The sequence below is a fragment of the Oncorhynchus clarkii genome, chromosome 29 (assembly GCF_045791955.1).
Source record: "Oncorhynchus clarkii lewisi isolate Uvic-CL-2024 chromosome 29, UVic_Ocla_1.0, whole genome shotgun sequence".
NCBI classification, from domain to species: domain Eukaryota; kingdom Metazoa; phylum Chordata; class Actinopteri; order Salmoniformes; family Salmonidae; genus Oncorhynchus; species Oncorhynchus clarkii.
In genome coordinates, this window is record NC_092175.1 from 11,661,722 (window position 1) to 11,805,900 (window position 144,179).

Sequence of the window (144,179 nt, forward strand, 5' to 3'; positions counted from 1 at the left end):
TCTCTCTTTCTCACTCTTTATTAGCTCAATAGGAACACTGTAGGCCACAACATGGTGATATATTACTCAAGTCCCATGATAATGGAGGCGCCATAAAATGTTTAGATTGTAGGCATATTGTATTACTTCTTTCAAGACTGAGAGTAGAGCAGCTTAACCACTCTAAACAGACAGTGTGTTCATCCCAAATGGCACCCTATTCACTATATAGAGCATTACTTTTGACAACAGCGATATGGGCCCAGGTCAGATGTAGTGCACTATATTGGAAATAGGGTGCCATTTGGGACTTAAGCGGTAATGCTCTGCTGGTTCTGAACAACAATAGCTTTTAGGCTACATGCAGTCAAGCTTTTTCCCATTAACCTCTCAGCTAATTTGAGGGCACCTAATGTAGCTAGCTTTTCCTTTCGAAAGCCCACCCATATAAAAAACTATTTTGTGCACAAAGCAATAGAGGGTAAAAGTGTAATAAGATGTTTACCCGACTTCACTATCTTAAGGAAAAACAGTTAGTAAAACTAACGACTAGTAGTCTATGCAGCATGTTATGTAGCATGTTCTCCACATTACATTACCCCATAGTATCTCTAAATTACCCCATAGTATCTATAAAGGGAATAGGGTGCCATTCGGGACATACACTATGTACTTCATTGGCTCAGTCCTTTGTAGCTAGTAGAGTAGATGTAAGTGAACACATTTAGCCAGCTACAGCTAGCTGGGTCCCTCTGTAAGCTGTTTAACAAATTAAGGCGTGTGTGTCTGATGCTACATGCCTTTAAGCTGTTAGTGTATGACACAATTCCATCGAGACGCAGGCAGCCTGGCGGCCATGGAATCGCATCAAAGACTTCTCGGGCAAGCAATTGACAGAGGAATTACTTTTGGTCTGCATCTGAGAGAAAAGAGGCCATTACTGAAGCACACAATGAAATGAGCTCGGCACAGAGGGAGAATGCTAAATAGACCACTAAAGTGACAAAGCACATAGGCTTACACACAGCGGCCCAGCACTGTGGGCTACTGCATACACAAACAAGACCCCCTGTGCACTAATATACCCAATCCAAATAGTTAGATTCTCTCCATGCATAATATTGTAGCATAGAAACTCAGTTACACACACTTACCTGTGGCACATACACACACCCCCACACACACATACCCCCTCTAGACACACACGTACACACAGACACACACACCACCAACATATTTTCACTTTAGTTTGAGGGAGGACATAAGCCAGCTTCCAGTGACAGTCTATAAAAGTCTATAAAACCCTCTTCAAGCTGACACACAGCACTTTAACACATTGTCCATCACATGTGGCTACGAGAGGAAGGCATTCGGATGAAAAGTGTTGAACTGCACTTTCAATTCCAACTACGGTCGCAGTCAATTTCATGAACAGCGATATCCCTAGTGTGCAGTTGGGTAAAGCGTATCAAGAACAGGCTGTAGTTGCAGCCTACCTACACTGTTAAAATGAAGTGCTTTGTAACACCAAAACAAGTGGCAACTGAGCTGTAACCGATCCGAAGGAGCCAAAACCTTAACTTTGCTGGAGTATTGAAACACATTATCCTGAGATGTTTTGAAACATTACTTGGTGTGATTTAACCCCACTTAATCAAGTGTTCTGCAACACCTGTTTTGGTGTTTCGAGTTCAGTTAGATACTTCCTCTTTTGGTGTCGTTTCCTCTCTCTGAAGCTCCTAAACATTATTATGGGGTTTCAAATCCTGTCGAGTACATCCTTTGATCCCTTCTTTTGGAGTATTTTAATGTTTAACATTGATTTATGCATCTGATCATTTGCCCGTTTAACCCATTTTGGCAGGCACAGTTCTCGATCCCCCAGGAGCAACTGCAGGTTTTCCAGAAACATGGCAGGATACGGTATTAGCCTCCAACATCACAAGCTAGAAATGTGGGAATGGGTCGTCTCATCGTTGAACTTCATTTTGCCTGACGGTTTTTAAATCTGTTCATTGTGAGCAATTATGCCTCATGGCACAACGAGTTGCTTAATACTAATATAGAGGTGTACTTTTCTTTCTTCAAACATGCATACAACATTGTGTAAAATAACAATGAAGTCTGAACATTTTTTAATGACCTACAGTCCTCGAAAAACAGAGCCACAGGGCAAAATAGGAAGTGCAAGGATATTAAAAACAGACTTCCAATGAGTTCAATAACTTCATTTTCTCTATCTTTGGTTATTCTCATAAAATATAGTTAGAATTAGAATTCCACAACAAACATTTCTTCATAGACCCTTATCATTAATCAATATCTAAGGTAGAAACCGTTTGCATTTCTCAGTCTCACACAGTCTGCTAAAAATATATATTTATATTTGTTTTGATGCTGCATTTTACATACACTGAAACTCAAAGTGTTTTCAAACCCTCTCTTAAAAACACTAATACTCAGATTGAAGAACCACTCTGGGTGTTTCAGAATAAGGCTATTCCATTTTTTTAAAAACACTTTCTGTGCATCGTAACACTTACATTCGGTTTACATTCAAACACCTTCCAAAAAACGAGATCTCGACACTACTTTTCATGGTTTCATGCAACACAAACAACATTACACAATCCCAGTGTTTTGAGTCTTTCTATTTTGACAGTGAAGCCACTGTTACCGCCAGTGTTGCTTAATCAATTTCTCAATTTACAAACAAACACACGATTTCAGCCTTGCAGACTATGGTCATGTCTACAGACTATGGTCATGTCTTATTTCAATATCAATGAACAGAGGTGTATGTGAAATGAATACCATTATTTTGGAATATGAGCCAAATCAAAGAAGAAACTCCCAATGGACTAATCTAGAACACAGACAGGCCAGCTTTAGTTTAATAAACCTGTGACAAATAAATGAAATACTAGAATTGAGGGACACGATACAAAAAATCAAATATTAGGCCTCCTCTCATATCTCTCGTGCGCTCCCTGTTTGATTTTCCCACGCTCTGGCATGTCACTTCCTGGTTCAACACCGTGGACAACTCCGCCGTCTCTCACATTTTTTCACCAATCGCTATTCTGAGGCTCGAGGCAGGGGAGCAAAGTTTTGGCAAAATCTGAGTAACCGGTGCAGCTTTCCGTAAACCAACGTCTTCCTTCGCAAATGTTTATCAGAACCCGTAGTGGCGATTAGAGGACGAAAAGGAGGACGAAAGAGAGAGAGCAGAAACACGGAGACCGAGAGGAGCCGAGATTATTATTATTTTTTTTTAAATATGCGAAGAGACTGTGTTTCCGCACAGATTTATCGCTTTCTACTTTTTGATTGCTGAGTGATAAACAGACGTCGAGCGACCTCAGCACTAGGAGGGAGTGGAGAGGAGAGGACTGCCGTGCGGGGGACGCAAAGGAACCGATCTGCATGTGAGAGCATTGGTACGTTCCACACACCGGAGGCAAGAGATGCAGCCCTCGAGCAAGATCCTGAGTCTTATCGTCCTCGTCTTGATGGGCACAGAACTCACCCAAGTAGGTTTAAACACACGCCATTTTCCCCTCTGTATTAGAGCTACAACGTGGCGGGCGGTTAATTGGTCCGATAAAAGATTAAGAGGCTACCCAGTGCCTGCTCGCTAGACAGTGCTCCGGTAAATCATACAGTTTCCGCATTTAAACAGATTAACGGGTGGGATTACATGGCGATGATGTGGATACATTGTGCTACACGGGCGCAGATAGCGCCAGAAGCGCCCAATGAATGTCACACAGCCTGACCCTACCGGGGCTCTCTGTTTAACGCGCAGGGATACAGAGATATACAAAATCCTAAACGCACAAATGTGTGTCAATATACAAATGTATTACACACGTATAAATAATGAGCAAATGTAATAAATGAATGACAAATATACCCATCCAAATACTCAATGTGCGGGTTAGGGTTATGTCAGAATGTTTTTAATTCCAAATCGAATCTTTGTGCTTTGTCTGCTAGATGTATCGTTATTCTGGATGTGTCGTTTTTTTTGGGGGGGGGGGGGGGGGGGGAATAATCAACAGTCAAAGATGATTGCATATCAAGTAGCACAGCACAGCTGGTCCTTTGAAGATGCCCAAACGAGCAGTAAGAATTTGACTTCTGAGAGGAATAGGGAGGTCTTCATTCTAATTTTATTTGCCTGGTATAAACCATTACACAACAAATTGATCCAATCACCAAAAATGTATCCAAGGCTGTAATGTGATGGAAGAATGTTGTCAAGTGTTGTTCTCCGTCTGAACCACCCACACAGCACTTCTGGGAGATGCTTATGGTGGTGCTGTCCATGGTGCTGATGGTTGGTTTATTGTTGTGAGGAAGTTGCCTTTAACTCACATTGTGCACATTTTACTCTACAGTTTAAAGTAAATTCCCAATTTTTTTAGCACACATGTTTACATAAAGGGTTACACAGATATTCTAGCAATTATTTATGTTTCCCAAAACTCCACGTGTGTCTGTTCATTCCCAGAGACCTACAGACAAAAAAATAATGTCTCTAAATAGTACCAGATTGGGGTTCTTTGGCTTGTAACCATAGTGGAACCCTTTTTGGTGCTATATAGAACACTTTTTTCAAGGTTCTATAAAGAACCATGCTCATGAGGTTCTAAATGGAACCCGTATGATGCTATAAAACACCCTTTCCTAAGGTTCTATAAAGAACCATTAAAAAGGTTCTTTCTAGAACTAAAAAAGAGCTCCGCTATGGTTACAATCCTTTTTGGGGCTATATATAACACTTTTTTATGGTCATTTTTAGAACCTTTATAAATAACTGTTTATTTTATGGAGAAGGGTTCTATAAATAACCGTTATCAATCTGAAAGGTTCTGTGTTGCAATAAATTCATAGGTGTTGAGTTGATTCAAGTGAGCTACCTCTGGAACAGCTGGGGGTCCATGAGGAGAGAATTGAGGAACTCTGACTGATTTAGTCAACCATTTTCAATTGACGCAAGGCCATGCAAAATCTTTCACAAGATATGCCACTGCCCATAATCATATAGAGGGGCATAACACAACACGTTAGATAAACTAGAAGGACACTCTCACTCACGGTTGCACAAAAAAAGCCCCACTCATATCTTAATGAGCCGCCTCCCCTACATTTTAATTATCACTAAAAGAGCAAAGAACCCTTATGTGAACTGTGAAGAACCATTGAAGAGCTCAAAGGATTATTGAGTCATTATGGTTCCACATAGAACCAGCACCCTTCCCAAAGAACTCTTGAGGAACCCTAATATTTTTTTTGTCTGTACACAGTCCTATCTCCCTTAGGCATGAACAAGTTGACAACTGGTTAACAAGCAGAATGCACATTAGTTCAACATAATAATCCTGTCAACATGAATACATTATGTGGACATCTATTTGGCAATGCACAAACATAGACCACACAATATTCTACCAAATTTGAACCTTATTTGAATTAAAATTCAACCACAGGCCTCAACATTTAATTCATTTCAGATTGGATTAATGTTAGGGACAGATCGGAATTTACTAGGCAGGGACTGGTCTGCCTCAAGGTGTTATTAAAAAAAATACACCCCCCCAACTACCCAAAGTTAAACATATTTTCACCTGACCCTTGTACTATAAAATATATTGAACACCCTCCAACCTCATAGAATTAACTCAAAATAATGTGTTTACAACCACAAATAACAATAACTGTAGGGATCCTGTGTTTCTAAACGTGGATATCGACTTTGCCACTTCAGCATTCTTTTGTGGTACTGTCGATTCCACGGAGGGCTAAGGGTCAGAAGCCTTGGCTTGACAATGTCCGAATGTCATTCAACTTTTCGGTATTCTGTATTAGGTGTCTCTTTCCATTCATCAACCAGCTGCTGCACAGTTTGGATTGATTGATTTTATTTGTCAGTTAAAATAAAACTTATACAGTTGAAGTTGGAAGTTTACATACACTTAGGTTGGAGTCATTAAAACTCATTTTTCAACCACTCCACAAATTTCTTGTTAACAAACTGTAGTTTTGGCAAGTCGGTTAGGACGTCTACTTCGTGTACGACACAAGTAATTTTCCTAACAATTGTTTACATACAGATAATTTCACCCACAATTCCAGTGGGTCAGAAGTTTACATACACTAAGTTGACTGTGCCTTTAAACAGCTTGGAAAATTCCAGAAAATGATGTCATGGCTTTAGAAGCGTCTGATAGGCTAATTGGCATCATTTGAGTCAATTGGAAGTGTACCTGTGGATGTATTGTAAGGCCTACCTTCAAACTCAGTGCCTCTTTCCTTGACATCATGGGAAAATCAGAAGAAATCTACCAAAAATAAACCACAAATTAAATTTGACTTATTTAAGTTGATCTAAGTCTTAAGGAATTATATTGAGCCATTACATCACTTCCTGTTTCACTAGGGTATAAAGATGAGGTAACACACATGCAATATCCCACTGTCATCCAACACCATGAAGAAAACAAAAGAACTGGCAGTTCAAAAGAGACAAATGGTTGTAGACCTTCATAAATCTGTTCATGGCTACAAGAAGATCCACAAACGATTGAATATACCACTGAGCAATGTCAGGGCAATTACTAAAAAATGAAAAAGATATGGAACAGTTGAAAACATCAGGGGTAGAGTTTTTTTTTCCTCCAAATATAAAATATAACTTTTTTGGTTACTACATGATTCCATATGTGTCATTTCATCATTTTGATGTCTTCACTATTATTCTGCAATGTAGAAAATAGTACAAATAAAGAAAAACCTTGGAATGAGTAGGTGTGTCCAAACTTTTGACTGTTACTGTATATATAAACATGTTGATAAATACTTTGCTGAGGGAAAATATACTTGATACAATTTTGATATGTTGTTGTCTCACCTAGCTATCTTAAGATGGATGCACTAATTGTAAACCACTCTGGATAAGATTGTCTGGTAAATGACTAAAATGTCAATTTTTTTTGTAAAAATTGCAAAGCCTGCTGAGTATTATTCTAATGAGCTCTGTCCTGAAACAAAGCCATTAATAGTACCCCAGTGTGCTTTGTTGTTGATTTTGGTATGTTCATTTTCACATATACATTTACATTTTGGTCATTTAGCAGACACTCCTATCCGGAGTGACTTGCTCAACTAAGGTAGATTAACAACACCATATCACAGTTATAACAAGAAACATTTTTGCAACCGTTACTTGCAAATGTATTTTTGTATTTGAGTATGTATTTTAATAAAATACATAAGAAAAACAAGTGTTTTGTAGTTTATTTTGATACACTGATCACTGTATTTTCTGTCTGAATTGTGTCCTGTTTTGCCCATCCTTTTGCATTACACACATACCCACAAAATAAATTGAGTTCTTCAAAGTTTCTTTGGGAAGGGTGAGGGTTCTATGTGGAACCATAATGACTCAAATAACCCTTTGAGCTCTTCAATGGTTATTTACAGTTCACAAAATGGTTCTTTGCTCTTTCAGTGATAATTCAAATGGAGGGAAGGTGGCTCATTAAGATATTTTGGTGTGTGGTTTGTGTGGTCATTCCAGTTCATCCAAGGTGTTGTGTTATGCAAGTGCATATTATGTCTATGGTTAGTGGTAGGGTTGTGTGAAACACTCATGTATGGGCTTCTGTCAATTGAGAATGGTTTGTTTTAAATGTATTTTCTTAATGCTCTCCTCGGGGATCCCCAGCTGTTCCAGAGCTAGCTCTCTTGATTCAACTTGTCAATTAACACAATAACGCCAATGGAATTTTAACAATATGAGATGGCTGACCAGAATTTTAAAAACATGTATGGTTCTTCAAAAGGATCTACAGAGAACGTTTCAGGTTGAGAAATGTAAATAAGTACCGCCTTGTAACCAACGTCAGAGAAGGCTTGTTTGGAGAGGGGCATGGTTTATATAGCTAGGAGCTACTACTGGTGCCAACATTTGACTGTAGTGTCTCTGCAAATAGTGCACCATTAAAAGTTTACCCAGTTCATCTATGGAAAAGATACTTATATTTCCTCTTTCATCTGTGTCTGGTGTTAGCTAGTTACTGGCTAGCTAGGTCTTCAGCCAGCATGGAACAAAAGTGGGGAGGGAGGGTTGTTCAAAACTCTGACGCAGTTGTCAAGTCAACACATCAATCAGTGTTGCTGTGATAACATCACAAGAGACATGCCAAATGGGATATACAGTGCCTTTGAAAAGTATTCAGACTCCTTGACATTTTTCCCAATTATGTTATATTACAGCCTTATTCTGAAATTGATTGAATCTCAACTTAATACACAATTTTGACAAAGCAAAAACAGGTTCAGACATTGTTGCTAATTTATTAAAAATACAAAACTGAAATATCAAATTTACATAATTATTCAGAATTTGTACTCAGTACTTTGCTGAAGCACCTTTGGCAGTGATTACAGCATCAAGTCTTCTTGGGTATGACACTACAAGCTTGGCACACCTGTATTTAGGGAGTTTCTCCCATTCTCTGCAGGCACTGTCAGGTCGCTTGGGGAGCATTGCTGCACAGGTTTTTTCAGGTCTCCCCAGAGATGTTTGATCGGGAGACTTGTCCGGAAGTCAATCCTGCGTTGTCTTGGCTGTCTGCTTAGGGTGATTGTCCTGTTGGAAGGTGAACCTTCTCCCCAGTCTGAGGTCCTGAGCACTCTGGAGCAGGTTTTCATCATGGATCCCTCTGTACTTTGTTCCATTAATCTTTTCCTCGATCCTGACTAGTCGCCTAGTCCCTGCTGCTGAAAAACATCCTCACATAATGATGCTTTAACATCTGTGCTTCACCATAGGGATGGTGCCAGGTTTCCTCCATACGTAACGCTTGTCATTCATTGTTTTCATCAGCCCAAAGAATCTTGTTTCTTATGGTCTGACAGTCTTTAGGTGCCATTTGGCAACCTCCAAGCGGGATGTCATGTGCCTTTCACTGAGGAGTGGCTTCCGTCTGGACCTGATTGGTGGAGTGCTGCAGAGATGCTTGTCCTTCTGGAAGGTTCTCCCATCTCCACAGAGGAACTCTAGAGCTCTGTCAGAGTGTCCGTCAGGTTTTTGGTCTCCTCCCTGACCAAGGCCCTTCACCCCCGATTGCTCAGTATGGTCTGGCGGCCAGTTCTAGGAAGAGTCTTGGTGGTTCCGAACATCTTCCATTTAAGAATGATGGAAGCCACTGTGTTCTTGGGGACATTCAATGCTGCAGAAATGTTTTGGTACCCTTCCCCAGATCTGTGCCTCAATACAATCCTGTTTAGGAGCTCTACGGACAATTCCTTCAACCTCATGGCTTGGTTTTTGCTCTGACATGCACTGTCAAAAGTGGGACCTTATATAGACAGGTGTGTGCCTTTCCAAATCATGTCCAATCAATTTAATTTACTGCAGGTGGACTCCAATAACTGGACTCCAATCTCAAGGATGATCAATGGAAACTGGAAGCACCTGAGCTCAATTTCAAGTCTCATAGCATAGGGTCTGAATACTCATGTAACTAAGGTATTTTTTTTCCTTTTTTTAAAATACATTTGCTAACATTTCTAAAAGCCTGTTTTCATTTTGTCATTATGGAGTATTCTGTGTAGATTGGTGAGGAATTTGGAGCGTAGTAAAATGTGGAAGAAGTCAAGGGGTCCGAATATTTTCCGAAGTTACTGTGTAAATATAAACACATAGATTTTTTTTTTAACCTGACCTCATTTAAGCAATTTTGATGTTGTTTGAGTTTCTTTGTGTATCACCAAATTAGCTTGAGATGATTTTACTGCAACACTGCTCACTGCATCCAAGTTGCTTGACATAGTTGTTTAAAAGCGCTGTTAGTCAAGGCGAACTCATACATTTAAGCTCCCTGCCCACTCAGCCTGTCTTTTCAAACTTCCTGGTAATTTTGAGCATTTCTATCCAAAACAAATATTATGGGTGATATTTTAGACACTCTAAAGGCTATTTTACATGAGAATCAGTCCTCAAATGGCAGCTTCATTAAATATTACCCACAAAACACCCGTCTCAACGTCAACAGTGAAGAGGCGACTCCGGGATGCTGGCCTTCTAGGCAAAGTTGCAAAGAAAAATACATATCTCAGACTGGCCAATAAAAAGAAAATATAGGCAAAAGAACACAGAGACTGGACAGAGGAACTCTGCCTAGAAGGCCAGCATCTCGGTGTCGCCTCTTCACTGTTGACGCTGAGACTGGTGTTTGCGGGTAATATTTAATGAAGCTGCCAGTTGAGGACTTGTGATGCGTCTGTTTCTCAAACTAGACATTCTAATGTACTTATCCTCTTGCTCAGTTGTGCACCGGGGCCTCCCACTCCCCTTTCTATTCTGGTTAGAGCCAGTTTGCGTTGTTCTGTGAAGGGAGTAGTACACAGCGTTGTACGAGATCTTCAGTTTCTTGGCAATTTCTCTAATGGAATAGCCTTGATTTCTCAGAACAAGAATAAACTGATGAGTTTCAGAAGAAAGTTCTTTGTTTCTAGCCATTTTGAGCCTGTAATTGGACCCACAAATGCTGATGCTCCAGATACTCAACTAGTCTAAAGAAGGCCAGTTTTATTGCTTCTTTAATTAGAACAACAGTTTTCAGCTGTGCTAACATACTTGCAAAAGGGTTTTCTAATGATCCATTAGCCTTTTAAAATGATAAACTTGGATACGCTAACACAACGTGCCATTGGAACACAGTAGTGATGGTTGTTGATAATGTACCTCTGTAAGCCTATATAGATATTCCATTACAAATCTGCCATTTCCAGCTACAATAGTCATTTACAGCATTAACAATGTCTACGCTGTATTTCTGATCAATTTGATGTTATTTTAATGGTCAAAAAACTGTGCTTTTGAATGTTAGTGTAGCTGTTGCCAGAGAATTGACTGTTCATTTGTTTACCATAAGCCACTTCCAGTTTAGAGAATTTGGCAGTGCATGCAATCGGCCTCACAACTAATTGTTTTTATAATTATTTTCTCTCTGACAAAAATCTTCCTTCGGCCAAATGTAGCTGCGTACTCCTCCCCTAGAACACTACATATCCCATAGTTCCTTAATGAAGATGTACTCAGAGCATAGCTAGTATGTGGGCAGTATGTATTCCAGATAGTGAGGTCATTATTTGTTGTTGTTTGTTCAGGCTTTCAGTCATGCAGTGAAAGGCCAGCTGTTCATTGAAAGGCCAGCTACATCTCCCTGCATGGCAGTTTTAGACCCCTCTCCCTGCCTGCCCTCTCACAGAGACCTGAAAAGCAGCTGCTGCTGTTACAGTAATATAACAACCCTCTGTAACCCTCAAGGATTTAAGGCCCACCTCTCCCTCCAGCTTTATGAAGTGATATACAAAGTAACAGCGAGCATGGGCCCATGAGTTCTTCTGCAAAAATATGGAATTAGAGTTGGATAAATGTAGATAAACTTGATTTTTTTTTGCAAGGACTTATACAGGATACTAACCTCAACATCAAAACCTTCATTCTAATTTTTGTATTTATTATGGATCCCCATTAGCTGCTGGCAGCAGTAACTCTTCCTGAGGTCCAGCAAAATTAAGGCAGGTTATACAATTTAAAAAAAACATTACAATACGTTCACAGATTTTGCAACACACTGTGTGCCCTTAGGCCCCTATTCCACCACATCTACAGTTCTAAATCCATGTGTATGTGCGTGTATAGTGTGTATGTTATCGTGTGTGTGCATGCATGTGTCTGTGCCTATGTTTGTGTTGCTTCACAGTACCCGCTGTTCCATAAAGTGTTTATTATCTGTTTTTTGAAACATAATTTGACTGTTTGCATCAGTCACTTGATGTGGAATAGAGTTCTATGTAGTCATGGCTCAATGTAGTACTGTGCGCCTCCCATAGTCTGCTCTGGACTTGGGTACTGTGAAGAGACCTCTTGTGGCATGTCTTGTGGGGTATGCATGGATGTCCGAGCTGTGTGCCAGTAGTTCAAACAGACAGCATTCAACATGTCTGACACGTGTGCTCCCATTCTGGCTTCTAGGTCACCAGGCTGCTCATTATGGCGCACACCTGTCACCAGCGGTACGCGCATAATGACACTCACCTGGACTCCATCACCTCCTTGATTACCTGCCCTTTATATGTCACTCCCTTTGGTTTCTTCCCCAGTCGTCATTGTTGCTGTTTCATGTTGGTGTCTTGTTTGTGTGTCTTGTTTTGTTCATTTGTTAATTAATTAAATGTATTCACTCCCTGAGCTTGCTTCTCAGTGTACATCGTTACAATGTCAATACCTCTCAGAAATACAAGTAGTGATGAAGTCAATCTCTCCTCCACTTTGAGCCAGGTGAGATTGACATGGATTTGATTAATATTAGCTCTCTGTGTACATCCAAGGTCCAGCCGTGCTTCAATGTTCTGAGCCAATTGCAATTTTCCTAAGTCCTTTTCTTGTAGCATCTGACCAAACAACTGAACAGTAGTCAAGGTGGTACAAAACTAGGGCTTGTAGGACCTGCCTTGTTGATAGTGTTGTTAAGATGGCAGAGTGTGGCATATGTATTATGGACAGATTTCTCCCCATTTTAGCTACTGTTGTATCAATACGCTTTGACCATGACAATCCAGGCTTACTCCAAGCAGTTTAGTCAACTCAACCTGCTCAATTTCCACGTTATTTGTTACGAGATTTAGTTGAGGTTCAGGGTTTAGTGAACGATTTGTCCCAAATACAATGCTTTTCGTTTTAGAAATAATTAGGTCCAACAAATCCCTTTCCACCCACTCTGAAACTAACAGCAGCTCTTTGTTAAGTGTTGCAGTCATTTCAGTCGCTGTGGAAGTTGACGTGTATAGTATTGCAGTCATTTACGTCGCTGTGGTAGCTTACGTGTATAGTGTTGAGTCATCCACATACATAGACACTCTGGTTTTACTCTAAGTCAGTGGCATGTTGTTAGTAAAGATTGAAAAAAGCAAGGGGCCTAAACAGCTACCCTGGGGAAGCTTTATCCACATTATAGCAGGGGTTGTAAAGCCATAACACATATGTTTTTCCAGCAGCTGACAATGATTGATAATGTCAAAATCTGCACTGACGTCTAACAAGACAGCCCCCACAATCATTTTGTCATCAATTTCTCTCAGCCAGTCATTTGTGGAATTGCTGTGCTTGTTGAGTGTCCTTCCCTATAAGCGTGCTGAAAGTCTGTTGTCAATTTTTGTTTACTATGGATTGGTTATTTGAGCCAGTACTATTCTTGGGTAGCTGAATGACTTTAGTTTCCCTCCAGGTCTGAGGGCACACACTTTCTAGTAGGCTTAAATTGAAGATGTGGCAATATCGTCTGCTATTGTCCTCAGTCATTTTCCATCCAGATAGTCAGACCCCGGTGGCTTGTCATTGTTGATAGACAACAATAATTGTTTCCCTCTTCCACACGGACTTTACGGAATTCAAAATTACAATGCTTGTCTTTCATTATTTGGTCCGATATACTTGGATAACTTGGATTAGTGTCAGCGTTTGTTGCAATTCACAATTCAATACCCAAAACCTTGATTTTGGACAAAATTACCTGAATGGACTATTACTACCGAGTACTATCATGGAAAAATACCTCTAACAAGCCAGGACCTGCAGAAGAAACATACCGGAACCTGGAAATACCATCCAAAACAAAATTGTATGAGTAATGTTCAGACTGAACCTACTTTCTGAAGCCAAAAAGTAAAAGACAATCTCGAGGTAATTTTGTTATATGAAGGTTAATAAATAAGGCTACTAATCTGCTAGGAAATAATCTGACTGAAATTAGCACTGAAGTGTGAGGTGAGAGGTGTGAAACCTCAAAAAATGCAGGAGAGTTTCACAGCCTCTCCCCACCCAAATGCAGAGGCCTTTGAAGCCCTCTCCATCTGTGCAGAGAAAATATCCTCCTCAGAATCCCCAAAATACAACAGCCACAGGACAACTTTGTTTGGACATTGTAAAGCACCATTCGCCAACACTGACAAGATAAAGCTAGCTAGCGGCCTCGTTTTCCACGTGGAAAAGATGGACAGAGACATACTAGCTACGTTAGCTGGGATTTTCTACAAGGAATCTGCCTCCCGAAAATAGCTTCTACCAAGTGGGTCTGACACCTCCTTCCCATTGCCTGCTGCACTGCTGCTTGGATTCCACCTGGCGATCTGTTCACCGTTTGCTCTGGCCTGTCTCCCCCTATCTGGTATAGGTACCCCCGCCACACTCCCCCCTCTCTTCCGAGCTTTCTCTTGTCTCCAGCACACATGCACTGTTGAGGCAAGTGACTCTGAACTTACAACGGCTAGCCCAAAGTTATATTTTTCGCTTGTGCTTTATGCTATTTGTTGACTATGAACTTGCTTGTTTACCCAACCGTGGGAAAGTCTGTTTGTTTCCACACTCGGGACTCAGACTCTTGGCCTCCCATCCTATTCTAACCACCTTTTGCTGGCTTTGTATTCATGTTACCTGATGAAATTGCTGTACAATATGATCTTCTTGCCATCTAATGCACATTCATATGTTATAAATCAGCACTGTAGAGCTCTCCCTGTCCTCTGCTGTTCCCTGATTGTATTACTATTGATTATATCTGGAAATGTGCAAGTACACACTGGCCCATCTACTGTTGCTAGTCCCAATTCTGATTTGTGCTCTGATATCTGCTTCACTGATTTCTGCTCACGTAAAAGCCTGGGACTTCTGCACGTTAACACCAGAAGCTTATTACCTAAAATGTATCAATTGAAAGTGTGGGTTCACAGCTCCAATCCAGATGTGTTGGTCATTACTGAGACGTGGTTAAGAAATAGTGCTTTGAACACTGATGTTAACCTTTTTCGGCAAGGCAGATCTTCCAAAGGTGGTAGAGTGGCAATCTTTTCCGAGGAACACTTTCAGTGCTCGGTTGTCTCCACCAAGTCTGTTCTCAAACAATTTGATCTGCTGGATTTACACATTAAACTTTCAAATAATTATTTGTTGACTGTTGCTCGGTGTTATAGGCCACCATCAGTACCAACCTGTACCCTAAATGCCATAAACTCTCTCCTGGCCCCTTACAATAAGTCTTAATTTGTCCTGCTAGGTGACCTAAACTGGGACATGTTTAAACCACCTGACCAAGTCCTAAAGAAATGGGGCTCTCTAAATCTTCCTCAGATTATAACCAATCCCACACAGTATGACTCCAAACACAAAGAAAAGGCTACTCTCCTTGATCTTATCCTTACAAATAATCCTGATAGGTATCAGTCTGGTGTTTTATGTAATGACCTTAGTGATCACTGTTTTACAGCCTGTGTTCGTAATGGCTGCTCAGTGAAACGACCTGTACTGACTTGTCATAGACGCTTGCTAAAAAAATGTAATGAGCAAGCCTTCCTTCATGATCTGGCCTCTGTAAATTGGTATAGAATCAGCTTGATCCACTCTGTCGAAGACGCTTGGCCCTTCTTTTTTGATATTTTCAGTGGTAACAAATACACGCTCATAAGCTAAATGAGAATTAAAAACAGGTTCAGCCCCTGGTTCGACCGTGATCTGGCAGAGTTACTCCACCTCAAGAATTTTATTTGGAAAATCGCTCGGCACACGGCATTCCGGCTCACTTGCTCTCGTTCAAGCAAATTAGAAATAAGTACAATCAGGCTATCTGGAAGGCCAAAGTGAGTTACTTTAAGGAGCAGCCCTCTCTCTGTGGGTCTAACCCCAAGAAGTTCTAGAAAACGGTTACAGACCTGGAGAATAAACCCTCCTCATCACAGCTGCCCATGTCCCTCAACGTTGATGATGTGGTTGCTGCTGACAAGGAGCACATGGCTGAGCTCTTTAATCACCACTTCATTAAGCCAGGATTCCTATTTGACTCAGCCATGTCTCCTTGCCCGTCCAACATTTCCTCATCTCCCACCCCTTCTAATGTGACTATGCTCCTCCGTCTTTTTCCCCTGCCCCACTACAAAGTATCTCCCTGTAGGCGGTTTCTGAGTCCAAGGTGCTAAAGGAGCTCCTTAAACTTGACCCCCAATAAACATCTGGTTCAGATGGTTTAGACACTTTCTTCTTTAAGGTTACTGCCCATATAATCGTCAAGTCTATCTCTGAGCTTTTTAACCAATCCCTCCTCTGTGGGGAGGTTCCCATTGCTTGGAAGGCAGCCACGGTGCATCTTTTATTTAAAGGGCGATATCAAACTGATCCTATCTGTTATAGGTCAATTTATTATTTTCCCTGTTTATCAAAAGTGTTGGAAAAACTTGTCAATAATCAACTGACTGGCTTTCGTGATGTCTGTCGCATTCTTTCGGGTATGCAGTCTGGTTTCCGCTCAGGTTATGGATGTGTCACTGCAACCTTAAAGGTCCTAAATTATGTCACCATTGCCCTTGATTTTAAGCAATATTGTGCTGCTATTTTTATTGACTTGGCCAAAGCTTTTAATAGGGTAGCCCATTCCATTCTTGTGGGCTGGCTAAGGAGTATTGGTGTCTCTGAAGGGTCTTTGGCCTGGTTTGCCAACTACCTTTCTCAAAGAGTGCAGTATATAAAGTCAGAACATCTGCTGTCTCAGGCTCAGCCACTGCCTGTCACCAAGGGAGTACCCCAAGGCTTAATCCTAGGCCCCACACTCTTCACAATTTACATCAACAACAGAGCTCAAGCAGTAGGAAGCTCTCTCATCCACTTATGTGCAGATGATACAGTCTTATACTCAGCCGGCACCTCCCCAGATTTTGTGTTGTACGGAATAAAACAACGTTTTCTTAGTGTCCAACAAGCTTTCTCTGCCCTTAACCTTGTCTTGAACACCTCCAAAACAAAGGTCAAGTGGTTTGGTAAGAAGAATGCCCCTTTCCCCACCGGTGTGATTACTACCTCTGAAGTTTTAGAGCTTGAGGTAGTCACCTCATACAAGTACTTGGGAATATGGCTAGACGGTACACTGTCCTTCTCTCAGCACATATCAAAGCTGCAGGCAAAGATTAAATCTAGACTTGGTTTCCTCTATCGTAATCACTCCTCTTTCACCATAGCGACTGGAACGACCTGCAAAAAAAACACTCAAACTGGACCGTTTTGTCTCCATCTCTTCATTCAAAGACTCAATCATGGATACTCTTACTGACAGTTGTGGCTGCTTCACATGATGTATTGTTGTCTCTACCTTCTTGCCCCTTGTGCTGTTGTCTGTCCAATCATTTTTGTACCATGTTTTGTGCTGCTGCCATGTTGTGTTGCTACCAATGTGTTTTCATGTGTTGCTGCTATGCTATGTTGTTGTCTTTACATCTCTCTTTATGTAGTGTTTGTGTCTCTCTTGTCGTGATGTGTGTTTTGTCCCATATATATGTATATATATATCTTTTTTTTTTAGATCACAGCCCGTGTCCCCGCAGGAGGCCTTTTGCATTCTGGTAGGCCATCATTGTAAATAACAATTTGTTTTTAACTGACTTGCCTAGTTAAATAGTAAAAAAAAAGTGAATAGAAAAATAGCATAGGTTACATAAAAATAAAAATACATTCTTACAGAGTCCTGCTGTTCTGTCTTAGGTTCAAATATTATTTGAAATCTTTCAAAAACTTACAGCGCTTGGAGTGTCAGATGGGCGCAGTTTGCACGTTTGAGATATTTCTGTTTCCACTGCACCTGAAAAATATGACAGCCCTCTGTAACTTTCAAGGTTTCAGGTCCACTCTATCTCCACCTCTCTCTTCCTGCATTCTTACAAAGGCCTGATGTTCACTATTTCTAAATAGTATTTGAAATAATCTGTGCTTGATTGAATTTGTCTGGCTTAATTGACCAATATAGTAGACCCAAAACCCACATTTGGCACTCTATGCAGGCTAGATCAAAGTATATTTTTCATGTTTTAAGTTATTATTTGATCCCAGGTATGCTGCTGTTTACAGTAATATACTAGCCCTCTCCTCCATAAACCTTAAGGTTTCAGGCCTACATTTCCATGCTACACATCACACACCTACAATCTGCAGCAAAGTTCAAACCTCGACATCTCGTCACACGCCTACAAACAAATACAAACCCACATACAGTTGCAGGCTAACTCAGAGCGATATGAAACATACTCCCGCTAATGTAAACGCATGCAGACTCCCTCATAGATCAAATTAAATGTATTTATGAAGCCTTTTTTTACATCAGCAGATGTCACAAAGTGCTTATACAGAAACTCATTCTAAAACCCCAAACAGCAAGCAGTGCAGATGTCGTAGAACGGTGGCTAGGAAAAACTCCCTAGAAAGGCAGGAACCTAGGAAGAAACCTAGAGAGTGTCGGGGTAGGTTCCTTGTTCCTTGTCAATCATTGGCTTATTGGTAAAATCAGCAATCAGACAATATCTTCTTTAAGTACATCAATCAAACCTTTATTAATGCAATTGCAGACAGAACTTGACAACGGAAACACAGCACGTGTGTTTCAGAGTAAGTTCTGCAACCCCTCCTGAGGGCGCAGCTGATTTTATACATGTGATCACTCCCTGGTGGTATGATCACCTACGTCAATGTATGTATACAGCAATATGCTGAGGTTACCTTATAAGACAACCTAGTACAGTAGCTTCTCTGAATTCATTAGCATTGTCCACTGTCACACAAGATCAAAATGTCAAAACCAGACAGTGGTTACTTCTCTTTATCTAGTTTCGGTCTGACTCAGACCTAGCCTGCAAGCACCCTCTTGCAACAGCTAGGGCATAACCACAAAGACTAAAATAGATGGCTTGTGGAAGGTATAGTGGTAGAGTTTTTAGGCACATAGCAACCGTATCTATTATAAGGCCTGCAGAAAAACATATGAATCTTAAGGTCCCCTTAATTAATAATGGGAAGGGTCTTTGGGACCCTAACCCCTTCAAGAGGAACCAGGCTCTGGGGGGGGGGGGGGGGGGGGGGTCAGTCCTCTTCTGGCTGTTCCGGGTGGAGACTATAAGGGTACATGGCCATTAAGGCCAGATTGTTCTTCAAGATGTTCAAACGCTCATAGATGACCAGCAGGGTCAAATAATAATCACAGTGGTTATATGGGGGTGCAACAGGTTAGTACCTCAGGAGTAAATGTCAGTTGGCTTTTCATAGTCGAGCATTCAGAGGTCGAGACAGCAGGTGCGGTCTAGAGAGAGGGGGAGAGAGAGAGTGAGAGAGAGAGAGAGTAGAAAACAGCAGGTTCAGGTAGCACATCCGGTGAACAGTTCAGGATTCCATAGCCGCAGGCAGTTGAACAGTTGAAACTGGAGGTAGCAGCACAACCAGGTGGACTGGAGACAGCTAGGACTCATCAGGCCAGGTAGTCTTAAGGCATGGTCCTAGGGCTCAGTTCCTCCGGGAGGGGAGGGAGAGAAAGAGAGGGAGCATACTTCAATTCACACAAGACACCAGACATAACAGACTGCTCCTAGCCCCCCGACACATAGACTATTGCAGCATAGATACTGGAGGCTGAGATGGGGGAGTCGGGAGACACTGTGGCCCCGTCCGAAGATACCCCCGGACAGGGCCAACTAGGCAGGATATAACCCAACCCACTTTGCCAAAGCATAGCCCTCACACCACTAGAGGAATATCAACAAACCACAAACTTACTACCCTGAGACAAGGCTGAGTATAACCCATGAAGGTCTCATCCAACGCTGAGCCCAAGAGGGCGTAAACCGGACAGAAAGATTACGTCACTGACGCAACCCACTTAAGTGATGCACCCCTCCAAGGGAGTGCATGGGAGAGCACTAGTAAGCCAGGGACTCAGCCCCCATAATACGGTCAGAGGCAGAGAATCCCAGTGGAGAGAGGGGAGCTGGCCAGGCAGAGACAGCAAGGGCGTTTAGTTGCTCCACTGCCTTGCTGTTGTCTGTCGCATCCCTGGGTCAGACTACACTCAATCATAGGATTTACTGAAGAGATGAGTCATAAGTAAAGAGTTAAAGGTCGATACCGAGTTTGCATCTCTCACATGGATAGGCAGACCATTCCATAAAATGTAGCTCTATAGGAAAAGCCCTGCCTCCAGCTGTTTGCTTCAAAATTCTAGGAACTGTAAGGAGGCCTGCATCTTGTGATCATAGCATACGTGTAGGTACAGTTCAAGTCGGAAGTTTACATACACTTAGGTTGGAGTCATTAAAACTGGTTTTTGAACCACTCCACAAATGTCTTGTTAACAAGCTATAGTTTTGGCAAGTCGTTTTAAGACATCGACTTTGTGCATGACACAAGTCATTTTTCCAACAATTGTTTACAGACAGATTATTTCACTTATAATTCACTGTATCACAATTCCAGTGGGTCAGAAGTTTACATACACTAAGTTGACTGTGCCTTTAAACAGCTTAATGTCATGGCTTTAGAAGCTTCTGATAGGCTAATTGACATAATTTGAGTCAATTGGAGGTGTACCTGTGGATGTATTTCAAGGCCTACCTTCAAACTCAGTGCCTCTTTGCTTGACATCATGGGAAAATCAGAAGAACTCAGCCAAGACCTCAGAAAAAAATTGTAGACCTCCACAAGTCTGGCTCATCCTTGGGAGCAATTTACAAACACCTGAAGGTACCACGTTCATCTGCAAAAACCATAGTACGCAAGTATAAACACCATGGGACCACGCAGCTGTCATACCGCTCAGGAAGGAGACGTGTTCTGTCTCCTAGAGATGAACGTACTTTGCTGCGAAAAGTGCAAATCATTCCCAGAACAACAGCAAAGGACCTTGTAAAGATGCTGGAGGAAACAGGTACAAAATTAACTATATCCACAGTAAAACAAGTCCTATATCGACAAAACCTGAAAGGCAGCTCAGCAAGGAAGAAGCCACTGCTCCAAAACTGCCATAAAAAAAGCCAGACTATGGTTTGCAACTGCACATGGGGACAAAGATTGTACTTTTTGGAGAAATGTCCTCTGGTCTGGTGAAACAAAAATAGAACTGTTTGGCCATAATGACCATAGTTATGTTTGAAGGAAAAAGGGGGAGGTTTGCAAGCCGCAGAACACTAACACCGGAAAATTATGTGGATATATTGAAGCAACATCTCAAGACATCAGTCAGGAAGTTAAAGCTTGGTCGCAAATGGGTCTTCCAAATGGACAATGACCCCAAGCATACTTCCAAAGTTGTGGCAAAATGGCTTAAGGACAACAGAGTCAAGGTGTTGGAGTGGCCATCATAAAGCACTGACCTCAATTCTATAGAAAATGTGTGGGCAGAACTGAAAAAGCGTGTGCGAGCAAGGCAGCCTACAAACCTGACTCAGTTATACCAGCTCTGTCAGGAGGAATGGGCCAAAAATCACCCAATCTATTGTGGGAAGTTTGTGGAAGGCTACCCGAAACGTTTGATCCAAGTTAAACAATTTAAAGGCAATGCTACCAAATCCTAATTGAGCGTATGTAAACTTCTGACCTGCTGGGAATGTGATGAAATAAATAAAAGCTGAAATAAATAATTCTCTCTACTATTATTCTGACATTTCACATTCTCAAAATAAAGTGGTGATCCTAACTGACCTAAGACAGGGAATGTTTATTATGATTAAATGTCAGGAATTGTGAAAAACTGAGTTTAAATGTGTTTGGCTAAGGTGTATGTAAACTTCCGACTCCAACTGTATGTACGGCAAATCGGAGAGATAGATAGGAGCAGATCTATGTAATGCTTTGTAGGTCAGCAGTAAACCTTGAAATCAGCCCTAGCCTTAACAGTAAGCCAGAGTAGAGAGGCTAGCACTGGAGTAATTTGGTCACATTTTTGGGTTCAAGTCAAGATTCTAGTATCCGTGTTTAGCACTAACTGAAGTTTATTTTGTGTTTTATCCAGGTAGCCGGAAAGTAGAGCATTGCAGTAGTCTAACCGAGTATTGCAGTAAGTCTAATCTGAAAGTGAAAGTGGTATGTTTTGAATATGGAAAAAACTGCCCTTTGATATATTCTTGATATGTTTGTCAGAAGAAAGATCAGGGTCCAGAGTAACACTGAGGTCCTTCACAGTTTAATTTGGGACCATTAAGATTAATTGTCAGATCCAACAGCAGATCTGTTTGTTTCTTGGGACCTAGAAATGGCAACTCTGTTTTGTCCGAGTTTAAAAGTAAAACATTTACCGCCATCTACTTCCTTACGTCTGAAACACAGGCTTCAAGAGTAGGCAATTTTGGGGCTTTACCACGTTTCATTGCATAGCAGTGAATGTTGACATTGTGTTTTCCGAATTACGTTACAAAGAGGTAGAATATATATTGAAAACAATAGTGGTCCTAAAACGGAACCTTGAGGAACACCGAAATGTACAATTGATTTGTCAGAGGACAAACTATCCACAGAGACAAACTGATATCTTTCCGACAGATAAGATCTAAACCAGGCAAAAACTTGTCCATCTAGACAAATTAAGGTTTTCCAACCGTCTTGATGGAGTTCCCACATATGCTGAGCACTTGTTGGCTGCTTTTCCTTCACTCTGCTGTCCAACTCATCCCTAACGATCTCAATTGGGTTAAGGTTGGGTGATTGTGGAGGCCAGGTCATCTGATTCAGCACTCCATCGCTCTCCATCTTGGTCAAATAGCCCTTACACACCCCGGAGGTGTGTTTTGGGTCATTGTCCTGTTGAAAAACAAATACTAGTACCACTAAGCACAAACCATATGGGATGGCGTATCGCTGCAGAATGCTATTGTAGCCATGCTGGTTAAGTGTGCCTTGGATTCTAAATAAATCACTGACAGTTTCACTAGCAAAGCACCCCCACACCATCACACTTCCTCCTCCATGCTTCACCGTGGGAACCACACATGCGAAGATCATCCGTCCACATACTCTTCGTCTCACAAAGACACGACAGTTGGAACCAAAAATCTCACATTTGGACTCATCAGACGTGTGGACATATTTCCACCGGTCTAATGTCCATTGCTTCTGTTTCTTGGCCCAAGTTAGTCTCTTCTTATTATTGTTGTCCTTTAGTGGTATTTTTTTGCAGCAATTCAACCATGAAGGCCTGATTCACGCAGTCTCCTCTGAACAGCTGATGTTGAGATGTGACTGTTACTTTAATTCTGTGAATCATTTATTTGGACTGCAATCTGAGGTGCAGTTAACTCTAATGAACGTATCCTCTGCAGCAGAGGTAACTCTGGGTCATCCTTTCCTGTGTCAGTCCTCATGAGAACCAGTTTCATCATAGCGCTTGATGGTTTTTGCGACTGCACTTGAAGAAACTTCTTGAAAGTTCTTGAAATTTTCCAGATTGATAGACCTTCGTGTCTTAAAGTAGTGATGGACTGTTGTTTCTCTTTGCTTATTTGAGCTGTTCTAGCCATACTATGGACTTGGTCTTTTACCAAATAGGGCTATCTTCTATATACTATCCCTACCTTGTCACAACACAACTGATTGTCTCAAACACATTAAGAAGGAAAGAAATTCCACAAATTAACTTTTAACAAGGCACACCTGTTAATTGATATGCATTGCAGGTAACTACCTCATGAAGCTGGTTGAGAGAATGCGAAGCGTGTGTAAAGCTGTCATCAAGGCAAAGGGTTGCTGCTTTGAAGAATCTCAAATATAAAATATTTTTGGGATTTGTTAAACACTTTTTTGGTTACTACATGATTCCATATGTGTTATTTCGTAGTTTTGATGTCTTCACTATTATTGTACAATGTCCAAAATAGTAAAAATAAAATAAAACTCTGGAATGGGTAGGTGTGTCCAAACTTTTGGCTGTTACTGTAGGTCCGGAGACATGTTGGACAAAACCCACTGAGTGTATGATGGTTCCGAAAGCCTTTAGGAGTGGGTCTGTGAACTTTTCCATGTGAATATTGAAGTCACCAAAAATTTGAATATTATCTGCCATGACTACAAGGTCTGATAGGAATTCAAGATACTCAGTGAGGGACGATGTACATGCCCACAAGGCCTGTAAACAGTTGCTATGAGTAAGCTGCATAGATTCCATGACTAGAAGCTTAAAAGATGAAAACACAGTATTTTTTTTGTTGGTACATCTTCGCGGGATGCGCGGGGGATATGGTCACAGGTCTAACCAGAAGGAGAGGCCTCATTTAACACAGTAAATTCATCAGGCTGGAGCCATGTTTCAGTCAGGCCAATCACATCAAGGTTATGATCAGTGATTAGTTAATTGACTATGACTGCCTTGGAAATGAGGGATCTAACATTAAGTAGCCCTATTTTGAGATGTGAGATATCACAATCTCTTTCAATAATGACAGGAATGGCGGAGGTCTTTATTTCAGTGAGATTACTAAGGCAAACACCGCCATGTATAGTTTTGCCCAACCTAGATTGAGGGACAGACACGGTCTCAATGTGGATAGCTGAGCTGACTACACTGACTGTGCTAGTTGTCTAACAGCCTGCTGCCTGGCCTGCACCGTATCGCATTGTTTAGTTAGAGGAGTTATAGCCCTGTCTATGTTGATAGATAAGATGAGAGCACCCCTCCAGTTAGGAGGGAGTCCTGACGTGGTCCTGTTTGAGGGTGAGTCCCAGAAAGAGGGCCTATTGTCTACAAATTCTATCTTTTGGGAGGGGCAGAAAACAGTTTTCAACCAGTGATTGAGTTGCGAGACTGTTGTAGAGCTCATCACTCCCCCTAACTGGGAGGGGGCCAGAGACAATTACATGATGTTGACACATCTTTCTAGCTCATTTACACGCTGAAGCACATTCAAATGCATTCACTATACACATACATAAATCCTCAGCAAAAATGTTCACATGTCCACAAACACACTCATGCAGACAATACATTCATTTGTAGAGACAAAATTCCAAACACTTATGTCCAGTGTGCTGATCAGCTTCGGCTACATCTCTCACCCAGCTAGAAATGTAGGGATCCAAGAGAGAGCGAGTGAGAGAGCGAGAGAGAGAGTGGGGGGGTTGTAATGCAAGGTTTACACTCTATAATCAATTCAGTTCTTGGGAGAGTGAGAAATATGGAGAGAAAGATGGAGTCTCTGCAGCTGCATTTCATTATGTGATTGACATCTTGGATTTGATTTATTCATATTTCAGTGTGAGTGAAAGAAGTTGTCCATTTTAATTGGCACAGCTCCATCCGACTCAATGGGAGAGATCATTGATGATCATATGTCATACTATACATTCAGAGTTGTGTATGTAGTAGTAGCTGCAGTAGTTATACATGCGATATGGTCATAGCAACCATATAACATGGGAGAATATAGCCGTTTTAAATGACATTCTAGTCTGACTAAATAAGAGACATAATTGGGGATGTGTGAACCTCAGGCTTTCTCTTTGATACTTACTGTAATGTTCCTTTTACTCCTTAATTTCCTCTCTGCCACTCTCTGTGAATCGGTCAGTCAAGCCATTCTAGCGTGACAAGCCTGAGCTAGTCCTCCACTGACTGATCTGTTCCAGTGGTTTAGCTGATCTGTCCAGGGCATAGACATAGGAACGGTTTCCCATACACAGATTAAGCCTAGTCACGGACTAAAAAACATGCTTAAGGACTAGGTTGAATTTGTGTTGGGGAAACCAACCCAGTTAAAGCAGATTATTAATGCTTAGTACTGCTATGCAAACTGACTGGCAGAGATGAGATGGCCCTGGGATGGGGTGGGCTGAGCTGGGCAGGAGAGGGGAGGGGAGGTCATGGCAGGACAGGACAGGACTTGGATGGGTTGGGCTGGGATGGGCAGGGTAGGAGAGGGCACACACAGAGGTGAGCTGACCCCCTCTGATACCTCACACTGTCCTGTAGAGTCACAACTGCTGTGTACTGTGCACTGAGAAAGGTCAAAGAGAGAGGGGGGATGGAGAGACAGATACATAGTAGGAGGGGGGAGAGAGGACAAGGGAAAAGGAAGGAGAGACTGAAGGTGAGAGAGAATGGGAGACTGAGTCTTATTTATATCACCATACTGCATTACTGAGAGGACATCAATAGCCCATATAACACTGTATATTTTGGGTCTTGATGTAATATCTTGCAGTATTACAGCTAAACCTATAGGTTGAGCACTACTTTGATTCTTTACTTCAGGGTTGGGCAACTCCAGTCCTCAGGGTGCTGATTGGTGTCACCCTTTTGCCCCAGACCCAGCTAGCATACCTGAATCCAATAATGAACTAATCATGATCTTCGGTTTAGAATGCAATTAGTTTAATCAGCTGTGTTTACTAGGGATGGGGAAAAAAAGTGTGACACCATTCCGGTCACATGAACCAAAACGCTGTAATGAAATTATTTATTGAGTAATATTAACGGAATGATTAAAGTGAGGATCCAAAATAGTCACAAGGTAATGGGAAAGAGGTAATAGGATAAAAGAAGGAGACAGGTATGGTGCCTAGAGTACTGGCGGGTCATCCTGCTGCTGTGGATATGGCTGTGGTTCAGGGCCGTATGCAGGGCTGGCCCTGGGCATGAGCAACATAAGCGGTTGCTTAGGGCCCCGGACGATAATCGAAATTTGGTAGTGTATCAGCAGTGCCTAGGGGCCCTGACCTACAGGGGGCCCTCACTGATTTTGTTAGTCACTCTCACTCAGGTATCATATGAACATGGGATAAGTCATGGTAAAATGTGTAGAATTGCATGAAATTAGTTTTAAAACTGCAAAAATATATCTCCACCGCGTGGCAGAATTTGTAGAATTGGAGGAAATTTGCTTTAAAACAAGAAAATGTTCTGTTCAGCCCCATGGCACAATGAGTAGAATTGCACAAAATGTGTTTTAAAACGGAAAGATTTTCTTTCCGCCCTGTGGCAAAATGTTGCAGAAAATGTGCCTTAAAACTGCAACATTTTCTCTATGCCCCATGGCAAAATGTGTAGAATTGTAGGAAGTTAACTTTAAAACATAATTTGTTCTCTTCGCAATCAAGAGGGGGACCACTAAAATGCTTTACCCGTGAGGTGTAGGGCTCCCAAACCAAATCTCGCTTCTCAGAGTAGGAGTGCTGATTTAGGATCAAGTCCCCCTTGTAATCTTATTCATTGTGAGCTTGAAGTCAAAACTGATCCTAAGTCAGTACTTCTACTACTCTGACAAGGTTGATACTATATATATTGCCTATGGCAGGGTTTCCAAAACCCTGGTTTTTGCCCTACCACTACAGAGCTGATTCAAATAACGAGAGAGTGTGAGTGAGTGAGAATCAATTCACCTGAACCTGTATGTGAGGGGTAGGCAACGTTGGTCCTGTAGTGCCACAGGCACTTCATGTTTTGTTGTTTAAAACACCTGGAAGACCAGGTGTGTTGACTTTAGCAATCACTGAACTGATCAATTAGCTCAGTTGGTCAGGTGTGGTGCCTAGTTGGAACAAAATCCTGCAGTACCTGTGGCACCCCAGGAACAGGGTTGCCGACCCCTGCCTTGCTTGTTCTTTTGTCTGCAACACCTTCAGAAATCCTTTTTGGTGATGCAAATTAGGCACACCTTCCAAACACAAAATTAGTCGCTAACCGTTGGGTGATTAATTTACACATTTAAATTGGGTTCTGACATGTATGTGATATTTCACGGCTATTTAATGAAGAACAGTGTTGCCTTGTGACTACTGTCCCTTTAAAAGACAGTTTGAAGTACCAGCAACACCAAAAGCAGCTACAAGATGGTGCCAGAGTCTTCAACATCATTAGTTTTACTGTAAAGGCAGTGTTGATAATGATAGTTGTGCATTTTGGGGACTTTTGAATTAAGCTTGGTTTTGTGTTAAAATCGTTGATGTGTTTTAATGCACTTTTTTTCATTATTGGATAATACATGCTTGTTATCCTTATTGTGTGCCCTATTAGGCATATGTACAGCTCTTATTTGCCTATCTCACCTTAATATGCCCATCACAACTTCTGATCAAATTCTGAACTGGTGGAGTATTTAAATCAAATCATAATGGACTTTAATTGCATGAGGTTGTTCATGATATTAAGGTCAACTTGAATAATTATCGGTACCTTTAACATCTCGGGGTCCATGGCGGGTGTGGGAGTGAGAAACGTCACCTGCTGCGGCCCGGGATAATTGCCGCGTTCAAAACAACTGGGAACTCAGAAACAAATGATCCCAGACTGAGAGAAATCGATTTGAACGGTCATCCAACTCGGAATTCCAACTCGGGAACTTGGGCTTCTTTCTAGAGCTTCAACTTTCCGACTTGAAGAGCACCTACTTCATGATTTGACGTCGTATTTTTTCGGGTTCACTTTTCTTTTCTATTTTTTTGGGGCAATAGAAGCGCTCAGCATTTTGCGTGCAGGCAGGTGGGGAATTTTACCGGGAACTGCTCTTTCCCCTATTTCCTCTGGGGGCGCGATTGAGGACAATCCGTGATTACACCAGCCAAGCAGACACGGACACCCGGTGGCACGAGGAAGGGAGTCTCGAACCTGGTTGACGCCATCATATTTGCGTGTTGTTTGCGTTGCTATACACATTAAATAAAGTGGTTTCCCCAAGGGTACTTTGGGAAAGGTGATGGTTCTATGTGGAACCACAATGATTTAAAGAACCCTTCGAGCTCTTCAATGGTTCATTACGGTTCACAAAAGGGGTATTTGCTCTTTTAGGGAAAATTAAAACATAGTGAAACGGCTCATCAGAATATGTTGGGTCATGGTATGCGCATAGTTATTTTTGTGCAACCGTGAGTGAGAGTGTCATTCCAGTTTTGTAATCTGTTATGTTGTTGTGGCCGGTAACGGTGTTTTTTGTATTAATTGAGAACGTTGTCGCAAATGTTCTCAGGGATCCGCAGTTGTTACAGAGGTAGTTCACTTCATATTCACCTAGTCAATTAACACAATAATAACACCTAAGGAATGTTAGCAATACGATATGGCTGACAAGAATACAAAATAAAAAACGGCGGTTCTTCAAAATGATCTAGAAAGAATCGTTCAGACTGAGAAAGATTCTTTATGGAACCATTCTCCAGAAAGTTAGATAAATAACCGTAATAAAGGCTGCTATATAGCCCCCCAAAAAGAGTTGCAACCATAGTGGAACCCTTTTTTTGGTGCTATATAGAAAACATTTGAATGGGTCTTTATAGCATGTTCCGTGTAGAATCTTGAAAAAATGGTTCTATATTGCACCAAAAGGTTTCCGCTACGGTTACAAGCCAAATAACCCCTATCTGGCAGTATACAGATCCATTGTTTTGTGTGTGTGTGTGTGTATATATATATATATATATATATATATATCTGCAGGCACCTCCTTCTCCTTTTGGAACAGCCTGTGTGTTGTCACTCGCACTTATATCCAAGAGTGCGCGAGGCAGGAGGCGGACTGAGGGCGTGAACGAAAGAGGAAGGGAGAACGGGAAAGCCAACAGAGCGCGGGACAGCACAGAGAGAGAAAGCCCTGTCATTTGAATTGAAAGAGATAGGCCTGTCCATCCATATTTCTCCATCTCTAACCCACTCCTCAATCTCACTTTCTCACGACTTTCGGGTCTGTCCGATTGGTCATCGAGGGTTTATTCTCGTTAACGTGATCCATACCTGCCCCGAGTTTTTTTCCAGATCCGAACCATTCCGCCATTCACCAGTGATGTCCAAGAAACGACCGACCGAAACGGGGCTACGGGTGTTACACCAGCAGGCTGTGGCTTCACCGGGCAACATGGCTTGCCTTGCTCGTTTCTCACCGGATTGTGCTGAAATAGAATGCAGCTAATTTGGGTTAAACACAGAGTGAAGAGATGTCGGTACCGTTGTTGAAGATCGGTGTGGTGCTGAGCACCATGGCGATGATCACTAACTGGATGTCGCAGACGCTGCCCTCGCTGGTGGGGCTCAACACCACCAAGATCACCGCGGAGAGGGCAGGCTACCCGGACAGGAGCACCGGAGTAAGTGTCACCACAACTTTTCGTTTTTCGCGGCTTCATTTTGGCTGCGTATTATTTACCCAACTGTTACTTATTTTATTTTTATTCGCTCTCATTGGTTCATTAATTATTAAACGTATAAAAGCCATTCTCTTTAAGCTCTTTTTGTTTTTTTGCTTGACAGGGACACTAGTGTATTTTTATGTTGTGCAGTCTGTTTCCAGCGCTTGGTTGGCTCTCAGATTTTAGAGCAAATGGAATTGCAGAGGCATGGTTGATATCGTCTTTCTCAGTTTGACATCACTCGAGATAGAGAGAGAGAGACTAGTTGTAGGTTACTGTATTTTCGAGGTGAGGCGGGGGTAGCGCGCTGAGGTGGAGGAGAACAAGGGCGCCCGGTGAAAACTGAGAGCGGTAATGGACTTGGGTGCTGTCATTGATAAAACGCTGCAAGGTGAAAATTGAGTGAAAATGACATTTCGCGGCCAGACCTCTACAGTGAAAGCAGCTGGGTTCATATTTATCCCCCGGATTTCAGGCACCCTCAGTGGGGTCTCAGATTCTCTGATCATCGAATGAAAAGCGCACCCGATACATAATTGGGTCCTGTTATTACTCGGGGCAGAAAGCTTCTTCTCTTTGTATCTTTGTCAAGCACAATCTGACCTTTTGGTTAAACCTTTTGGTAATTATTTATTAAACATAAATAGGCTAATTCTTCGTGAAATAAATGTTGAAACCTGTAGAGAAAAAAAAAATGTATATGTGATTTTACGCAATGAGGTTGAGTAAGAAATAATTAATAAAACGCACTCCTTGATAATGGTTTACGTTTTTTGTCAAAAAGCTATTTGATTAGAACATAAACCATTTCAATAATTAAACCACAAAACAGTACTATCTGGTCCGATATAAAGGCTGCACTGTAATGAAGGGCCGACATATTACAATATCACATCGTCATTTTCGCTTATTACATGACAGACAAAATGTTGCGTTATTACATAGCAATAACTAGAGCCATGTGTTAAGATTAGACACGGCTCTGGTAATAACATCCGTGTTTGCACTCTGACTTTGAGCTGTTCTCCTGTGGGATTATTGATTTTTTTTTTAACTTCCTCTAAACCATGCACACAAAAAATCTAGGGGGTACAAAGTACATGAGGACGGCTGGGGGGGGGTGGTGGTGAAATTGGAGAATTTGACATTTTTCAATCAGCTGAAATAGCTTTTTCTTGTAGTCTAGAGCCATAATCATAATGCTTAATTATATGTATAAAAATATAAAATAAAAAGTATTTAATGACTAAAATAACCATTTGAGCTCTTCAATGGTTCCTTACAGTTCACAAAAGGGTTCTTTACTCATTTAGTGATAATTAAAATGTAGGACACGCTTAGAATATTGTTGTGTAACCGTCAGTCAGAGTGTCATTCCAGTTAGTCTCATGTGTTGTGTTAGGCCAGTATCTGCGTTTAGTCGTTCGAAGTGCTTTGTGAAAGACTCATGTATGGTCTTGTTAATTGAGAACGATTGATTAAATCAGTCAGTTCTCAATTCTTTCTTCAGGGACCCCAATCTGTTCCAGTGGTAGCTCACTCGACTCAACTTGACGATTAACATAGTAATAACACCTATGGAATTCTAACAATATAATATGGCAGACCAGAATAGAAAAAAAACGGATTGTTTTTCAAAATAATCTATAAAATGACCTTTCATGTTGAGAAATGTTCTTTATATCACCAAACAGGTTCCATTTAGAATCTAATTAGCATGGTTCTTTATTGAACCTTCAAAAAAGGGTTCCCGCTATGGTTACAAGCCAAATGACCCCTATCTGGTGTTATTTAGAACCATTATTTTCTTGTGTGTAGTTGACCATCTACCTTTTTCATTATATTCAGTCAATGCCTCTGTGAAGTAAATATGGAAAGGTTGCCAGTTGCCTTTAAAACATTCACATTTATTTACCACACTTTTAAGTTAATTGTTGGTGACCTTTCTGGTTCCCATTCACTCTCAGCAGTACTATGGCCACCGGACATTTGACTCAGGCTAATATTCAGTATTGGAATAGGCTTCTCTTGCACCCTGGTCATGATGTACAGTTAAACGATGGATTGTGGAATGAGTGTGTGGATTCAGGATCAGGACGCTGTTGGCTTTTATCCACAGTAGTAATGAAAGTGCTACGATTTCAGATTAGTCCTGCAGATATGTAATGGAGAGAGAGAGAGAGACTGAATGGAATGGAAGTGCAACGCTTTCAGATGAACAATGCAGATATCTATTGGCTATTTCCTATGTTCGTGCCACCAGAACTGTAGATACATTTACATATGGAGCCAGAGTCTTTGGCTGAAAGGTTTTGTGATGACTAATTTCTAAGCTATCTGCACTCTAACAAAATGCTGTAGATATTTTTGGCCAACCGTGAGAGTGAATGCCATTCCAGTTAATACATTCTGTCGTATTGTCAAGGAATTACAAGGGTTGAGTCAGTCAGTCAAATACATGGTGGAGAGTGTGGTGAATCGGTGGTGGCGATGATGATGATGATGATGATGTTGTCGTCTGTCCTGCAAAGTTAGGATGTGTTAGTTATCCTGTGAGAGGTTTTGTTCTGAAAATACTGCGGTCTATTATGACCCAAGCTTATGGTCATGTTGCAGCAGTGTGTAGGAGGGAGATGTAACAAGTGTGCAGAAGGGCACGAGACGAAGGAATGCGTCGTATCGGTGGAGAAAGTTGTGTGTTAGCTGTGGCGGTGCCCATGGGGTTGGAGATCGGGTCTCCAGTGAGACAATAGGCAGGTTGAGGTTGCCCGGGTCCGAGTAGTACAGACAGTGTCGTATGCCGAAGCAGTGGAGAGAGGGGTAGAGGAAGATGGGTACAGCGTGGGGGATCCCGAGAGGATTTCTGTGAGTAGGAAGAGACCATTAGAGAGGGATGGGAATAATATGCGCTTCAGTAAGGTGGGTTTCTTAGCATTCATAGACGTGGTTGTCAACTGAACCGCAGAAATGCAACGTGAGTCACAGAAAATTTGAGGTTGTGGTGGCAGCTGCAGAGAAGTCCTTGGGTTTGTGAGTTTTTGCTGCAAAAGATTTGCAGGGGGTGTTGGGGTGGTAGTTCTTTCCTCCCAGACCTTTGGCCTGGAGAAGGATTAGATAGGGTTAAATAATGGAATTAGGGTAGTGTTTTTTTAGCGAGGGCTAATAATTGTCAGGGTCATTTTCCATTTCCCCCAATTTTGTATTACCAGAAGTTAGTAGTAGGTGGCGGTGTATGCAACTAGAAGTTGGATGTGAACCGCCAACCCAATCCCAAAGTAGAAGAAGAAGAGTCAGTGAAAGTAACTTGAAGAGGACTCGTGATGATTTTTTTGCATTTCTTCCGTCCAGAGGGCGCGGGCGCTCACAGCCATGCACATTGGGACAATAACTATGACTTGCTTTGCTCTTTGGAGCAGGGTGCCATTAAAAGGAGTGATGGAGTTAAGTGCTGAGGAGGATCAACTGAAATGGAAGATTCCAGGTGTATGTGACTCCCGCCATTTGGTGCGACGCAGACCCAGTGGAGAGCGTGGTGAAACAGAGAAGACACCGTCTGTCCTGCTGAGTTTTTAACCTGACAGCCATGGTTATCAACTGTACAGCAGAAATGGAACGTGAGTCACAGAACATAAACGTTGTGGTGGCAGCTGCAGAGAAGTACTTGGCATTACAAGATTTTACTGCAGAAGAGTAACAGGGGATTCTTGATTTGGTAGTGTTCTGTCAGCCCAGGTCGTCGGCCTGCAAAAGTGTCCGTGCTCAACCTTAACATGTGTTGACTGTACAACAGAACAGATTAACTTGGAATGACATTTACAAAAAAAAACTACTATCCGTAAGTCATGCCCCGACTAAGCCATGCCTCTAGTCTTCTGCTCTGACCCGGTGGATCATAGCTCAGTAACCCAACTAAGTGAGTCAACTGGCTGGGTCAAACATAACCCAACGTGTTGTCTGTCCACTATTTACCCAACACTGGGTTGTTTTTAACCCAGCATTTCTTTGAGTGTGGGCCTCAGCAGGTCAATCACTCAGGGACAAGGATAGAGACATGTCACATCAACACCGTTGTCAGATCCCTATCAGATTGTGGTCAATTGATTGTGAGATCAGCACCACATTCTTTGATGACCTCTCAAGCTTTGCAGGATTCTGCATACCCAGCTTTGCCCTGTCTCAATGTGAACATGATTGGACTGTGTTCATTGTTTAATTTTGGCAATCTCACACTTCATCCTTGTATTGTTAAATAGTTGGACACCATGGCCTCCTGGGTGGCGCAGTGGTCTAGGGCACTAGCTGTGCCACCAGAGACTCTGGGTTTGCGCCCAGGCTCTGTCGCAGCCGGCTGCGACCGGGAGGTCTGTGGGGCGATGCACAATTGGCCTAGTGTCGTCTGGGTTAGGGAGTGTTTGGCCGGTAGGGATATCCTTGTCTCATCGCGCACCAGCGACTCCTGTGGCGGGCCGGGCGCAGTGCTCGCTAACCAGGTCGCCAGGTGCACAGTGTTTCCTCCGACACATTGGTGCGGCTGGCTTTTGGGTTGGATGCGCTCTGTGTTAAGAAGCAGTGCGGCTTGGTTGGGTTGTGTTTCGGAGGACGTGTGGCTTTCGACCTTCGTCTCTCCCGAGCCCGTACAGGAGTTGTAGCGATGAGACAAGATAGTAACTACTAACAATTGGATACCATGAAATTGGGGAGAAAACGGGTTAAAATATTTAAAAAATATTTTAAAAAATAGTTGGACATCAATAACTTTAATAATGTACACAAACTTGAGTATTTCAAGGTCTCGACCAGTTCGATTGGCTGCTGTTCCCCTCTGTTTGCATTTGATGATTGGATGGAGCGGGGTGAGAGGTTGGAGGAGTTTAACAGTTCTCATCATGGCCATATGTCCCCGTGCTTAATCCTTTGTTCGTGTGCATCCCACAGAGAGACATTATGTAAGTGCCACTGTGGAGAGACAATAAACACGGAGTACTGAGGGTTTAGCTCCACCACTCCAAGTGGTTCTATATGTGACCACAAGCCTACAGTGTATGTTTGAAATGTGTGGCTAAGCTAAGCCAATGCAGTCAGAGAGCAGGTGAGGATGGAAGGGGTAGAAGACGTTATTTGTTCAACAAATCCCTGACAATTGGATTATAGGATGGATGCTTTTGTTATTTTGTTATTCCATTTTTCCCGAACACCCACCCAACCTCCCTCCCGCTCTCTCTCTTTATCTCTCTCTCTCTTTCTTCCAGGTGTTGCCAGCGAACCCAGAGGAGTCGTGGCAGGTGTACAGTTCAGCCCAGGACAGTGAGGGGAGGTGTGTGTGCACCGTGGTGGCACCGCAGCAGTCCATGTGTTCACGAGATGCCCGCACCAAACAGTTGAGGCAACTGCTCGAGAAGGTAACTACACAGAACAAAATATATAAACGCAACATGCAACAATTTTGAAGATTTTACTGAGTTACATTTCATATAAGGAAATCAGTCAATTGAAATAAAGAAATTAGGCCCTAATCTATGATTTCACATGACTGGGAATACAGATATTGTATGCATCTGTAGTAAGGTAGGGGCGTGGATCAGAAAACCAGCCAGTATCTGGTGTGCCTCATGCAGTGTGACATCTCCTTCGCATAAAGTTGTTCAGGATGTTGATCGTGGTCTATGGAATTTTGTCTCACTAATGGCTGTGCAAAATTGCTGGATATTGGTGGGAACTGGAACACACTGTCTTACATGTCGATCCAGATCATCCCAAAGCTGCTCAATGGGTGACATGTCTGGTGAGTATGCAAGCCATGGAAGAACTGGGACATTTCTGGGACAGCTTCCAGGAATTGTCTACAGATCCTTGCGACATGGGGCCGTGCATTATCATGCTGATATGAATGGCACAACAATGGGCCTCAGGATCTTATCAGCGCTTCTCTGTGCTTTCAAATTGAGTTCGTTGTCCGTAGCTTATGCCTGCCCATACCATAAACTCACTGCACCATTGGGCACTCTGTTCACAACGTTGACAAACTGCTCACACACACAGTGCCATACACATTGTCTACCATCTGTCTGGTACAGTTGAAACTGGGATTCATCACTTCTCCAGTGGCCGTCGAAGGTGAGCATTTGCCCACTAAAGTCGATTACGACGCAGAACTGCAATCAAATCAACACTCTTGTGAGGACGACGATCACGCAGATGAGCTTCCCTGAGACGGTTTCTGTCAGTTTGTGCAGAAGTTCTTCGGTTGTGAAAACTCACAGTTTCATCAGCTGTCTGTGTGGCTGGTCTCAGATGATCCTGCTGGTGAAGATGCCGGATGTGGGGGTCCTGGGCTGGAGTGGTTACACATGGTCGGTGGTTGTGAGGCCGGTTTGACGTACTGCCAAATTCTATAAAATGACTTTGGAGGTGGCTTATGGTAAAGAGATGAACATTACATTTTCTGGCAACAGCTCTGGTGGACATTCCTGCAGTCAGCATGCCAATTGTGTGCTCCCTCTGGCATTGTGTTGTGTGACAAAACTGCAGATTTTTGAGTGCCTTTTATTGTCCCCAGCACAAGGTGCTGCTGTGCAATGATCATGCTGTTTAATCAGCTTCTTGATATGCTATACTTGTCAGGTGGATGGATTAGTCTCACTAACAGGGATATAAACAAATTTGTTCACAAAATTTGAGAGAAAAGCTTTTTGTGCATATGGACATTTCTGGGATATTTTATTTCAGCTCATGAAACAGGGGACCAACACTTTACATGTTGCGATTATATTTTTGTTAATTGTATTATTACTTCATGCCCAAAGCAACACTAACCAATGACCTGTCAAGTCTTGCCTCACAGACTTCAATGGAATTATTCAACTACCCCACCACCACACAACCCACAGACAGCAGCCCACACATACCAGCAGCAGTCCAAGACAACACACTACTTCAGCACCCTGCCTTAACTTGTTCAGCACCAGCTCCACAAAATTGACCCAAATTTACTCCTCCAAAAATGCTGGGTAAAAAAACAAACACATGAGTTATTTAGCATTGTTTTCTTGAACATGCATTGACAATAAAACACAACAGATGTACCTGAATGACATTTACTCTCACGGGTGGCCAAAAATAACAATACGAAAGCCACGCCCATACTAAGACACGCCTCCAGTTTTCTTATCTGACCTGATGGATCATTGCTCAATAACCCAGCATCAACAACCCAACTTTAAGTAAACAATGGGTTGTTTGTGACCCAACTGACTGGTTCAAAATAACCCAACATTTGTACGTCCAATATTTACCCACATTGGGTTATTTTTAACCCAGCATATTTGATTGTAGCTACACTGTAAAACCATGCAGCATGTGAACACTTTCATAACGTAAACGTCAGTGTTTAAAACTTCAACATTAGGCATTTAGATTAGACAACAAGTGTTCTCATCTTAAACACAGGTGTTTAAAATGCAAGATTAAACATGATAGTCAGCTGTTTCCTGTCAGTTTCCAATCAGGAGAACACCTACTGTATATCTCCTAAGTGATCCGATTTCAAACACTAGTGTTTACTTTCCCATCATCCTGTTTAGAGTGCTTTTAGTCATTACAAAGTGATGTGACTTTCCATAACTTTTATTCAGATCAGTGTTAGGAATGTCTGTCACCTTACCTACATTTCAGCGAAGTGAATAGGACATTTGATTCAAGAAAACTTTTCAATCGCATGGTGTTTTTGTTACTCGTGTTGAATTCATTTCCGTTAACTCTCTCGGAGTGCAAAAGACGTGGGAAGGGTGCCACGATCATATATTTCTCGGCGTGATTTGTTGCAGGTTGATTTTTCAGAGCAGTTTGTCTTAATATCTATTGATCTTATACTATACAAAGATAAATAACTAAACATTTTCTAAACTAATCCAATCGCTAAGGGTTTTGATTTATCGCGCCCGTTGCTGAGATGGTTGTTCCAGTTTAGATGGTTTAGGTACTGTAATCGTCTCTGTTATGTCCGCCATCATAGCAGTCATTCTGAGTGCAGGTTGTGGGTGATAAAATAATCAGGTTGTTGGATATTCTCCCACTGGTTTGATTCTGATAGTAATTACTTACTGCTTCACTGACTTGTTGGTTTTATAGAGCCTGTGAGTCAGGATTTTCAGATGCGAATGGCCAGGATAGCTGATTGCCTTGTGAAATGTATTAAATATGGTCATAAAGCTTTTTACATTCAATTGAAATACTTTCACTTAGGCAGTCACGTGAAGGCTTCAAGGGTGGAAGGTTCTGAATGTAACAACCATGTGTCTCTCAGTAACATACACAGTCATACTGTAGGTGGGTATTTCTTACATTCATTCGAAAGGCATGCAGGAAAATATGCAAACACAGCTTTACACCCTACCTACAGTGTTAAAATAACATCCCCAGTGTTAAGTGTTTCAAATCTAAACACCGTGTGCCGAATTAACATGTTCTTGTGTTTAAAAAGTGTTGCAGCGAATTAACGTGTTCTGGTATGTACAATCTAAACACTGTGATTCATTTGGATTGGAATTCGAAATGCCTTGACGTGCCTAAAAAAAAGTTTCACAGAAAAGTGTTTGGTTGTGTTTAGATGGTTGTCACCCACACCCACCTGTGGCCTCATCCTCATCCGCCCTGTTGTTCATGAGACAAGAATGGGAACCCGGGAACCAGTCAGCCACTAATGAGTTCCATGGAAACCTCCACGGAGTCACCATGGAGTCACTATTACATCACCGCACACTAGCCAAACAACACGAAAGATGATGCAAGCCAGCTCAATGCACATACAGTGCAGCAGGGATTTACACACTCGGTCCTGGGGCCCCTCCCTGGGTGCACGTTTTGGTTTTTGCCCTAGCACTACACAGCTGACTCAAATAACCAACTCATCATCTAGCTTTGATTATTTGAATCAGTTGTGTAGTGCTAGGGCCAAAACGTTGGGGGCGGCACAATTTGGAAAACCCTGCAGTACAGTGCTTAGAGAAGGAACAATTACCAAATGTTTATGGTATTCATGATGCATGATGCTGTTTTGGCTAGCAAATGGTAAAGCTAATCTCAAAATAACCCAGAGTGTATCAGAACAGTTGGTGAGTGTCCATAGTATTGCTCGAGCTGCCAATAAGTATGATTGACGCATAAAGATATCTCTTCCTTAGACTAAGTGATTTGTTGTTCAGTCACGTCTGTGGCATACGACAGGCAACTAATAATACATAGCATTATTATGGACAGGTATAGAAATAGAGCACAGTACAATTTGACATAGCAACACCACATACAAGAGAGGATCAGGCCCTTTCTTGTGCCACCAGTTAGTACCAATCAACGATTTCCCACAAAGCTAAGATGTGCTCTGCAGAAGTCAGACTCTGAGCCCAGACCATAGAAATATAATTGCTAGAATGGGCATCCTATTCAAGTCAATGTTCTGTGATGGAAGAATCGGTGGCCATATTTGAGTGTAGGCATACCCATCTCCATGTCTTCCCTGTTCTCCCCAATGTAGGTCCAGAACATGACCCAGTCCATCCAGGTGCTGGATCAGCGGACACAGAGAGACCTGCAGTACGTAGAGAAGATGGAGGTGCAGCTGAGAGGTCTGGAGACCAAGTTCAGACAGGTGGAGGAGAACCACAAGCAGAACACTGCCAAGCAATACAAGGTACAGCAGCAGACCAGTACACCTACACCCACCATGCTGGGGCTATAGGGGCCATCACCATCACCACCACTCATCTGATCAAAACCACCTCCATCCACCATGGATTGGTTTATGTGTGTGCCCACTGCCCACTCTGGATATGGTCCAGCATCAGATGATAAACAACGACATTCTCAATCAAAGTCTTGGATGTGCTGTGTCCCTCACAGATAATCAATGGAGAGCACTCCTAAAAATGTAAATTTCAATACTTATGTATTACCCATGCATGTTTGACGGATGAGTATTGATATTGAACCATTGGAGTGCTGCAAATTTCCTTCTTCTATAGTTCGCCTGAAGTGCTTTTCATATTCTCTAGGAAAGGCTCTCAGAATTGAATGCATCAGTATGTGTCAAAATGAACTGTATTAGGACTTAAGACTTTTGAACAGGAACATTTGGGAATCTCTCTTACCGAGAAACAGTCTTCTTTCTCCACAGCAATAACCATTGCGACAACAACTACCACTGCCACTAATACTAGTAACGATAATGAATTATAGTATATGAGCTGGTACTGGGGGGATTCTAGACCATTCAGTGGGCACATGCAAAAACTTATCATCAACCAGATATTAATTCATTGCTTAGCTCTCCTTCCTTCCTTCCTTCCTTCCTTCCTTCCTTCCTTCCTTCCTTCCTTCCTTCCTTCCTTCCTTCCTTCCTTCCTTCTTTCCTTCCTTCCTTCCTCCCTCCCTTCCTTCCTTCCTTCATTTCTCCCACTTCTCCCACTTCTCTCACCTTTTAAATGATTATCGACAATCCAAGTTTAGCACCCCTTTTTTTTATTGATTGATTTAACTAATCAATGAAAGAGTAGATCCACCAGTAAGATCATAGCTAACCAACTACACCTTTTAAACCACATAATCATTAAGCTACACCTGCACATTGGTGTAACTTTCCTGGCACTCAGAAAAGCACATTTGTACATATTGTACGTCTCAACATAAACAGCCGTGTTGATGAAAATTTGCGAAACAACCATTTCCACCCCCTGCACTCCTTTCGGCGTGTGTACATTTCCAATGCATGCCCCCCCCCCCCCCCCCCACCCCCCACCTTCATATCACGAATGCAAAAATCAAAGTCTGTTTAACATGTTCTCTAATCCAGTGTGTGCATTACTGTGTGTGTTGTTTTGTGTCTGTTAGATAGGTTAGTAAGCTAGATGTCAAAAGTATGTTATTTTCTTGCTTGCAGGGCTAACTTTAGGACATGTAAAGAGAGAAGAAGAGGCAGGTCAATCCCATGTTCCACCTGAACTGGGCTACCACAGTACTGAGCATCAAATAGTTTATGATTGACCTTGAGCACCTTTAGTACTACTACTAAGAAACCCCACCTACCGCCTTTCCCAACCAGCCAGTCTACCTACCTATCTACCCACCACTGGTCACTTCCTGCATGTTACTGTTGCAATGTTTCCCATCCAAAAGCTTTTTCAAAAGTAAACATTTAGTTATTTACAATGATTGATATTGTTGTTTTGATGATTATGATTATTGTTGTTTTACTTTATTATTATTTTTTGTCTATGTATATTTGGTCACTAAAGACTCCCACGTACTTACAAACATTAGTGAGAATAAAATCCCAGACACTTTGTTGTGTGTGACATGTCGACGCATGTAACCTTTTGGAGATGTTGCATTTTAAACGATGATGACCAATAAAGCGCTTTCCCAATTGTTTCCTGGTGTACTGGGAGCTTGTGTTTAACGCAGCGGCTCGTCTCCATTAGGACGGAGCCTCCTGCTCTCTCGCCGATACGGTGGAACACACACTGGGTTTGTTCCCTCAGACACACACACACACACACAGGTACAAACACTGTACACCCACACACACACACTAACAAACAGGGTGCTGTTACAGAGTTGTGTATTGTCAGAGAGTCAAGATAGGCAAGGCTAGAGTAGTCAGGGCCAGATAGGTGTTTTATCTTTTTTTCTTTTGCTGCTTTTTTGGAGTCTCTTATTTTTTTGTTCGCCAAAAGCATGACACTGAACCCAGCTTATTTTAATCCTTTCAGGCCATAAAAGCGAAAATGGAGGAGCTTAGGCCGTTGATACCAGTGTTGGAGGAGTACAAGGCCGATGCCAAATTGGTATTGCAGTTTAAGGAAGAGGTCCAGAACCTGACGTCAGTTCTAAGCGAGCTCCAGGAGGAGATGGGAGCCTATGACTACGAGGAACTCCACACCAGAGTGTCAAATCTTGAGGAGAGACTCCGAGCATGCATGCAAAAATTAGGTAGGCGGAGAAAGCTTCTGACACACACTCACACGCTCTGGCTGCGTTTTACACAGGCAGACCAATTCAGATCTTTTGCCAAATAATGGGTCTTTTGACCAATCAAACAAGCTCTTTTGACAATAATTGGGCGAAATATCAGAATTGGGCTGTCTGTGTAAACAGCCTTTGCACACTTCCAGTGTTCATGGACAAGTTCTTTATAGTTTTAGACTAAAGTGAGAGCTTCAGGCACATGGAGTACACACCTCAAAAACGTTCAACATCAAGGCGCACAGTGTATGCAATGGATACACAGTGTACGCAATGGATACACCTGAAAAGAAATACACAATCCCTTTTTTTTTTAACACATTGGAACACACCTTAGCTTCTTCAGAGATCTCATGAGCGGACAAAACTATCACATACATGTTATCTGTGCATTATGTCTATCTTCCACACAGTTGTTTCAAAACAACTGCTTTTCAATACTATATAGGCCCACCTTTGTTTGATCTCATTTTAAGAAAACAGGATCCCATATGTTGGCCTCAATCTAGCCTCTGTTTAGACAATGTGGTGTAGGTGCATTTGATTGACAGCGTAGATGAGTTGTATGCACAACCTACGCCCAATTTTAAAGTGTGATTCACTTATTCGTCAACATATTCTGTCACGCGTGTGCTGAACACACACACATTACTTCCTCTCTGCAACATACACACTCTCACTCTCCCTCATTTTCTATTTCATGTTCCCTATCTCCCCTCCCCCGCCCTTTATTTGACAGTGATGCTTACTACCAGTACATGATTACTCGAGCACCGGTCGTGGTGTCGTCACTCACAGCTTGTGTCCTCAAATTGGCTCCCTTTTTTCCTGCAACACCTATAGTGCGCTACTTTCGACCAGAGCTCCAAGGGCTCTCTGGTCAAAGTAGGGCACTTTATTGGGAATCGGGTGCTATTTGGGACACACAAGGAGATCAATCCACGTGCAAAGCCTCTTATCTGCGTAGAGTTCTGTGAGGATGAAGAGACACAACTGCAGGAGACAGTCCACCCAGCATGCAGTAGTTACGAAACAATGAAATTAAATGATTTCACCGCTTTTAAAAGGAAATGCCAAAAATGGCTAAAACGTTCAATTGCTAAAACATTGTAAAATATTCCGCTATCTCTGTCAGGTCCACATTGGGTAGACATCAATAGAAAAATAGGATCTATATTACTTCCTTTTTTTATTGGTTGACGGTTCTTTTTCATTCCTTAAAAGTCAATAGTCTGATCTCTGCTCAGGCAGTAGCAGACAAACAGCCAGACAATGTTCTCTCTGCTCCCTATACTCTAGGCCTACTGTCTTTAGTCATCCTATTTAGCTTGGCTAGCCTGCCTAAGTATGCTAGGCTAGCCTGCCTAAGTATGCTAGGCTAGCCTGCCTAAGTATGCTAGGCTAGCCTGCCCTAATATGCTGCAGGGCTGTCTGCCCGAAATCATTTGACTAGTCCCCGTCACTCTCTCTCTTCATGGTGCTGTGTACTTTCCTCTCTCATGCGGTCTGTGTGTATCTAAGGTAACGCAGCAGGCATAAAAGTGTATCCTAGTGATGGGTTGTTTGGTTGCAAATGGCTCTTTTTGAACGGCTCTTTTTGGTGAGGCTCTTTCTGGTGAACGTCGGGAACCGAATCCCTTCGGTGAAAGAGCCGTTCATTAGGCTCCCTGATTTCCATACGTACTACTGCTTTTTGAGCGCAAAACAATGTTTTTCTTCAGAGAAGTTATAAAATATCACCCCAAAGAGGGTGAATCCTCACTGCAGAAACAATAAATAGTGGGGAGAGCGCATCAATCTGGTCCATGCCGATTTTGTCAGTGCCTTAAAACAGGCCATCTAATCATAAAAAGAAATGAACTCACATTTCATGATCTGACATAATGGTAGCCTACCTTTTGGGCTTTACATTGGAGATTAGCCTTTTAAAAAAAAAATTGTTCTAGATTGGGTTTTATTAAAAACGAAGAGCCATTTGGGAGCCAAATGAGCCGTCTCTTTTATGTGAACGGTGCCAAATGAGCCGGCTCACTGAAAAGACTCGGAATGTACATCACTAGTGTAAATAAAACAGGCGCAATGGATTATGGTCGTTGTAGTTAACTACCATGTTTCTGCACTGAACTAGGCTGAATATTTGCTTCATGAAAACTATAACCCCCTTCTGACCAGTGTCCCACTCTCTCGTGAATGATTCAATTTCTCTCCAGAGAAACAGCACGTTGGGCTCAGAAAAAACATAACTAAATGGAATTTAGGACTGACCTGAGCAGGGTAAACAACTAGGTTGGCACCAGGAAACAGCAAATGGAGGGGAGAGAATAAGAGATAAATAAAAAAATACTAAACCATAGAGCGTCTGACAAAGAGAGAGAGCAACTCCGGAAAGGAGAGACATGAGGGAGTGATGGAGAGGGGCATAGGGAATGAGTGAGCATGGAGAAATAGTGAAGGAGAGAGGTAAAGGGAGAGAAAGAGAGCGAGAGAGAGAGAGAGGGAAGGTGAGTTAGAGCTAGAGAGAGAGAGAGCTGAAGGAGAGGGAGAGATAAAGAGAATGGATCGCTGAAGGCCTTTCCTTCAGGCTGTTTTGTGGCAGATAGAGTAACAGTAGCTGTGACGTTGGCGACACAATGGCCATCCATCACGGGGACATGGCATCTCACAGGGATATAATCAAATAAATAAATCATCCTGTAGTGCTCCGGTTGAGCCGGTGAGGTCCCTTGTTCTGCAGGACAGGGCGAACGTGCAGTAGCTCCTGTCAGACCTGGGTTTAAATACTATTTGATATATATTTTCAAATTTTTTAGCTGGGCTTGATTGAGCTAGAGTAGTTGCAAAAGTGCCAGCCCCGGCCATCTGGTACTCCAGGCAGGCTAAAGCAAACACCATTTTTGGGTGAAAGATTTTAATTTGTTTCTGAACCCAGGTCTGACATCACAGGGAGTGGAACAACACCATCACTTAGTGATGGATAGAGCAGAAAGGCAATCTCACCTAGGTCCCCAGGCACCGACAGCTCTCTCTCTTTCACTGCTACACATAGCCCGGCTATACCTACATCTCGCCCCCTATCACTGCTTCACATAGCCCCCAGACACTTACATCTTTCTCTATCACGCTCCCTCTCTCGCACTCTCTTTTCTATTGTCTCTATATTTACACTCTTAGAAAAAAAGGTGCTATCTACAACCTAAAAGGGTCCTTCGGCTGTCCCCATAAGAGAACCGTTTGGTTCCAGGTAGAACCACAGAAGGTTCTACATGCAACCCAAAAGAGTTCAACCTGGAACCAAAAATGGGTTCTACCTGGAATCAAAAAGGGTTATCCTATGGGGACAGCCGAATTTCCATTTGGTACCCTTTTTGTCTAAGTGTAAACATTACATCATTGCTCTTCCTCTTTATCACTGCTGTCCTTTCTCTTTCTTGCCTTCTGTTATTTCTCTCTGTCTCAGTAGACAATCCTCCTACTCTCTCCTCTAGTCCTTCTTTCTGACCCCAGCTCACTATATAAAACCTAAAGATAATAAAAACCAGTCTTCTCTCTCTCTCTCTGAAATATCTCTGTTCCCTTCACACTAGGATCAGGCTGTTCCCTCTTTTGTGTGTCCACGTTCATTCACTGATTCGATAATCCTCAAATCATCATTCCATTCCACAATGACTGACTGATGGTGTTTGGGTTATTTCAATGTTATAGTCTACTAGTGATTTCCATTAGATTTCCCCTAGTCTAGCTCTGGTTGGCTGGAGCCATATTCAGGCCAAGAGGGGATTAGATTAGACCCGATGTGCATATTTCTCCCAGAGGTCCAGACCAAAAGGTAATCTAAAGATAGGAACGATTAGAGGAAATGAATAAAGAAATAAAGGTCCAGATTATTACTATAAGTAATATTACTATATTACTATATAACTGTAAGGGGCTGATGGTAGTGGTGCTTGTTTGCCCATGTGATGTCGCGTTTGTCTCGCTGCTGCAGATGCTGAGGTGTCATAGTCACAGCCATACACGTGAGGACATGGACAAATAATACACACACACACACACACACACACACACACACACACACACACACACACACACACACACACGCGCGCAGGGAACACACCTCTCTACTTGATATATGAAATGTTTTATTTTATATAACCAATGTGTTAAAACACACAAATTATCCCGTTTTCACATCAAAAACATTCAAAGTGTGACTGTGAAAAAAAGGAACAGAGTTGTCACAGAAATTGTGAGAGATGAAGATGGTCATGTGAGGGTGAAAGGAAAAGTAAAAGAAGGAGCAGAAATCTCATCTGGATTCTATGAGTCCATCCTATAATTGCATTTCACAACCACTTTATTGCCAGAGAGAGAATGGGAAAAGGAGGGAGAAAGGGAGAAAGGTATAGAGGGCAAGAGAATCATAGAGACAGCGAGAGAGAGAAAGAGTAAAGTTGGGGACGGGACCAGATAGCAGAAATGAAGATATAGTGAGAAAATGAGACCTTTTAAATGTATAGATTTGTTTTTTACCATTAGCATACAGAGCAAGTTCAGTGATATTTTTTTTTAATGAGTTTATTTATATCGAATTCACCTTTGCCTCGTCAAAACAAAGTGTTACGTCAATTTAACAAAATACTGCCTTTCAAATTAAGGAACAATAATGTCAGTGTGTGTTTGAGCTGTTTGCTCGTTAGCTGACATTTAAGATCTAACCACAGAATCGAGGTTGTTCCCCATCTGTTTCAAAATAACAGCCCATTAGTCCAACTACCTGGCTGTCATCGGGGAGGGAGGCACAGCCGAGCGTTCAGAGCTAGATATGTCAACTTCACATTAACACCTCAATCAAGCCTAATTAACAACATGCTCAGCTCACACAGCTTAGAACAAATGGAAGCAGGAGCAACAACACAATCCTACACAACTTGAATAACAATGAAATCTCTCTCTCTCTCCATCCCTCAGACACAAACACAGACATAAACATAAGCACAGAATACCAAAGACCATTACAGGACCTTTATTCTCTCACAGATGGAGGAACCAACATAGACACACACAGCAATAAAATACACACATTCCGTTCTCCTTTTGTGATTGAAGGCTACAGGTGCATGTTTTGTAAATGATGTTATAATGTGCAAGTACAACATGCTTTCTTTATTACAGCACGCTAGACAATATAAATAATAAAGATGTGCCCTTGATAGCTGAGTCTATGAGAAGTATATGTTGTATCTATGAGAGGTATTTCTATGTCCGTTATTCCTTCACAGCATGTGGGAAGTTGACGGGCATCAGTGATCCTGTCACCATCAAGACGTCTGGATCCAGGTTCGGATCCTGGATGACTGACCCTGCAGCACCGGAGGGAGATACACGGGTAAGAAACAGACAATCAATCAAATTTATTTAGAAAGCCGGTAGGGTAGGAAAGACATATCAATTCATGATATCTACCAGTAAATGTTAACTAAGGCAACAATGGATATGCAACCAGGTATTGAAAAAGTTTAGTCCGCATCAGGGGCATAGACATGGATGGGCCTGGGTGGATCGAGGCCCACCAACTGGGGAGCCAGGCCTTTACAGCCCCACCCAATCAGATTGATGTGGTTTAAACATTGTTGTGGATTTAGACCATCAACATTTTTGGGAAAATCTGAAAAATCTTCAGAAAGACAAACAAGAAAACCATAGGAAAACATAGGATCTTTCACACAGGGTGCCTTTCCATTGCTGGGCAGGCCGTTTGGGAATTTTCTGGCAAAATTAGAGTATTCCCACTTCTCCAGGTACCACTACACCACTGCATAGGGCCGATGGAAAGACAGCAGTCACACACAACATGATGTTAAAGGATAAGCAGTCCATAAACCTCGACATAATAAGCCAGTAGGTCCCAATCATCAGAATACAAAAACACAACCATTAACTATTTCCCAATCTAAATGTATAACTATTACTTACCATTGCAAAAAAACACATTTCACTTTCATCACACAAAGTAACCAGTGAACTACAGTTTAAAGTGGACAGCCTCCTGAGTAGCGCAGCGGTCTAAGGCACGGGTCCGATCCCAGGTTGTGACGCAGCCGGCCGCAACCGGGAGACCCATGAAGCAGCGCACAATTAGCTGAGCGTCATCTGGGTTAGGGGAGGGTTTGGCTGGCCGGGATATCCTTGTCCCATCAGGTTCTAACGGCTCCTGTGGCGGGCCTGGCGCCTGCACACTGATACGGTCGCCAATTGGATGGTGTTTCCTCTGACACGTTGGTGTTGCTGGCTTCCGGGTTAAGCGAGCAGTGAGTCAAGAAACAGTGTGGCTTGGCAGGGTCGTGTTTCTGAGGACGCTTGTCTCTCAACCTTTGCCACTCCCACTGACAGTGTTTTAACAACTATGCAGATATGAAACAAACAGACAATCATTATATCAGTCAAAAATATCAAATTACCAGTTTATGCTACAAAAACAAACTTTATAAGAAGCTTTAAAAATAGGTTATATTTGACAATGTTCCATGACGTACACTAAGGCATTGTTGGCAGAATAGATGGATGCAGTTCGGGGCATGATAAATATAATTCACCAATAAATGTCTTGGTAATCCCAAAAATGTTGCTATCAGGTTGTAAATCACAGCTGGCTTGGTACATGCTGCTTCCATTCGGGATGCACTGTTTCAGTTTCAATGACTCAATATTCTGGACAAAAATGGACAAATGTAACTAAGGCTAATACAATCAATGATCACAAGTCAGTCAAAACGTGGTTAATAGACTAGCATATAAACTCAGCAAAAAAAGTAACTCCCCTTTTTCAGGACCCTGTCATTCAAAGATAATTCATAAAAATCCAAATAACTTCACAGATCTTCATTGTAAAGGGTTTAAACACTGTTTCCCATGCTTGTTCAATGAACCATAAACAATTAATGAACATGCACCTGTGGAACGGTTGTTAAGACATTAACAGCTTACAGACGGTAGGCAATTAAGGTCACAGTTATGAAAACTTAGGACACTAAAGAGGCCTTTCTACTGACTCTGAAAAACACCAAAAGAAAGATGCCCAGGGTCCTTGCTCATCTGCGTGAACGTTGCTTAGGCATGCTGCAAGGAGGCATGAGGACTTCAGATGTGGCCAGGGCAATAAATTGCAATGTCCGTACTGTGAGATGCCAAAGACAGAGCTACAGGGAGACAGGACGGACAGCTGATCGTGTGGCAGACCACGTGTAACAACACCAGCACAGGATCGGTACATCCGAACATCACACCTGCGGGACAGGTACAGGATGGCAACAACAACTGCCCAAGTTACACCAGGAACGCACAATCCCTCCATCAGTGCTCAGACTGTCCGCAATAGGCTGAGAGAGAATGGACTGAGGGCTTGTAGGCATGTTGTAAGACAGGTCCTCACCAGACGTCACCGGCAACAACATCGCCTATGGGCACGAACCCACCGTCGTTGGACCAGACAGGACTGGCAAAAAGTGCTCTTCACTGACGAGTCGCGGTTTTGTCTCACAGGGGTGATGGTCGGATTAGCGTTTATCGTCAAAGGGAATGAGCGCTACACCGAGGCCTGTACTCTGGAGTGGGATCGATTTGGAGGTGGAGGGTCCGTCATGGTCTGGGGCGGTGTCACAGCATCATCGGACTGAGCTTGTAGCCATTGCATGCAATCTCAACGCTGTGCGTTACAGGGAAGACATCCTCCTCCCTCGTGTGGTACCCTTCCTGCAGACTCATCCTGACATGACCCTCCAGCATGACAATGTCACCAGCCATACTGCTCGTTCTGTGTGTGATTTCCTGCAAGACAGGAATGTCAGTGTTCTGCCATGGCCATCGAAGAGCCCGGATCTCAATCCCATTGAGCACGTCTGGTACCTGTTGGAATGGAGGGTGATGGCTAGGGCTATTCCCCCCAGAAATGTCCGGGAACTTGCAGGGCCTTGGTGGAAGAGCAGCAAGAACTGGCAAATCTGGTGCAGTCCATGAGGAGGAGATGCACTGCAGTACTTAATGCAGCTGGTGGCCACACCAGATACTGACTGTTACTTTTGATCCCCCCTTTGTTCAGGGACGCATTTTTCCATTTCAAGTGTTAGTCACTGGTCTGTGGAACTTCGTCAGTTTATGTCTCAGTTGTTGAATCTTGTTATGTTCATGCAAATATTTACACATGTTGAGTTTGCTGAAAATAAACACAGTTGCCAGTGTTTTTTGCTAAGTTTATGTTTATGTAGCAAACTAAAAACACGTAGCCTAATGTTAGCTACTGTAGATAGCTAGCTAGCTGCCAGGAGGAATTCATGCCATTGGAGGAGTGACTGACTTTTTCCCCTCATATCGTTTTTTGGTGGCTATACACAGCTAGAGATACAGGTGTCATTTTGTTAGCTAGCAAGAACTTGAACGACTGTTATCCAGTTAGCACATCTCTTGCATTCGCAAATTCACTCTGGCTATCTGCTCCGATTTCAGAGCACTCTCGTCTGCGTGTGCCAGAACAACTGATTAATTTTCGAACGCGCAACATCCACTGAGTATGACCGGTATCAATAAACATAGGCAAAAAAGGTTATTTTTAACTTGCTCCAGATAACATGTAAACAGCCTAACCAGCTCTGCTACGATGAGTAAAATAGTCAGAGTGAGGTGTCTGGAAGTACCTAGCTAGCAAGCTAGACAACTTTAGCCAGTTAGCTTGGGTGCTTGCTTGGGGACAAGACTGCGTTGGCAGTCAAGCTGCAGAAGGACGAGGAGGCTACAATTCCCCATTGTTTATCATTGGAATTTTGACAGTCATCTAGCTGAAAAAGTTTGATAGGGTTTATCTAATATTCCTTCGTTAGATTTCACTCATCTTGCTCTGGCTAGCATTAGTTGTTGATCTTGTTGTTGTTGATGATGTGCATAACAGAGAGAGAGAGACTACCTTTTCATGGTTGTTTCATCAATAGGACTGTAAAATTCCCAAATGTTAGAGGACTCCTGTGGTGTTTTACATACAGTATTTGCAGAAATCCATTCACATGTATTTTATGGCTTTTGGTGAATGTGTTCTAATGATCTAAAGTCGCACTGTTGTAACTGCCTGTAAACACACAGTCCAGTTCAAAGTGAATGATGGCAGGTTCGTGTGACACATGGCTTTTTAGTATAAAGGCCTACTGTGGCTCTGATTGGCTATTTATTTCACCTTTATTTAACCAGGTAGGCAAGTTGAGAACAAGTTCTCATTTACAATTGCGACCTACAGCACACTGGTCTGTCTATACTCTGGTCCTGGACAAGACATGTTTCTATTTAGTTTATTTACTGCAGTCTCTATTGTCCAAATGCAAGGCCGCTTTCCCACTCTATATTACTATAGAATTTTCACAAATACCTTAGTATACATCATTCCTAAACATTCTATGAATTTATGAAAATGTGAAAATTACCATATTTAGGTGTTCGCTTGTCAGAAAATGTTTTTAAAGTGTCATATTCTGCCAGGGAGTGTATATGAACAGCTTTTAATAAGATTTCATGTTGCTAAACTGCTTTCAGTTTCACTTAAAATGCAACAATGTTTCACACAAATTATTTTCAAAGAGATGTCTAACAACAGCAAAGACGCTGCAATAAAAACACAGTTTCACTCACCAGATGATTTGGAACTTAACTTCTTGTTGAAAGTTATTCTTAAAAAGGGGTTAGCAACGACATCCTCTTTCAAAACACCTGCTGCATCCTCCTGCAAACTAGCCGACAACAAAAGCTAGCAAGCTTGACCATGGGAAAACTACTGCTCGCCATTTATTACGCAGTGACCTGTTGACCTTCAAAAAGGCAGAAGTTTCCTTAAGTTTTTTGAAAAACGGTCCCACGCATTAAGTCAAAATGTGATTGTTTTATTCCACTTTCACTCCAAAATGTTGCCCTAATACACTTGAATGGCACATGGCTTTATCTAGCTTCTGATGGACTATCCAATGGTTGACTTAGCTAGTTAGATGTATCTTCCCAGAGACCATCAGTGTTAACCCTTTCCAGCAAAAACCGAAGAGATTCAATCAGAGCGTCATTGAAAATAATATTATAATTATTATAATTATTTATTATTATTATAATCATTAATTTATAAATCCTTAGCCCTTCTCTGAATGCGCAGAAGGCCCATTGTTCCCCACTGTGTTTGGGTTAGTAATAATTTGTAGAGTGGCTCTATTTTCCCTCTGCATGCATTTATTCACTATTCTGAATGTCTAAAGAATCCATATGTTGTTCTGAAATATGAACACAGAAATACTGGACATTTTGAACTCTTATTATGTGTTGATTTGACAAAATTGCAATCATGGTCTTGAATTGGACTCGCATTTTCCTGGTCTCAGTCTTGCCTCGGTCTCGCTTTAGGTGGTCTCGACACAATACTGGCTGAGACACACACAAACACATGCAGACACACACACACACAGTCACACGCACAAACATATAGTATATATACACACACAAACACACACACACTTGAGCCATCCATCAACATGGTAAGCCCAGCTCCATTAAGGTAATGATTTCATGACCTTGGTACTGTGTTTCACTCCTGTTGCTACTGGAAGATCAGACTAAGTGCTTTACAACATTGCATTACCCTCACTCAGATCATGCACACACACACACATGTTTGTTTTACTATCCTTGTGGGGACCAAATAATTGATTCCTATTCGAAAGCCTATTTTCCCTAAACCTAACACGAAACAAAAACCGGCTGCATGCGTGCGCCATCGTGCACCATCGTGAATACATTTATTTTGTCCCCCCACACCAAGCGCGATCACAAAACGCATGTTAAAATATCAAAACATACTCTGAAACAATTACATTCATTTGGGGACAGGTCAAAAAGCATTAAACATTTATGGCAATTTAGCTAGCTAGCTTGCACTTGCTAGCTAATTTGTCCTATTTAGCTAGATTGCTGTTGCTAGCTAATTTGTCCTGGGATATAAACATTTGGCTTCTCAAACATCTTGTGGTGGAGGAATCCTAATTAGCTCGGTAATATAGATAATTAAGATGTCTTATCTGTATAATATGCTTATATAATTTAACTGTTGAACTCTTGTTATTAGAATGTATCCCTTCGGACTCTGGTGTTGGCAGTTGCACTTCACCCCTATGGGCCTCAGTCACCTGGGGTCCAGAGAGCATAGGAGTCAGGCTTGTCTATCACATGTCCCTGGTGCTATGCAGAATATCAGAAAGATAAGAGGACAGGATGGAACATTGTCTTCATGTGTGAATGTCTTTACCTATTTTAAACCATGTGAAGGGATGGCTTGATGGGGAACCACAATGTCTGTGCACCAGTCACTTCCTCCTTTTGCCTTGGGGGAGAGACAGTCTGAGACAAGATGTGTGGGGTAGTGTCTTGAACCATTATACGTCATCTCTGATGTTGCACCTATCCTGGGATACTGTATGACCCAGAGGCTGACTCACCACAGGACTTTACAATTGATTTATTCCATAGAATGAGTTGGTGTTTCTGTACTGTGAAGTACCAGGGACGAGATCTTAGGGGCCTAACTTAAAACCGTCTTCATAACAAATGCTATCTGGCTGGGGGGTACTCCTTTCTCACCTTGTGACCCATTCCATACATCTGTTGTTTGTCATGTAGACTAAGAGGGTGTATCTGCTAGAAAACATATTTTGCATACTTTGTATGTCAGAGCTACTCGCCACAACACTCAAAGGTGTGGAGTCGACCAGCCTCTTTATTGTAGAAGCAATTACTCTATGCTCCTTTATTAATAAGGTTTGAATAAAGTAATATCCTGATTGGTGATTGACCTTGTCTCTCCTCATTATTGATTAGAATATCCATGACAACCAAACAAAAATAAGTTAAGAAACTTAAATAGCTGAAGTGAGCTGCACTACCTTCATATGAGTAAAACAAATGTAGTTTTTTTGAGTAATGTATACTTAAATGTAACACCACCACTAAGCCACACCTCCAATAATTTCCCAGTGTACCTTGCCTTTACGATTGAATTGTAGCGATACAACCCATGAATGCATTTGTTAGTGACAGTAACAGTAAAATGTTCAGTCCTGTTGCCTTCACTAAATGAGTTTCTAGACTAATGTTATCGTTATTATTAAATCATTACATGTATATCATAAGGCTCTATACAGTGGCCAGAAACTCGTAGTCTATAGGCTGTATCAGGCCTGCAAGTAGGGAATTGAGAAATTCCACAAACTTTCCAGTAATTTTACAATGTACTGCTTGTGAGTGGCAAGGTGGTCTATGAGAGAGTGTATGAGACAGTAGGGAAAGACAAAGTAGCTAAGTGGGACCGGAAAAGATGTGCTATGTATCGTTTACATCTGTGAGACCATGTGTAATGTGTTCTAATAGTACCAGGAAGACAGATTAGATGTGATTGATCACAACAGAGAGGCCCTCTCTTTCTTTCTTTCTTTCTTTCTTTTTTTCTCTTTCTTTTTTCTCTCTCTCTCTCTCGCTCTCTTTCTCTCCCTCTCCCCCTCTCCCTCTCCCTCTCTCTCTCTCTCTCTCCTAAGAGCCATAGGGAGAATGCAGCTGAGATTAGCATTTTATCTGGAATGATCCGCATTATTCCCAAGAGGCTCATTCCCGATCCCGGCCTGCCGCCGCCTGCAGCTGCCTGTCATTCCTGACTGTTTGTATTCACAATCTCGTCTTGGTCTGCTCCATCAGGAGGCAGGAACACTGCTTCCCGCTCCGCTCTGAGCTGAGGCACCGATTTAATGAGGCTTTCTGTGGTCCACACGTTTATATGGCTCCTATCTACATAATGGTGCACTGAGGAGTTTGATATGAGGGTTTTAAAAGGACTGCAGGGTGTGTTTTATCTTGTTTGTATTATAAAGTTGCTTCTGACTCTGTGTTAATGGTTCCTCTGTTCTTCCTTCTCATCTGTTCTGTCTGTTAGGTGTGGTACATGGATGGTTACCACAACAACCGATTTGTGCGGGAGTACAAGTCCATGGCGGACTTCATGACGACGGACAACTTCACGTCTCACCGCCTCCCCCACCCATGGTCCGGTACAGGTCAGGTGGTCTACAACGGCTCCATCTACTTCAACAAGTTCCAGAGCCACGTCATCATCAAGTTCGACTTCAAAACCTCCGCCATCAGCAAGTCCCGGCAGCTGGACAACGCCGGCTACAACAACATGTATCACTACGCCTGGGGCGGCCACTCCGACATCGACCTCATGGTGGACGAGGGCGGGCTGTGGGCCGTCTACGCCACCAATCAGAACGCAGGGAACATCGTGATCAGCAAGCTGAATCCCAGCACGCTGCAGATCATCAAGAGCTGGACCACCAACCACCCCAAGAGGAGCGCCGGCGAAGCCTTCATGATCTGCGGTACTCTCTATGTTACCAACGGTTACTCTGGAGGGACCAAGGTGTACTACGCTTACAGCACTAACTCCTCCACGTATGAGTACATAGACATCGCCTTCCAGAACAAGTACTCCCATATCTCCATGCTTGACTACAACCCTCGGGACCGTGCGCTCTACGCCTGGAACAACGGACACCAGGTTCTGTACAACGTCACACTGTTCCACGTCATCAGCTCACAGGAACTGTAACCACAGAGGCAGGACTATATACAATATAATATATACACACAATAGAAAGAGAGAGATCATTCTATATATGAACATATATCTATGGGAGACTTTATGGAAAGAGTATCATATATAGTATATTGTAAAACTGTACTACGAGAGATTAGATTAAACGTGACTGGAACTGCAACGTAGATGAATGTGCACTATCTATTGGAATTAAAAAGATAACTGTTTGCTAAGAAGGAAAGAAACATGATACATCTAGAGATCAAAATGATATATTGGACTGAAAAGAACAGATGCCAAATAAACATCACGCCTTTTTGAATCATGAATAGTAACTATCGTAGAAGATTGTCTTGGTGGCTCTGTGTCTGTCTCTGGATGGACTGTACCTCCTTCCTCCTTCCTGGACTTATCTCAGGGTCAGGGAGGTCCTAGCAATGGACTATGGGATTGGTTATTAACTGTTTGCCAACCAGGACCCCCTGGCCCCTCAGACTGAGAGGGAGAACCTCGCCCCTCGAACAGATAAGGGGAAAACAGAGGAGGACCTGGTCAAACGGTTAGAACTAGGACATTATTTGGAGAACTGTGGGAAGATATTATGTCCAGATGACCACCGAGCCTATGACCACAGTCTGTCACACACACTTTTATCCATTCAGTAGCAAATAAAGAAGTCTGTAAACAAGTAAACAGCAACAACATCAACATCCATGAGAAGACCTGGGCCTGTATTCACCAAGAGTCTCAGAGTAGGAGTGCTGATCTAGGATCAGGTCCCCTCTCTTATGCGTTATGTTTGAAGGGCAAATCTGATCCGAAATCAGCACTCACTTTTTGAATACAGTCCCTTAAAGCACTGACTGTTGGGGCGAACTGTTGTATTGTACAAGAAGAAGGCCGGGATTCAATCAGAGCCGCGTAGTAACGCACTTGACATTTAAAGGTAAAATTGATTGAGCCGACATCTGCAGCGTTTCCATAGACGCAATCTCCGCGAACTTTGCCTCTAAAAGCCGAATTGTCGACTGCGCTAAGACGCGCCTATTGGATTGAATCCCCGGTTGAAGACTTTCCTGTGTTTGTGACTCCGTGTGAAACAGCCTTGATTTGCATGAGTGTTTTTTTTTACCATTCTCGTCTGCTACCTTCTGAACGTTGTTGTGCTGTATTATGCTGTACCTATTGAAGAAGGGGATGGGGTAAAGGGTTAGTGTAGGTACCTTTGGGATTTCAGGGGAGGGGAGTTACAAAGCTGTTTGCTTTTTTACTTGTTTGTTTATAGAATGTTTTTTTTCTTCCAATCAGATCTTTTTTTTTGGGGGGGGGGGTAATGTTCTTGTATCACCCCCTAACTGTTGGCACCGGCTTTGCTTCTCTGTCTGTGTTTAGTTGGGACATGCGTGGGAGAACCCTAGCTCATATCCAGTTGATATATTTCAGAAGATTAGAAAATAATAGATTGTATCACGTAATATATCCAGGAGACCTGGGCTCAGTCCTATGGCTTCAACCTAACCATCATCAGCCTACTGTTTGAAGTATCCCTCTTAGTCGAGGGTAATGATGTTAAATGTATATCTCCCCTCCCACCCACCAACAAAAGAATAATGCTGTTTAAATGTAAATCCCATCGCAGAGGACAATGGCTTTTCACTCTTTTTGCGCTTTTGCTGGACGTGTGTTGTACCTGAGATGAGATAGTTAATGGTTTGTGTCAATAAACAGAGAATCTTTGTTCCGAGCTGATGCCTCACACAGTCTGAATGACAAAATTATTGAGCGCCATGGAGCCACAAAAGGGGGAATCGAAGAGCCACGCAGAACCACAGGTTGCAGACCCCAGGTTATGGCTGCTGTTTCTGTGCATGTGACTGACTGTAAGACCACCTCATGGGTCTTACTCTAAAGTCATGTTTTTTGAGTGTATTCTGCTTCAGATAAAAGTTCAAGAAAGATTATTCCCTAAATGGAGTTAATTTACAGTATATAATTTCCCGTATGTGGACAAGTGTTTCAGAATCAGTGGTGGGGAGTAGTGAACCACATGTAGTTCAACTAGTAACTTAACTACATTCTGCAGTAGCTTGGTGGTAGCTGAACTACATTCAAATCTTGTTAGTGCTTTCAGTAGTTGATTACATTTCTGCAATGTTAGCGGTGTACTTAACTACTGGAACTGCAAAGTACTTTTTTTGCAGAAAGAAAAGAAAATCAGAACTGCCTTATACTCACTTGAAACATTGTCTTTGTGTTTAATAGACTACATTACCTATTCTGCAAACATCTGACTCCAGAGTGAACTGTTCTTGCAATTTGTAGTCTGACATTTTTTTTAAACATTTTGTTGCATGGGATTGAAATAGATTTGTGATTTTTTTTTCTCCATTTGATCTACCCAAAAAAGACAATTCTACAAATTTTTACAAATTAATAAAAAATTATAAAACTAAATATAGGTGTTGCATAAGTATTCACCCCCCTTGTTTAGGTAAGCCTAAATAAGTTCAGGAGTAAAATTTGGACTCTGTGAAATTATAGGGGTTGACATGATTTTTGAATGACTACCCCTTCCTCTGTCCCCCATGCACACAACATCTTTAAGGTACCTCAGTCAATCATTGCATTTCAAGCACAGATTCAACTACGAAGACCAGTAAGTTTTCTAAAGGCTCATAATGAAGGGCAGTGATTGGTAGATGGGTAACACTAACAAATCAGACATTGACTATCTGTTTAAGCATGGCCAAGTTAATAATTATGCTTTCGATGATGTATTAAACCACCCAGACACATCAAAGATACAGTCATCCTTCTGAACTGATCTGCAGGACAGGAAGGAAACAGCTCAAGGATGTCACCTTGATTCTAAAACAGCTACGGAGTTCAATGGGTGTGACGGGAAAAAAACTGAGGGTGGATCCACAACATTGTAGTGACATCTCAATCATGACCTAAATAACAGAGTGAAGAGAAGAATACAAATATACATAATAAAAATACTAAAAAAAATGCATCCTGTTATGCAACAAGGCACTAAAACAACTCTGAAAAAAAATGGCAAAGGAATACACTTTTGGGCCTAAATACAAAGCCTTATGTTTCGGGCAAATCCAATAACAATACATCAGTGAGTAACTGCCTCCTTATTTTCAAGGTGGTAGATGCATCATGGTATGGGTATACTTTATATTGGCAAAGACAGGCGTTTTTCAGGATAAAAAATCATGGGGTGGAGCTTAGCACAGGCAAAATCCAAAAGGGAAACTTGCTTCAATCTGCTTTACACAGACACTGGGAGACGAATTCACCTTTCAGCAGGATAATAACCTACAACACAAGGCCAAATTTACATTGGAGTTGTTAAACAAGAAGACAGTGAATGTTCCTGAGTGGCCAAGTTACAGTTTTGACTTAAATCTGCTTGGAAATAGCTGTCTACACATGATCCCGAACACCTTGACAGAGCTTGAAGAATTTAGAAAAGAATAGTGGGCAAATATTGAATAATCCCAGTCTGCAAAGCTCTTAGAGATTTACCCAAGAATACGCACAGCTGTAATCGCTTCCAAAGGTGATTCTAACATATATTTACTCAGGGGGGTGAATAATTATGTAATCCAAGTATTTGTGTTTTATTTTTAATTCATCTTTTTTTATTAACGATTTTGTGTTGATCATTGACAAAAATGTACAATGACCTCCATTTTAATAAAGGTAAATGTGAAGAAATCCAAGGGGGTGAATACGTTGATGCCCACTGAAGATATGAACATTTTTCACAAAGTAGTGTTGATGTACTGAACTACTTTTTCAAAGTAACTTTAGTTAAATTAAGTAAACTACATTTTTTCATAAGCGTAGCTTTAGTGCATCTCAACGTCTTCCCGTTTGAAGTAATTGGTAGCTTGGTAAACTATATTTTCAGAGTCGCTTCCCCAGCACTGTTAAGAATGGCAGATGAGACTTCCTGTGCACTGTCTGAGTGACCGTAGGTCACATTCACAACACTGTGGGAGAACACTAGTCCCTTATAATGCTAATCTCCCAAACATCATTACCGTTAAGTGTCATAATTAAGTTATCAGACGTCTAACATCAAACATCACAAAGCACAATGTAACCCATTAAAAAAAATACATATTTTTTTATTTCACAGTGGGCTCCCAGCCATTCCAGATAGCTAAAAAGCCTGCTCCCTTTCATAGTAGTAACTTTAAAAAATATTTTTTTGTAATAAGGATTTATTTGTTTACACATTGTTGCAATAATACATGAGAGTGATTCTTGTTAGGAGATGAAACTTTCACAAGAACTGGTAGGGATTGTTCATGTTTCCTTCCTCAGCATAAGTATTTCTCAACAATCCGTTGAGTCTCCTTAAAATGGGTCAAATCAAATCTCTTGTGGAGATAAAATACTTTGGTGTAAAGTGACTTTGGTGTAAAGTTCTTCCAAGTCTACCATTATCACTCTCTGCCTCTATAGCTCTCTTTCCCTCTCTTTATCAAACTCCTCTCACTCTCTCCCGATCTTCTTTGATTTCTCTGCCCGTCTCCATATAGCTCCTCTTTCTCTACCTCCTTCTGTATTGTGCCTCCAACCCTTTCTCTCCCCTCTCCCTGTTTAACCCTCATTCTCTCTCCCCTCCCTCTTCCTGTCCACTCTTTCCCTTCTCCATCCTTCAGCCATTCTCTCTCTCTCAATTCAATTTTAATTTATGGGGCTTGATTGGCACGGGAAACATATGTTTGCATTGCCAAGCAAGTGAAATAGATAATAAACAAAAGTGAAATATCCAATAAATAATTAACAGTAAACATTACACTCACAAAAGTTCCAAAAGAATAAAGTAATTTCAAATCTTATATTATGTCTATATACAGTCGTGGCCAAAAGTTTTGAGAATGACACAATATATTCATTTTCACAAAGTCTGCTGCCTCAGTTTGTATGATGGCAATTTGCATATACTCCAGAATGTTATGAAGAGTGATCAGATGAATTGCAATTAATTGCAAAGTCGCTCTTTGCCATGCAAATTAACTGAATCCCCCCCAAAATATTTCCACTGCATTTCAGCCCTGCCACAAAAGGACCAGCTGACTTCATGTCGACGAGGACAAGGCTGGAGATCACTCTGTCATGCTGATTGAGTTTGAATAACAGACTGGAAGCTTCAAAGGGAGGGTGGTGCTTGGAATCATTGTTCTTTCTCTGCCAACCATGGTTACCTGCAAGGAAACTTGTGCCATCATCATTGCTTTGCACAAAAAGGGCTTCACAGGCAAGGATAGCCCTGCCAGTAAGATTGCACCAAAATCAACCATTTATCGGATCATCAAGAACTTGAAGGAGAGCGGTTCAATTGTTGTGAAGAAGTCTCTAGGGCGCCCAAGAAAGTCCAGCAAGTGCCAGGACTGTCTCCTAAAGTTGATTCAGCTGCGGGATCGGGGCACCACCAGTACAGAGCTTGCTCAGGAATGGCAGCAGCCAGGTGTGAGAGCATCTGCATGCACAGTGAGGCAAAGACTTTTGGAGGATGGCCTGGTGTCAAGAAGGGCAGCAAAGAAGCCACTTTTCTCCAGAAAAAAACATCAGGGACAGACTGATATTCTGCAAAAGGTACAGGGATTGGACTGCTGAGGACAGGGGTAAAGTCATTTTCTCTGATGAATCCCCTTTCCAATTGTTTGGGGCATCAGGAAAAAAGCTTGTCCGGAGAAGATAAGGTGAGCGCTACCATCAGTCCTGTGTCATGCCAACAGTAATGCATCCTGAGACCATTCATGTGTGGGGTTGCTTCTCAGCCAAGGGAGTGGGCTCGCTTCTCAGCCAAGGGAGTGGGCTCAATCACAATTTTGCCTAAGAACACAGCCATAAATAAAGAATGGTACCAACATATCCTCCAAGATCAACTTCTCTCAACCATCCAAGGAACAGTTTGGTGACAAACAATTCCTTTTCCAGCATGATGGAGTATCTTGCCATAAGGCAAAAGTGATAACTAAGTGGCTCGGGGAACAAAACATCAATATTTTGGGTCCATGGCCAGAAAACTCCCCAGACCTTAATCCCATTGAGAACTTGTGGTCAATCCTCAAGAGGTGGGTGGACAAACAAAACCCCACAAATTCTGACAAACTCCAAGCATTGAATATGCAAGAATGGGCTGCCATCAGTCAGGATGTGGCCCAGAAGTTAATTGACAGCATGCCAGGGTGGATTGCAGAGGTCTTGAAAAAGAAGGGTCAACACTGCAAATATTAACTCTTTGCATCAACGTCATGTAATTGTCAATAAAAGCCTTTGACACTTATCAAATTCTTGTAATTATACTTCAGTATTTCATAGTAACATCTGACAAAAATATCTAAAGACGCAGCAAACTTTGTGAAAATTAATATTTGTGTCATTTTCAAAACTTTTGTCCACGTGTACTATACAGTGTTGTAATGATGTGTACAAAGGGAAAATAAATAAACATAAATATGGGTTGTATTTACAATGTTGTATGTTCTTCACTGGTTGCCCTTTTCTTGTGGCAACAGGTCACACATCTTTCTGCTGTGATTGCATACTGTGCAGCTCAGTTTCCACCTCATTTTGTGGGCAGTGTGCACATAGCCTGTCTTCTCTTCAGAGCCAGGTCTACCTTCGGCTGCCTTTCTCAATATCAAGGCTAAGCTCACTGAGTCTATACATAGTCATTTCCTTAATTTTGGGTCAGTAAAAGTAGAATATTGGGTCAGGTATTCTGCCACTGTGTACTCTCATTCTAGTTTTGCTCATTTTTTTAGTAAATTATTTTCCAATCTGTCAAGTAATTATCTTTTTGATGATTTTGTTGGGTTTAATTGTGTTTCTGTCCTGGGCCTCTGGGGTCTGTTTGTGTTTGTGTGAACAGAGCCCCAGGACCAGCTTGCTTAGGGGGCTCTTCTCCAGGTTCATTTCTCTGTAGGTGATGGCTTTGTTATGGAAGGTTTGGGAATCGCTTCCTTTTATGTGGTTGTAGAATTTAACGGCTCTTTTCTGGATTTTGAAAATTAGCGGGTATCAGACTAATTCTGCTCTACATGCATTTTTTGGTGTTTTACGTTGTACACAAAGGATATTTTTAAAGAATTGTGCATGCAGAGTCTCAATTTCGTGTGTGTCCCATTTTGTGAATTCTTGGATGTTGAGCGGACCCCAGACTTCAAAACCATAAACTGCAATGGGTTATATATTATTATAACTGATTTGAATATTTTTTGCTAATTGTTATGTCGAATTTTATGTTCCTTTTAATGGCATGGAAGGCCCCTCTTGCCTTAGCTCTCAGATCGTTCACAGCAATGTGGAAGTTACCTGTGGCGCTGATTTTTAGTCCAAGGTATGTATCCAATTATTGTGTGCTCTAGGGCAACGGTGTCTAGGGTGGAATTTGTATTCGTGGTTCTGGCAACTGGTCCTTTTTTGGAACACCATTATTTTTGTCTAACTCAGATTTATTGTCAGGGCCCAGGTCTGATAGAATGTGTGCAGAAGATCTAGGTACTGCTGTAGGCCCTCCTTGGTTGGGGAGAGAAGCACCAGATCATCAGCAAACAGTAGACATTTGACAGATTCTAGTAGGGCGAGGTTGGGTGCTGCAGACCGTTCTACTGCCCTCTTCAATTTGTTGATATAAATGTTGAAGAGGGTGGGGCTTAAGCTGCATCCCTATCTCACCCCCCGGCACTGTGGAAAGAAATGTGTGTGCTTTTTTCCTTCTATCTACAGCATTGAGGTTTGCTCATGATTGAGCAAACCTCTGTTCAAGTAGAGTGTGATTTTGCTGTGATCTGATAGTGTTCACAGTCAGTCCACTGACACCCCTAAGAGACTCTGGGTTGAGGTCAGTGATAAAGTAGTCTGCAGTACTACTGCCACGAGATGAGCTATAGGTGTGCCTTCCATAGGAGTCCCCTCGAAGCCTACAATTGACTATGTACATACCCAGTGTCCGACAGAACCAGCATGCTTTTGTTGGTTATATTGTCATTGTTGTGTCTAGGTGGGTATGCGGTCACATCCAGGTAGCAGGGAATGCTGTCACCTCCAAGTACGTGTTTGTCCCCCTGTGTGCTGAGGGTGTCAGGTTCTTTTCCAGTTCTGGCTGTTAGGTCAACACAGACTAGTACAATTCCCTGGGCCTGGAAATAGTTGATTTCCCCCTCTAGGATGGAGAAGCTGTCATCGTTAAAGTAAGGGGATTCTACTAAGGGAGGATATAGGTTGCACACAAGGACATTTTTCTTTGTTGAGATCATGTCCTTATTGATTTCTAGCCAGATGATGGCTAAAATGTTCCTGTTTTGACTAATTTAATAGAGTGGGTTAGGTCTGCTCCCATACCAAATTAGCATACCCCTGAGTCTCTTCCCTGTTTCACACCTGGTAGTTTGTTGGATGGGACTACCAGCTCTCTGTAACCTAGAGAGCAACCAGTGGGTCCATCTGCTTTATACCATGTTTCTTGTAGGATGACAATGTCTGTATTTCCAATTTCTTTGATGAAGTCTGGGTTCCTGCTCTTTAGGCCATACATATTTTCTCTCTCTCTCTCTCTCTCTCTCTCTCTCTCTCTCTCTCTCTCTCTCTCTCTCTCTCTCTCTCTCTCTCTCTCTCTCTCTCTCTCTCTCTCTCTCTCTCTCTCTCTCTCTCTCTCTCTCTCTCTCTCTCTCTCTCTCTCTCTCTCTCTCTCTCTCGTCCTCTGATGTTTCAATCGATTAATAAATGATTGCTTCTATTTTTAGTGAGAGTGCTTGGCCAGCACATGCATCCTTGTTCTCCACAAGGAATGTTGTTGCGATTGAGAAAAATTGAAAGAGAACGAAAGAGAAACAAAAATAACAAGAAGTAAGACAAAAACATGTCCTGAACAAGGTCTCTGACTGTGTGTTGCAATGCACCGAATACATTACCATGTTTAAGAATGTGATTGGCAGGCACACTGAGACGCACAACACCCCGACAACTACCCCCAACATCCTCTACTCACCATTTCTCACACACACACACACTGCTGCAACTATCTCCCCCCACCACACACAACATACCCCCTGACAGTTGCATTTAATTTCATCATGCTGCATAATGTTGGTTTCCTGTGTCTATTGTCTGTGTATTCCGGATTCCTCTAGCTATGCCACTTGCTAATTATTTAGCAACAGTAATAATGAAGCCTGCCACAAATGAGAAGCATCAGGTGTCCGTCGTGACTTTACCAGGAGCGCAATCACACAAAGCAGAACAGAGTGGAAGCAGAGGCGAGGTGAAGCACACAGCGACTGTGGCCTGTATGCCCTTGTTTGGGCCAGCAGCAAGGTAGATCACCCCCAAGGACAGAGACACGTGTGTGTGTGTGTGTGTGTGTGTGTGTGTGTGTGTGTGTGTGTGTGTGTGTGTGTGTGTGTGTGTGTGTGTGTGTGTGTGTGTGTGTGTGTGTGTGCTTCTACAGGGCTGTCCATGGTGCTGAAAATGAGAAGGTCATTGGTACCTTGTCGGAGATCGCTGTCCAGGGTGTTGAATGGAGAGCTCCCGCACACGTGCGCCATTGTGCCCGAATTGATTTTGTTCCCCCCACACCAAACGCCATCACGACACGCAGGTTGAAATATCAATACAAACTCTGAACCAATTATATTAATTTGGGGACAGGTTGAAAAGCATTAAACATGTATGGGAATTTAGCTAGCAAGCTTTTATTTTTCCTTTATTTAACTAGGCAAGTCAGTTAAGAACAAATTCTTATTTTCAATGACGGCCTAGGAACAGTGGGTTAACTGCCTGTTCAGGGACAGAACGACAGAAAGACCTTGTCAGCTCGGGGGTTTGAACTTGTTACTAGTCCAACACTCTAACCACTAGGCTATCCTGCCGCTTGCAGTTGCTAGCTAATTTGTCCTACTACTCCGACAATTCATCCACACATAAAACAGTTGACCAAATCATTTCTAGTCATCTATCCTCCTTCCAGGCTTTTTCTTCTTTGGACTTTATATGGCAATTGGCATCTAACTTTCGTAGGTGTATTACCACGACCGACCGACCTGTGGACATTTATTTTGCCACGCTCAAGAGTGTGTGGTCAGCATGTAAGGCTTACACAGGAGTATAAGTTTCCTATGCATAGCACAATGTTGGGGTAGTTACCACTTGTTATAATATTGTCACAAACATTGTTATATGAATCGGACCAAAATGCAGCGTGGTATGGTTCCATCATCTTTTATTAGAAGTGAAACACACAGAAAACAAAGCGCAAAAACGAAACGTGAAGCTAATGGAGTGCTCGCAGGCAACTATACATAGACAAGATCCCACAAAGCACAATGGGGAAATGGCTGCCTAAATATGATCCCCAATCAGAGACAACGATAAACAGCTGCCTCTGATTGGGAACCATACCAGGCCAACATAGATATATAATAACCTAGATAACCCACCTTAGTCATACCCCGACCTAACCAATATAGAGACTAAAAAGCTCTCTATGGTCAGGGCGTGGCAAATATTTAAATAATACTGTTATTCATTTTAGAATAGAATATGTCTTTAGAAAAGGTACTGAAGAAAAATGTCAATGTAAAGTGAATGAAATGTATTCTCACGGGTGGCAAAAAATAACTATCTGAAAGCCACACCCCCAAAAGGCAAAGCCTTTTTGGATTAACCAAACATGGGTTAAATTAACCATCAGTTGGGCCTCCCGAGTGGCACAGTGGTCAAAGGCACTTCGATGTGGGTTGACCCAGGGTATTTTTCTAGGTAAGCCATAGGTTATTTTCCAGAGGCATGGCCTATTGTGGGCATGGATTTCAGATATTTGTTTCCACCTGTGAGAGTAAATATCATTGGTGTGCATGATGTTATGTCAGTACTCTGCAAATTTGAATTTCCCTTCGATGTTTTTGGCACGTCACATATTTTAATATAGAAAAGCAAGCCACATTTTCAACTGCATTGTTTTGGAAAACACATAAATTCATCTTTTAATACACAATATAATAATTATTTTAACATCATAACAAAGTAGTAACTAGCACATCACCAGAATACAGATATGCATCTCAGAAAATCTAACGTAAACTTTATTATAATACAAAAGTGTCAAGGATTTACCTATACAATAAAACAGAAGAAAATGAACCAGAATGACATTTGCTCTCAAAGGTGGCAAAAAAGAACAATCCGAAAGTCACACCCCTACTAAGCCACACCTCCGTCTTCTGACCTGATCCGGTGGCTCATCGCTCAATACCCCAACTGAGTGACCCAACTAGCAAAATTAAAAATAGCCCAAAGTGTCTTCGGGCCACTATATAGCCAGCACATAAAACAAATGTCTCTATTGAATCTGCATCGCTGAAGCGTTACAGATTGCGCAATAGAAATGTAATTTGGTCATTTCCAATTGACATATTGAGCCGTGTATATATATATACACTATATATATATAAAGGTATGTGGACACCTCTTCAAATTAGTGGTTTTGGCTATTTCAGCCACACCCGTTGCTGACAGGAGTGTAAAATGGAGCAAACAGCTGTGCAATCTCCATCTTAAATAAGCATGCCCCATTCGAAAAATGTAGAACCAGGAACAGATAAAGCCTATGGTTTCACTCCTGCCGTGACTGCCCTTAACCAGCACAAAAACAACCTGTAGCGTATAGCATTAGCATCAAATAGCACCCGTGATATGCAACTTTTCAGTGAAGTTAGGAGCCAATATACACAGGCAGTTAGGAAAGCAAAGGCTATCTTTTTCAAACAGAAATTTGCATCCTGCAGCACAAACTCCAAAAAGTTCTGGGACACTGTAAAGAAAGAGCACCTCCTCCCAGCTGCCCACTGCAATGAGGCTAGGAAAAACTGTCACTACCAATAAATCCGCAATAATTGAGAATTTCAATAAGCATTTTGTTACGGCTGGCCATGCTTTCCACCTGGCCACCCCTACCCTGGTCAACAGCCCTGCACCTCCCACAGCAACTTGCCCAAGCTTCCCCCATTTCTCCTTCACCCAAATCCAGAAAGCTGATGTTCTGACAGAGCTGCAAATTCTGGACCCCTACAAATCAGCAGGGCTAGACAATCTGGACCGTCTCATTCTAAAATTATAAGCCGAAATTGTTGCAACCCCTATTACCAGCCTGTTCAACCTCTCTTTCGTATCGTCTGAGATCCCCAAAGATTGGAGAGCTGACACGGTCATCCCCCTCTTCAAAGGGGGTGACACTCTCGACCCAAACTGCTACAGACCTATCCTACCCTGCCTTTCTAAGGTCTTCGAAAGCCAAGTTAACAAACAGATCACCGTCCATTTCGAATTCCACCGTACCTTCTCCGCTATGCAGTCCGAGCTGGTCATGGGTGCACCTCAGCCACGCCCAAGGTTCTAAACCATGTCATAACCGCCATCGACAAGAGACAATACTGTGCAGCTGTATTCATCGACCTGGCCAAGGCTTTCGACTCTGTCAATCACCACATTCTCATCGGCAGACTCAACAGCCTTGAGTCTGCTGACAGCCTAACCAGTCTGGTTAGACTGTAAACTCTCCTTCCAGACTCACATTTAGCATCTCCAATCCAGAATTAAATCTAGAATCGGCTTCCTATTTCGCAACAAAGCATCCTTCAGGCCGTCATTGAAAATAAGAATTTGTTCTTAACTGACTTGCCTAGTAAAATAAAGGTAAAATAAAATAAAATGCTGCTAAACATACCTTCGTAAAACTGCCTATCCTGCCGACCCTTGACTTTGGCGATGTCATTTACAAAATAGCCCCCAACACTCTACTCAGCAAATTGGATGCAGTCTATCGCAGTGCCATCCATTTTGTCACCAAAGCCCCATATACTACCCACCACTGCGACCTGTATGCTCTCGTTGGCTGGCCCTCGCTTCATATTCTTCGCCAAACTCACTTTCTCCAGGTCATCTATATGTCTTTGCTAGGTAAAGCCCCGCCTTATCTCAGCTCACTGGTCACCATAGCAGCACCCACCCATAGGACATACTCCAGCAGGTATATTTCACTGGTCACCCACAAAGCCAATTCCTCTTTGGGCGCCTTTCCTTCCAGTTCTCTGCTGCTAATGACTGGAACGAATTGCAAAAATCACTGAAGCTGGAGACCCATATCTCCCTCACTAACTTTAAGCACCAGCTGTCAGAGCAGCTCACAGATCACTGCACCTGTACATAGCCCATCTGTAAATGCCCATCCAACTACCTCATCCCCATACTGTTATTTTTTGTTGCTCCTATGCACCCCAGTATCTCTACTTCTGCACATCTATCGCTCCAGTGTTTAATAGCTAAATTGTAATTATTTCGCCACTATTGACCTATTTATTGCCTTACCTCCCTTATCTTACCTCATTTGCACACACTGTATATAGACTTTTTCTCTATTGGGTTATTGACTGTATGTTTGTTTATTCCATGTGTAACTCTGTGTTTGTTTGTGTCGCACTGCTTTGCTTTATCTTGGCCAAGTCGAAGTTGTAGGCTAGTTGAGGACAAGTTCTCATTTACCTGGTTAAATAAAGGTGAAATATATATATTTTTTAAAATAGACAAACAGTGGCAGTAGAATGGCCTTACTGAAGAGCTCGGTCACTTTCAACGTGACATCGTCATAGGATGCCACTTTTCCAACATTCAGTTCATCAAATTACTGCCCTGCTAGAGCTGCCCCGGTAAACTGTAAGTGCTGGTATTGTGAAGCGAAAGTCTAGGAGCAATAACGGCTCAGCAGTGTAGAGGTAGGCCACACAAGCTCACAGAACGGGACCGCCGAGTGCTGAAGCGCACGCACGTAAAAATGGTCTGTCCTCGGTTGCAACACTCATTACTGAGATTTAAACTACCTCTGGAAGCAACATCAGCACAATAACTGTTCGTCTGCCTCTTCGTGAAATGGGTTTCAATGGCCTACCAGTCGTACACAAGCATAAGATCACCATGCGCAATGCCAAGTGTCAGCTGCAGTGGTGTAAAGCTCACCGCCATTTGACTCTGGAGCAGTGGAAACGTGTTCTCTGGAGTGATGAATCACGGTTCACCATCTGGCAGTCGGACGGACGAATCTGGGTTTGGCGGATGCCAGGAGAACGCTACCTGCCCCAATGAATAGTGCCAACTGTAAAGTTTTTCATGGTTCGGGCTAGGCCCCTTAGTTCCAGTGAAAGGAAATCTTAACGCTACAGCATACAATGATATTCTAGATGATTCTGTGCTTCCAACTTTGTGGCAACAGTTTGGGGAAGGCCTTTCCATGGTTCAGCATGATAATGCCCCCGTGCACAAAGCGAGGTCCATACAGAAATGGTTTGTTGCAATGGCCTGCACAGAGCCCTGACCTCAACCCCATCAAACACCTATGGTGGGAAAATGACAAGATTTGGTTATAATGCTGTTTATGCATCGAATAGCTTTGATGAGAACTCTCATCTACGTCTGTGTGAACTGAGAGCAGCTTAAAAACCTACAGCTGGCTTTCCATCGATAAGATGTGGTGGGTGTAACCGAGATAGAGAGAGCCTAGAGGAATAGAACAAAACCCTTATTATGTCTAATCATTCTTGCATCTGAGAAACAACACCAGAGGCAGATAACCAGGAAATGAACCCAAAGTGGCTTATGGTGCCACCCAATCTGCATGAGGGGATAGAACCAGCCATAACTAAGCATTCTTAGTGGCAGATATATAAGAAACAACATTTTCTGTAAAGGTTAGGCTGCTCGGCCCAACAGTCAAGAGTGTTTGGTTGACTAGTCTCATTTTTGCAAAAATAATCAATATTGGATAAAGACGACTGTTTGAAGAAATGACAAAGTCTCTCTCACTTGATTAGAATATTCAATGACACACCTTTGGGATGAATTGGAACGGAAACTGCGAGCCAGTGCCCGACCTCACGAATGCTCTTGTGGCTGAATGGAAGCAAGTCCCCACAGCAATGTTCCAACATCTAGTGGAAAGCCTTCCCAGAAGAGTGGAGTCTGTTATGCCAGCAAAAGGGGGACCAACTCCATATTAATGCCCATGATTTTGGAATGAGATGTTTGACGAGCAGGTGTCCACATACTTTTAGTCATGTAGTGTATTTCAATCACACTGTAATGCTAAACATCCCCGATATGGGTTGAGTAGAGTCCCTAGTCTTCTAAACCAGTGTTTCCCAGTGTTGACTATGACTGGTGTTAAAAAAAATCTCATTAAATCATTAAATGAAATCATACTCTACTTTAACCACAATGTATTTAAAAATGCGTTGGTTTGTTATGAAAAAGAGTGCTGTTAAACATTTGCATTTAAAGTACAACTTTTTAATGTATATAAACAAAGTGCATATGAATCTAACCATTCAAAACGAATACAATCTCAACATAATAATAGAATATTGCACCATGTCAAAGTAAAATAAATAACAATGTGCAAAACTGAGCATCCCACTTAAAACATTAAACTGATCCCTCTTTTCTCTCTCTTCTTTATTGACATGTTATAACCAGCACCACACAGCAATGCTGACCATATTTTGCTTTTATGAGAGATATGCATTCAGAAATTTAAGCTGCCTCACTTTCGAGGGGCTGATGCGGTTTCTTCTGTCAGTAATTATTTGTCCCGTTTTCGAGAAGACCCTCTCAGAGGGAACTGTTGTGACCACTATGCAGAGGGAACGGTTGTGGCCACTATGGGCTCCTCGAAATAGGATCGGACCTCCATTATAGCATCTGCTGAAGGATTCCTTCGTGCTGCATCCCCAGTTGCTCTGTTGTCAAACAGCATCCAAACAGCAGACGTTTGTGGCACTACTTCTACTGCTCTTCTTCCTGTTGCCCTGGTGCCTGAGCCAGCTGACTGCTGGGGCTGTCCCTCCCTGCTGCTGAGGTTATTCTTTGAAGAGCCTCATCAATCGCTCTGGCTTCACTGAAGGCTAACCTGGGGTCAAGTGCAGTGCTTTCTGATAGCACGTGATTATATTCCATTCTGTGGAACTTTCTGTCCATTGATGAACATAGGGTGTCCATCAACTCTGTCACATGTCCTGTGGTTACATTTGCTTCTCTCTGGCGGCTGGCTGGGATTCGCTGCAGACCCTGACACAGGAGTATCATTGTTGAGGCTGTCACATAGCTGAAAAGAGAGAACAGTAATTTATTAGTTCAGGTTCATGTTTTGTCTACCGATACTACATTCTCATCTACATGTATAATACTGAATTAAATAATGATGTAGTAATAACCAGAGGTGTGGACTCGAGTCACATGACTTGGACTTTAACACCAATGACTTGTGACTTAACTTGGACTTTAGCCTTTTGACTCGACCTGACTTGATACCCTCCCCAAGCCCAGATACAAAAAATTATGCTATTAAAAAAAGTGTGCAGCACATCATTCTTCATTTAACAGATTACAGTTTAAATCGGACAGCAGCCAATCAAATTGTGCCAGCTGAGGAAAAGGAACGTCGGCAGGTGAATTCAGATGGAGCCCTTGGAAAGATGACACCCCAAATTATTATTTTCGGATATAAAGACTACACTGTATCAACTAAAAACGGATTGCAACTTGCCAAACATACGTGTGTGTGTGTGTGGTTGTTAAGGTTGGGCGATTGTGTACAAGCCTACATCGCCCGGTTGCGCCCCATAGCGATCCTCGATAGTCGATTGCTATCCCCCATCTTTCTCATGGCTACCCATGTATTTCCATGGTAATATAAAGTTTATTTGGAAAGTAATAAATATATTTTTAAAAGCAACTCTGATTTGTGTAAATGTAATATACTAACTATTACTCTTGTTAAAAATTTGAAATGGTATTACATTTGGTGAAGAGAACATTATGACTTGTTTAGAACTCGAAACTCAAAGTTTAGGACTTGAGACTTGTCGGTCTTGACTTGGGACTTGAGTGCTAAGACTTGAGACTTACTTGTGACTTGTAAAACAATGAATTGGTCCCACCTCTGGTAATAACTGCTTACTGTACTTCTCTCCACTGATCTCCACAGTGACCTGCTCAAAGGGTTCCAGGACTCTGCACACCTCCTCCACCACCTCCCATTCCTCTTGGGTCAGAGCATCAGCAGGTGCATTGGCAATGGCCAGGGTAGAGATGATGGCATCCGTTGCCTCAAGAAACCGCTTCAACATATAAAATGTTGAATTCCACCTTGTAGTTCAGTCTTGTTTAGGCCTCAGCTCAGACATCCCCATCTGGCGTTGTGTAGACTTTTGTTTTTCAGCACCTACTGTGCTCCTGTGGAAGTATTCCACAGCTGCTTTCACTTTGTCCACAGTGGGCTTCATCACCATCAGAGCATCTCTTACAATCAGGTTGATTGTGTGGGCAAGACCTAGATCATTTTAACATTTTCATGGCTTTGGTTATGTTAGCTGCATTGTCGCTAACACAACAGACCACTTTTTCATCTACCTGCCATTCTCTAGCCACTCTCAACAGTTCCTCTGCCATGTTCTCTGAGGTGTGTCTGTCACAGAACTCAAAGCAGTCCAGAAGACAGCTAGACATCGAAACATCTTCAAATGAAATGACATGTAACCGACATGTAAGAAGTGGTTACCCTTGATGTCCAGCAGTCAGTGGTAAGGCAAACTGCAGTAGCTTTTTGGACTCTTTCCCGCACATCTCCACGTTTGGAGGTACTGGCTCCACCACTATCACTAGCAGGCCCACTAGCTTCTCGAAGCCCTGCTACAGCTAGCTTCACAGTTTGGTGCACAGTACACATATGCCAGTGTAGGTTGTGCATAGAACTGGCTTTATATGAGATTTTGTTTTGGCAAATTCTACACTGTGCTCTAACACTGTCTACATTATTAAAATTCATCCAAATGCTACTGTGCTTCCGACTCATTTTCCAGCTGTTGTTTTCACAGATGTCCTTCCTCTCTCTCCTCGGCTGCTAAGTGTGTGACTGTGAGTGAGTTGGCTCGGCCCTCCCTCACGCATCTTTGGTTCATTGGTTGACACTGCGTGTCTGATTGACAGGAACAACAGGTGAGGCTGTTAGTCTGAGCAGACAGTCAGAACGAATGTGTGTGCTTGAGCATTTAGGCCTATATTATTTTATACTTTTTTTCGTTCTTTGAATTAGTTAATTCTATTCATTTAAATCTTTTGATATTCACATGTTAATTTGTTGTTTATTTTTATAAATAGATTCGGCTCTCCTGATATGCGAGTCGTCTCCCAGTGTTCACCTACAAGAGCTCTTAAAGCCGTCTCGTTCGCAAACGACCCATCACTAGAGTTTGAATGTTTGATGTTTTTAATATCTGCAGCCAGGCAAGACTTACAATACAATATACAAGGTCCAGGATCCTAACACTGTAAAGAGAACCATGTGAACACATGATCTTGTGTGATCACGTGATTTAATGTAGAGCTAATGTGAAGCAACGTGAAGCAACATGTGAAGCAACATGTGATAACATGTAAAGGTGTAATAAAAATTATTTAAATATATAAAACAACTTCAATGTGTTATTTCTATAAACATTATGCAGCTGTATTCTGGTTTCAATTAATGTAAAAATAAACTTGGGACTCAGACTTAAATCGGATTAGAACTCTTAATCTCTTGGTTGCTAGCAACCTGATATGTCCAGCTACAGTGCAGCTCCAGCACTAGATCTGTGTGAAAGAGATATGGCCACAGACTTTACTCGCAAGAATGCATTTCTGCACGTTGCTAAAAGCTGCCCAGAGTCAAGTAAATAATTATCCAATTGTTACCAGCAATGTAAAACTTGAATTGTTCAATCACACTACACACAGAGTATAAATAAATGATTTGAGTATTTGGTCTTGCAGCCTCTCGGTTGGGTGGGAATCAATGTTTCTGCAGTGCCACTAGGTTCATAATTATTCATAGTATATTCTCAACAAATTGGTGTACGGTTAGGGTACGGTGTCGTTGCCTGGGGTAGAAAAAGGTCAAAGGTACACTTCACAGCCAATGTTTTTAGATAAGGTATGATCATCAGGTGGGGGTAATGTACTGGTCGGGCTCAATACTATATTTGGGGGTGTGCGTATATATATATATATATATATATACAGTGCCTTGCGAAAGTATTCGGCCCCCTTGAACTTTGCGACCTTTTGTCACATTTCAGGCTTCAAACATAAAGATATAAAACTGTTTTTTTTTTGTGAAGAATCAACAACAAGTGGGACACAATCATGAAGTGGAACGACATTTATTGGATATTTCAAACTTTTTTAACAAATCAAAAACTGAAAAATTGGGCGTGCAAAATTATTCAGCCCCTTTACTTTCAGTGCAGCAAACTCTCTCCAGAAGTTCAGTGAGGATCTCTGAATGATCCAATGTTGACCTAAATGACTAATGATGATAAATACAATCCACCTGTGTGTAATCAAGTCTCTGTATAAATGCACCTGCACTGTGATAGTCTCAGAGGTCCGTTAAAAGCGCAGAGAGCATCATGAAGAACAAGGAACACACCAGGCAGGTCCGAGATACTGTTGTGAAGAAGTTTAAAGCCGGATTTGGATACAAAAAGATTTCCCAAGCTTTAAACATCCCAAGGAGCACTGTGCAAGTGATAATATTGAAATGGAAGGAGTATCAGACCACTGCAAATCTACCAAGACCTGGCCGTCCCTCTAAACTTTCAGCTCATACAAGGAGAAGACTGATCAGAGATGCAGCCAAGAGGCCCATGATCACTCTGGATGAACTGCAGAGATCTACAGCTGAGGTGGGAGACTCTGTCCATAGGACAACAATCAGTCGTATATTGCACAAATCTGGCCTTTATGGAAGAGTGGCAAGAAGAAAGCCATTTCTTAAAGATATCCATAAAAAGTGTTGTTTAAAGTTTGCCACAAGCCACCTGGGAGACACACCAAACATGTGGAAGAAGGTGCTCTGGTCAGATGAAACCAAAATTGAACTTTTTGGCAACAATGCAAAACGTTATGTTTGGCGTAAAAGCAACACAGCTCATCACCCTGAACACACCATCTCCACTGTCAAACATGGTGGTGGCAGCATCATGGTTTGGGCCTGCTTTTCTTCAGCAGGGACAGGGAATATGGTTAAAATTGATGGGAAGATGGATGGAGCCAAATACAGGACCATTCTAGAAGAAAACCTGATGGAGTCTGCAAAAGACCTGAGACTGGGACGGAGATTTGTCTTCCAACAAGACAATGATCCAAAACATAAAGCAAAATCTACAATGGAATGGTTCAAAAATAAACATATCCAGGTGTTAGAATGGCCAAGTCAAAGTCCAGACCTGAATCCAATCGAGAATCTGTGGAAAGAACTGAAAACTGCTGTTCACAAATGCTCTCCATCCAACCTCACTGAGCTCGAGCTGTTTTGCAAGGAGGAATGGGAAAAAAAATCAGTCTCTCGATGTGCAAAACTGATAGAGACATACCCCAAGCGACTTACAGCTGTAATCGCAGCAAAATGTGGTGCTACAAAGTATTAACTTAAGGGGGCTGAATAATTTTGCACGCCCAATTTTTCAGTTTTTGTTTGTTAAAAAAGTTTGAAATATCCAATAAATGTCGTTCCACTTCATGATTGTGTCCCACTTGTTGTTGATTCTTCACAAAAAATACAGTTTTATATCTTTATGTTTGAAGCCTGAAATGTGGCAAAAGGTCGCAAAGTTCAAGGGGGCCGAATACTTTCGCAAGGCACTGTATATATATATATATATATGTGTGTATTAATATATGCCTAAGTCTTTTAACAGTTGAAGCGTTTGATAACTATGCCAATGCCACTAGTATACCTCTTTTGACACTGACTGTTCTACAAATGTGGTTACATAATTTGTTAGCGCTGTACTGTGAAGAGGTTATCATAAATTCTCCAGTATCTTAATGGCAACTTGATGCTGTGAATTTGATGGTTCTTAACTGGAGCTCCTTACAAGTCACTATAATTTACTGGGAAAATGTTGCTGGTAAAGTAGAGAACACTTGCTGCTGCTAACAATCTTGCCAGTAACCTATTGTGCCCCCACTGTCTCTTCTTTCGACAACATGCACATCACTTGTGTGGCTTATTCTAGGCAAGGCATTCAGGTAGCTCTTTTGGGCTCCCATAAGAGCGAACGGTTTCCTAGTTAATGTAATCTGTTCAGAAACCTTTTTTGTGTATAGTGTCAGTTCTGCCGCCTCCGTAAAGGCAGTTGTAAGTGCATGTGATAACAACCTGTAAGCAAATGTATTTTATAGCCATGCAATTGTATTACTCACTTTCCTACCAGACCATCAAGCCAGTTAGTGTGATGGATTGGCTTGGATTGGGGGGGGGGGGGGGGGGGGGGGGGGGGGGGGGGGGAGCATTTCAGTTTTTTTTTCAGCTCATGAAAAATGGGACCAACACTTTACATGTTGCGTTTATATTTTTGTCCAGTGTAGTTGACAGGAAGTTAATTAAAACTAAACATTAACTTTCTGATGAACCAGCTGCCATTATCCTACTGGAAAATGCAAAGTAACCTCTTAACAGTGCAGTTGTTGATTGCCAGAAGTGCTTACACAGATTGAAGAACTGACAATGGCAAAATAGGTTCTCAACCTTCATCGACATAACCATAAACCTAGTGATGTTACTTTTGATGCTGGATATACAGTGGCAAGAAAAAGTATGTGAACCCTTTGGAATTATCTAGACTTCTGCATAAATTGGTCATATAATTTGATCTGCTCTTCATCTAAGTCACAAAAAAAATAGACAAACACAGTGTGCTTACACTAATAACACACAAACAATTATACGTTTTCATGTCTTTATTGAACACACCACGAAAATATTCACAGTGCAGGGTGGGAAAAGCATGTGAACCATTGGATTTAATAACCGTTTGACCCTTTAGCAGAAATAACCTCAACCAAACATTTTTTGTAGTTGAGGATCAGACCTGCACAATGGTCAGGAGGAATTTTGGACCATTCCTCTTTACAAAACTGTTTCCGTCATTGATAACAAGCTATCCAGGCCCTGAGGCAGCAAAGCAGCCCCAAACCATGATAATCCCTCCACCATACTTTACAGTTGGGATAAGGTTTTGATGTTGGTGTGCAGTGCCTTTTTTTTCTCCACACATAGTGTTGTGTGTTCCTTCCTAACAACTCAACTTTAGTTTAATCTGCCTACACATTATTTTGCCAGTAGCGCTGTGGAACATCCAGGTGCTCTTTTGCAAACTTCAGATGTGGAGCAATTATTTTTTTTGGACAGAAGTCTGTAGTGTCCTCCCATGAACACCATTCTTGTTTACTGTTTTACGTGTCGTAGACTCGTCAACAGAGATGTTAGCATGTTCCATAGGTTTCTGTAAGTCTTTAGCTGACACTCCAGGATTCTTCTTAACCTCATTGAGCATTCTGCACTGTGCTCTTGCAGTCATCTTTGCAGGATGCCCACTCCGAAGGAGAGTAGCAACAGTGCTGAACTTTCTCCATTTATAGATAATTTGTCTTAAGCACACTGTTTGTCTATTGTTGTGACTTAGATGAAGATCAGATCACATTTTATGACCAATTTATGCAGAAAACCATGTCCTTCCAAAGGGTTCACATATTTTTTCTTGTCACTGTATAAACAGTCTGACAGGGAGCCTAAGGAACGAAAATGTATTATTTAGGCTATATTATTTCAAATATTTCAAGGCTATAACCTACAAAGAAATATATTGTGAAGCATTTGCGAATGCGACACAATAGGCTAGTAGGGACATAAAGCACTCAGCATTTAAACACCATGTTGTTGTATTAAATCATTATAGTCTACAAATTGCCCATATAGGCTGTGACATATTTAGAAGTGAAACGGACGACCAAAACAACTGGATTCGTTTTCTCTTTCATGCCCTGCTTCCAGTCCACTTACCGATATCTGAACAAGAGAGCCTCATCAAAATTGCAACAAAATGTAATTTAATCAGAAACCACTGCCAGGTTTCTGGATAGGGCCGTGCTCAGAGTTTGTTGCCTTGGCAAATTGCGCTGTTAAGACACTGATGCCATTTGCAACCACGTACCTATGTGAGAGTGGATTATCGGCCCTCACTAGCATGAAAACTAAATACAGGCACAGACTTTGGGCGGGAAATGATTTAAGACTTAGACTCCCTCACTCCGCTCCGATCCAGCTTCGCTCCGCTCACATACTCTGGCGCAGATGCCTGTATCACTTTATCAGAAGCATTTGATCAATGACATCCGAAGTTTAGTTCCATCGAACAACCACCTGATTTGGTTTGGTATAACACAAAAAGGCTACGCTGAGCACATGCTACGGGAGCGTCATATATAATTATTTTGACCAAGAGGTGCCACTAGTTGACACTGTGTTGATAAAAGCCTTGAGTAATTAACCTATTTTCAACACAATTAGCTGGAAAACCTCAATGCTTCAGGAAGGTTTGTTTCCCCATCACTAGACTAAACTACTTAAACTGGTACAATATTTTTACTGATGGTTGACACAAATACAACAGATTTTAAACCCCCAAATATGCTAATGAGCCCCACCAGCACATTGCCTCCACCTACATTTCAAAGTGCAGTAATGATTGTACCCAAAACTTGAACGGCCCTACAACTGATAATTACTCATCCCTGAGCTACAACTTCTCCCACATGCTGATTTCTGACGTCACCTACTAAGGAAATGACCTCAACAACAGCATTTGCAGCAGATAAATGTAACAAAACATTATTCATTAAACGCAATCTATTAATATGGTTTTTGAACTCTAGAATTTGTTTAAAAGCATGATAGCTGTACTTTTAGTTTATGGTTGACGCAGCGTGTTGGCCATTAACCAATTTACATTTTCCAACTTGAATTTCCAACTTCAAGTAGTAAATTCCCACCTTCCACATGGTTATGAACACAGCTTTATATGCCATATATTTTGGGGAAAAATGTACCATTATACTATATCTGCACATGTACCCAAAAAATAAATCATAAGGAATAAGGTTTTGAAGTGCCTGTTCTGTAGCTGAGATATATATACATATATACAGTACCAGTCAAAATCATCCGACCTCAACCCAATTGAGATGGTTTGGGATGCGTTGGACCGCAGAGTGAATGAAAAGCAGCCAACAAGTGCTAAGCATATGCGGGAACTCCTTCAAGGCTGTTGGAAAAGCATTCCAGGTGAAGCTGGTTGAGAGTAAAATATATTTTGATTTGTGTCACACATTTTTTTGGTTATGACATGATTCCATCTGTGTTATTTCATAGACTGATGTCTTCACAATTGTTCTACTATGTAGAAGAAGAAAAAAAAGTAAAAATAAAGAAAAAACCTTGAATGAGTAGGTTTGTCCAAACGTTGGACTAGTAGTGTTTAGATATAAATGTAAAAGATCAATTTTTGGTCATGTCATTAGGGGGACTATTTACCCCTTATGCACATTGTGACACTTTTATAGACCAGTACTGGGTTACTTTCAGGCGACTCCCCTGAAGCTTGTTTGTGTCGCAAAATAACAATCCCCTTCGTATTCTTGAGTCTCCCCCTTCGATACTAGTGCGATATTAATTTGTAGCTCCAACTGTTCGGTCTGGACAGTATTTTTTGCTGCTGTCGAAGACATCTTTGAAATTAGGACATCTGCGACAGATGACAGCCGTAAAGCTTGTGGATGTCGTAGAGAAAAACTGACACTGTCATATTCGTGAGAATCTCATCTTTTCGATGGTGGTGACATTCATTTGTAGCTCAAGCCGTTTGGGTTTTACATACTAGTTCCTGGTGATTTTCTTGTCCTGATCCTCTCATGTGTAGAAAAAGACTGTCTTTAAAAGCCTCATGTTATGGAATAGGCACAAGCTTTATATCGGCGGAAAGAGGGGGATTGAGCTGCAGCCTATACAAAAAAATGTTAAGTCTCTAGCCTAAACACACAAGGCGCTATTCAATATTCCAAATGACGTCAGTGTGTGTCGCTAGGGAGCGTCAATCAACTTTAGGGGGTTAAGTTCCCGTCATTTAGGAAAGTTAACCAGTTTGCTAATTCAAATTTTCCGCTATTGAAAATACTGTAAAATAATTAAAATTGACATTTTTGTGTACTTCCTGTACAGTTCAGTTGATTAAATACACAAGTTGTTTCCACTATTTTCACCGCAACTCAGTGGCTGGTAATTTACTATAAAATTAAAGGTAAAAATTATTATTATTATTTTTTACCATAAGCGCATGTAAGTATCCTATAGGTTTAAATGCAATTGCAAGTGAGGCATTCCAAGTTCATTTGCAGGATGAGCCAAAAATTACCCAAGTTCATTGTGATTGACAGTAAATATATAGCAAATCACTAATACAGTATCATATTTCTGTAGAAGTGTTCTGTATAAAGACTACAATTTACCACAAAATTAACAGCAATGGCTAACAGTGTAGTTTCTTGTTAACACATGTATTTTTGGAACCCTTCACATGACATTTCACACACGAAGACACGTGTTTTTGGAACACTTAATGTGATCAAATGTGCAATTCCATGTGTTATCGCTGTTGAGCTAAACTAGAACCACACCTGGAATTTTAACTCACAACCTCTGTATGAGGTACGCTGATCTTTCTGCTGCACCACAAAGTCTGTAGCATTCCCCGAAACATTCATTACCTTTTGTAACGATGTTCATCTGAGGAAGGTTTGGACCAAAGCGCAGCGTGGTAAGTGTTCATGTTATCTTTATTTAAACTGAACACAAAACAACAAAGAGAATGAAAACGAAACAGTCCTGTCAGGTGCAGAAACTCAAAACAGAAAAGAACTACCCACAAAATCCATGTGGGCAAGAGCTACCTAAGTATGGTTCTCAATCAGAGACAACGACAGACAGCTGTCTCTGATTGAGAACCATACCTGGCCAAAAACAAAGAAATACAAAAACATAGAAAAAAGAACATAGAACGCCCACCCTAGTCACACCCTGGCCTAACCAAAATAGAGAATAAAAAGCCTCTCTATGGCCAGGGCTTGACACCTTTAATTACATCTCTGCAGCTAGCAGTGCAGATGGCAATTTTTTTGCTCTCAGTTTCTCAGACTATTTTATGATCATTGATTTAATTTACTTATTTTATCAATTTGAGTGTTTTCTAGTCTAATGTTGGTGGGGCATATTTTTCTGTTTTAATGATACTCCTGAATCACTATGAAAGATATTATTGTTTTTCTTGAGTTTGTTGTTAAGAAAGCTGAGATTTACTTTGAAGTCCAAAGTGTTAGGAAAGTGTAGGTGAAATCAGTTACTGGTACAGGCATAGTGGCACAGCAGGAAGATCAGAATGCTGTGAACTATTTTTGTTTGCAGGGCATCACCTGTGTAATCTCGTGTGATAATTTGTTGAAGGTTATGTGATCATGTGAAACTTCATGTAAAATGCCATCACGTGAATTGTTCCAAAGACACATGATTTCACATGTACAAAACACACAATTGTAATTATTCGCCTACCTCCTCATGCCTTTTGCACATAATGTATATAGACTCTCTTTTTTTTCTACTGTGTTATTGACTTGTTAATTGTTTACTCCGTGTGTAACTCTGTGTTGTCTGTTCACATTGATATGCTTTATCTTGGCCAGGTCGCAGTTGCAAATGAGAACTTGTTCTCAACTAGCCTACCTGGTTAAATAAAGGTGAAATAAAATAAATAAATAAAAAAACACATGGAAATGTCACGTGAAAACATGTGATTTTCCATAAGAGTAGTCTGGTAGTACAGGATGACACACACATGCTGTGAACCACTTCTCTGTTTTGTTCCGGTGTCTATGCTAAATTCATCAATTTGAGAGCAGCAGAACGAAGCAAAAATAACAATAGTTCCACGTCTACATTTGTGCTCAGTGGGGATCTTGCAAAGCTAAAACTTTTACCACCCCAGCGTAGATTGGAATACCAGCCTATGATAAATCAATAGAGCCGTATAGCTAGAAAACTGGGAGGAAAAACAACAGCCATAAAAAGCTATTCATTTTAATTATGCGCAATAAAAAGGGAAAGTTAGGAGAACTCGGGTGTCCCTGTTGGTATTATCTCTGCACTGATTCCATTTAGAATGTGTCCTTGTCAGCGCTTCAAACACCTGCTACACCCCCCCCAAAAAAACAACCGCTACACAAACCAAACAATATGTCTACCTCCTAATTAACATTTTCCCAGACACAGCAACAGACAGAATAGTCTCAGACAAAACAACATCTTGATTGCCATGGAGAGGACACACACGCTCACACACACACATGCAGACATGACCACCAAGGTGAAACTTTTTAGCTTAGATCCCATTTCATGTTACTTTCCCTTTGTTGACCAATACATTTAGTTTATGGCAAATAAAAAAGATGATTGCACCACCATTTGTATTGCACCACCAGCTCTTTTCACATGGGAATGCTGCGTTACTAGCATATACAAACTATCCCATGAATAACAATGATATGCGTTATTTATAAAGACCATTTCTCATAGCACCCAATGCACAAAAAAAGTATGTTTTATACCCTAAATCCCAGAAAGCCCTGGGGCGATGTCTAGATCTGAGGCAGATAGCAAACTGTGTTTGTGTGTTGGTGTCTCACCCATTCCTGCATATTCTATTTTGCATATAGATTGTGTGTGTACATGTTTGTGTGTGTATGTTTGCATGTGTGTGCATGAGTGCGTCTGGCGTGTGCCCCTGCGTGGGTGCTTGCATGTGGTGTGTACATACATGTGACCGAGTGACCATAGCTGTGCATATTCATGTATATAGTACACATCATACTCAAATAGTCACATGTGTAGACAACAGGCTTGTATTAAACCCACGCTCTGCTGTGACAATACAGTTGGCACTCTACCAAGGGTCAAGTTGTGTGTGTGTGTGTGTGTGTGTGTGTGTGTGTGTGTGTGTGTGTGTGTGTGTGTGTGTGTGTGTGTGTGTGTGTGTGTGTGTGTGTGTGTCTGTGTGTGTGTGAGATCGCACGCACACGTCCATGCTCACAACACAAGCTGTGGTGACAAAATGCATGCCATCTGTGCACACAGGAGATTTGTCCGTGTATAAACTATGCCAGTACTCCCAGGGGACTGTGACCAATGAGCACATAGTGCCACAGAGCAACCAGTAAAAACCTGTTGTGTATGACACACACCGTGAAGAACCCTGCAGTGAACAGATTGGTGTAAGTAGATATGGTCAGTGTATGTGGCACATCCATTCTATGCTGGATACTTGGCAATACTGGGTAAATGCAATGGCATTTGGCTGCTAAGAACTTACGAAAACATGAGTAATGATCTATCACAGTGTGAGTGGCAGTTGGTGATTCATAATGACTCAACATTTTCCTCCATGCTTTCTCTCAGATCACATAAGGACGATGGTCGATGGGGCCGTAGATCTAAAAATGAATAACTCAGCCGATGCTGTTCGATTGGAATGAAACTGAAAGTAGAAATCCAACGAGATGTGGTTGGGTTTTAAATGAAAAGGAACTAGTGACAAAGCACACTCTCCCTCCACACTAATTTCAAAGTAAACACAGGAAGACCTATCCAGCAGACGTACCTGGGTTCTCTGATATTGAAAATCAGATTAACCCAGACACACGTCTCAACCTGTAGAGACTCATTAAAACAGCATCGTTCTCATCTCTATGTCCGTGTGTGTCTTTCTCGCTCTCGTGCTCTCCTTCTCTCTCTCTCACCCTCTCTCCCTCCCTCTTTTTCTCTCTCTCTCCATGTCTCTCAGTGTTGAGGCCTGTACTGATAGTGTTAAGTTAAACACTGGTCCACTGTCTATACGGGTCTGCACATTTCAGTATTAATTCAACACAATGCTTAATGTAAAGCATTATTTGCATATTTATTATTTGCATATTTCCCTGAGTGCTTTCCATTTCAAGTGAATTTTAGCATTACCACCCATGAGTTTATTTGTTAGTGACAGAGACATGGTTGTTGCATTCATTTATTTTCTATCCTAACAATTTACAGGCAACATCAGGCCTCAGGCCTGCAAGTTAAATCATGCTGGTTGAAAATCCAGACAGAGTGGAGGTATTTAATATTTTATTAACCTGCATTCAAAATGACTGCTGGGTTGAGAACTAAGATATGATATTATCTAAACCATTTTCAATTGTAAAAAACATTTCAGTAACAGTGCAAAAGGTTCAATAACAGATTGGATTACTTTAGAAATTTTTTTTTATATTTGAGTAGCATAAGATTAATTAATCAACCAATGTACATGGAAAAACAAACAATTGAAACAAACAATTCTAAAAATCAACCTGCTTTAGAGCATGCTGGGAAATATATAAGGATGGTCATGGTTTTGGTTTAACACCGTTCATTAACACCAACACAGGGGTTATTTTACACCAATGCGTGTTCATTTAATACTTACAGAGTTAATTTAACACCTGAATAAACAATATATCAACAATGTTGCACTGAAAAATCAACACTAGGTAACACTGGCCAATTTGCTGTGTGAATATCCTGTCCTCCTTGTCACTGTATGTTTCTGTCTGTATCTCTCTTTCTCTGATCTACATAGTGCGTATTCATTAGGCAGAAGTCACTGTCACTGTTTAAACACTGAACTACCCTTTTGGAAACTGTTGTTCATATACTATTACAGATAAGAAACTCCAACACACTGGTAATCTTGATATATCCAATAAATTAATAGATCTTATTTACCAAAAATTCGGTCTGAAACAACCTCCATCAGGACATTGTTCTACTATTGAACCATCACTACAAAGCCAGCTACAAAACTGACATTTTACTTACTTTGTAGCTATGGTACACACCCACAAAAAGGGTCTAAATAGTATCAGATAGGGATTCTTTATATTTACATTTTAGTCATTTAGCAGACACTCATCCAGAGTGACTTACAGTTAACGCATTCATCTTAGGATAACTAGCTGGGCCAACCACACATCACATTTATAGTAAGTACATGTTTCCTCAATAAAGTAGCTATCAGCAAAGTCAGAGCTAGTAAGAGGGAAAATAGTCAGGTGTGAGTGTTAGTTCACAAAAATCTTGAGGTGGTGAGCCGACATCCAAGCTGAGATATCTGCCAGACACACAGAGATGTGTGTTGCCACCTGGGTGTCAGAAGGAGGAAGGAGAAAAGTAGTTGAGTGTTATCCGCATAGCAATGACAGGAGATGTGAAGATATGGTGCAGCCGAGTGACTTGGTGTATAAAGAGAAGAGGAGAAGGCCTAGAATCGAGGCCCGGGGGACACCAGTACTGAGAGTATGTGGTGCAGACACAGATCCTAACCTCATCACCTGGTAGCAGCAGTCTGCCAGGTAGGATGCAATCCAAGAGTGTGCAGGGCCTGAGACGCCCAGCCCTGAGAGGGTGGAGAGGAGGGATTTGATGGTTGACGGTGTCGAAGGCAGTGGATAGATCTAGGAGGATGTGACTTGCAGGCCTGCTGTGGCCTGTAAACCGTGAGTTTCAGACCATTGTATTATACTGTACTTTAAGAAAAAAAAGGTTTACAATTGTTCCCAAAGTGTTACAAACACGTATCTCTTAAATCCTTTAAGCTACATGCATAATTGTCCTGCAAGTAGGGTTGAAAAAATCCCGATTGAATGATTACGGATTTCCTGCTTCCATTTCCAGAAAACCTCCAACCAGGATTTTTGGAAAACTTGCAAAAGTTAGCAGAGTTTATGCTGACCAACTGGCAGGTGTCTTCACTGACATTTTAAACATGTCCCTGATTGTCGGTAATACCAACATGTTTCAAGCAGACCAAATCAAATCAAATCAAAATTATTTATATAGCCCTTCGTACATCAGCTGATATCTCAAAGTGCTGTACAGAAACACAGCCTAAAACCCCAAACAGCAAGCAATGCAGGTGTAGAAGCACGGTGGCTAGGAAAAACTCCCTAGAAAGGCCAAAACCTAGGATGAAACCTAGAGAGGAACCAGGCTATGTGGGGTGACCAGTCCTCTTCTGGCTGTGCCGGGTGGAGATTATAACAGAACATGGCCAAGATGTTCAAATGTTCATAAATGACCAGCATGGTCGAATAATAATAAGGCAGAACAGTTAAAACTGGAGCAGCAGCACGGTCAGGTGGACTGGGGACAGCAAGGAGTCATCATGTCAGGTATTCCTGGGGCATGGTCCTAGGGCTCAGGTCCTCCGAGAGAGAGAAAGAAAGAGAGAATTAGAGAGAGCATATGTGGGAATGTTACTACTTAGCTTCGGCTGTTGGAGGTCCTGACGAATCGTGTCCAGATAAAGCGTCCGGAGTGAAAAAGTTGAGAAAAAAATAAAAAATAATAATAATATATAAACGGTAAAAAAGTAAAAACCGTAAATTTGTCAGATAGCAAAACAGGTTGGCAAAAAAACGCACAGCTACTCGAAAACAAGAACACAAAGACAACCTGCCTGAATGACTACAGACCCGTAGCACTCATGTCCGTAGCCATGAAGTGCTCTGAAAGGCTGGTAATGGCTCACATTAACACCATTATCCCAGAAACCCTAGACCCACTCCAATTTGCATACCGCCCAAACAGATCCACCGATAATGCAATCTCTATTGCACTCCACACTGCCCTTTCCCACCTGGACAAAAGGAACACTTATGTGAGAATGTTATTCATTGACTGCAGCTCAACGTCCAACACCATAGTACCCTCAAACACCTCCCTCTGCAAATGGATCCTGGACTTCCTGACGGGCTGCCCCCAGGTAGTGAGGGTAGGTAGCAACACATCTGCCACGCTGATCCTCAACACTGGAGCGCCCCAGGGGTGCGTGCTCAGTCCCCTCCTGTACTCCCTGTTCACCAACGACTGCATGGCCAGGAATGACTCCAACACCATCATTAAATTTGCAGACAACACAACAGTGGTAGGTCTGATCACCGACAACAATGAGACAGCCTATAATTCTCATCGACAGGGCTGTAGTGAAGCAGGTAGAGAGGTTCAAGTTCCTTGGTGTACACATCACCAACAAACTAGAATGGTCCAAAAACACCAAGACAGTCGTGAAAAGGGCACGACAAAGCCTATTCCCCCCCAGGAAACGAATAGATTTGACATGGGTCCTGAGATCCTCAAAAGGTTCTACAGCTGCACCATTGAGAGCATCCTGACTGGTTGCATCACTGCCTGGTACGGCAATTGCTCGGCCTCCGTCCGCAAGGCACTACAGACGGAAGTGTATGCGGCCCAGCACATCACTGGGGCTAAGCTGCCTGCCATCCAGGACCTCTACCCCAGGCAGTGTCAGAGGAAGGCCCTAAAAATTGTCAAAGACCCCAGCCACCCCAGTCTTAGACTGTTCTCTCTACTGCCGCATGGCAAGCGGTACCGGAGTGCCAAGTCTAGGACAAAAAGGCTTCTCAACAGTTTTTACCCCCAAGCCATAAGACTCCTGAACAGGTAATCAAATGGCTACCCGGACTATCTGCATTGTGTGCCACCCCCAACCCCTCTTTTACGCTGCAGCTACTCTCTGTTTATCATATATGCATAGTCACTTTAACTATACATTCATGTACATACTACCCCAATTGGCCCAACCAACCAGTACTCCCGCACATTGTCTAACCGGGCTATCTGCATTGTGTCCTGCCACCCACCACCCATCAACACCTCTTTTACGCTACTGCTACTCTCCTTTCATCATATATGCATAGTCACTTTAACCATATATACATGTACATATTACCTCAATCAGCTTGACTAACCTGTGTCTGTATGTAGCTTCGCTACTTTTATAGCCTCGCTACTGTTTTTCACTGTCTTTTTACTGTTGCTTTTATTTCTTTACTTACCTATTGTTCACCTAATACCTTTTTTGCACTATTTGTTAGAGCCTGTAAGTAAGCATTTCACTGTAAGCTCTACACCTGTTGTATTCGGTGCACATGACCAATAAACTTTGATTTGATTTGATTTTGCAACCCTACCTACAAGTCACATTACGCTGCTTTGCAAAGTAATGTTTCATTCCGATATACATTTTCACAGAGTTTGGATATTCAACAGTTGGAATGTTTATTGACCTGCAACCTTCGTCCAGAATGAGTGTTTAGGTTAGGAACATTGTGAGAAGACTGAAGAATCTAAACTGGAACAAACATTTCAGTAGCAGGTGCAAAAAAATCTAAATAACAGATTGGATTAGTTTAGAAAAATGTGATTTTCCTTAATGCTAAATGGAAATATACTGTAAGTGCAGTATAATTCAGTGCTTATCGTTTCCATTCATTTGGGAATGAGGGATATACCTGAACCTACATAACTGATGGCATTGGAATAAGAAAATTGCTTTTATTGACCGTTGCTCAATGAGCGACAAAACATTTGATGATAATCAAATGCAACCGCCAGCTTAAATGATTGACCATGATCTAAACTGTTAAAGAAACATAGGTGTAAAGATTCATATTTTCTAAATTTTTTATTTCACCTATATTTTGAAAAAATATTGAGACTTGTATTTACATACACACAACATAAATATGCACATTAAAATACAAAAATACAGTCATGGGAAGCACAAATAAAACATCACAAATAACCCAGAACATTGCTCTACAAATAAGTCCCCAATCAATATTTTAAATTGCCCATAACATCAAGATGAAATGCATTTTGAATTTGATTCCAGCATTACCATGTATTAAAACTAAAAGCAGATTTATCTTGCTTTGTTGAGACCATAGGAACCCCAAGAGTTAACCAATCATTTGAACGGGTTAGGCAATTCAGGTGTCTATACCTCAACAGCAAAGTTAGACAGGACAAAAGTAGGGCTTTGTTATCAAAAAGGGAGTAATGTGGAGATATATGGATATTTAGCGAAGTCCAGCCAACCATTTGATACAGTATGCAGTGATGAGTATCAAAACTGTCACCTGTAACAAAACGAAGGGCACTATGGTAGATGGCATCCAAGTTAAGAGTAGTAGTAGCACATTTCATTTTAGGGTCTAAAGCATTGACAAGATCCTTCAAAACTAAAGTGGTAGCTGTAATATTGCTATGCCCAGGCCGAAACGCTGATTGGTTTACATTCAAAATACATTTCACAGATAGAAAAGGGCAAATTTGTACATTTACCAAGGATTCAAGAATCTTAGCTAGGGAAACAAGCCTTAAAATGGGGCAATAACTATTTAGATCACTACTATCCCTCTGTTATGGTGTGGCAGCACAAGCTGATTTCCATACTTTTGAAATATTTCCTGATAACAATGTTAAATAGAAAATATGGGTTCTTGAACAAACATTCATGGCCACAGCACAGTTAATCAGACTGGGATCCAATTGGTCGGCCCCTGTGGATTTCTCGTTGTCTATTGCTAGCAAAGCATTAAGGACTTATTTTTCTGTAAATAGCTTAAAAGAAAATATTTGACTTTCATTTCTCTGATCATTCAGCAAGTTTTCCCTATCAGCATCCAGCCCAATATTAATATGAATAGCCTTAGAAGTTCTTTCAAGGAGGTAGCCTGCTGAATTAAAATGGTGGCATTTTCTTCTGTAACGAGGCTAGCGTCTGAATTCATTTGTTATGGCAGAGAAGAGGAAATAGAACCCTTCAGGGTTATATTTTTGGTCTGGAGTCCAAATTCAAGATTTATGGTTCCAACCGCCGTGTCTTTGTGAGATGCGTTGTGGATGATCCCTGCATGTGTTTTTCCTACCATAAAGCGTGGAGGAGGAGGTGTTATGGTGTGGGGGTGCTTTGCTGGTGACACTATCTGTGATTTATTAAGAATTCAAGACACACTTAATCGGCATGGTTACCACAGCATTCCGCAAAAATACGCCATCCCATCTGGTTTGGGCTTAGTGGGACTATCATTTGTTTTCCAACAGGACAATGACTTAACACACCTCCAGGCTGTGTAAGGGCAATTTTACCAATAAGGGGAGTGATGGAGTGCTGCATCAGATGACCTGGCCTCTACAATCCCCCGACCTCAAACAAATTGAGATCGTCTGGGATGAGTTGGACAGCAGAGTGAAGGAAAAGCAGCCAGCAAGTGCTCAGCTTGTGTGGGAACTCCTTCAGATGGTTGGAAAAGCATTCCAGGTAAAGCTAGTTGAGAGAATGCCAAGAGTGTGCAAAACTGTCATCAAGGCAAAGGGTGGCTATTTGAAGAATCTCAAATATAAAATATATTTCGATTTGTTTAACACTTTTTTTATTACTACATGATTTCCATATTTTGTATTTCATAGTTTTGATGTCTTCACTATTATTCTACAATTTATGAAATAGTAAAAATAAAGAAAATCTCTAGAATGAGTAATTATTCTAAAACTTTTGACTGGTAGTGTACTTGCATACATACATACATACATACATACATACATACATACATACATACATACATACATACATACGGTGTGCTACAGTAACAATGACAAACTTTTGATTATTATCATCTGAAAGGGGCTTCGGTATTAGCCTGTATGAGGTGCTGCGTGTGTGAGACAGGGTGAGAAACCTGAGGTGTTAAGTCTCGTGTATTTGATACAATAGTGGCGAATAAAAAAAGTGATAGTGAGTTATGAGCATACACTATATTACATACAGTGGGGAGAACAGGTATTTGATACACTGCTGATTTTGCAGGTTTTCCTACTTACTAAGCATGTAGAGGTCTGTAATTTTTATCATAGGTACACTTCAACTGTGAGAGACGGAATCTAAAACAAACATTCAGGAAATCACATTGTATGATTTTTAAGTAATTAATTTGCATTTTATGCCTGCCTCGCCGCCAAGCGAGGAAGATATTTCGCAATCATCAAATGCGGGGAGTAATATGGCTTTGGTAGGTTTTAGGCTGGTCAGGGTGGTGGATATAGTCATGTAAGCAACAGATGGTATGGGTGATCAGATTGAATGGTTTGTGAGTGAAATCAGCTCTATTGTATGCAGAGACCTTGGTATGAGTGAAGCGATGTTGTAGATGTAATCGGTTATCGTAAACTATGGCGATATATAGGTTTACCTAGGTTTATTTTTTGACACCATCTAGGGGCTGAATGTTACGTGGGTGGATCAATTATCGTTCTCCTTCCAGAACGTGGTTCCATTTGTATAAACTTCAAGTATTACCAACTATACAGTATATTCAGTGTTACAGGCTTTGGTTTTTCCATTTATGTTTTGAGGTTAGTCTTTAAAACGTAGAGCTCGTTAGCACGTAGGATGCACCGATTGGTGTCAGCTCGTTAGTCAGTATGTGTTTCACCTGTGCTGGTTGCCGTCTTTTTTTTGTGGGAAGGTGTTTCACCTGTGCTGGCCCAGGTGCTATTTAAGAGTGGCTGGCCCAGTACCACAGTTGCCTTGATTGATGTGGAGGTTCAACACTGTCATGACTCTCCTGAGAAGATCTGAAGGATCAGGTTACAGTGGGTCTGCTTAACAGCACCTTCTGTCTCCCACAGAGGTGGAGTAGGCCGCTTTATGACGATCGTAAAATACTCTGCTTCTGGGCTTTGTGGTATTGAGATTGGAATGTGACTGTGGAACACAGAGACACTTGGCCAAACTTTGTCCAAAGACAAATTGTCGTTCCAGTTATGCTTTGACAAGAGACACTGAGGTTGGCTCATGATGGTAGTATGGCAGGCCATCTTTGGGTCAACATGTATGACCATTTCTTGAATATCTTATTCTGGCCTGATCTGAAACAAGATGTCTTACTGTAAATTCTGTCGTGTTTGCCAGCGAATGTGTAGACCGGACCAAGCTGTATAGATTGCATCTTTGCAGCCTATTCCTGCTTTTGAAAAAACCTTTCAGCAGGGTTCTGGTGGATTGTGTTGGTCCTTTGCCCAAAGCTAAGCGTGGTAACCAGTTTCTCTTGACCATCATGTGCAATGCCACTCATTTCCCTGAGGTCATTCCACTGAAGAAATTCACAGCTCCCAATATTGTTAAGGCAATGGTATAATTATTTTCAATGTTTGGACTTCCGCAGGTGAAGTAATTGGGTGTTAACCATTGCCCCTCTGGTGCCTTCCACCCAATCTCAAGGTGCTCTTGAGAGATTTTAGACTGTTGAAGCTTACTGGTTTGAGTCTGAGAATGTTCGGGATGAAGGTGTCCATCTTGTACTCTTTCCAGTGCGAGAGGTTGTTAACTCTTGCGACGAGCAATCCCGGATCCGGGATCGCAATCATAGCCTCAAACGAATTAGCATAACGCAGCGGACATAAATACCCCTAGAAACTTTTCCTATTCATGAAAATCGCAAATGAAATTAATTAAATATATTCAAACACAAGCTTAGCCTTTTGTTAACAACACTGTAATCTCAGTTTTTCAAAATATGCGTTACAGCCAACGCTAGACAAGCATTTGTGTAAGTTTATCATGGCATAATGCTATGCTAGGCTCTGCTGGCAGCAGGCAATATTTTCACGAAAATAAGAAAAGCAACCAAATTAAATCATTTACCTTTGAAGAACTTCGGATGCTTTCACTCAGGAGACTCCCAGTTAGATAGCAAATGTTCCTTTTTTCCAAAAAGAGTATTTTTGTAGGCGAAATAGCTCCCGTTTGTTCATCATGCTTGGCTGAGAAATCGACCGGAAAATGCTACAACTACAACGCCGACTCTTTTTCAAAATTAACTCCATAATATCGACAGAAACACAGCAAACGTTGTTTAGGATCCATCCTCAAGGTGTTTTTAACATATATATTCAATAATATATCCGTCGAGGCTACCTCAGTATTTTACACAAGATTTTCTGCTGGAGACACCATGTGACCACTTGCTAAATATGCTCCCTTACGGCTATTCTTCAATGGAAATGCGTAAAAAGACGTCACAATGCTGTAGACACCTTGGGGAATACGTGGAACACGTAAGCTCATTCGTAGCTCATTCACAGCCATATAAAGAGTCATTGGCATGAGGCGGTTTCAAAAAATGCGGCACTTCCTGGTTGGATTTTTATCTGGGTTTCGCCTGTAACATCAGTTCCGTGGCACTCACAGACAATATCTTTGCAGTTTTGGAAAAGTCAGAGTGTTTTCTTTCCAAAGCTGTCAATTATATGCATAGTCGAGCATCTTTTCGTGACAAAATATCTTGTTTAAAACGGGAACGTTTTTCATCCCAAAAAGTTAATAGCGACCCCTATTTTAGTCTGAATGAGCTTGTGTTTGGACATCATATCAAAGGTCCTCTGAGCTTGTTGAGAGAAGTTGTTGCAGGGTAACGCCTTAAAAACAAAAGCATGTCTGTTGGAGTGCGTTAGCGCTTTTCGATTGTTTTCGATAGTGTGCCAGTCAACTATAGTTCACCCGCTATGATCGGGCGGCGAAAATCAGTGGAAACTGGTAGTGATCTGCCTGTGGCCACTGCTGTCACAGTTGACTATAGTCTTCCCCAAGAGTACGAGGAAAGTCCAATACACCCTCTGCCGGTTGGACGGTTGAGAACCTCAGAGAATCTACGTATAAAACCATGATGTCTTTTTGGCACACTTGTCTGCGGAGAAAGGAGACATTGTTGCACTGCTTTTAGAATGTCAGGGTTTAGTCTCAGATGTGCCAACTCGGGCAAATGTACTAGTGCATTACATTGACGTTGGGGACTCTGCCCCAGTCAAACAAATTTGACTGAGGAAAATCAGGAGAGGAAAGTTACTATGCATATTGAAGGAGTTTCCCCTTGAAATGTATTTTGTTGTGGTTGGACTCATTTATAGAAGCATATGTGAGTTTTTCAAAAAAGCTTTAGGCAACTATAGAAAGAGAAATAAAATATAAACAAAATGTATGTTTTGTCTTAATTGTTGACAGCCAGTAGACACCATGTTTACATTGGAGAAGGTGACACATTTAAGTGGATTATGTTCTGAAATTGAAGTTATTTTCTGATGATTGTGAGCAAACTTATCCAACAAAAATATAGGATATTTGTTAACTTATGGGGGAAGGTGTTACAGTCTTTGTTTTTTCTCCATTTATATTTCAGTTGAACGTTAGTACGTGGGGTTCACCGATTGGTGTCACCTCATTAGTCAGTATGTGTTACACCTGTGCTGGCTTGTCCATCTCGTTTGTCAGGAGGTGTTTCACCAATGCTGGCCCAGGTGATATTTATGAGCGTCTGGCCCAGTGCTACAGTTGGCTAGAGAGATGTGGAGGGTTAACACAATTTAGTTGGCACTCCCAATTCTAAAATGAGTCATTTATTTGATCTTCCATTATTTTTGTTTTGCTCCACTTTTTGGTTTGCTTCCTGTCTATGTTTGGTGTGGGTTTTTCTTGTTTGGCTCTTGAGAAAATTTTGTGGGCGCTCATGTTGGGTTTTTTAGGTTCCAGTTGTTAGTCAACTTTTAGTTCACTAAACCTCTCTTGTTTTGGTTGTCAGTGACTTTGTTAGTTCCCCCTTCTGTTGGAGAGAAATTATTTGGTTTTCTAGCTGGGGAAAGTAATGTGAAACATCAATGTCATGGAACAACTCAAATTGTGGTCTTTAGTCTACAGTGGTAGTCAGCTGATGAAACACGTTAGGTTAAAGGTTGTTGGCTAGGGAAAATATGATTTTGGAATTGATAAAACATAATTGTGAGAATGGATTACAAATAAAAGAATAACAAAAGTTGATTACATACTTGTACCTTTTCTGTTTTATTTCAGAAATGGAGCCCAAGTATTTAAATTAATGTCAACAAAATGTTAAATTCAGTGGTCTCTTCAGAGTAGGAAGGGGAGGAACATCCTCAATTAATTCAATTTAAAATTGTAAAACATTGAAAAAGTTATAATTTTTTTAGATAAAACTATACTAAATATAAATCACAGGAGCTAGGTTGTAGCAACCTCATGATGGATATGGGGAAAATTTGAGAATCATAGATGCCTAAACCTGTCGACGTTACGTTGAACTGGGTGAATGGAATATGAATGACAGTCATCCAACAAGCTGTAATAGAAATAAGGCCATGCTCATTAAAAAAAAGTCCTCATCCTAAATGGCACTTACCACCACCACTGGTTACATTTTTATCTTTGACTTTTTGTGGAACATTTCCCCAATCCCTCCCTACCCATCATGCATCAAAAACCTCAAGTCATATTTCAATCTAGGCCTATTTTCCACTCAGTGGTGCTTAAGGGTGTGGTACTCGCCAAAACAAGGAACTGCACACAGGACTGTGTTACAAGGCTAGTTGTATGAGTAGGTGTCCAAACTTTTGACTGTATATCTGTGGTGGTGCCGGTGTAGATAAAGCACCGTGACCAGGAACTAATACATTTCACTGATGGTAGTGTTCACCCATTTTGAGAGCTTTCCCTTTCATGCCAGGGACAGTCTTCTCTTTCAGTTCATGAGAATATCTGCAAACAAATATGCATATTTAGAAGAATTTTGATACATATTGAAGAGAGCCTTGGGTTTTTCTGTAATATGATAATAGGTATACCGGTTGGTTTCTGTTACGAGAAGTATGTTCTCGATGTTAATAAACCAATTCAATTAAACTACTCAGTCTGCTAACCAGGATTTGTAAGATACTGATTGAAATGAAACAGACGGAGGCCCAGCTAAAATAGTCAAAAAGGTTTATTCACGAGAGCGCTGGTTAGTTGTACAAAACTCTTCATTTTATACTGGCTTCCTACGCACACACTAACATTAGGTATCCTGTGCACACACTGTCCTACTACCCAGCTGACAGAGATTAGGGATGGCCGTGGGAATCACTCCCCGTCCTCCCTCAAGATAGGGAGACCGTGGGAAGTACGTCCCGCCCTTTCCAACAATCTCTCAGAGGCCCCGAGCCAGGTCGGCGCCAAATTCTGCTCAGACAGTCTGTTTTTAAGACACTATAAAGACAAACATTAGCTATATTGTTTTACCCTAATTCTGACTAGAACTACACATTTATTGATTATAATTGTATACATTCTAATCAATTCCATGCAATTATATGGTTTCAGGGTGGAATATTCTAGTCATTCAATTAACAGTTTCCTCTGCCACTCTCCACCAATTCCTTATCAAGGAACAGTTTTAAACACAATGCATCTGAGGGGGTAGGCAGGATGCTTTGTACGCCAGACGAGGTGTCATTGAAGTCTATCTGATGGTGTGAAGTGACAGGATCTCCAGCGGTGACCAACTTCAACCTCTTCTCCCTTACTGACTACAATATTGGCAGCTGCACCACCGTCTTGGGAAGATGAGGGATGCTCATTGCCTGCAAGGTTGGGGTGGGCACCATTGTCCTCAGACATCTCACGCTCAGTCATTCACAGATTCCATATCAGAATTACAAAATATGTATTGTATCTCATCAGTGAGGCTTTTCCTTTTGAAACTGGACTATCTCTATACTCAATGGCTATCAGTGTCTGTCAAGCGTTACATTTTTCTGTCAGGACTGACTGTCAGGACTGACTGAGATTGTAACTATGGTTACTCAGGGTTGCCAGCTCAGACCTCTCTTTACAGGGATTTTATTTTTATTCAGCTTATAAACTTCTCCTGTGTTTACCCCCCTTTATTGATAAATCCTCAATTTTTAATATTTCCTCCATCATATCTCAACATGATAGCTTCCCACATTTCTAATCTCCATGGCCTTGAAACCCCCCTGAATTATTTTCAACCAAATTTGGCAACCCTGTTCAGCTTTCTTGCTACAGCTAGGCTAGGCAGTAGACTTGTATTTGGGGTAAGGATCTGTGAGTGGATATCATTGTATTTGCTTTGTGATTTGTCAAAAAACAAATCAACACGTCAAGTCGTGGTCCAGTTCTTGTATACACTGTAACAAGCACATCGAAGATTTGTAATATGCAGAAAAGTGCCCAATCTAAGTTGATATTTTTCAGGCAATGGGAATTTGACTTCGCTTGTCAAACATAAACGAACATGGCTTCCATCAAATAATTTAGCTGCTGTTAGCTTAGCTGACATCTCTTTTCTAAACAATATTACATTTCTCCCTTGTTCTCCCTTGAGAATCACTGACATGATGTCAGCTTCGTCCCTTGACTAGAGATGTGGTACATTGCATACAAGTCTAGTTGTTGGGTCGCTATCTTATGTTTAGTTTTTTGGCAGCACAAACTTATTTAGACTGGTTTGTGGAATGAGTTTGGATGTGTTCCGTGTGATGTTTGGATGATAAACTGCATTTATCTTTTACAATAAAAGGTCAAAGTGAGGAATAAAGTTGTGAAGGCCTGTATTTTCCATCAGTACAAAACATTTTTTAAGTGCTTTTTAATAGTGATGTTACGTTTGATAACGGAGCTCCGAGGCATTGGCAAATCTCCAAGCAGTGCCGACGCTTGTATCACATTATCAGAAGCACGTGATCAATGACATCCGAAGCTTCGTTTTTTTCTGACCAACTACCTGATTAGTTTGGCATTGGTTTCTGTAGAAGACAAAAAGGCTAAACTGCGCACACACTACGGGGTGTGGGGTGTCATCTATAATAATTTGGCTGATCTAAATGATTTTGACCAGCGGGTGTTACTTGTGTACACTGTGCTGATCAAAGCCTTGAGTAATGAACCTATTTTTGACACAATTTGCTGGAAAACCTCAATGCTTCAGGAAACTTAGTTTCCCCATCACTATTGGATAGTTCTTCCTAGAACTCTCTATGAACAGTTCCACCAGCCTTATTAGCCTTAAACATTTGATTATTTATGACAATACATTACATAAATCATAAGGCCTTTGAGGGCCTACTTATAGCCTAACACAGTGGTGTTAGGAATCTCCTGGTATATAGGCGACATCAAACCTGCAAGTCTCATTATGCTGGCTTGCAAGGGGGTGTGTAATTCCTATTGGAATCGAGCCACACTTCTGTGTCTCTGTCGCTCTGTCTCTCTTCCTCCTCTCCACCTCTATCATAGGGAATGCAAATTGGAAGCGACAGAGCATCCTGCGATCCATCAGAGGAATTGAGCCAACCTGTTTGCCTGGGTCAGTATTAGAGGGCAACGTCACTAGTAATTTAAGTGTGTATATGTCTGTGCATGTATACTCTCTGTATACTCTGTCTAATTTTCACAGATTCTTAGCCTAGTGTCAGTCCCAAACTACAAAAAAGCTATTATCTTGAACACATTAAGATCATTGGGGTTACATCAAGTCATAGCGGTCTACAGTACAGTCATCCACTGTAGCTTCACACATCGAAAGGTTGAGCGGCATTTGATTTATGCTGGAGTCAATTAAGGTTTGACAGAGTCAAGTCACTCAGCAGTTGGAACTATGAGGAGCCTCACATCTATCCCTACCCCCACCCTATCCTATCTCTCACTCCCTCCCATGCTACAGTCAAACGATAATGACACATAGTCAATGTATACTAATCAAAAAAGCCGTGTGACAGCATCGTCATGTTGGAGCTTTTAATATCACCTCTGTGACTGGTTCCACCTGCCGAGGAGAGCTCTGGGGTCAGGTAAGGACAGGGGGGAGGGAGCTTGGGTAAGAGGGAGGTGTTGTGGGGTATATCCATCCATTATGCATGGAATGAGGATGCCTCCCTAGCTCCTCTATGCTGAGAGGGGTGAGGGGAGTTCCATTATGCAGTTGCAGACCCTGAACCTGCCTCTTTCTCTTATCCCCCTCTCCTCCCCTCCACCACGACCCCCCATGCGTCATCAAGGCAGAGCGGAGAGTGGGGTAGGGGCACGGACCGAAGCGGGGAGCGACGACAGCGACATCCATCGCATGCAATGAATAATCAATGAACACCATCTGGTGAAGCAGAGCTGGAGTCATTTACTCTCAGGTTGGTCTGTCTCTCTCTCTTTCTGTGTCTCTCTGTGTGTCTATGGGCCTGTGTCCTCATCTGTCCCCTGTAGTACTCTGACCTCTCGATGTCAGACCCAGCGATGGGGGGAGTCATTTTAATTCAGCTGTACTATCTGTTCTATCAAACAGCAGCTAACAAGGTGAACCTTCACCCTTTAAAATACATCCCCCATATTATTCCTATTGTAATTGACTTGCTTATTAAAAATGGGTTTTAATATAATGTAAAACAGCTCTGAGATGGTTCTTAAAGGACAACCAGATGTAATAGTCTAATCTATTCATTTTGCTGAGTGCTTTATTCAACTGCAGTATTAGAGGTTTAAGATCAATGACATTTATTCTGTAAGTCTTGCATAAATTGTGGCAACAGCAGCACCAATGGATGTATGCCATATTGTCTGTGTTGAGACAATTGGGACCAATGGAAATCAAAAAGCATGCCCTAAGCACAAGTACTGAAATATTAGGTGTCACATAACAACAGAGTTGACAGTCATGGTAGTATTAGTGACATATCACAGTGGTTTCTCTTAAATGAACATTTCACAAAGAGCACTTCTCTTTTTATATTGACGGTGCTGTAGTGCAGTGGTTTGAGAGTGTCAAGTACCTGGAACTTGAAATTGTATTAATAAACCAATTAGGCACATTTGGGCAGACTTGATTCAACATTTTGAACATAAATGCAATGGTTCATTGGATCAGTCTAAAACAATCGTGGCCAAAAGTTTTTTAGAATGACACATTAATTTCCACAAAGTTTGCTGCTTCAGTGTCTTTAGATATTTTTGTCAGATGTTACTATGGAATACTGAAGTATAATTACAAGCATTTCATTTGTCATGGCTTTTATTGACAAGTACATGAAGTTGATGCAAAGAGTCAATATTTGCACTGTTGACCCTTCTTTTTCAAGACCTCTGCAATCCGCCCTGGCATGCTGTCAATTAACTTCTGGGCCACATCCTGACTGACGGCAGCCCATTCTTGCATAATCAATGCTTGGAGTGTGTCAGAATTTGTGGGGTTTTGTTTGTCCACCCACCTCTTGAGGATTGACCACAAGTTCTCAATGGGATTAAGGTCTGGGGAGTTTCCCGGCCATGGACCCAAAATATTGATGTTTTGTTCCCCATGCCACTTAGTTATCACTTTTACCTTATGGCAAGGTGCTCCATCATGCTGGAAAAGGCATTGTTCGTCACTAAACTGTTCCTGGATGGTTGGAAGAAGTTGCTCTTAAAGGATGTATTGGTACCATTCTTTATTCATGGCTGTGTTCTTAGGCAACATTTTGAGTGAGTCCACTCCCTTGGCTGAGAAGCAACCCCACACATGAATGGTCTCAGAATATCAGTCTGTCCCTGATGTTTTTCCTGGAGAGAAGCGGCTTCTTTGCTGCCCTTTTTGACACCAGGCCTTCCTCCAAAAGTCTTCACCTCACTGTGCGTGCAGATGCACTCACACCTGCCTGCTGCTAATCCTGAGCAAGCTCTGTACTGGTGGTGCCCTGATCCCGCAGCTGAATCAACTTTAGGAGAAAGTCCTGGCACTTGCTGGACTTTCTTGGGTGCCCTGAAACCGCCTTCACAACAATTGAACCGCTCTCCTTGAAGTTCTTGATGATCCGATAAATGGTTGATTTAGGTGCAATCTTACTGGCAGCAATATCCTTGCCTGTGATGCCCCTTTTGTGCAAAGCAATGATGACGGCACATGTTTCCTTGCAGGTAACCATGGTAGACAGAGGAGAACAATGATTCCAAGCACCACCCTCCCTTTGAAGCTCCAGTCTGTTATTCTAACTCAATCAGCATGACAGAGTGATCGCCAGTCCTGTCCTCGTCAACACTCACACCTGTGTTAACGAGAGAATCACTGACATGATGTCAGCTGGTCCTATTGTGGCAGGGCTGAAATGCAGTGGAAATGTTTTTGGGGGATTCAGTTCATTTGCATGGCAAAGAGGGACTTTGCAATTAATTACAATTCATCTGATCACTCTTTATAACATTCCGTAGTATATGCAAATTGCCATCATACAAACTGAGGCAGCAGACACAGTGAAAATTAATAATTGTGTCATTCTCAAAACCTTTGGCCACGACTGTACACTGCTCCCATCTAGTGGCCAAAATCTAAACTGGAATAATATATTGTGGCCTTTCTCTTGCATTTCAAAGTAATACATATTTTTTTAATAATCTTTTACCAGGTCTAATGTGTTATATTATCCTACATTAATTTCACATTTCCACAAACCTCAGTGTTTCCTTTCAAATGGTATCAAGAATATGCATGTCCTTCCTTCAGGTCCTGAGCTCCAGGCAGTTAGATTTGGGTATGTCATTTTAGGCACAACAAAAAAAAGTCAGATCCTTGATAGACACGTCAAGACAGTAGTTAGTGTTGCAACCGAGAACCAACCATTTTTACGCGCTTCAGCACTCGGCGGTCTGATTCTGTGAGCTTGTGTGACCTACCACTTTGTGGCTGAGATGCTGTTGCTCATAGACGTTTCCACTTTACAATAACTGACCTTACAGTTGACCGGAGCAGCTCTAGCAGTGCAGAAATTTGACAAATTGACTAGTTGGAAAGATGGCATCCTATGACGGTGCCACGTTAAAAGTCACTGAGCTTTTCAGTAAGGCCATTCTACTGCCAATGTGTGTCTATGGAGATTGCATGGCTGTGTGCTCGATTTTATACACCTGTCAGCAACGGGTGTGGATGAAATAGCCGAATCTACTAATTTGAAGGGCTGTCCACATACTTTTGTATATATAGTTTGTGTGTGTGGTGTTCCTCTCTCGTAGGTTAATAGTGGTACAATGTCTTTTCTTATAGGGTTTACAATGTGAAGACTGCAGTCTGTTGTATTCTCAGCGGTGTTCTAGTTTAGAAGCACATGCTCCTGTTCATTGGTACTTAACCCACGTCATATCGGACGCATTCAACAAGCTTTAGCGATTTCCTGTCTGCTGTGTTGGAAACTATTGATGGAGAGGAGGCCTCTGCTCTGCTCTGAGCTAAATTGGACCAAACACTCTGCTTCCTCTTAAAATAAGCCCAGCTACAGGGTCTAGTCTTCTCAACACCCAATAGAGCAGGAGATGAAATGGGCCTCTGATTGGACACAAGGTACACATTGGACTGTCTGAGATAAAGTGGGGAAGAACGGATGGCAGAGGGAAGGGCAGTGAGGAAAAGGGAGACCGAGAGAATAGTTATGAGAGTGAAATTGGATTGTAGACGCCTGATTTAAGAGTCAATGGATGCTGGCTTTACACATGATTAAAATGAGAGCGAGGGTGCAACAGACAGAGAAGACCATTTTATCTTAAAGGAAAAATAACAATTTACAGTAATATAGAATTCCTGTGTAAAATGCATTGCCTTTGGACATAACATACTGTTTTACACCACATGAAAAGGTTGCTAGTAAATGAGAAATAACAGAGGAAAGGATAAAAATGCAAAGCAGCTACGGTACGTGTGAGTCTGAATTGGCACCTTAATTCCTAAACAGTGCACTACTTTTAACCCTAGTCCTATGAGCCATAGTTAAGTAGTGCACTATACTGTATATGGAATAGGGTACCATTTTGAATGCCGCCTAGCGTATGTGCCTATCACACCAGCAGCCCAGTTCCTCATTTACTGTCTGAGACTGCCCGGTGCCAGGAGAGGTCATTTTCTACACACAAAAAATAGTAGTTCTAAATAGTACCAGATAGGGGTTCTTTGGCTTGCAACCATAGCGGAACCCTTTTTGGTGCTATATACGTACACACAATATAATATTTTTTGTAGGTTCAATAAAGAACCATGCTCATACGCTGCTAAATGGAACCTGTATGGTGCTATAAAGAACCCTTTCCTAAGGTTCTATAACGAATCATTACAAAAAGGTTCTGCTTTTTTTTTATAGAACATTTTATGGAGAATGGTTCTAAAAAGAAACATTCTTTGTAGATCCTTTTGAAGAACCATACGTGGTTTAGTATTCTGGTCAGCCATATTATATTGTTACAATTCCATAGGTGCTGGGTTAATTGACAAAATGAATCAAGTGAACTAACAGCTGGGGGTCCCTGAGGAGAGAATTGAGAACCATTTAATGATTTAGGCGACTTTCTCCATTGACACAAGAAACCTTCAACAACCATAGCCATGTACAGTATACATTATGGTTCCACATAGAACCATCCCCCTTCCCAAAGAAACCTGAGGAACCCAATTGTTTGTGTGTATCACACAGATCTGCTTCCTTTTCTCTCTCCCTCCTCTCCGTCTCTCAGTAGTTACTACAGCAGTGACCTGTGCATTAATTAGCAGATACCCTCGTCCCTGAGCCGTCGTGTTCCTCCTCTTCAATACACTGGGGTCACTACACACACACTTTTCCCGTTCACTACAGTGGGGTCTGTGACAGTGACAGAAGAGGGAGAAGGGAGGAGGGGGCCTTAAATTCCCTATTAATACGAGTAGGAAGTGACAACATAAGAGAAACAGAACGGGGCCCGGTTTCCCGATAGAACTTAGACTTACGAGTGTTTTAACGATGCAGCTTTCCGACAATAGCCGAAGATGTAACATGAGTTTCACAAAAACACCATGCAGAGAGAATGGTCGCTAAGTGTGTCGTTGGAGCATGTGCCTATACTGATAGGATCGAAAGGAAGGGAGCGCTGCTCTCAGATCAGATTTCTCCATTCAAATATTTCCTTAATATTATAATTATTTCACAATACTGATGACGGATCAGCTCCTAGAGAGATATTACCACCTACGGCTGCAAATAATGAGGAGGCTTATTCTGTTTAACCAAAAAAATTCACAAAATCACAGATTTGGCACATTGCGCAAATGTTAGGCTACACATCATGAAATATATTGAGACAAATTACAGACAGTAGCCTACAAGTAGCAAAATAGAACTAGATTGAACCAAATGTATTTCAATATGATTACTGTTAGTTTACTGTTTGTACGTCGCATGCTTGTATCAATTGCAAAGACATTGGCAACTTTGTTCTGAAGTTATCGTGGGCACAGAGAGATGGATAAATGTGATTCTATGTTAAACTGAGATCTTGTGTGTATATAATGACACGGGAGGGCATTTGGTATTTGGCATTTGGTGGTTAGAGCGTTGGACTAGTAACCGAAAGGTTGCAAGTTCAAATCCCCGAGCTGACAAGGTACAAATGTGTCGTTCTGCCCCTGAACAGGCAGTTAACCCACTGTTCCTAGGCCGTCATTGAAAATAAGAATTTGTTCTTAACTGACTTGCCTAGTAAAATAAAGGTAAAAAAAAATAAAATAAAAAATAAAAAAAAAAATTTAGCTCTTCTATGAGTGGTCTGAGGCAGGCAATTCCTGACATTTAGTCCCAGTAAAAATTCCCTGTCTTAGGATCATCACTTTACTTTAGGAATGTGAAATGTCAGAAGAATAGTAAAAAATTATTTATTTCAGCTTTTATTGTCTTTCATCACATTCCCAGTGGCAAGCCTCCCCCTTTTTCCTTCAAACATAACGATGGTCATTATGGCCAAACAGTTCTATTTTTATTTCATCAGACCAGAGGACATTTCTCCAAAAAGTACAATCTTTGTCCCCATGTGCAGTTGCAAACCATAGCCTGGCTTTTTATGGCAGTTTTGGAACAGTGGCTTCTTCCTTGCTGAGCGGCCTTACAGGTTATGTCGATATAGACTCGTTTTACTGTGGCTATATATACACTTTCTTACCCAGGTCCTTTGCTGTTGCTCTGGGATTGATTTGCACTTTTCGCACCAAAGTACGTATATCTCTAGGAGACAGAAGGCGTCTCCTTCCTGAGCGGTATGACGGCTGCTTGGTCCCATGGTGTTTATACTTGCATACTATTGTTTGTACAGATTAATGTGGTACCTTCAGGTGTTTGGAAATTGCTGCCAAGAATGAACCAGACTTGTGGAGGTCTCCAATTTTTTGTATGAGGTCTTGGCTGATTTCTTTTGATTTTTCCATGATGTCAAGCAAAGAGGCACTGAGTTTGAAGGTAGGCCTTGAAATACATCCACAGGTACACCTCCAATTGACTCAAATGATGCCAATTAGCCTATCAGAAGCTTCTAAAGACATAACATCATTTTCTGGAATTTTCCAAGCTGTTTAATGGCACAGTCAACTTAGTGAATGTAAACTTCTGACACACTGGAATTGTGACACAGTGAATTATAAATGAAATAATCTTGTCTATAAACAATTTTTTTTTAAATGACTTATGTCATGCACAATGTAGATGTCCTAATCGATTTGCCAAAACTATAGTTTGTTAACAAGATATTTGTGGAATGATTTAAAAACAAATTTTAATGACTCCAACCTAAGTGTATGTACACTTTTGACTGTATATAAGTGTGTTTGTCAAACTGACAGAGACAGAGAGTGGGAGAGAATGAGGAAGATTTAGACAGAATGACAATGAGAGAACAAAGAGAGAGTAGCATTTTGATTGATGCAGAGTCTGAATGGTTGTGGCATCAACATCAATATCAGCTCATTCATCCCACAGTGAGAGAATCATAAACTCACACCAAAGAAGAAGAAAAATAACCTGTTTAAACCAATGGGTTAACAACGGTAAAAAGGTGTTTTTCTACCTTTTCCTTTCTTTTTTTCCACTACATTTTCTTTCACCCTCTGCCAGCATCTGAAGGCTGGCTGCCAAACCAGTCTGGGCTGGCCAACATGGTCCTAGGGCACCTGGCACGTTGCCCCAGAGAATTCTTTGTTTCACCCCTGGTGGTTTCTGAGAGCTGTCCTGTACAGAGCACTGGAACAAGGTCCCACTGTGGCCTCGCAGAAAAAGGGTTGAAGGTCTAGATACTGTTGGTGAGAAATGGAAGGTACAGATACTTTCTCTCTGCTTGCCAGACTTGGATATAATCCATGTAGTATTCAGTGTTATTGACTGATTGCCACTGGTTGTGAATGTTACTTCAGTGTGTTGTTGTTGACAATGGCCGCCATCATATCATACTCTGTTTACTTTGTCTGACTTCTTTAACCTTCCCTGTCACGGTTGTTTACAAACACTCCCAGAATAGATGGGGAGTTAGTTCCTATCCAACCTGTCACTGTAGTGATAAACGTAACCTAACTCTTCTTTCTCTCCCGGCTGTTTTGCTGGATCCATCCTTATCACGGCCCAGCAGCAAAGTAAGAACTACAAACATGCTTAATCAATCAGGAAATGATTTAAACAGAGCAGCATACTCCCTCTGTGAATCTACCTGGTGTTCAGCAGCTTGACTTAGACACACACACCTCTCTCTGTGTGTATATATACAGTACCAGTCAAATGTTTGGACACACCTACTCACTCCAGGGTTATTCTTTATTTTTACTACTTTCTACAATGTGGAATAATAGTGAGGACATCAAAACTGTGAAACAACACAAACATGGGGTGGCAGATAGCCTAGTGGTTGGAGTGTAGGGCCAGTAACCGAAAGGTTGCTAGATCGAATCCCCTAGCTAACAAGGTACAAATATTTTGTTCTGCCCCTGAGCAAGGCAGTTAACCCACTGCTCCCTGGGCACCGAAAACGTGGATGTCAATTTAAGGCAGTCCCCTGCACCTCTCTGATTCAGAGGGGTTGGGGTAAATGCAGAAGACACATTTCAGTTGAAGAAATTCAGTTTCCCCTAAATATATTTTCTATAAATATATTTATAAATATATTTTAGGTTCTTCAAAGTAGACACCTGCCTTGATGACAGCTTTGCACAGTCTTGGAATTCTCTCAAACAGCTTCATGAGGTCCCCTGGAATGCATTTCAATTAACAGGTGTGCCTTGTTAAAAGAAGGAATTTCTTTCCTTCTTAACGCATTTGAGCCAATCAGTTGTGTTGTTACAAGGTTGAGGTGGTATACAGAAGATAGCCTTATTTGGTAAAAGACCAAGTACATATTATGGCAAGAACAGTTCAAATAAGCAAAGAGAAACGACAGTCCATCATTACTTTAAGACATGAAGGTCAGTCAATCCGGAAAATGTCAAGAACTTTCTTCAAGTGCAGTTGCAAAAACCATCAAGCGCTATTATGAAACTGTTTCTCATTAGGACTGCCACAGGAAAGGAAGAACAAGAGTTACATCTGCTGCAGAGGATAAGTTCATTAGAGTGACCTGCCACAGAAATTGCAACCCAAAAAACAGTAACAGACATCTCAACAACTGTTCAGAGGAGACTGCGTGAATCAGGCCTTCATGGTCGAATTGCTGCAAAGAAACGACTACTAAAAGACACCAATAAGAAGAAGAGACTTGGACCAAAAAACACTAGCAATGGACATTAGACTGGTGGAAAATCTGTCCTTTGGTCTGATGAGACCAAATTTGAGATTTTGGGTTCCAACCGCTGTGTCATTGTGATACACAGAGTAGGTGAATAGATGATCTCTGCATGTGTGGTTCCCACTGTGATGCATGGAGGTGGTGGTGTGATGGTGTTTTGCTGGGGACACTGTCTGATTTAGTTAGAATTCAAGGCACACTTAACTGGGATGGCTACCACAAGCATTCTGCAGCGATACGCCATCCTACATGGTTTGCGCTATCATTTGTTTTTCAACAGTACAATGACCCAAAACACTCCAGGCTGTGTAAGGGTTATTTGACCAAGAAGGAGAGTGGTGGAGTGCTGCATCAGATGACCTGGCCTCCGCAATCACCCAACCTCAACCCAATTGAGATTGTTTGGGATGAGCTAGAACACAGAGTGAAGGAAAAGCAGCCAACAAATGTTCATATGTTGGAACTCCTTCAAGACTGTTGGAAAAGCATTCCAGGTGAAGCTGTTTGAGAGAATGCCAAGAGTGTGTAAAGCTGTCATCAAGGCAAAGGGTGGCTACTTTGAAGAATCTAAAATATATTTTGATTTGTTTTACACTTTTTTGGTTACTACGTGATTCCATATGTGTTATTTCATAGTTTTGATGTCTTCACTATTATTCTACAATGTAGAAAATTGTACAAAATAAAGAAAAACCCTTGAATGAGTTGGTGAAACCTTTGATGAGTACTGTACATATTGGCACCAGAGGAGATTGCTGCTATTTTACCGGCTCCTAAACAATCATTTTTTCACGTTATTTGTGACTTATTTTGTACATAACGTTTCTGCCAGTCTCCTATGACCGAAAAGAGCTTCTAAAAATCAGAACAATGATTACTCACCACGTACTGGACTAAGATTTTTTCTTTAACGAGTCGGACACAAAGGATATACTTCAGACACTGGACAAGGCGCAAATCCCCGCAAGTGGGAAAACTGCCTCTACCATCCATCCTTTTAGCCAACGTTTAATCATTGGATAATAAACTGGATGATCTCCAATCAAGACTATTGTAACGGGTTTCTTCTATCTCCTCCTCTGATGAAGAGGTAGAACAAGGATCGGACCAAAATGCAGCGTGTCGATTGCGATTCATGTTTTAATAAACAAACGTAAAACATGAATCAATACAAACACTACAAAATAAAGAACGTAATGAACGTAACGAAAACCTAAACAGCCTATCTGATGAAAACACATAGACAGGAACAATCACCCAAAAACACACAGTGAAACCCAGGCTACCTAAATATGGTTCCCAATCAGAGACAATGACGAACACCTGCCTCTGATTGAGAACCATATCAGGCCGAACATAGAACTGGACAAACTAGACATGTAACATAGAATGCCCACTCAGATCACACCCTGACCAACCAAAACATAGAAACATACAAAGTAAACTATGGTCAGGGTGTGACAACTATCCTACCAACGGGATATTAAAAACTGTAATATCTTATTTTTCACCGAGTCGTGGCTGAACGACGACATGTATAACATACAGCTAGGTTTTCCGTGCGTCAGCAAGATAGAACAGCTGCCTCCGGTAAGAAAAGTGGGGGTGGTCTGTGTCTATTTGTCAATAACAGCTGGTGCAAGAAATCTAATATTAATGAAGTCTCAAGGTTTTGCTCGCCTGAGGTAGAGTATCTTATAAGCTGTAGACCACACTATCTAGATTTTAGATGTCTATTTACCACTACAAACCGATGCTGACAATAAGACCTCACTGAACGAGCTGTATAAGGCCATAAGCAAACAAGAACATGTGCATCCAGAGGCCTTGTTGCCGGGGACTTTAATACAGTGAAACAAATCTGTTTTACCTAATTTATGCATGTTAAATGTGCAACCAGAGGAAAAAAACTCAAGAACGCAAGCTCTCCCTCGCCCTCCATTTGGCAAATCTAACCGTAACTCTATCCTCCTGATTCTTGCTCACGAGCAAAAACTGAAGCATGCATGAGAGCACCAGCTGTTATGGACGACTGTGTGATCATGCTCTACGTAGCAGATGTGAGTAAGACCTTTAAACAGGTCAACATTCACAAGGCCAGACGGATTACCAGGACGTGTACTTCGAGCATGCTCTGAACTACTGGAAAGTATCTTCACTGACATTTTCAACCTGTCCCTGACAGTCTAATACCAACATGTTTTCAAGCAGACCACCATATTCCCTGTACCAAAGAACACCAAGGTAACCTGCCTAAATGAATACCCACTCGTAGCACTCACGTCTGTAGCCATGCACAACTCTTTTAAAGAAGCTTTGTTTGGCTTCAAGACGCATTGTCCATAGTGCAGCTAGTGGTCCAAACTGTTGCCTCAACTGTAGATAATGCTCCAACAAATGGTTTTTAGGCTTAAGGTTAGAGTCACGGAAAACTTCTTTAAATCTTATTCTGTGGTCTGAGATCTTAAAGTCAGGATTAACAATGGATTCCTCAATTTAAATACAATGGGGAGAACAAATATTTAATATACTGCTGATTTTGCAGGTTTTCCTACTTACAAAGCATGTAGAGGTCTGTCATTTTTATCATAGGTACATACAATGCAGAAAATCACACTGTATGATTTTTAAGTAATTAATTTGCATTTTATTGCATGACATAAGTATTTGATACATCAGAAAAGTATAACTTAATATTTGGTACAGAAACCTTTTGTTTGCAATTACAGAGATCATATGTTTCCTGTAGTTCTTGACCAGGTTTGCACACACTGCAGCAGGGATTTGGCCCACTCCTCCATACAGACATTCTCCAGATCCTTCAGGTTTCGGGGCTGTCGCTGGGCAATATGGACTTGCAGCTCCCTCCAAAGATTTTCTATTGGGTTCAGGTTTGAAGACTGGCTAGGCCACTCCAGGACCTTGAGATGCTTCTTACTCTTACTCCTTAGTTGCCCTGGCTGTGTGTTTCGGGTCGTTGTCATGCTGGAAGACCCAGCCATGACCCATCTTCAATGCTCTTGGGGAGGGAAGGTTGTTTGCCAAGATCTCGCGATACATGACCCCATCCATCCTCCCCTCAATACGGTGCAGTCGGCCTGTCCCCTTTGCAGAAAAGCATCCCCAAAGAATGATGTTTCCACCTCCATGCTTCATGATTGGGATGGTGTTCTTGGGGTTGTACTCATCCTTCTTCCTCCAAACACGGCGAGTGGAGTTTAGACCAAAAAGCTCTATTTTTGGTCTCATCAGACCACATGACCTTCTCCAATTCCTCCTCTGGATCATCCAGATGGTCATTGGCAAACTTCAGATGGGCCTGGACATGCGTTGGCTTGAGCAGGGGGACTTTGCGTGCGCTGCTTTATTTCAATTCATGACGGCGTAGTGTGTTACTAATGGTTGTGGTCCCAGCTCTCTTCAGGTCATTGGCCAGGTCCTGCCGTGTAGTTCTGGGCTGATCCCTCACCTTCCTCATGATCATTGATGCCCCACGAGGTGAGATCTTGCATGGAGCCCCAGACTGAGGGTGAATGACCGTCATCTTGAACTTCTTCCATTTTCTAATAATTGCGCCAACAGTTGTTGCCTTCTCACCAAGCTGTTGCATATTGTCCTGTAGCCCATCCCAGCCTTGTGCAAGTCTACAATTTTATCCCTTATGTCCTTACTCAGCTCTCTAGTCTTGGCCATTGTGGAGAGGTTGGAGTCTGTTTGATTGAGTGTGTGGACAGGTGTCTTTTATACAGGTAACGAGTTCAAACAGGTGCAGTTAATACAGGTAATGGGTGGAGAACAGGAGGGCTTCTTAATTAAAACCTCTTACTTCTACCCCCTCCTTTTTCGAACATTCTGTTAAAAATCGCGCAACTTTTCAGCGTCCTGCTACTCATGCCAGGAATATAGTATATGCATATGATTAGTATGTGTGGATAGAAAACACTCTGAAGTTTCTAAAACTGGTTAAATCACGGCTGTGACTATAACAGATTGTGTGTTTCATTGAAAAACGCAAGAAAAACTGCTCTCTGAAAGCTAAAAATAATTTCCATAAGTCACTTCCATGGGTTGTTAAAAGGGGACAAAATTTAATATCGACCTGCATGCAATTCATACAAATTCCACACGATGTCGCCATTGTCGTCATTTTCAATTGAATTTTTTGTTGGAAAATCCAACTATCTGGATTCCGTTTCTTCCAGTCTCCACCAGGATGCTGTGAATGTGGACATTGGCAGCCATTGATTTGCAGACGAGGAGCTATTGAATATACATCGCCCTGTAATCATTTTGATAGATTATAAACGTTTACTAATACCTAAAGTTGGATTACAAAAGGATTTCGAAGTGTTTTGTGAAAGTTTATCGTCGACTTTTTTAATTTAAAAAAATGACGCAGCGTTTAAAAACGATGTTTTTTTCTGAATGACACAGCTTCCATACAAAGCTATTTTGGGTATACATGGACCGATTTAAACGAAAAAAAGACCCAATAGTGATGTTTATGGGGCATATAGGAGTGCCAAGAAAGAAGCTCGTCAAAGGTAATGAATGTTTTATATTTTATTTCTGCGTTTTGTGTTGCGCCGGCTAAGCTATATCTTTGTTTACATCGCATTCAGGCATTTTGGGGTGTTGCATGCTATCAGATAATAGCTTCTCATGCTTTCGCCGAAAAGCATTTTAAAAATCTGACTTGTTGGCTAGGTTCACAACGAGTGTAGCTTTAATTCAATACCCTGCTTGTGAATTTTGATCAAGGTTTGAGTTTTAATGAGTACATTTAGCATTTAGCGTAGCGCATTTGCATTTCCAGGTGCCTAGTTGAGACATATGCGTCTCAAGTAGAATCAAGAAGTTAACTTCTTGACTATACTTGAGACGCAGATGTCTCAAGTAGACACCTGGAAATGCAAATGCGCTACGCTAAATGCTAAATGTACTCGTTACAACTCAAACCTTGATCAAAATTCACAAGCAGGGTATTGAATTAAAGCTACACTCGTTGTGAACCTAGCCAGCAAGTCAGATTTTTAAAATGCTTTTCGGCGAAAGCATGAGAAGGTATTATCTGATAGCATGCACCACCTGAAAATGCCTGAATGCGACGTAAACAAAGACTCTGCTTATCCGACGCAGCACAAAACGCAGAAATAAAATATAAAACATTCATTACCTTTGACGAGCTTCTTTCTTGGCACTCCTATATGCCCCATAAACATCACTATTGGGTCTTTTTTTCGTTTAAATCGGTCCATGTATACCCAAAATAGCTTTGTATGGAAGCTGTGTCATTCAGAAAAAAACATCGTTTTTAAACGCTGCGTCATTTTTTAAAATTAAAAAAGTTGATGATAAACTTTCACAAAACACTTCAAAATCCTTTTGTAATCCAACTTTAGGTATTAGTAAACGTTTATAATCTATCAAAATGATTACAGGGCGATGTATATTCAATAGCTCCTCGTTTGCAAATCAATGGCTGCCAATGTCTACATTAACAACATCCGGGTGAAGACTGGAAGAAACGGAATCCAGATAGTTGGATTTTCCAACAATTAATTCAATTGAAAATGACGACAATGGCGACATCGTGTGGAATTTGTTTGAATTGCATGCAGGTCGATATTAAATTTTGTCCTCTTTTAACAACTCGTGGAAGTGACTTATGGAAATTATTTTTAGCTTTCAGAGAGCAGTTTTTCTTGCGTTTTTCAATGAAACACACGATCTGTTATAGTCACAGCCGTGATTTAACCAGTTTTAGAAACTTCAGAGTGTTTTCTATCCACACATACTAATCATATGCATATACTATATTCCTGGCATGAGTAGCAGGACGCTGAAAAGTTGCGCGATTTTTAACAGAATGTTTGAAAAAGGAGGGGGTAGAAGTAAGAGGTTTTAAAGAAAAACTTACAGGTCTGTGAGAGGTCTGTGAGAGCCGGAATTCTTACTGGTTGGTAGGTGATCAAATACTTATGTAATTTAATACAATGCAAATGAATGACTTAAAAATCATGTGATTTTCTAGATTTTTGTTTTAGATTCCGTCTCTCACAGTGTACCTATGATAAAAAATTACAGACCTCTACATGCTTTGTAAGTAGGAAACACTGCCGATTTTGCAGGTTTTCAAATACTTGTTCTCCCCACTGTAGGTGTAACAACGGTCCACTATGTCCTTCAAGTCTGTTAAGATTTTTCACGCTGGTCCCTCAAAGGGAACTCTGTCCAATCAAAAAATTGAAAAATCTCAGACTCCAGTTCTCATGGGCATTTCCTCCAACAATTTTTCTTGATCCAAAATGAAGTGGCACAGAATGAGGCTGATTCGTTTTGCGCGTCCACTTAAAAGGAAAGGTTTGTATTTTCTTGTTCAAAGTTGCTAACGTGACGCATACAGTACACTAAGGCACAGTGCAAGCTCATGAGGGACGATTCCTTCAAAGAGATCATGAAGGATCTCAGGAGGAAAACCAGTGGTTACATCGAAATAGGAGAGGTGCTTTGACAAAACACAATCTGTTTTCACACCATAAATGCTGTTCAGTACATTTTCCTTAAGCTGCCTCAGATGGTCTGCATGAATCTCCTTAGTTCTTAGACTCGAAAGCTCCAGTTCTAACTTATCTGCAATGCATGTCCCTGCGAAATTCTCAACAAAACCTGCAATACCATGCATACCAAGGTTGTCAGTAACAACATACTGAATTGTGCCTTTTACCCTTCTGTCCAACTTTTTTGACAAAAATGCAATGCTGTTGTAAAAACACAAGATCAATTTCTCATCACCATAGCACTTCACATCATTTGATTAAAGCAGCCAAATACATGGACGACAAAGCAGACTGACAGCGTGGTGGAGAATTGCCCAAAATCCAATACAATCCACACATTTTTTTCTTTCTTGAAGTACCGAGGGGATCACAAATGTCAAAATAATCAACACACAGTTTCAACGAGTTCCTCTCATGCTTTGACAGCAATTAATTTTCTTTGAAGAAAACACCATCCGAGGGATTTGTATACAGTACATTCACATTGTCTGACAATAAGGAATTTGTTGGACTTCAAAAGAGGAATATATTGGAAGGAATTCTTACATTTAAAAAAATCTAGGACATATTCTATTGGTTCTACACTAAAGTGGCACTGAAGTGGCTCTTGCTTGTTTCCAAGCAGTAGAGAGTGTACCTGTTTTCTATTGCTACATGAATGGGGTTTCAATTGCAGAATGCATTGGCTAGCTCTTGAACATCTGATATGTCATGGTAGAATGGAGCCGGGGAGGATGGCTGACGTTTTACATGCTCAAACCAACTGTGCTATTTGGTTGTTGTTTTTTGCCTGTATTGGTGGGGCTGGCGATCATACGCCATGCAGAGAACAATTATTCAATAGGATTCAAGAATGGAGAGTATGGGGGAGATGAAAAGTGGGTGACCTGTGAACCAATTGCTGACCGGTGGAAACTAATATTGTCCCAGATGATAACGTACCCGGGCTTAGGGATTAGTCTGTTGTGGAGGGTGTCCAGAAATGTGATGATGGGTGCAGAGTTGTGTGGGCCTAGGATTGCATGATGGTGAAGGATGCCGTTTTGACTAACAGCACAGATTGTTATGTTGCCACCACGTTGTCCCGGGATGTTGATGATGGCACGGTGTCCGATGATATTTCTGCCGCAGCCCCTTGTTTTTGCAAGGTTGAAGCCTGCCTCGTCCACATATTAGCTTGTGATGCACTGCATCTGCTCCATGACACTCTGAAAGAGACAAGACAAAACAATGTAGCACATTACGAAAAGACAGGGATCAGTCAATATGATGTAGCACCATGCACTTCCAGATCCAGTACCTAGGATAGTATAGCTTACCTGCACATATTCATATCTCAGTTGTTTTACACGGTCTGAGTTTCTTTCTAGACTCTTTCTAGACTCTGTACAGCTGCTTTATCCTAATTCTATTGTGTTTCAGTAGACGAGACAGTGCAGAAAGACTCACTCTGTTGACGTTTTGGAATATGGTCCTGCAGTTTTGAGTCTGATGCAGTTATTTACTATGACCATATTTACTATGTGGGTCTCCTGCTCTGGGGAGAACACAGTCGACCTCTTCCACCAGACACTGGTTTTCTTGCAGTTCTGTAAAAACATTTGAATGGTTTTATTGATAGATCCTTCTTATTATGAAAGTACAGTAATGTACCAGTAAGACTACAAGGCGCATTTTCAAATGAGAACCGATAAGTAACTATCCGTATGATACCTGCAACAGTATAGCGGCTCAGATTTGGTTGAACCTGTTGCCTAGCGTCCCTCATGCTTATCCCATGGTTGACAACATGGTCAACTACAGTCGCTCTGATTTCATCAGTTACTGTGTTCCCGGCTCTTCTTCCATGTCCTACTTTTCCTCCTCTTGCGTCACCTTCTCGTCCTCACCCCTCTTGCTCTGTCCAATATTGGCCTCCGTTGTCCAAACAAAATGTTTACCTGTGGCCTATTTATAGTGCTCAAGCTCTGATTTGTAAGTGAACTCAAGTGTTTTCACGTCAATGTGGAAAGTCAATTGGTGAAATAGTGTAGCAATGTAGAGACCAATGTTTACAGTTTTGCAAAAAGTGTTATAAAATTATAAACTGAGTGTAAAGCAGAGATTGTGCATTCAGTTTGGAACACTTGGTAAATGCATTGGCTACAAGTGTTAATGGTTTCAGAGATAGTGCTTCGAGAATCACTGTTAGTGTTTAAGCATTCAGAAAAAACTCAAAACTGTAATATCTTATGTTACACCGTGTCGTGGCTGAACAACGACACAGAGAATATAGACCTGGCGGGATTTTCCATGCACCAGCAAAACAGCGAAGCTACGTCTGGTAAGACGAGGGGTGGGGGTGTGTCTATTGGTCAATAACAGCTGTTGCGCGATGTCTAATATTAAATAAGTCTTGTGGTATTGTACCTTACTGTGGTCTACAGCTTATCATATCTACCAACTGTTGTCATCTATATTATTCGTAGAAGTCCATTTACCACCACAAACTGATGCTGGCACTTAGACCACACTCAACCAACTGTATGAGGCGTAAGCAAACAAGAAAATGTTCATCCTGAAGCAGCACTCCTTGTGGCTGGGGACATTAATTCAGGCAAGCTTAAATCCATTTTAGGTCATTTCTACCAGCATGTCACGTCTGCAACCAGAGGGAAAATAACTCTAGACCACCTTTACTCCACACACAGAGATGCATACAAAGCTCTCCCCTGCCCTCCATTTTGCAAATCTGTCAATAATTCTATCCTCCTGATTCCTGCTTAAAAGCAAAAACTAAAGCAGGTAGTACCAGTGACTCGGTCAATACGGAAGTGGTCGGATGCTACGCTACAGGACTGTTTTGCAAGCACAGACTGGAAAATGTTCTGGGATTCATCCAACGGCATTGAGGGGTATACCACCTCGGTCATCGGCTTCGTCCCCACAGTGACAGTACGTACATATCCCACCCAGAAGCCATGGATTACAGGCAACATCCGCATCGAGCATCCTCATCAATTCAAGGCTAGCTGACGCTTTTGAGGAGCAGGACACTAATCCGGATGCTTATAAGAAATCTGGCTATGCCCTCAAACAAACCATCAAAGATTCAAAACAGGACTGAGGCTGAATCCTACAACGCCAGATCTGATGCTCATCGGATGTGGCAGGGCTTGAAAACTATTACGGACTACAAAGGGAAACCTAGACGCGAGCTGCCCAGTGACGCAAGCCTACCAGATGAGCTAAATGCCTTTTTTATGCTTGTTTCGAGGCAAGCAACACTGAAGCATGCAATGAGAGCACCAGCTGTTCTAGACGACTGTGTGATAACTCTCGGTAGCCTGATGTGAGCAAGACCTTTGAACAGGCCAGAATTCACAAAGCCGCGGAGCCAGCCTGATTTCCAGGATGTGTACTCAAAGCATGTGCCTACCACTGGCAAGTGTCTTCACTAACATTTTCAACCTCTCCATGACCGAGTCTGTAATACCAACATGTTTCAAGCAGACCACCATAGTCCCTGTGCCCAAGGAAGCGAAGGTAACCTGCCTAAATGATCAGGTAGCACTCACGTCGGTAGCCATGAATTGTTATGAAAGGCTGGTCATGGCTCACATCAACAGCATCCTACCGGATACCCTAGACCCACACCAATTCACATACTGCCCCAACAGATCCAGAGATAAAGCAATCACACTCCACACTGCCCTTTCCCACCTGGACAAAAGGAACACCTATGTGAGGATGCTGTTCATTGACTACAACTCAGCATTCAACACCATACTGCCCAAAAAGCTCATCGCTAAGCTAAGGACCCTGGGACTAAACACCTCCCTCTGCAACTGGATCCTGGACTTCCTGACCGGCCACTCCCAGGTGGTGAGGGTAGGCAACAACACGTCTGCCACACTGATCCTCAACACTGGGGCCCCTCAGGGTGTGTACTTAGTCCCCTCCTGTACTCCCTGTTCAACCATGACTGCATGGCCAAACAGAACCCAAACACCATCATTAAGTTTGCTGACGACACAAGAGTGGTAGGCCTGATCACCGACAATGATGAGACAGCCTATAGGAAGGAGGTCAGAGAACTGGCAGTGGGGTGCCAGGGCAACAACCTCTCCCTCAATGTGAGCAAGACAAAGGAGCTAATCGTGGACTACAGGAAAAGGCAGGCTGAACAGAACCCATTTAACATCGACGGGGCTGTCATGAAGCGGGTTGACAGTTTCAAGTTCCTTGGTGTCCACATCACCAATGAACTATCATGGTCCAAACACACCAAGCCAGTCAAGTTCTCATTTGCAACTGCGATACCTGCTGGAGCAAGTGCTACGGGTGGGTGCTGCTATGGTGAACAGGGAGCTGAGAAGCCAGGGCTTTACCTAGCAGAGACTTGTAGATGGCCTGGAGCCAGTGGGTTTGGCGACGAATTTGAAGCGAGGGCCAGCCAACGAGAGCATACAGGTCACAGTGATGGGTAGTATATGGGGCTTTAGTGACAAAACGGATGCCCCTGTGATAGACTGCATCCAATTTGTTGAGTTGAGTAGAGTGTTGGAGGCTGTTTTGTAAATGACATCGCCAAAGTCCTGGATCAGTAGGATGTTCAGTTTTACGAGGGTATGTTTGGCAGCATGAGTGAAGGATGCTTTGTTGCGAAATAGGAAGCTGATTCAAGATTTAATTTTGGATTGGAGATGTTTAATGTGAGTCTGGAAGGAGAGTTTACAGTGTAACCAGACACCTGGGTATTTGTAGTTGTCCACATATTCTAAGTCAGAACCGTTCAGAGTAGTGATGCTGGACGGGCGGGCAGGTGTGGTCAGTGAACGGTTGAAGAGCATGCATTTAGTTTTACTTGGATTTAAAAGCAGTAGGAGGCCACGGAAGGAGAGTTGTATGGCATTGAAGCTCGTCTGGAGGTTAGTTAACACAGTGTCCAAAGAAAGGCCAGAGGTATACAGAATGGTGTCGTTTGCATAGAGGTGGATCAAAGAATAACCAGCAACAAGAGCGACATCATTGATGTATACAGGGAAGAGAGTCGGCCCGAGAATTGAACCATGTAGCACCCCAATAGAGATGGCCAGAGGTCCGAACAACAGGCCCTCCGATTTGACACACTGAACTCTATCAGAGAAGTAGTTGGTGAACCAGGCGAGAGAATCAATTGAGAAACCAAGGCTGTTGAGTCTGCCAATAAGAATGTTGTGATTGACAGAGTCGAAAGCCTTAGCCAGGTCAATGAATACAGCTGCACAGTAATGTCTCTTATCGATAGCAGTTATGATATGGTTTAGGACCTTGAGCGTGGCTGAGGTGCACCCATGACCAGCTCGGAAACCAGATTGCATAGCAGAGTAGGTACCGTGGGATTCAAAATGGTCGGTAATCTGTTTGTTAACTTGGTTTTCGAAGACCTTAGAAAGGCAGGGTAGAATAGACATAGGTCTGTAGCAGTTTGGGTCTAGAGTGTCACCCCCTTTGAAGAGGGGGATGACCGCAGCAGCTTTCCAATCTATGGGAATCTCAGACGATACGAAAAGAGAGGTCGAACAGGCTAGTAATAGGGGTTGCAATAATTTTAGAAAGAGAGGGTTCAGTGTCAACCCTGCTTTCAGAACATCAGCCGGATTTGGGGGAGGTTTGGGCGAGTTGCTGTGGAGGATGCAGGGCTGTTGATCGGGGTAGGGGTATCCAGGTGGAAAGCATGGCCAGCCGTAGAAAAATGCTTATTGAAATGTTCAATTATAGTGGATTTATCGATGGTGACAGTGTTTCCTAGCCTCAGTGCAGTGGGTAGTACATGAACTATACAGTGTCCCATAACTTTTTTGAGTTTGTGCAACAGGATGCAATTTTCTGCTTGAAAAAGCTAGCCTTCGCTTTCCTAACTGCATGTGTACATTTATTCGTAATTTCCCTGAAAAGTTGCATATCATGGGGGCTGTTCGATGCTAATGTAGAACGCCACAGGATGTTTTTGTGCTGGTCAAGGGCAGTCAGGTCTGGAGAGAACCAAGGGCTACATCTGTTCCTGGTTCTAATTTTTTTGAATGGGGCATGCTTATTTAAGGTGGTGAGGAAGGCACTTTTAAGTTGTTGGGGATAGGGGGCAGTATTTTCACTTTGGATGAATTGCGTGCCCATAGTGAACTGCATCCTACTCTGTCCTAGATTGCTAATATATGCATAGTATTATTACTATTGGATAGAGAACACTCTGAAGTTTCTAAAACTGTTTGAATTATGTCTGTGAGTATAACAGAACTCATAGGGCAGGCAATCTTACAAACAGGAAGTGAAATTCTGAGTGCGGGTCTAATTTTAAGTCATTGCCTCTTCACTTCAAAATAAGATATGGATCTATTAGCACTTCCTACGCCTTCCACTAGATGTCCTCATTCAGTAGAATGTGGAATGGAGCCTCCGGTGTGAACTTTGCCCGAATGGGAGGGGAATGAGTCACTGTCCCGACAGAATGCCATTTCCTGGTTGCGCATTTGTCTGTAGATATCACCATCGTTCCATTTGGCTGCAGATGAAAACGTATGCTCCGGTTGGAACGTTATTGGATAGATATGAAAATAACATCCTGAAGATTAATTCTCTACTTAGTTTGACCAGTTTATTCGACCTGAAATATATATTTTTGAAATTTTCGTCCGAGTTCTCCTGGACCAGCGTCAGCTTTTGGGCACGTGAGCTGAAAGTGCTAGCAAATGCAGCTAATTGGACACTAGTATTGGACATTATGGAACAAAACAACGATTTATTGTGGAACTAGGACTCCTTGCACTGCATTCTGATGAAAGATAATCAAAGGTAAGGGAATATTTATGATGTAATTTCGTATTTCTGTTGACTCCAACATGGCGGAGAAATATATTTACGTCTGAGCGCCGTCTCAGATTATTGCATGGTAGGCTTTTTTCGTAACGTTTAAAAAAAAATCTGACACAGCGGTTGCATTAAGAACCAGTGTATCTTTAATTATATGTAGAACATGTATCATTAGTCAAGTTTATGATGAGTTTTTCTGTTAGCTGGCGTAGCTCTCTGCAATCCCCACGGATATTGGTGGAGGCATTTCTGAACATGGCATCAATGTAAACCGAGATTTGTGGATATAAATATGCATATTATCGAACAAAACATAAATGCATTGTGTAACATGTCATATGAGTGTCATCTGATTAAAATTATCAAAAGGTTAGTGATTCATTTTATCTCTAATTCTGCTTTTGTGACTATCTTTGGCTGGGAAAAATTGCTGTTTTTTTTATTTGGTGGTGGTCTAACATAAATATATGTTGTTTTCGCTGTAAAACGTTTTAAAAAATTAGACATGATTGGTAGATGTTTATCTTTCATTTGCTGTATTGGATACTTCGATATAATATTTTTGAATTCCCCGCGCCACCTTTTCAGAATAACCAGGCATCCTCTGACGGGATGAGGTCAATATCCTTCCAGGATACCCGGGCCAGGTTGATCAGAAAGGCCTGCTCGCTGAAGTGTTTTAGGGAGCGTTTGACAGTAATTAGGGGTGGTTGTTTTACTGCAGACCCATTACGGATGTAGGCAATGAGGCAGTGATCGTTGAGATCTTGGTTGAAAACAGCAGAGGTGTATTTGAAGGGCAAGTTGGTTAGGATGATATCTATGAGGGTGCCCGTGTTTACAGATTTGGGTTTGTACCTGGTGGGTTCATTGATAATTTGTGTGAGATTGAGGGCATCTAGCTTACATTGTAGGATGGCCGGGGTGTTAAGCATGTCACAGTTTAGGTCACCTAGCAGCATGAGCTCTGAACATAAATGGGGTGCAATCAATTCACATATGGTATCCAAGGCACAGCTGGAGGCAGAGGGTGGTCTATAGCAAGCGGCAACGGTGAGAGACTTGTTTTTGGAAAGATGGATTTGTAAAAGTAGAAGTTCGAATTGTTTGGGTACAGACCTGGATAGTAAGCCAGAACTCTGCAACACCGCCCCCTTTGGCAGTTCTATCTTGTCGGAAAATGTTATAGTTAGGGATGGAAATTTCATGGTGGCGTGTGATCGTAGATAAGACTTTGGTTACTGAGTACCGCTAGACAGGGTACTCAGTAACCTCCCACAATCTTGACAGACGGCTCCATAAAGCATTCCAAGTATTGAATGTGCATAGCCAATTTGAGTAAGTGCATGGGTATGTACGACCAAGTGGATAATGTTTTGCAAGAAGATCTGAACTTGTCAACGACCTCCCACAAACGAACGTTACATTTTACAATACTCAAAACGCAGCTTTAAATGACTGAACATAACGACTTCTAACATACTATTTGTGTGAAAATCTGATTGTGTCTCAACTTACTGGCCATTAACTTCGGAAAAATGGAGCTGGAAAAATGATTTATGCTGCCACAAAGCATTGATCTGGTCTCAGGACATCATAGATATGCATTTGCAAGCATGATGACATAAACCCAGCATGTATGGTTTCATTGAATCATGAATAATAGGTCAAGGGAGGACTTACATGTTTTAGATTAAAGCGAATCCACAAGAAATAGGTTGAAACCACTGAAGCTGAATGCTAAATAAAAAACATCACTTAAAATGAGGATCTACTCATTTTCACTTTATACAGTGTAGTTTTCCATGGCCAAGCAGCCACACAAAAGCCTAAGATCACCATTGTGCAATGCCATGCGTCGGCTGGAGTGGTGTAAAGCTCGCCGCCATTGGACTCTGTAGCCGTGGAAACGCATTCTCAAGAGTGATGAATCACGCTTCACCATCTGGCAGTCTGATGGACGTATCTGGGTTTGGCGGATGCCAAGGTAAATGCTACTTGCACTAATGCTAGTGCCAAGTGTAAAGTCTGGTGGAGGAGAAATAATGGTGTGGAACTGTTTTTCATGGTTCGGGCAAGGCCCCTTAGATCCAGTGAAGGGGAATATTAACACTACAGCATATAATGATATTCAAGATGTTTCTGTGCTTCCAGCTTTGTGGCAACAGTTTGGGGAAGGCCCTTTCCTGTTTCAGCATGACAATGCCTCTCTGCACAAAGCCAGGTCCAAATCAAATTGTACATGGGCCGAACACAACTGGTGTAGACCTTGTCGTGAAATGCTTACTTACAAGCCATTAACCAACAATGCGGCATAGATAATAAACGGCGAGAAGCAGTATTGGGGGGAGGGGTGGGTGTCAATGTAAATAGTATGGGTGGCCATATAATTAATTGTTCAGCAGTCTTATGGCTTGCCGTGTGGTAGCAGAGAGAACAGTCTATGACTTGGGTGACTGGAGTCTAACAATTTTATGGGCTTTCCTCTGACACCGCCTAGTATATAGGTCCTGGATGGCAGGAAGCTTGACCCCAGTGATGTACTGGGCCGTACGCATTACTCTGTAGCGCCTTATGGTCAGATGCTGAGCAGCGGTGATGCAATCGGTCAAGATGCTCTTGATGATGCAGCTGTATAACTTTGAGGATCTGAGGACCCATGCCAAATATTTTCAGTCTCCTGAGGGGGAAAGGGTGTGGTCGTACCCTCTTCACGACTTGGTTTGTTGGTGATGTGAACACCAATGAACTTATCTCTTGACCCTCTCCACTACAGGCCTGTCAATGTGAATCGGGTGTGTTCGGCCCTCCTTTTCCTGCAGTCCACGATCAGCTCCTTTGTCTTGATCATGTTGAGGGAGAGTTGTCCCTGCAACACACTTTCAGGGCTCTGATCTCCTCCCTATAGGCTGTATTATTGTTGTCGGTGATCAGGCCAACCACTGTTGTATCGTCAGCAAACTTAATGATAGTGTTGGAGTCGCTCTTGGCCACGCAGTCATGGTTGAACAGGGAGTACAGGAGAGGACTAAGCACGCACCCCTGAGGGGCCCCAGTGTTGAGGATCAGTGTGGCAAATGTGTTCTTGCCTACCCTTACCACCTGGGGATGGCCTGTCAGAAAGTCCAGGATCCCGTTGCAGAGGGAGGTGTTTAGTCCCAGGGTCCTTAGCTTAGTGATGAGCTTTTTGGGCAGTATGGTGTTGAATGCTGAGTTGTAGTCAATGGACAGCATTCTCACATAGGTGTTCCTTTTGTCCAGGTGGGAAAGTGCAGGGTGGAGTGCAATGGAGATTGCGTCTCTTGTGGATCTGTTGGGGCGGTATGCAAATTGGAGTGGGTCTAGGGATTCTGAGATAATGGTGTTGATGTGAGCCATGACCAGCCTTTCAAAGCGACATGAGTGCTACGTGGCGGTAGTCATTTAGACAGGTTACCTTCGCTTTCTTAGGCACAGTATGTCCGTACAGAAATTATGTATCGAGATCGGTGTGGATGAAGTTGACTGGCCTGCACAGAGCCCTGACCTCAACTCCATCGAACACCTTCAGGATGAAATGGAACGCCAACTGCAAGCCATGCCTAATCGCCCAACATCAGTGCCCGACCTCACTAATGTTCTTGTGTCTGAATAGAAGCAAGTCCATGCAGCAATGTTCTAATATCAAGTGGAAACCTTCCCAGAAGAGTGGATGCTGTTACAGCACTGAAGTGGGGTCCAACTCCATATTAACGCCCAAGATTTTGGAATGGGATGATCGAGTAGTTGTCCACATACTCTTAGGTAATGCAATGTATATGTGCTTGCTGGAAATGTCTGTATTCTTAGTAGCATGAGAAGAGAGGAGGGGGTGAAGCTAAGGAGGCAGTGGGTGGAGAGGTTTGGGATTTGGAAGCTCAAATTACATCCAGGCTTACCCAAAAGAGTGCAATCGCCTCAATTTCCTCTCTCTAGTTCCTCGATCTCTCTCATATCTCGCTCTGTCTTTCATCCACACCAATCCGACAAATATTCATGACACCCCTCCCGTTAACAGACACTGCAGAACTGTATTCATCACTGAGAGTGGAGGATTATCTAAATGAACCATTCCCAGTTAGTGCAGGGGAAGATGATAGCAGATTTAAATTCAAATTACAGTTTCAATTTCAAACCTGGCTTGGTTGCTCCCTGTACACTCCTCCCTCCTTGCCCTTCCAACATTTCCTCATCTCCCACCCCTTCTAATGCGACTAGCAAAATGCTCCTCCCTCTTTTTCCTCTGCCCCGCTACAAAGTTTCTCCCTGCAGACGGTCACTGTGTCCGAGGTGCTAAAGGAGCTCCTTAAACTTGACCCCAAAAAAACATCTGGGTCAGATGGTTTAGACCCTTCTTTTTAGTATTTTAAGATTGCTGCCCCTATCATCAAGACTCTCTGACCTTTTCAACCGGTCTCTCCTCTGTGGGGAGGTTCCCATTGCTTGGAAGGCAGCCACGGTGCATCCTTTATTTAAAAGGGGATATCAAGCTGATCCTAACTGTTATAGGCACATTTCTATTTTGCCCTGTTTATCAAAAGTGTTAGTTCGTATTAAAAAGGGAGACAACGTGGAGATAAGGAATAATAAAATGTATTTTAACTGAAGTCAACTAAATACAAATAACAATGGTGTGTGTAATCAGTAGTGTAAGTGAGTGGTTGCGTGCATAAATGTGATAATGAGATATGTTGAAAGGTGCCAATGCAAACAAACAAAAATGCCACAACCAAAATATATACGTGTGTCTGCATGGAGAGACTCGTCTCAATGAATGGGGAAGAGATGTATTTATCCCGGGACACACCTGGGCCCATTTCGCTGACGACCCTCCTGGCTCCGCCCACCGACATCCTATTAACCAAAACAAGAGCAAAGAATTCAGCAGATAGAGTGGGATGGTCGTCACAGTTAACCCACTATTCCCGGTAGGCCGTCATTGTAAATAAGAATTTGTTCTTAACTGACTTGCCTAGTTAAATAAAGGTTCAATTTAAATTAAGTAAATCCGGAGACAGGTGTTTTTTACAACAGCCTTCTGTGTGCTCTCTTTTCGACTGCCTTTGCATATTTGCAATCAAATGCCAGGAATCTCCTTAGCTATCATACTCTAATTCCACTGGGCATTCCACTGATTTCAAAACTCCGTCCTCCAGAAAGTGGAGAGCAACACTTGTGCAGTTCTACTATGTGATAGCTTTCATAAAATCTGCATTAGAAAGGATTACCTACACATACTGACCAGCTGATGTTATAGATAGAAGCATGCTATATGGAAGACCAATCCTAACTCATCTCTCGGCAAGTCTGCCAAAGCTGCGTGATTTATCCTCTTTTGTTGACTCGACTGTTATCAAACACTGGTCATTTTAACATGCTTATAGCCACAGCCTCTAGCAACGCTAGCCGCTACTCTATCAGCAAGCACCAGACCTGGGTTCAAATAGTATTTGACATGTTTCAAATATACTTGTAGCATTTGCTATAGCCTGCCTTTATTATTTTGCTGCAGTTCTATTGGTTCTAGTGCACCAGGCAAGCTCAGTCAAGCCCAAATAAAATATTTGAAATGATTTCAAATAGTATTTCAACCAAGGTCTGCAGAGCACCAGAGGGGTTGTATAAACCAGATCACTAGCCCTTCAGCGAGCACCAGAGTGGGGGTGTAGCCAACCAGAAAACAGGTGGCTGTGATGAGTTGTGATGGGATTATGTTTATAGAGATCAAGGTCATTCATTAGACTGTGTCTGCATCCCAAATGGTCACCTATTCCCTATATAGTGCATTATTTAAGACCAGGGCCCATAGGGTGTCACTTGTGATGCAGACGATCTGTGTAAACACATACATTATGGATTTAATCCCTGAGTGGCTTCCTTCCTCTAGAATCAGATGGATGTAGGAAGAGGAAGATATTGCCCTTAGAAAGTATGAGTTTATAAAGGGGGCGGTTATACAATCTCCTTAGTCCATTGATTAACACATTCCTGGAGTAAGGGGATGCATGCAGCGCTTCAGATAAGGGACAGTTATGAGTAAGTATGGTCAAACTGAGTTGGAGGGAACGTCCTTTGGGGTAGTAATAAGGCCTTAAAACATTGAAATCTTATCAAATATTTTCAAGATGTTTAGATACTCCCTTGGCTCCCTAGCTTCTCATCTCACTCCCCCTGACACCAACACTCACACACACAACACGTATGCAGTACACACAAAAAACCCACACAGTGATGCTCACACCTACACACACAACCCACAAGCACTCACTGAAGCTCATGGACCATATTGATGTAATAAATATTTCAGAAGTTTATTCCAGCACATCTACTGTGTGAGAGGTGAGCTGTGTGTTGAGCACAACTCTCACACGCACCTATTCAGATAAGAAGATATACGAGGGAACATTGCATACCTGCGCCCCACCTTCCACAAACATCCAAAGATCACCCATCTCCTTGGGTATTATATGCACCAATTTCCTCTCTCCCTCTGCTCTCTCCCTCTGTCCATAATTAGGCATTAATCAGTTTACAAATTATGTCAGTAGAATCCTGAATAATGAATCGCTTTTTCTCTGGAATAAACATTCTCCTCTCCTTCACACTCTACATTCATGAAGCAGACATTGTTTGTGGCCAGGCAAGAGGAAAGATATTGTTTTGTCAGTGTGTTGTGATTTTCCATCTAAATAGAATGCATGTGTCAGAGAAATTATTTCTGTGGGGATTACAATATTAGATCACATTCAGACATTACCTCCTCACACCAAAGGGGTGTGCATGTTTGAAACATGGGATTGAGAAGAAAAAAGTGGAGGGAGAAAAGAGGTGAGTAATAATGAAGAACATGGTAAACATTTAGAGAAATGGGGATGGAGAGAAACAAGAGGAAGGATGGAGGATATATCCTTCCTGTTTGGCCCTGTCCGGGGGTGTCCTCGGAGTGGGCCACAGTGTCTCCTGACCCCTCCTGTCTCAGCCTCCAGTATTTATGCTGCAGTAGTAGTTTATGTGTCGGGGGGCTAGGGTCAGTTTGTTATATCTGGAGTACTTCTCCTGTCCTATTCGGTGTCCTGTGTGAATCTAGGTGTGCGTTCTCTAATTCTCTCCTTCTCTCTTTCTCTCTCTCGGAGGACCTGAGCCCTAGGACCATGCCCCAGGACTACCTGACATGATGACTCGTTGCTGTCCCCAGTCCACCTGGCTGTGCTGCTGCTCCAGTTTCAACTGTTCTGCCTTAATATTATTCGACCATGCTGGTCATTTATGAACATCTTGGCCATGTTCTGTTATCTCCACCCGGCACAGCCAGAAGAGGACTGGCCATCCCACATATGCTCTCTCTAATTCTCTCTTTCTTTCTCTCTCTCGGAGGACCTGAGCCCTAGGACCATGCCCCAGGAATACCTGACATGATGACTCCTTGCTGTCCCCAGTCCACCTGACTGTGCTGCTGCTCCAGTTTCAACTATTCTGCCTTATTATTATTCGACCATGCTGGTCATTTATGAACATTTGAACATCTTGACCATGTTTTGTTATAATCTCCACCCGGCACAGCCAGAAGAGGACTGGCCACCCCACATAGCCTGGTTCCTCTCTAGGTTTCTTCCTAGGTTTTGGCCTTTCTAGGGAGTTTTTCCTAGCCACCGTGCTTCTACACCTGCATTGCTTGCTGTTTGGGGTTTTAGGCTGGGTTTCTGTACAGCACTTTGAGATATCAGCTGATGTACGAAGGGCTATATAAATAAATTTGATTTGATTTGATTTGATCGACTATCGGGCGATGTAGGCTTGTATACAATCGCCCAACCTTAACACACACACACTCTCTCTGTGTGGTTACAAGGCGAACGTATGTCAATGGTTTTAGGAAGAGCACTAACACCAGGCAGGATTTAGGCTACCAACTGCCTAGCCAGTTGTAGCTCAATCTTGGGTGCAATGATCACGTTCCTGCACTGACTGACTGTGGAGGCTCATTGATTTAACGTTAAGTTAGCGTACATGATACACTAGTAAAGCTATAAAATATATAGCTGCCGTCTATATTAGCCACGACTTACCATTCTTTGTGTAGCTTCAAACGTCGAACAAAGTTGGAAATTGTGGCGCCCCGTCGGAAATAATCATTTGGGGTATCATCTTTCCAAGTGCTCCATCTGAATCCCCCCCCCCCTGCCTTGGGGAGGGTTCAAGTCAGGTCATGAGGCTCAAGTCCAGGTCAAGTCACGAGTCATTGGTGTTAAAGTCAAAGTCGAGTTGCAAGTCATCATATGTGTGACTCTACTCTGACTCGAGTCCAAGTCATGTGACTCGAGTCCACACCTCTGTTCATTACAATAGAACAGCTGGAGATCAAATTTGAATATTGAAATTTTTTAGCAAATGTTGAAGAGACAAAGAGCAAGGTTTATACAAATCTCAACTGATGAAATGTAAGATAATGTCTAGATACTTTTTATAGTGGAGATCAAGTTTATAAATTGCTTGGCTGGGCTGATGAGACAGTCGATTACGCAGTCAGATGGAACAGAGTAAATAGGCATTTTAACATCATAGATTTAGCTGTTGGTAACTTGTGGAATAGACACGGGCTGGAATGCGGTTTTAACCCATTAGCATTCAGGGTTATACCCATACGTTGTAATAAGCTTAATAAGCAACTAATTCTAAAACTGAGTAAGATAGATATTTCTTCAATTACAAATTACAAGACCCTCCCCTAGACTAGACATAAAAAATATGTACTAAATCCTTCCCTTGACTGAAAATGAAAAAGCATGACCCTCCCCTATTTTCTCCCAGGTACCCATTCTGTATATGAGCGTGTGTATGTGTGTGTGTGCGTATGAGCGCATGTGTGAGAGTGTACCGTGTGTGTGGTCAAACATCTGTGTGTGTTTTTATGAAGGCTTCTCTTCACACTCACAGGGAAGCTCCATAGCCATATTCACGCCGCTGGATGGGTAAACCACGTCATTAAAAGTTTGAGGCGCATCAGATAGCTGTCAGAACACATGCCAATTGGGAGCCACTTTGGGTGTCAGTCTGGCGGGTAGCGAGGAGAAGGGAAAGACGAGAACCAGAGGAGAGATAATAGGGGGAGCAGGGAAAGAAGGGAGAACCCTGCTGACAGAGCCAAACTGTTAGGCTCGTCTGACACAAAACATGGGGCCTCTCAGATGGATCAAAGACAAACCTTCTATGTTTGATCAACGATTAACAAGCCATTGTTTGAACCACATGGATGGACTGATATGGGAGTGTAGAGAATTATTTTTTACCTTGTGTAACTGACCGGGTTCAATGGCAGGAATCCTTTGCGCTGAGCTTAAAGCTAGAGTCCTTAATTTGAACAATAACAAACCTGCCTCTGTGTGTGGGTGTATGCGTGCGTGACTGATATAGCAAGAGTTCCAATTGGTTTGTGTATGCGTGAGAGGGAGCACACAGAGAGTTACTGATACAGCAACAGTTCATTTTGGCTTCAATTCCCCTCACACTTGTTGTTCCCATTACCTTCTTCCAGCCCTTGGGGGTGTCACACAAATCAGTATGAAGGCCTGCCATCATTTCAAATGCACATGTTTGTGTTGTGTGAGCGTGAGCTAGAGACACAGATAACGTCCCAAACGGCACCCTGTTCCCTATATGGTGCAATACTTTTGACAAGAGACAAATGGGCTCTAGTCAAAAGTAGTGTACTATATAGGGAATAGGATGCCATTTGTGACAGATACACACTCTGAGACACCGAGAGGAGCAGTCTGGTCTCATAGACTAGAAGTAACATAGTAAATCTAAATCTGGGACACTCAAATTAGTATGATATGTTACGTTTGATATGGTTACTTATGAAAAACACGAAAGGAGGTTGGTCAGGATGGAGACATGGAAGGGTGGGCCTATAATGTGAACGTCTAACAACCCAAAGGTTGCGTGTTTGAGTCTCATCACGGACAACTTTAGCTAATTCTCAAATTAGCTAAAGTTGAAAATGTACCACTTTTTAGCTACCTTGCAACTACTTAGCATGTTAGCTAACCCTAACCTTAACCATTTCAGCTAACCATTCCCCTAATCCTCATTTTAACCCTTTAATAATTTAACCTAGCTCCTAACCCTTAGCCGAGCTATTATCCCTGGCGACCGAGCTAACGTTAGCCACAACAAATTGGAATTAATTTGTTATATCATATATCAATATCATATGTTTAGCAAATTCATAGCAAACCTGTAACATATCATACAAATTGTAATTCATAACATCACAAATGGAGTGTCTCGGATTTACGTACAGATAATACAAAATGTTCTGAGACCAAGTTGAGATGAGAGGGTTTAATTATTAATACACAACTGGGACGCAGCAGTCATACCCCACAGCAATCAATTGCTGCAATAAATGAGTCAAAAGTGCCCCTGTACTCACACCCCTAGCCCCTACCTGTCTGTCTCGTGTCTTTCACTCCCTTCCTCACTTTTCTTTCTACCAGTGGAGGCTGCTGAGGGGAGGATGGCTCATAATAATGAATGGAACGGAGCAAATGGAATGGCATCAAACCATGTGTTTGATGCATTTTATACCATTCCACTGATTCTGCTCTAGCCATCACCAGGAGTCCGTCCTCCCCAATTAAGGTGCCACCAACCTATTTTGTTTTCTGCCTATCTACCTTTCAATCTATTTTCTATATTTTCCACTGTAATGTCATCATTTCTTTCCCTATAGCGCTGCCTCTTTTCTACACTTCTACCAGTTAGTCTAAGGGAACATAAGTGTTAGATATACTGTAGGCAGACATTTCATGGTTTGTTTTGATTCCCCAGTCTTCTCTCTGGTCAGGGACTAGCAGATACACAGCGCAATGCTTTCGATCTACCCTCAAGATGGCTGCCAACTAGTTAATATAACATGGCTTCTTCCTTCTCCTTTTATTTGTTTAATTTTAGAGACTCTTCTAATTATTTACAAACAGTAAGTGTGTTCCACAGAGCTTCAAATTGATATAGAATGTGGCATTAAAGTTGAATGATATCATGTGCTGGATGGTGAGGAAAGTGCTAATATAGTCAGGTCCATAATTATTTGCCCCGTTGATAAAGATGCTAAAAAATGACTGTATGAAATAAATAAAACAATTACTGAGCTAAATTGAATGCTTAACATTTTTGGGAAATTAAATTATTTTATACTAATACAGTTACTCATAAAAATAGATTTAGTGGTCAACGTTATTGGCACTCCTGTTTTCAGTACTCCAGCACCCTACCTTTGCAAGGATAACAACATTGAGCTTTTTTCTATAATGTATTATGAGATTGGAGAACATGTTGGGAAGGATGTTAGACCATTCCTCCATACAGAATCTTTCCAGATCAGATAACCTTCATCTACGCTTTATAGCCTGTCCTCAAGTCCGGAGACTGAGATGGCCATTTCAAAATGTTGATTTTGTGGTCAGTTAACCATTTCTTTGTGGATTTTGACACTGGTGTGCATGGCCAAAGACCTCTATTTTCATGTCATCTGACCAAAGCACCGGTACTAATCCAAGTGCCAATGTCGTTTATCGAACTCCAGGCGGTGCTATGGTCAGTTGATATGAAAATAGAGTTATTTGGCCACGCGCACGAGTGGTGGCTTTGGCGTCGAAAAATGGAAGCATATGCAGAAAAATGCCATGTCCCTACGGTAAAATAAGGTGGTGAATCTGCAGACAAAGGATATCAAGGAGCTGGAAAGTTCTGTATGGAGGAATGTGTTCTCCAATCTCAAAACATTTCAGAGAAAGACGCATCCTCACAAATTCTTTGTATTATTTATTTTATATAGACTTTTTTGCTTATCTTTATCAAAGGTGGCAATAATTATGGATCCCACTATATATCCTCTGTTGGAAATGTCAGCCTTTTTACCCTGTGCCAACGATCAAGACCACCATATTACCATGGTGTGTTAAAGAACCCAACTGATGCCAAGTTTATATAGAACAGCCCTCATTCCAGGAAAAGGTTTTTAGATTACAGTAAATTAGTAAAAGGTCAATTTATTTATTACATTTTTTACTCATACAGTTTCAAATATTCAAGTTGAAATTAAATCCATCTTTTAGAAAAAATCTAAATAAGAAACAATTAAAACGATAGGCAATCAATTCAAATAAGGTAAACAAAATGGTCATCCAATCAAAAAAAAAGCCAGAAAACAAAATCAATCAATCGATTAAAAAGGAATCAGGAAAAAAATCTGTCAGTCAGTCCACAATGTGTCTGTGTCTTTGTGTTGGGGAGGGGCGGCGTCTGGGCTGAAAGTTGTTGAAAAGAGGTGACAGTTGTGGTTGGTAGATGCGGTGTCTAGAGTTTGTGCTGGTGTTGTGGCTGGGACCAGGAAAACCTGGGTTAGTATTTCTGTTGGGGCCGGGACTGGAAGTCGTGCTGGGACCGGGACTGAACGCCAGGGGTTGGTGCTAGGTCTGGTGCTGCGGACCGGGACAAACAGGAACCAGGAACAGGGATCTGGGGCTTCTGAAGGTGCTGGGTTGGGATCTGGGTCTGTAGAGGGGAGTAAGGGCAACATGAGGAGCAATCCGGCACACAAGGAAGCCCCAGACCCAGTGGTAGGACTCCCCTGTAGCCTGCTCTCTCCTGGTTAAGATCTGGGCCTACCTCCACGTCTCGTCTGGGGGTCTGGTGCTGACAAATGGGATCTGGATTGGTGCTGGGTCTGCAGAAGGGAGGAAGGACAACCTGAGGAGCCAGCAATCGTACCTGGATGCCCAAGACCATGAGGTCAGTTATGGTACTCCCTAGTGGCCTGCTCGCTCCGGGCATAGGTCTAGGTCTTTGGTCCTTCCTCAGCACCTCCTCTGGCTTGATGAAGAATGGTTCCTGGTTCTGGTCTGGTTCTGTGAGAGGGACAAGTGTAGCAGGAGGAAGGGAGAAAGGGATGGAGATGGATTAGGGGGGTGGTGATGGGTATGTCCATCGGTCTGGAGGAGGAGCGATGCGGTGGCAGAGGGAACAAACAGGGCCCAGATCCACCTGGCAATGGAAAACTCACAAACAGTTGATAGGTGTGTTCCCTGCGAGTGCTTCCTTGGGGGCAGTTTTCTGAGTGTACCTTGTGCCATTTATAGATGGATTCCCTAGCAGGGAGGCAACAATGAACAGCTGTCAGAGGAAAGTCCTTCTGTTTGGAGTTGTGTTGTCAGGGTCATGATGATGGGTTATTGCGGGATAGGGGGTCCAGGTCTGATAATTTATTTGCAGATGGTGATGACCTCTAGCAGGTCGTTTGTGTTGGGTGGTTCTTGGCTGCCTGCTGGCACGGTGTACTGTCTTGGGGATGCTGGGAGGGGTGAAGGCAGTTTTAAGTGTACCCCCCCGCTGGTTTACTGCTGTGTGGGATCAGGGGCAGGGCTAAGGGGGGTGGATCTGGGTTGCTAAGGAGCAGGGTGGAACAGTCAGGGGCAGTAGGGTGTATGGTAGGAGGATCAAGGGCAGTTGGTGGTGGGAGTGGAGAATAAGGGACAGTAAGAGGTTGGGAGAGAAAGTCATGGACTGGGGGGTGGCTAGAAGGAGGAGATGGTTTCTCTGAGGGGATAGGGGGTTTTGCAGGTCGTGTTTGTTGGTACAAGACCAATTCCATATTATGGAAAGAACAACTCAAATAAGCGAAGAAACGACAGTCCATCATTAATTTAAGACATGACGATCAGTCAATATGGAAAATTTAAAGAACTTTGAAAGTTTCTTCAAGTGCTGTCGCAAAAACCAGAAAGCACAATGATGATACTGGCTCTAATGAGGACCGCCACAGGAATGGAAGACCCAGAGTTACCTCTGCTGCAGAGGATGCGTTCATTAGTCACCAGCCTCAGAAATTGCAGCCCAAATAAATGCTTCAAGGAGTTCAAGTAAAAGACACATCTCAACATCAACTGTTCAGAGGAGACTGCGTGAATCAGGCCATCATGAATGAATCGTGCAAAGAAACCACTACTAAAGGACACCAATAAGAAGAAGAGACTTGCTTGGGTCAAGAAACACGAGCAATGGACATTAGACTGGTGGAAATTTGTCCTCTGATCTGGAGTCCAAATTTGAGATTTTTGGTTCCAACCGCAGTGTGGGTGAATGGATGATCTCTGCATGTGTATTTCCCACCATAACGCATGGAGAAGGAGGTGTTATGGTGTGGGGGTGCTTTGCCGGTGACACTGTGATTTTATTTAGAATTCAAGGCACACTTAACCAGCATGCCTACCACCACGTTCTGCAGCGATACGCAACCCTTCTGGTTTGGGCTTAGTGGGACAATCATTTGTTTTTCAACAGGACAACAATCCAACACACCTCCATGCTGTGTGAGGGCTATTTTAACAATAAGGAGAGTGATGGAGTGCTGCATCAGATGACCTGGCCTCCACAATAACCCAACCTCTACCAAATTGAGATGGTTTGGGATGAGTCTGACCGCAGAATGAAGGAAAAGCAGCCAACAAGTGCTCAGCATATGTGGGAACTCCTTCAAGACTTTTTAAAAAGCATTCCAGGTGAAGCTAGTTGAGATAATTCCAAGAGTGTGCAAACCTGTTATCAAGGCAAAGTGTGGCTATTTGAAGGATCTCAAGTAAAAAATGTATTTTGATTTGTTCAACACCTTTTTGCTGACTACATGATTCCATATGTGTTATTTCATGGTTTTGATGTCTTCACTATTATTATACAATGTAGAAAATAATAAAAAATAAAGAAAAACTTGAATGAGTAGGTGTTCTAAAACATTTTACTGGTAGTGTATGAGGCAACACACCACCACTACATATGGATCAATGTGAATATGACTGCGTCTCTCTATGCATATAGGGTGTTGGCAGTTTCTGGAATCTCCCAGGGATGAGGTTTGGTTAATCCAGTTTTAACCTGGATTATTACTTAATTAATCTGGTAATGTCTGAAATGTAACAAGCAGTTTGTGGATTGAAGGGATTTGGATTTTTGTTTAGTCAAGACACCTGTAATATGGGCTATTCCGAAGATGAATATTAATTATATTTCCATTCATGTTCAACGTCAAAGCCGTATCCTTACCCACATAGGGAATCAAATTCTGTGACATTTCTGTGACATTGTTTCAATTATTTTTCCTGTTGACTCAGACTCTACTCTCCCATCTACCTCTCTTTTATTCATCCCTGCTAATCTAATGGATTTCTCCTGTTGGTAGCCTTTATTATGCAAATGCATTTTATTTTTCCATCCCTTGCCTCTAATTCCTGATGAAATTAATCAATGCACTTAGGGTGTAGTTAAAATGAGCCGACACAGAATTATGACACACCGCAGAGCCAACAATCCTTTCAATTAAACACTGAGAAAACACAGCCAGTCTGGGTAATTAGCCACCTGCTAACACTCACATGAATGAACCTACACGTGCACACAAGCACACACACGCAAAAATGATCCTTCCATCACCTACTACAATGTTACGACTTGTTCGATTAAGGTGCTTGCTGCACCAGTGTCAGGGCCTGTTACACAAACAGAACGACACAAATGCGATGACTGTAAGGACATGAAAAGAGCACTGCCAGTGTCGCAGGGAATACAAAATACTGTATCAGAGAGAAGGAGAGAGAGACACAGAGCACATCAAATATTTATGTTTTTTATGGCAGCATATGCTGTAATGAAATATTCAGAGATTCATGTGGATTGGGGGGATGCAGGGTCCATAGATGGGTTCTTATGGTTTAGATGCCCTATTCTACACTTTGCAGTGCAAGCTTGGAAGGGGCATGTAGAGAGAGAGAGAGGAAGAGGGGAGGTACAGTAGAGAGAGGTGAAAGGGAATATACAGTGCCTTGCGAAAGTATTCGGCCCCCTTGAACTTTGCAACCTTTTGCCACATTTCAGGCTTCAAACATAAAGATATAAAACTGTAGTTTTTTGTGAAGAATCAACAACAAGTGGGACACAATCATGAAGTGGAACGACATTTATTGGATATTTCAAACTTTTTTAACAAATCAAAAACTGAAAAATTGGGCGTGCAAAATTATTCAGCCCCCTTAAGTTAATACTTTGTACCGCCACCTTTTGCTGCGATTACAGCTGTAAGTCGCTTGGGGTATGTCTCTATCAGTTTTGCACATCGAGAGACTGACATTTTTTCCCATTCCTCCTTGCAACACAGCTCGAGCTCAGTGAGGTTGGATGGAGAGCATTTGTGAACAGCAGTTTTCAGTTCTTTCCACAGATTCTCGATTGGATTCAGGTCTGGACTTTGACTTGGCCATTCTAACACCTGGATATGTTTATTTTTGAACCATTCCATTGTAGATTTTGCTTTATGTTTTGGATCATTGTCTTGTTGGAAGACAAATCTCCGTCCCAGTCTCAGGTCTTTTGCAGACTCCATCAGGTTTTCTTCCAGAATGGTCCTGTATTTGGCTCCATCCATCTTCCCATCAATTTTAACCATCTTCCCTGTCCCTGCTGAAGAAAAGCAGGCCCAAACCATGATGCTGCCACCACCATGTTTGACAGTGGGGATGGTGTGTTCAGGGTGTTGCTTTTACGCCAAACAGAACGTTTTGCATTGTTGCCAAAAAGTTCAATTTTGGTTTCATCTGACCAGAGCACCTTCTTCCACATGTTTGGTGTGTCTCCCAGGTGGCTTGTGGCAAACTTTAAACAACACTTTTTATGGATATCTTTAAGAAATGGCTTTCTTCTTGCCACTCTTCCATAAAGGCCAGATTTGTGCAATATACGACTGATTGTTGTCCTATGGACAGAGTCTCCCACCTCAGCTGTAGATCTCTGCAGTTCATCCAGAGTGATCATGGGCCTGGCTGCATCTCTGATCAGTCTTCTCCTTGTATGAGCTGAAAGTTTAGAGGGACGGCCAGGTCTTGGTAGATTTGCAGTGGTCTGATACTCCTTCCATTTCAATATTATCGCTTGCACAGTGCTCCTTGGGATGTTTAAAGCTTGGGAAATCTTTTTGTATCCAAATCCGGCTTTAAACTTCTTCACAACAGTATCTCGGACCTGCCTGGTGTGTTCCTTGTTCTTCATGATGTTCTCTGCGCTTTTAACGGACCTCTGAGACTATCACAGTGCAGGTGCATTTATACGGAGACTTGATTACACACAGGTGGATTGTATTTATCATCATTAGTCATTTAGGTCAACATTGGATCATTCAGAGATCCTCACTGAACTTCTGGAGAGAGTTTGCTGCACTGAAAGTAAAGGGGCTGAAAAATTTTGCACGGCCAATTTTTCAGTTTTTGATTTGTTAAAAAAGTTTGAAATATCCAATAAATGTCGTTCCACTTCATGATTGTGTCCCACTTGTTGTTGATTCTTCACAAAAAACTACAGTTTTATATCTTTATGTTTGAAGCCTGAAATGTGGCAAAAGGTCGCAAAGTTCAAGGGGGCCGAATACTTTCGCAAGGCACTGTAGCTGTTAGGTGGGGGTAGTAAAGGAATATGCACTAGACAGATTCAGAACATTATGTGGTATCAATGACATGCATGTCTGATATGAGATGTTTCAATACTCAAGTTTATAAACTCAGCAAAAAAAAGAAACGTCCCATTTTCAGGACCATGTCTTTCAAAGATAATTAGTAAATATCCAAATAACTTCACAGATCTTCATTGTAAAGGGTTTAAACACTGTTTCCCATGCTTGTACAATTAATGAACATGCACCTGTGGAACAGTCATTAAGACACAAACAGCTGACAGATGGTAGACAATTAAGGTCACAGTTATGAAAACTTAGGACACTAAAGAGGTCTTTCATCTGACTCTGAAAACCACCAAAAGAAAGTTGCCCAGGGTCCCTGCTCATCTGCGTGAACGTGCCTTGGGCATGCTGCTTGGAGGCATGAGGACTGCAGATGTGGCCAGGGCAATAAATTGCTATTTCCGTACTATGAGACGCCTAAGACAGCGCTACAGGGAGGGGTCCTCGCAGTGGCAGACCACGTGTAAAAACACCTGCAGAGGATCGGTACATCCGAACATCACACCTGAGGGACAGGTACAGGATGGCAACAACAACTGCCCAAGTTACACCAGGAACGCACAATCTCTCCATCAGTGCTCAAACTGTCCGCAATAGGCTGAGAGAGGCTGGACTGAGAGTTTGTAGACCTGTTGTAAGGCAGGTCCTCACCAGACATCACCGGGAACAACGTCTCTGGACCAGACAGGACTGGCAAAAAGTGCTCTTCACTGAAGAGTCGCGGTTTTGTCTCACCTGGGGCGATGGTCGGTATACCGTCGAAGAAATGAGCGTTACACTGAGGCCTGTACTCTGGAGCAGGATTGATTTGGAGGTGGAGGTCCGTCATGGTCTGGGGCGATGTGTCACAGCATCATCGGACTGAGCTTGTTGTCATTGCAGGCAATCTCAACACTGTGCATTACAGGGAAGACATCCTCCTCCTTCATGTGGTACCCTTCCTGAAGGCTCATCCTGACATGACCCACCAGCCATACTGCTCGTTCTGTGCGTGATTTCCTGCAAGACAGGAATGTCAGTGTTCTGCCATGGCCAGCGAAGAGCCCGGATCTCAATCCCATTGAGCATGTCTGTGACCTGTTGGATCAGAGGATGAGGGCTAGGGCCATTCCCCCCAGATGTCCGGGAACTTGCAGGTGCCTTGGTGGAAGAGTGGGGTAACATCTCACAGCAAGAACTGGCAAACACTGGTGCAGTCCATGAGGAGGAAATGCACTGCAGTACTTAATGCAGCTGGTGGCCACACCAGATACTGTTACTTTTGATTTTGACCCCCCCCCCCCTTTCTTCACTGACATATTTTTCAATTTCTGTTAGTCACATGTCTGTGGAACTTGTTCAGTTTATGTCTCAGTTGTTGCATCTTGTTGCGTTCATACAAATATTTACACACGTTAAGTTTGCTGAAAATAAACACAGTTGAAAGCTGGGTTTATATTACGGCAAAAAAGTTGACAGTTTTTAAATAAAACTACATTGAAAAAATATGAAATTAATTTCAAAATCATTTAAAGATACTGTACAGGCCTATGCAGCCTATACTGTAGGTAGGCTCTAAACCTAAACTGCATTAAAAGGTATTCATATGATGCATATTTTTATCCTTCGCTTGTTGTACCAACAATTGCAAAGACATTGGCACTTTGTATTTGTAGTGAACTTTGTTGTAATTGTCGGTCAGAGACAGACAAACATCTTGATTCTATGTTTGGCAGAGATCTTTTGGGTATAAACTGACGCGGAGGGGAAAAAACACATCGTTGTTCGATGAGTGGTCTGAGGCATTTGGTAAATAATCAGCATTTTTAAGTGCAACAATGGTCTTGGGAAACAGCTTGGAGATGTAACAATGCTCCTATGAAGTTGATAATGATGAACTTAGCTTTAAGATACTTTTTGGGAAACCATGCCCAGAACAGGGAGTTCTTTGGAAATACCTGGATTTCAGCATAAATTGGTCATAAAATCTGATCTGATCTTCATCTAAGTCACAACAATAGACAAACGGTGTGCTTAAACTAATAACACACAAATGTTTTTATCTTGTCTATATTACTTTTTTTTTTTACATTCACGGTGTAGGTTGGAAAAAGTATGTGAACCCTTGGATTTAATAACTGGTTAACCCTCCTTTGGCAGCAATAACCTCAACCAAACGTGTTCTGTAGTAGTGGATCAGACCTGCACAATGGTCAGAAGGAATTTTTGACCATTCCTCTTTATAAAACTGTTTCAGAACAGCAATAATTTTGGGATGTCTTGTGTGAACTGCTCTCTTGAGGTCATGCCACAGCATCTCAATCGGGTTGAGGTCAGGACTCGTATTTTCCTCTGTTGTAGCCATTCTGTTGTTGATTTACCTCTGTTTTGGCTCGTGGTCCTGTTGAACTTCAATTGGCGGACAGATAGCCTAACATTCTCCTGAAAAATGTATTGATGAACTTGGGAATTCATTTTTCCGTCAATGATAAACCATGATGCCCAAACTATGAAGCTCCCTCCACCAAACTTTACAGTTGGGGTGAGGTTTTGTGTGGGTGTGTGCTGTGCCTTTTTTTTCTCCACACATAGTGTTGTGTGTTCCTTCCAAACAACCCCACTGTAGTTTCATCTGTCCCCAGAATATTTTGCCAGTAGCGCTGTGGAACATCCAGTGCACATTTTCAATGTTTATTTTGGACAGCTGTGGCTTCTTTCGTGGTGTCCTCCCATGAACACCATTCTTATTAATTGTTTTACGTATAGTAAACTCATCAACAGCGATGTTAGCATGTTCCAGTCTTTAGCTGACACTAGGATTCTTCTTAACCTCATTGAGCATTCTGCGCTGTGCTCTTGCAGTCATCTTTGCAGGATGGCCACTCCTATGGAGAGTAGCAATAGTGCTGACCTTTCTCCATTGATAGACAACGTGTCTTACCGTGAACTGATGAACATCAAGGCTTTTAGAGATACTATTGTAACCCTTTCCAGCTTTATGCAATTCAACAATTCACAATCTTAGGTCTTCTGAGATGTATTTGTTCGAGGCATGGTTCACATCGGGCAATGCTTCTTGTAAATAGCAAACTCAAATTTTGTGAGTGTTTTTATAAGGCAAGGCAGCTCCAATCTCATCTCATTGATTGAACTCCACACTCCTGACTCCATTAGCTTTGGTGAAGTCATTTGTCCATGGGTTCAACTGCTTTTTCCAAACAATTTAAATGATGTATTCAATACAGACAAGAGAAAAACAATAATTTTTGTGTTTTTAGTTTAAGCATACTGTTTGTCTATTGTTGTGACTTAGATGAAGATCAGATCAACATTGATGACCAATTTATGCAGAAATCCAGGTAATTCCAAAGGGTTCAGAAACTTTTCCTTCCAACTGTAATTCAAAGGTAATAAAGATAAAACTATTGGAAGACCGAGAGGACGACCCCTCGACTCATGACACTGACTGAGTGTTGATTTTGTTTCTCTCCCTTTTTTTACACTCTACCCTTACTGTCTTCTCTCAACCTACCTCTTCTGTAATCTCCTAGTTTATGATGTTACAATTTCTATCTTTTCTCTCTCTCGTTTTTCCATCTCTGTTGTCTCCACCTCCCAATCTCTCTCTTCATCTGTGTCTGTCTTACTGTCTTGCTCTCTCTACCCCACCTCCGCTCTCATCTTCTCTGATTCTCTCTAACCGCCTCCCCCCTCCTCCCCCTTGATCTCAAAATAGCCTTTCTTACAAGGGGAGTTAAACAATTAATATTTAATGCAGATATTCTCATCTGCCTCCTCTTATGGACATTCCTCAGTTACATGTACATACAGACAGGACATCATACAGGACGCAATCAGAGAGTCAATTATTATAAAGCCTGATTAATTTCCAAAATGAATTAATTAACAACTATTCTAATTTATGTTAGACAGTGCTGATTAAAGCACTTTCAGGAGATAATGATTTGAATTAACTGTATTTCATCAAGTGTACATTACATTGCATTACATTCTATTGTTGAAAAGCGAGTGCAGTATAGTATCTATTCTACAGTAGGGATAGACAGATAAACGTAAACTAAGATGCAACATATTTTTATGACACAATACAGTGTGTCACGTCCTGACCTTAGTTCCTTTTTTATGTCTCTATTTTTGGTTTGGTCAGGGTGTGAGTTGGGGTGGGCATTCTATGTTTTTGTTCTATGTTTTGTATTTCTGTGTTTGGCCTGGTATGGTTCCTAATCAGAGGCAGCTGTCTATCGTTGTCTCTGATTGAGAACCATACTTAGGTATCCTGTTCCCACCTGTGTTTGTGGGTAGTTGTTTTCTGTTTTTTCACCTTACAGAACTGTTTCGTTCACTCTCTGTGCGCCGTTCATCTTTGCCTCGATCCTGACTAGTCTCCCAGTCCCCCACGCTAAAAAACATCCCCACATCATGATGCTGCTGCCTCCACCATGCTTCACTCTAGGAATAGTGCCAGGTTTCCTCCAGACATGACTCTTTGCATTCAGGCCATTGTTTCTCATGGTCTGAAAGTCCTTTAGGTGCCTTTTGGTATACTCCAAGCAGGCTGTCATGTGCCTTTTACTGAGGAGTGGCTTCCATCTGGCCACTACCATAAAGGCCTGATTGGTTTAGTGCTGCAGAGATGCTTTTCCTTCTGGAAGGTTCTCCCATCTCCACAGAAGAACTCTGGAGCTCTGTGAGAGTGACCATCTGGTTCTTGATCATGGCCCTTCTCCCACGATTGCTCAGTTTGGCCGGGCGGCCAGCTCTAAGAAGAGTCTTGGTGGTTCCAAACGTCTTCCATGTAAGAATGATGAATACCACTGTGTTTTTGGGGACCTTCAATGCTGGCACCCTTCTCCAGGGCCCTCATTAATCAATGTTACGTGTGAACATAAATGTTCGGAAACCATGTGTGCGATCATTTCTAAGCAAAGTGTGGGACTTATCAATTTGTACTTATACTTGAGAATGTGTGTAAATTTAAGCACACCTATGACCTTGCGTATGCACAGCACCGTGTGGTAGGAAAGTCATACTGCTAATGAAATACCATCCACAAAATGGAGAAAGGGTTGACATACTGTCACACCCTGACCTTAGTTGTCTTTATTTTCTTTATTATTTTGGTTAGGTCAGGGTGTGACGAGGGTGGTTTTTGTATTGTCTAGGGTTTTTTGTATGTTTAGGGGTTGTTGTATATCTATGGTTGACTAGATTGGTTCCCAATCAGAGGCAGCTGTTTATCATTGTCTCTGATTGGGGACCATATTTTGGTAGCCATATTCCTTGGGTATTT

At 41.9% G+C, this 144,179-nt stretch overlaps 1 protein-coding gene across 2 annotated transcripts; it reads left to right on the top strand.

Moving 5' to 3' along the window:
- The first annotated feature begins 3,352 nt into the window (after positions 1 to 3,352).
- Positions 3,353 to 57,366, top strand: LOC139388399 (noelin-like). Of its 2 annotated transcripts, none has more exons than XM_071135038.1 (6): positions 3,353 to 3,512; positions 35,203 to 35,352; positions 39,483 to 39,638; positions 41,716 to 41,935; positions 47,248 to 47,354; positions 54,960 to 57,366. In XM_071135038.1, exons 1-6 carry the CDS (start codon positions 3,447 to 3,449, stop codon positions 55,632 to 55,634), a joined length of 1,374 nt encoding a protein of 457 aa, XP_070991139.1. In that variant the 5' UTR covers positions 3,353 to 3,446; the 3' UTR covers positions 55,635 to 57,366. The 2 variants fall into 2 exon arrangements, with proteins under 2 accessions (XP_070991139.1, XP_070991138.1); XM_071135037.1 differs by lacking the exon at positions 3,353 to 3,512 and adding an exon at positions 29,316 to 29,911.
- Positions 57,367 to 144,179: the final 86,813 nt, after the last annotated feature.

Coding starts and splice junctions, on each gene's coding strand:
- LOC139388399 (XM_071135037.1), top strand. CDS start 29,762: ATGTCGGTACCGTTGTTGAAGATCGGTGTGGTGCTGAGCACCATGGCG. Junction 29,912..35,202: donor ACCCGGACAGGAGCACCGGA/GTAAGTGTCACC, acceptor TCTTTCTTCCAG/GTGTTGCCAGCGAACCCAGA. Junction 39,639..41,715: donor ACACTGCCAAGCAATACAAG/GTACAGCAGCAG, acceptor TAATCCTTTCAG/GCCATAAAAGCGAAAATGGA.